Source organism: Thalassophryne amazonica, chromosome 21 (genome assembly GCF_902500255.1).
Source record: "Thalassophryne amazonica chromosome 21, fThaAma1.1, whole genome shotgun sequence".
Classification (NCBI taxonomy): Eukaryota; Metazoa; Chordata; class Actinopteri; order Batrachoidiformes; family Batrachoididae; genus Thalassophryne; species Thalassophryne amazonica.
In genome coordinates this window covers 24,330,058-24,474,236 of record NC_047123.1, presented here as the reverse complement: position 1 = coordinate 24,474,236, position 144,179 = coordinate 24,330,058, and the positions used below count along the sequence as shown (strand labels likewise).

At 40.2% G+C, this 144,179-nt stretch overlaps 4 protein-coding genes and 1 pseudogene across 4 annotated transcripts; 3 read left to right on the top strand and 2 right to left on the bottom strand.

Moving 5' to 3' along the window:
- Positions 1–35,659: 35,659 nt before the first annotated feature.
- On the top strand, positions 35,660–58,341 carry LOC117503591 (annotated as a pseudogene).
- A 945-nt stretch (positions 58,342–59,286) lies between these two features.
- LOC117503590 (protein-tyrosine kinase 2-beta-like) lies at positions 59,287–66,825 on the top strand. The gene is made up of 7 exons (XM_034162846.1): positions 59,287–59,322; positions 59,499–59,693; positions 59,852–59,969; positions 60,051–60,090; positions 60,269–60,300; positions 60,429–60,469; positions 66,754–66,825. Exons 1-7 carry the CDS (start codon positions 59,287–59,289, stop codon positions 66,823–66,825), a joined length of 534 nt encoding a protein of 177 aa, XP_034018737.1.
- A 229-nt stretch (positions 66,826–67,054) lies between these two features.
- LOC117503013 (protein-tyrosine kinase 2-beta-like) lies at positions 67,055–90,978 on the top strand. The gene is given in 34 exon segments (XM_034162158.1): positions 67,055–67,078; positions 69,127–69,362; positions 69,433–69,611; positions 69,702–69,789; positions 73,048–73,127; positions 73,283–73,345; positions 74,391–74,445; positions 74,541–74,681; positions 74,802–74,876; positions 75,732–75,833; positions 75,992–76,109; positions 76,193–76,232; positions 76,411–76,442; positions 76,574–76,618; positions 76,704–76,801; positions 78,125–78,206; positions 78,569–78,669; positions 78,788–78,903; positions 80,758–80,858; positions 81,147–81,202; positions 81,204–81,243; positions 81,444–81,476; positions 81,479–81,641; positions 81,955–82,063; positions 82,156–82,177; positions 82,180–82,221; positions 83,858–83,973; positions 84,078–84,230; positions 84,471–84,506; positions 86,139–86,163; positions 87,208–87,242; positions 87,989–88,123; positions 88,253–88,333; positions 90,538–90,978. Coding segments are annotated over 33 exon segments (2,973 nt in total). The 5' UTR covers positions 67,055–67,078; positions 69,127–69,164; the 3' UTR covers positions 90,751–90,978.
- A 1,318-nt stretch (positions 90,979–92,296) lies between these two features.
- Positions 92,297–101,750, bottom strand: chrna2b (cholinergic receptor, nicotinic, alpha 2b (neuronal)). The gene is made up of 6 exons (XM_034162085.1): positions 101,324–101,750; positions 98,744–98,895; positions 97,690–97,734; positions 97,495–97,604; positions 94,985–96,137; positions 92,297–92,760 (listed from the first exon to the last, which is right to left on the bottom strand). The coding sequence occupies exons 1-6, from the start codon at positions 101,388–101,390 to the stop codon at positions 92,635–92,637; spliced, it is 1,653 nt and encodes a 550-aa protein (XP_034017976.1). The 5' UTR covers positions 101,391–101,750; the 3' UTR covers positions 92,297–92,634.
- Positions 101,751–103,083: 1,333 nt separating this feature from the next.
- si:ch211-142k18.1 lies at positions 103,084–109,580 on the bottom strand. The gene is made up of 4 exons (XM_034162086.1): positions 109,393–109,580; positions 105,202–105,746; positions 104,220–104,370; positions 103,084–103,528 (listed from the first exon to the last, which is right to left on the bottom strand). Exons 1-3 carry the CDS (start codon positions 109,414–109,416, stop codon positions 104,232–104,234), a joined length of 708 nt encoding a protein of 235 aa, XP_034017977.1. The 5' UTR covers positions 109,417–109,580; the 3' UTR covers positions 103,084–103,528; positions 104,220–104,231.
- Positions 109,581–144,179: the final 34,599 nt, after the last annotated feature.

Sequence of the window (144,179 nt, the reverse complement as noted above, 5' to 3'; positions counted from 1 at the left end):
GCAAACAGGCCATTCCCCCACAGAAATGTATTCAGTGAACTATTATTATATATCAATTTTTGACATTTTGGTGTCACCAGTGGGAAGAAAGCGGTAGCGCCCCTTTACTAATGTGTAAAAAACTGCACAAACTGATCTGGTTAAATGCGTCAATCCAGTGTGCTACAATGCCACGCTACAGTCATGTGGTGAGTTACCCTGAGCAAGATCTCGCTTGCTTATGCCTTAGTGATGAGGACCTCAGTGACCAGAAATGGTCAATGGGACTCTCACGTATCACCTGCCTAGGGCAGATATTTCGGTAGGTGGGGATGAACTGGTGGTTGCCAATCAAGACACAGAGTGTTCTGTTCTGTAATGTGGCGGACATAGTGTGGACCTGATCCAACATCTGTCACACTAATCAAACTATTGTGACATTTTAATGTGACAAACTGTGGAGGCAAAGGTCTGGTATCTATTTGCTTTTGTTTATGTGAAGGTTTCATCAAACAGAGAGCGTGTTGACAGTGTACACGTTTTACCTTGTTAACATCCTTGGCCTCCTGCCATATATGCAAATGGTTTTGAATTTGTGTGCACATGTGTGCACCCTCTGCTGTAACTACTAAAAGCTGACTGGTTCCCACATGAATATTAAGAGTCTTCTTCGCCAGAAGACCACATTGTGTTTCACTGCCAGCACAAGTTGATTTTTTTATTGGGAAATGTGCGTTTGTACAACGTGACTTGTGTTACTACTATACACAGGTAAGCGACAAGCATGAAAAAGTATTTACCCCCTCCTGATATGTTCTACTTGTCTGTTTTTCTCTTAAATTAGTTCAAACAGTCAAACTATAACTTATCAAAGGCAACTCGACCAAACTGTTTTATTCAGAACTGCTCATTCCTAACATTGAAGACTTTTAACAGCCATTTTAAGCTCTTGCCAAACCATCTCAATTAAGTTAAAGCTCGGACTTTGTGAAGTTAAAGGTAAGACCAAGCCAAAACTTTCATTACCATGCTTGATTGTAGATATGATGTTCTCCTTGTGGACTTCTATTTGGATTATACCAGATTTAACAAGAACCCTGTCTTTCAAACAAATTCACTTTTCATTACAGTCTATAGAACATTCTCCCAAAAGGTTCTGAGGGCCAAATATGGCCATTGGGTATTGCAAAGGCTTTGTGTCTGTCCAGTCCTATTACTGCCAGGGTCTTCAAATTCACAAGGAACATTCTTACACAGATCTTGGACAAGTTCAAAGATGGCTAACCTTGACCTATTTTAAGAGGTTAAAAAGTCAATTTATTTCCTATTTTTATGCTTTGAATCTTGCAAATCCATTTTTTAAGGGGGGTGGGGTGGGGTGGACAGCCAATCAGAGTAGAGTGGCACTGTGACATCACTGGGTGGTCTCTCTGGCTCTCCAAAGCCGCTTTGTTTCTGGCCAAATATAACACATTTGTCATATATTATGTAAAAGCTAATGAGAAATAAACACTTCTAAAACTGAAAATGTTTTTATAACCTGATAACACCTCTTGAGTGATTTACAAGACACTTCGTGGACGTGAGCCTGGTGACATCACTGGCTGGTCTTGCTAGCCGCTAACTGTGCTTCATTTCTGTGTAAATATAACCTCTGTCCTATATTCTATAAAAGCTAGCCACAAATAAACACTTCTAAAACTGAAAACATTTTTATAACCTGATAACACCTCTTGAGTGATTTACAAGACACTTCGTGGATGTGAGCCTGGTGACGTCACTGGCTGGTCTTGCTAGCTGCTAACTGTGCTTCATTTCTGTGTAAATATAACCTCTGTCCTATATTCTGTAAAAGCTAGCCACAAATAAACACTTCAAAAACTGAAAATGTTTTTGTAACCTGATAACTCCTCTGGAGGGATTTACAAGACATCTCACGGACGTCAGTGTGCACGCACATCAGGGGCCGTCCTGCAGACGCCGTTAAAATGTCAATAAAGTATTGTTTATGATTGATTGAGTTTATTCTGCAACATCAATACAAACGTACAGAGGTGAATGTATCAATGATACATTGATAACACAATAAAGCATAAACGCTTATTTCCATTGTGGTCTTTAAAATTATCATGTAACAATCTACAGGAGCTTGACTGAATATGTACAAATTGTACATGAGAAAATAGGATCTTAAAAATCATTATAAACAACAATAAATGTGTAATTATAGTGCACTGAGATACCAATTAAACAACTGCAAATTATAAAGAAGACAATGCTCATATGGCCGAGGTTATTTTTAGTTTGGACTATTGCTGATAGAGTCTGAACAGCTACATTTATCGAGGCGTAACAGATCTTCAGCTCCTTAGTTCTTCAATAAAGACTCAGAAGGATGAGATAAAGTTAAAGAATTCAGTGTAATAATGCAAAGAATGTTAGCACAATCTTTGGCAAAGATCCCCATCTGAACAAAATGTAGGGGTATCCTTAGCATGGATCCTGATGTTGGAAGGAGGCAGGTGCATGGCCTTACCTCTGCCATCAGACAGGGACTGCCTGGCATTGGTGTGATGGAGAAGGCAACGTCCAAGTCTACAAACTGTAAGTAGCAGAGACATGAGTTGAAAATTACATTTTAGAGAACGTGAACAATTCCTATTGGTCATGAGTTGAAATTGTGACAAGCTGCTTCCAGTTACAGAATCCGGCTGATATTGATGAATTGATTGTAAATGAATACCTTGAAATCTGAGCCTTTCAAGCAGAACTTAATGACTTCCTGGAAGAGTTGTCACTCTTTTCGTGGAGAATTGTTTTGGGGAAGTGGACATTTCTGGAAAAGGTCTATATCAGGGGTGCTGATATCCTGAATCCAATGAAAGGCTCATTAAAAGTCTGCTAATGAGTCTTTCATTGGATTCAGGTGTGTTGGAGCAGGGAGACAACTAAGAGTGTCAGGAAGGTGGCTCTCAAGGACCAAACTTGGCCACCCCTGGTCTATATTATTACAAGTTTTCTCTTTTGGCAATGGAGGCCCTCTGTGATTTTTTTTTTCATGTCCCAAAGCACCAGAAATAGCTTTGCAGTTCTTCCCAGACTAATGGATTTCACTTATCTTGTTTCTTCTCCCTTGAAGACATTCTCTTGACATAGGGAGCTACTGGGTGAGACACTTTAGTCATATAGATGCTGCAGAAACACTTCTATTTAATTGATGATTTGTTTGAACATTGCTGGGTTCATCTCATCCAGCTGAACTCAGTTATCAATGTACTTTTAACCGAACCTTTATTTAACCAGGTTAGTCCCATTGAGATCAAAATCTCTTTTACAAGGGAGACCTGGACACTTATAAATTTTTCAGTTCACCTAACCTTCGATTTTTGGATTTCGTAGATTGGAGTTAAGTACTTTTTGACACGGGTCCAGTTTGGATACTTGTTTTTGCCTCTATATATAAAAAATAGCATTATCAAAACAGTTTTTATGTTTTCTCAAGTTGGCAAAAACAAATATCATAAAGTTTGAATAAAAAAGATAAAGTTTGAATAAAAACGATAATAAGCCCTAAGAAATTGTGCAGACATGGTTGTAAAGTGCTCCACTAAGCTATTTAGTTCCTCAGAGACATTTATATAACTTGTTACAGGTTGAGGATGTTAGTGTTCCTCTTTGCAGTGGCCACATTAATGTCAGAGGGGATTTCCAAACTGCCTAGAGCATCAGATGACTCACCTAATTAAAAGTTGTGTTTTAAGTGACCGTAAATCCTCCTCTTGGACAAATGGCTCCATCCTTTACCCGTCTGGCATCTTGGCGGTTCTCAGAAGCCAATATGTGTCATTATTTTCAAGATTATTTCCCATTACGTCATCCTTCAATCTATTTTACATACCCTCACAGGGGACATCAGCAGTATGTTGTGTTCATCCATGAAATGACCGATTCAACTTTTTTGTTGGGCCTATAGAGGATCGCTTCTGCAGTTTGCGCAAAGCTAATTGGATATAGCGGTGCGCCAGTCCAAGATTCGCCACTGTGGGGTATAAATCCAGGAAATTGCAAATAAAAAGGTTTTGTTTCCATGAAAACAGAATGTGTTCAGCTTTTTAAGTTCCATCTGGAATGGGATGTTCTGCACAGAAGTAACAAAAGATATGTCGGCCAAAATCCTCTATTTCCCCTCATTGCTAACAAGCACGCTTCCTCTTCGTTATGACAGCAGAGGATGCATTATCATGCAAATTATTACTTTGGAAAGTGTAAGAAAAGGAGACGCTCATGCAATATTCATATTGCATGGTTAAAATCTACCAAATCCTGCTTGAACCCTTCTTCTTTTCTTGGTGCACAAAGTGAAATATTGCATAATAAACTGGAAATATCAGTCAAATTATCTGAATGTGGTAAATTTTGAACAGATTATTATTTTTTTACCAGAACAAACAACAACAACAAATTAAGAGTAAAATATATCCCCAAAACAGTGCAAAGTGCTTTTTAATATTCAAACAACATCGGTATTACAAATAACTTATAAATCTTAAAATTGTTATAAATTTGGGTGTTTGATTTTAAAATTTTAAAGAATATCAGATGAACTCAGCATCATGCAGCCCAATAAATTACAGCACAAAACGCTGTGTAAAGTATCTCATAGAAGGCGGTCTTGGAAAACAAATTTAGCTCCTATTAATTGCCCAACATCTCCCAACCTGACCCAAGACATGAGTCATTGAGGTTTATTATCACACAATTAGTGAAAATCATGACAGTAGTGATTCATGAAGCAACACAGTTAAACATTCTTTGTTGTTTCTCCATGTGTGCAAGTAAAAGGACAAGCTTTACAATAATAATAATAAAATACATTGATAAATTTAAGTGAATAGTCTGGTATCTACACCATATGTTGAGAATGGCCAGTGCGCATCAATATAGTGTTTTCTGAGTTGTGTAGAAACAATTTGATTTATTTTTTCCACAACAAACAAGCCTCCAAATTCACAATATGAGACCATTTCTGCAAATAATTGTATAAAGTTGTGTGTCATCAGTGCCATACCTACATACATTGTAACTCACAAATGCAATATAAAGTGAAAACAAGAGTTGTCCCAGAACAGAACCCTGAGGTACAACTTTAATGTAGTGTCATATAATGGAGACACATTGCAATGTTTTGTAAAAATAAGCTCTCAGCATGAAAGAACCTGCTTAAAGTCTACCCAAAATTATTCAATGATTATCAGTAGTATCAATTTTCCTCGCAACAAATATCAAACCAAGTGTCTGGATACAACTTTTTCTGAGAATGTTTTTGGAATGAAGGTATTTGGAAAGCTGTTATGAATCCATTTATAGCAGCTTTCCAAGTATCAACCAAATTTTTATCCAGTCTTGCACCGTTAGCTATAAAAGATCACCAACCAGTCAACTTTAGAGATAAAATTGTTTGAAATCTCTCGAACTCTCAAGCTTCCTGCGCCTGCCCTGATGCATCTCAGGGAGGGTCAGCGGCTCTGAAAGATGGCCTCTACTGTGCTGCTGAAGATCGCCTGGAGGTGTGACAGCTGCCCTCAGATCTACCAGAGCCTCTGAAGATCTGACGTTACCCCCATACCTTCAGATGTCAGCGTTCCTCACTTTAAAGCGGCGGCACTTCAGTGATCCATGCAGCCATGCAGCGTGAGCCCCGACTTGCACGGGCTTCCTGTATATAAAGAGAACCCAGAATGTCTGGGAAACAGACAGAATGCAGCCACACTGTGTCAGTCCCAGGCATGTTTTGAATAATTTTTAAGCTTGTCTGAATTAAACGGCTATTATCCGGTAAGTCATTCATCGCATCGCCTAACATGTGTTGTTGCACTGTTTCCCTACGTGTACCCGAGAGCCGTTAATTTGCAGAAACATGCTACCACATGAAATTTTATTTTCTGGTCAATTTAAATAAAGAGGGGGAGGTTGCATGACTGAGCTACAAATTAATTTTCCTGTATTTAACTGCTTTCCCCTTTCCCAAGGGCTTCACTTTGTGGGTGACTGAACATAAAACTCTTTCTGTCAGCGCTGCATGCTGCAGCAGATGTTCGGCTTCTGTGCGTCAGGATCATATTGGTACCAGAACACCTCCCGTGCATATCTCAACAGATGTGGCCCCATTTCCTACTACTTGACAAACACCTGTGGCCAGGACCACCTGCTTTCGGCGACCGGCACGTTCCCACTGGTCGCATTCAGCGCAATTAATGGCGTGTTCTGAATTCAAGCTGCAATTTTTGTTTGGAAAAAATCTTGAAAAATGCATTGAGAGGTTTATATCACACAGGCAAACTTGGGAATTACATGGAATGATATTATATAATTGGGATATAAAAAGCACAACTGTATTCACTTACATTGCAGAGAAAACAGACAATCAGATTACACATAATGTGCATTATATAAAAATGTAACACAATGCTAACATACTCTCGGCTGTATGAGCATTGTGTTTATCATTTGTAGTTGTTTCATTAATTATTAAGATCTTATTGTCTTATGTAGAATTTTTTTTCAAATCAAATCATCATTTGGTCAAGGAATATTTGTAAATCCCCCTCTGTGCATTTGCAGTTATTAATGAGACCAATTTAACTCCCTTAGAACTTAGCTTTGAGTTAGCAAATGTTGCCGTGGAAGCTAACGTCTGCAAAACGTCTTGTAAATGTCTCCAGATCAGAGGTGTTATAAGGTTACAAAAGCAGCATTTTCAGTTTTAATAGTGTTCACTAGCTTTTCCATAATATACCACAAACAAAGCTGTTAGCATGTAGCTACACCAGGAAGTGATGTCACCATGCTAACCTTGGCGAAATGTCTTGTAAATAAGTTCAGAGGTGTTATTAGGTTCCAAAGACAGCGTTTTCAGTTTTAATAGTGTTCACTAGTTTTTCCATAATATACCACAAACAAAGCTGTTAGCATGTAGCTACACCAGGAAGTGATGCCACCATGCTAACCTTGGCGAAATGTCTTGTAAATAAGTTCAGAGGCGTTATCAGGTTACAAAAACAGCGTTTTCAGTTTTAATAGTGTTCACTAGCTTTTACATAATATACCACAAACAAAGCTGTTAGCATGTAGCTACACCAGGAAGTGATGTCACCATGCTAACCTTGGCGAAATGTCTTGTAAATAAGTTCAGAGGTGTTATTAGGTTCCAAAAACAGTGTTTTCAGTTTTAGAAGTGTTTATTTCTTGCTAACCTTTACAAAAAATATAAGAAATATGTATATAAACACACAAAACAAAGCAGTTTTTAAGAGATCAGCGACTGATGTCACAGTGCAGCGCTACTCTGATTGACAGTCACCTGCATCACTTAAAAACAAAATGGATCAGATTGAAACAGAATGTGACTTTTTAACCTCTTAAAATACACAAAGGTTTGAACTTGTACAATGTCTTTGTCCCAAGAATGTTTCCTGTGGATTTCAAGAGTCTGGCATTAATAATATTTTGGGTTCATGTTTTCACATGGGACAAAAACTAATTTTAAACTGGCCCCATAAAGAATTAGAAAACTGACACCATCACGAGCTAAAACAGCTATACAACGTGATGTATGGGACAAGCTAAAACTACCAAAGTAAACCACTTCAAGATGAAGGAGTGGTACAAAAAATATTCAGTCAACTAAAAAGTCCTTATGCAAGATGACAGATTGCGCTGTAGTTTTAATTTACCCCTGTGTTTGTAGTGTGGTGTAGACAGTCACTGTTGTTAGCAACATTTGCCGGATTAGCCGATATTAGCAGCACCAGTTGCTAACCAACACATTATTCACAATTTTACGCATAAGAATATTGCAGCATCATGTCCACAGTCAGGCAGTAAAGCAGTGCACTGTGCATGTTTTATTAAACTGGACACAAAAAAGTAACAGGTGCAAAAACAAAAGGTTTTCACAACCGATGCTGCTCCGAGCAACCGTGTGTGACTGTTAACTTGGAGTATGTGGGGTTCGAACCAGGTGGAATTCTGACTTCAGGGGACATTTGTGGTGGGGGGAGGGGGCACAATTAGGAAATTCTGACCTCCAAGTACAATGAGAACGCGGCATAAGTCATTACAAGTCAATTGTTAAGAAGTGACTTGTTCTCCTGCTTCCAATAGGACTAAACTAGTCATCAACAGTTGAGTTGTAAAGACTTGATTGACTTATTGTAACTGTAATTGCACCTGTTCATAGTGGATGCGCATATGGGGGTACTGTTTTTGGACTTGTGTGTCCACCCCTCTGTCCTTCCCCTGCTTGTGTGTGTGTGTGTGTGTGTGTGTGTGTGTGTGTGTGTGTGTGTGTGGTGTGTGTGTGTGTGTGTGTGTGTGTGTGTGTGTGTGTTGTGTGTGTGTGTGTGTGTGTGTGTGTGTGTGTGTGTGTGTGTGTGAACAAAATAACTGATGACTGATTTGGACCAAACTTGGTGGAATAATTGAGGATCAGCAAAGGAAAAAATAATTTGATTTTGAGCAAAATCAGTTCAAAGTCAAGGTCCCAATTGGGCCCAGTTGTTATAAACTGGATATTTAGAATGACTATTGAGCGGTATTGTTTGAAGATATACCCATTGTTACGATTAAAGACCAATATACTCATATATCACCTGTTGGTCTCAATATCATTGACCTTTGTATAACTTCAGTGGTCAATCTCAAGGTTATAACTATTTAACTTAAACAGTTTGGAGCCAATATGGATTGAGATATTGGCTCCAAGAATTAATTTGCATGACATGATATGATATAGATTGGCATCCTGTCCAGAGTGTACCTCGCCTCATGCCCTATGACCCCCAGGATAGGCTCCAGACACCCTGGTGACCCTTGATTGGAGTAAGCAGGTACAGAATATTAATGAATATTTAGTCTTTTACTGCACCCATCAGGTGCAGGGGTCCTAATTTCACTGTATCCTGAACAATGGCAATTAAAGGCTTCCTTCCTATACTATACTGTTCTATGCCTACATACCCGGTAGACATCGAACTCCCAGTAATGACTGTGGACAACATCTTCTGCTCAGGGCGTTTTTGTGGCAATCAAACGATCATCATCCAGGCGTGGAAGCACTCAGCCAGACATCACCTTGACAGCCGTGCCTTAAATTCAGGAGTTCACACGTGCGGGCAAATGTGTCTGAGGGAGGATGAGCACGATTTGGAACAGTGGATGTGAGCTGCAGCTGGTCCTGAGTCAGTCTCATCATCTCCCCGCCGACGGAGTCCCAGGGGAAGCAGAAACCGACGTGCCATTAAAGCAGCTTTGAAGAGAGGCAACTGGCAGCACGAGTGCCTCTTCAGCAGGAAGCGAGTGGAAGTACAGACATAAGAAGTACCAAATACATCTCGCTGTGTATGACGAGCTGGAAGAAGGCAAAGCTGTCGGTAACGTTCAATGTGATGAAAAGTTTTCTCAGAGTAAAGATTAAAAATAAATAAATAAATAAAATCAAACTGAATAAATAAAAAAGGTTTGGCGTGCTCGTGTATTTTAGGATTCATTTTTATTCCACATTTCAGCTCGTCTGAGCACTGTGCGGATTAAGAACAGAATTCTTTAAAAAGTAGCTCGCATAACAGAAGGTGCCACACTGACTTTTTGCTCTAATGTAACCATGTACGAACAAAATGAATAAAAATGTCTTATCTTAAAGAGTGCAACAAGTGCTGTGATGCTACATGGAGCACACTGACACCTGCTGGATAGTTCAGGAATGTGCATCCATATCAATTTGTGAATTGCATATTTAAAGGCTCTGGTCAGTGCACTACTAGGTACATACAAAAAAAAAACTTTTACTCTGGCTTATACCACATTTTAAAACTGGTTTTCTTTCTGCGTGGGTCAACTGACAGCACCAGCAAATATTTTAAACAATTTTGTGACAAAAGCCACTAATAATACATCCAGATGTGAAACAATTGTGCTAAGCTGCAATGTATTGGCATGATACGTTTTGCATATCATACTAAAAGTGACGTCTCCCGACTGAGGAATATGTGGGATATTTACAAATGGGGCTGATAAATACACAAGAATATGTACAATACTTTTATATGTGCACTATTTTTTCTTGTACATTTTACTACAATTTTTTTTATTATTTTTTAGACTAGGCTGTGGTATGAAACAAACAAATTGCAAGCATGAATCAAACACTTTAAACTGAATAGAAAAAGAAAACTACTTCATCTGTGTCAGAGCTACACAGTAGAAGCATTTGCGGTTTAGATAAGAGTGATCACTTTTTATCTTACCGTTAATGGCGCTGCAGATGACTGTCCTTTCATTCATACAGGAATTTTAATGTGAGGCCACTGCCTTACATGCAGTATGGTTAGTGGCGATACAGTGCATCCAGAAAGTATTCACTGTACTGCATTTTTCCATATTTTTATGTAACAGCCTAGATTTTTGCAAATTTACAAAAAAACAAAACAGCAACTTAGAACTCACATGTGTAGAAATATTCACAGTCTTTGCCTGAGCTCAAAATCCTGTTTTCACTGATCATCCTTGAGATGTTTCTACAGCTTAATTGGAGTCCACCTGGGGTATCAGTTGATTGGACATGAATTGTAAAGGCACACATCTGTCTACATATAATGTGTCTCACAGCTGACCAGTCATATTCAGGAAGACTTGAGGCTGCAATTGCTGTCAAAGGTGCATCAACAAAGTATTGAGCAAATGGTGTGAATACGTATGTACATGTGATTTTAGTTTTTTAGCTTTAATAAATTAGCAAAAATAAATTAAAAACAACATTCTTTCATGTTGTCATTATGGGGTGTGGTGAGTAGAATTTTGAGGGGGAAAATGAATTTACTCCATTTTGGGGAAAGGCTGTGACATAAAACGTAAAAAAAAAAGTTAAGTGTTGTGAATACTTTCTGGATCCACTGTATTCCTCACACTGAGGATGAACTTTCATACACAGCCGTGGATGCAAAAACCTTTAATTCAAGTCTCACAGCAGTCAGCTTCCAGCATAGTAATTTGACAGCAATGAGGCAGCTAATCCCAGCACCTTTGCATCCAGCATCTCAGTTTGCACTCAGATTGCGCAGCATCTAAATCCCATAAAAATAAATAGGGCAAGCTCCAAATTAACTCATGTTTTGCATTTTGGACTGTGTGCCGTAGACTGTCAAGATAGCGCTCAAACAACGTTTGGTCCAGTTTAGACCAAAATTGATGACATGATTATGTAGGGATATTTTAGTGGCTATTTCAAGGAATTGCTTAAAGATACACCCATGGATACTATTCTGCACTGCCATGAAGTGACATCACATTTTACTCATTTCATAACTTTTGACATGGAATGGCAATGAAAGTTCAAACTCAAGGTCATATCTGGTCTCCACAGACTAGGCGATCATACCTGGTGGCTTGAAGTCAGGACTTTGGCAGTCTGACTTTTTCATCTAATCACCTCGACCATCATTGCTGACCTCTAGCTGACCTTGTGAATGCAATTCTGGCGCACCCCTATGTGCATGTCACAGTTTGTCTTAACTGGGTTGAAAATCAGTTTCCTTGACCTTGATCTTTGCCTAAATGAATTCTTTAATGGCTATTTTAGCTTTTCATTGATGTCCTAAATTCTTAGAAATCAGCAGAAGGACCTGAGAAAGGTTGGCCAACAAACAGGCAGACACACAAACATGACCTTGATCCTAATGATTGTGTTTTGGCAATTTTGAGCTTTCTTGGCAATTCCAAAACCAACGCCCATGTGTGCCCTATCATTGGCACATATGGGATCAAAAGACCTAAATTTTGACCTTTGACCTAATAACCTTGACCCCAATGATTGACCTTGGGCAAATATGATCTTGAACCCATCTTCAAGTTTGTGCCAAGTTTGGTGAAACCAAAGCCTTTAAGGGTAATTGTGTAGTTGCCATATACTACTGAAATTATAGAATGTGTTAACCTACAAAGTCTTAATTTCCATTTCAACAAATACATGTCAGTAAATGGATCATAAAATTAAAAATCATGATTCATTCAAGAGGAGAGGAAAATTCTGGATAAATATTGTAATGAATGAATTGTTGCCTAAAACAATTTTTAGCAGATTCTGGCATTTGCTTGGTTTAAACTATTGTTTCATCATAGAATATTTCAGGAACGTTTTAAACCCTAAATTTCCTTCTGTTGATGAATCATAATTTCTGTGAATGCACCCGATCGGTAGCTGACATGAGATTATATGTCATGAATCCCACCATAATTGCATGATACAGTTATTAATCCTCAACCTTCTCATTATTTGCTAAAAATCAAGTCAGCTCACATCACATGTCGTGGTAATCACTAACATAAAATAGCATCATGCTTCATTTTGCAAGAAGCACAGTTTTCTTTGTCTGCAAAATATTTCGGAATAAGCACGAGCCCCACCCGTCTGCACAAACACCGGCACATCTGCCGGCACAAGTGCTGTCGGATCAAAAGGAGTCGTGTAAACAAGCTATGAAACGGCTGACGTTACGGACAAATCTATCGAATAATTACAGAGTGGTTTTCACAAAGCAGAGCTGTTAGTTGTTACTGCAATGAAGGCCACATAAAAAAGGGTAAATCCAGTAAAACAACCAGTGATTTAATCTTCGAGTAAGTAACTGATCAAAAACAAAAGCATTTGCCCCATTGGGCTTTCAAGACTGTAAAATATGCAGCTTTTTTATTCTTAAATTTTTTTTAATCCCCTCAATACGCACACATTTACACTATAACGGGTTACATAGGTACAAAATCAAGTTGATTATATATCAGTCCATAAATGAATGAGATGACCTTTAATCCTTCATGAAATATTTAAAGCAGTATCAGAGGTTGAGATCATGATCCTAAAACTGTTGTTGTGTTGCAAGAATTTTGAAAAATGCAACTTCCACTGAAATTAAATCCAGTAAACCTTAATTTTTCATAATTGTTTCTAAGTGGGGTGAGTGCTGCTTTATGGTTTTTAATTCTGATTCACCAAATGTCCACAATGCTAACAAAAACAAACTAAAAGCAGACTTCATAAAACAAATAATATCAAATATTTAAGAATATAAGCCATTTTCATACACACTTTATTTTCAGGTCATAGGTAATTGGACAAGGATGCTTTTACAGCCAGTTAGCCTTAGCTAGCTAATGCTAGTTAAACTGTAACCTAAGGCAAAAAGTAACAGTTAGCTAATGGTTGCATTCACCTGTAGGCACTTGGCAATGAGTCGGAACATCTGCAAATAAACGCAGTATAATTGGGTTGGCATAGACGCCTTCACTGTGTCAAATCTCGCACGTAATGACGTTCTCGCTGGGGAGGCCGAGATTTCATTGTCAGTGTAAACAAGAGTTTGTGGCAACTTGTTTGCAACATTGCGTCATTATGGATGTGAGTTCAACCAAAATATGTATGTAGGTGTTTAACTAAGATAATTGTGAGTCTTTAATGTGAGTTTTATTGAAGAAAAAAAAAAAGAGTGTTGCTGTTAGGGTTGAGAACCGGTTCTTTTCAGGTATCCTTAAGAAACGATTCAATCCATCGACATCAATAGCCTTTTTGCTTAACGATTCCCTTATCAGTCCTTCAGAGTGGCTGTTGTTTTGGGCATGTTTGTCAGGAAAATTATAATTTCTCTACATTTATTACAGACTCTGCAGCGGGTCTGTATAATCAACCATTTCTGCAGTGCAGCTCTGCTTTGAACCCTCAACCAATGAAGCAGTGTTTCGATCTTCGATCTGTTGCTTCATTGATTCTTTGTTTTATTTCGCTTTATCTTCATTTTTCCCTGCTAAAACCCTAAAGAGCATATGCCTGTGAGTAATATTTATCTTTTTTATGTTAAACCGACCTGTTATGGGCTTCTGAAATAGTTGATAGATGTATTTTATAACCAGGGTTGGGTAGGATTACTTTGAAATGTAATCCAAAAGTAATCAGATTACAAGTAATCCAAATGTATGTACATACAACACATGTAATCCACATGTATTCTTTCAAAGTAACCCTACCCAACCTTGTTTATAACTTAAAAACTGGGCCGATGCTAATGTTAGTATGTTTATGGCATTTTCAATGTTAAAGTTAGCATTAAGCTGAGCCATTATCAAGCCTCCCTCCCCAGTGCGCAAAGGATTCTGGGATACTCTAAAACCGTGAATATATATTTTACAGAATATTCACAGTGTGCCATTCATGTGATTAATTGATCCAGTAAAACATAACCAACAGTTGTGCGTACATAAACCAACTGTGTTGAGATCAACTGTGCGAATGTACTCTGCAAAATGTCTGGAGTTTGAGTCTGACCAAATTCAACTTTATTTTCTACCCATTTAGAATTGATTCTTGTGTTTTTGCGTATTATTTGAAGGGATCATTATGGTTTATGTTCTGGTAAAGGTTCCTGCCTTCATTCTGTGAAGTGAACCACATCTGTCAAAATTAGACTTAAAAAACTAAACAAGCCAACATTTTTCTGAAATCCTCTAGAGGTTGTTAGTGTGGCGATTTTTCCAAGCAATGCCTTTGAAGTTCTCACACTGAATCTGCAGAGGAAGTGGATGTTTGGTCGGTTAGAAAGTCAAGGAAGAGGCATGCGGGTAGACAAAAATAGCTGCCAAAACCTTTTGCTTCTTTTAGGTGGGCGAGCAGGATTTTTGGGGCAGCTGAAGCAAACAATGACATCAGGATCACCTCCCACTCGCCGACACATTGGATCCACACATACAAACAGGAGAACAGGTTTCAAAGTGCAGCCGGCGCTCCTGCGGCGACTGAGGCGTGGGCACTTTGGGATTAAGTGATGTCATCCCCCAAAGCAACTCTTCTGCGGTTGACCTCAGGGACTCATGTGACCCCTCAGGAGCCACCTGCACTTCATAAACATCACACGTGTGGATGTAATGGGGGAATTCACAGCCCGAGTGGACAACAATAGTCATCAGAGATGCAAAAAGGCTTGAACGAATGCGTTGCGGCATTCCTGGTGCATGGTGTCAGGCTTGTCTGGGGAAATCCACCGCAGGAATGTCAGCTAACTTCTTCATTGGTCGAATCCACAAGGGTCACTGAGTTTCTGTCCTTTGAACACACCCGAGTATGTTCATGATGGCGGTACAACCTAATTTTTTATTAGATTATCATAACTCACGAAAAGTTAGAAAGTCCTGGTTTGGATCAGGTACCTTCCAGAAGTAAGTTATATTAAAATCAGTTTTTATATATATATATAATTTCTAGACATATAGTTGTGTACGTACCCAAGCAGAATTTCTGTTTTTTGGGCAATTTTCAGCGAATATGAATGCTAACACAAACTTTTTTCACTCATGCTTAGCGGACGGATGAAGCCATTTATTGTCGAATAACTGTTTACTCTTTTTAAATTGTAATGACAACAGAAACTAATCAAATGACCCTGATCAAAAGTTTACATACCCCTTTCTTAATACAGTGTGTTGCCCCCTTTAACATCAATGATGGCTTAGTCAAGCCCGTTATGAAAAAGCCTTATTAATAAATGGTAAACATTTTCCTCATTAACTGAATTGTTTCGATTTCTGGACAATACTGTGTTGCCACATATCCGTCCACATCAAGCGCAGGAGCATTTACTTTCCCTGAGCATTTACCTTACTTTAGTGACACATCAGGTGCCGGAGAACATATCAATGTCTTAATTAAAAACACTACTACCCAACTAACAGGGGGAAAGTGTGTTATAAAACAGCCGAGGGCCAACTGATAACAGGCACATGGCTGCACAGACATTGACGCGTGTCTAATGAGTCCATCAACTTGACAGCGGGGTGTCCATTGGGACCTGGCGTGCATGATTACCAGCATGTCACAGACGAACTTTACTGCACTGAGAATTTTGTCTGTCACTACACTCGAACATATTGTTTACCGAGGAAAACAACAATGTGCAGGTCCACCTGTGTGTCATTTTGGCACATTTAAAACAACCTGTCACTCACCCCTCCCCACCACCCCCATTGTTTCATATTCTCTGCTACTCAAATGCATGTATATAAAAATATAATGCAATGCCAAAATACCCTCGGCAGTATGAGCTCTGTCTTCTTTATAATTTGCAGTTGTTTAATTGGTATCCCATTGCAAAGTGATATATATATATATATATATATATATATATATATATATATATATATATATATATATATATATATATACATTTATTGTTATTTACATTAATTATTAAGATCCTATTTACATGATTAATAAAGCCCCTCTATCAATCAATCTATCAATCAATCAATCAATCAATTAACCTGTATAAACAATATTTATGTTTATGAGCTTTTGACAAGAGCGGAAGTTTAGCAGAAACTGGTGTGAACACTGACATCTGCAAAATGTCTTGCAAATGAGTCCAGTCCAGAGGTGTTATCAGGTTACAAAAACAGCATTTTCCATTTTAGAAGTGTTTATTTCTTGCTAGCTTTTACATAATATAAGACAAAGAGTTTATATTTACACATAAACAAAACGGTTTGCAGCTAGCCTGTGAGATCACCACGCTAATGTCCGCGAAATGTCTTGTAAATGACTCCAGAGGTGTTATCAGGTTACAAAAACAGCATTTTCAGTTTTAGAAGTGTTTATTTCTCACTAGCCTTTACATAATATATGACAAAGTGGTTATATTTACAAACAAATAAAATGGTTTGCAGCTAGCCTGTGACATCACCACACTAACATCCGCGAAATGTCTTGTAAATCACTCCAGAGGTGTTATCAGGTTACAAAAACAGCATTTTCAGTTATGGAAGTGTTTATTTCTCCCTAGCTTTTACATAATATATGACAAAGAGTTTATATTTACACACAAACAAAATGGTTTGCAGCTAGCCTGTGACATCACCACGCTAACATCCGTGAAATGTCTCGTAAATGACTCCAGAGGTGTTATCAGGTTACAAAAACAGCATTTTCAGTTTTGGAAGTGTTTATTTCTCCCTAGCTTTCACATAATATATAACAAAGAGTTTATATTTACACACAAACAAAACAGTTTGCAGCTAGCCTGTGACATCACCACGCTAACGTGCAAGAAATATCTCGTATCACTCCAGAGGTGTTATCAAGTTACAAGAACAGTGTTTATTTCTCGCTACCTTTTACAGAATATATGAGAAACATGTATATAAACACATAAATGAAGCAGTTTTACAGAGACCTGTCACTGACGTTAGGGTGCCGCTCTACTATGATTGGCTGTCACCCCTGCCACTCAACAAAACAAAAAGGAACAGAATGAAACAGACCTCTCAAAATAGGTCAAGGTTAGCCATCTTTGAATTTGTCTATGGTCTGTGTCCCAAAATTGTTCCCTGTGAATCTGAATACAGTAATAGGACTGGGTTTATGCTGAGCACAGACAGATGGACACAAAGTCTTAGCAATACGTGATACCCGTATTTGATGGCCTAGGGTAAAAAGTAAAGATTTGAATGATGGGTCAGTGGTCAAAATATGTTTTTTGGTTTATTTTTAATCTGATTTGTACTTAATTTGGCACACATGTGGGGATGAAGTCCACAATTGCCCGGCAAGGTAAAATTTTCAAAGTTTGTTGGCCTGCTCCTACCAGGTCTTTTTGCTGATTTTGATCAAACTTGGTTTGCCAAAGAAAGTTGACCCCAAAATTGCCCTGACAGAATTAATTCTAGCAAAGGTCAAGGAATTTGATTTTCAACCCAATTTGGAACAAATGTGGCGCACACTTACAGTAGTGTTCAGAATAATAGTAGTGCTATGTGACTAAAAAGATTAATCCAGGTTTTGAGTATATTTCTTATTGTTACATGGGAAACAAGGTACCAGTAGATTCAGTAGATCCTCACAAATCCAACAAGACCAAGCATTCATGATATGCACACTCTTAAGGCTATGAAATTGGGCTATTAGTAAAAAAAACAAGTAGAAAAGGGGGTGTTCATAATAATAGTAGCATCTGCTGTTGACGCTACAAACTCAAAACTATTATGTTTAAACTGCTTTTTTTTAGCAATCCTGTGAATCACTAAACTAGTATTTAGTTGTATAACCACAGTTTTTCATGATTTCTTCACATCTGCAAGGCATTAATTTTGTTGGTTTGGAACCAAGATTTTGCTTGTTTACTAGTGTGCTTGGGGGTCATTGTCTTGTTGAAACACCCATTTCAAGGGCATGTCCTCTTCAGCATAAGGCAACATGACCTCTTCAAGTATTTTGACATATCCAAACTGATCCATGATACCTGGTATGCGATATATAGGCCCAACACCATATTAGGAGAAACATGCCCATATCATGATGCTTGCACCACCATGCTTCACTGTCTTCACTGTGAACTGTGTCTTGAATTCAGAGTTTGGGGGTTGTCTCACAAACTGTCTGTGGCCCTTGGACCCAAAAAGAACAATTTTACTCTCATCAGTCCACAAAATATTCCTCCATTTCTCTTTAGGCCAGTTGATGTGTTCTTTGGCAAATTGTAACCTCTTCTGCACATGTCTGGGGATTCTTGCAAATAAATTAGCTTCACACAGGTGTCTTCTAACTGTCACAGCACTTACAGGTAACTCCAGACTGTCTTTGATCATCCTGGAGCTGATCAGTGGGTGAGCTTTTGCCATTCTGGTTATTCTTCTATCCATTTTGATGGTTGTTTTCCGTTTTCTTCCACGTGTCTCTGGTTTTTTGTCCATTTTAAAGCATTGGAGATCATTGTAGATGAACAGCCTATAATTTTTTGCACCTGCGTATAGGTTTTCCCCTGTCTAATCAACTTTTTAATCAAACTACGCTGTTCTTCTGAACATTGTCTTGAACGTCCTGTTTTCCTCAGGTTTTCAAAGAGAAAAGCATGTTCAACAGGTGCTGGCTTCATTCTTAAATAGGGGACACCTGATTCACACCTGTTTGTTCCACAAAATTGACGAACTCACTGACTGAATGCCACACTACTGCTATTGTGAACACCCCCTTTTCTACTTTTTTTTACTAATAGCCCAATTTCATAGCCTTAAGAGTGTGCATATCATGAATGCTTGGTCTTGTTGGATTTGTGAGAATCTACTGAATCTACTGGTACCTTGTTTCCCATGTAACAATAAGAAATATACTCAAAACCTGGATTAATCTTTTTAGTCACATAGCACTACTATTATTCTGAACACTACTGTACGTGAAATCCACAATTGCCCTGAGGTCAATCTTTTGGATGCAGGTCAAGGTCATTGGGATCAAATGATTGCTGTAGCCTTCATTGTCTCCATGCCCATTACAGTTACCTAGTTTAAATAATTGGTACAACAGGTGCAGCCTTCAAAAAAGAAAATTATCGGTGGCAACTTAACGCTGTATTTCAGGTGGAAAAATACATCCTTGGGAAGAAGCATGGCAAGATGGAATAGTGAAGTACTCCGATACGTATAAAAGACTGTGTCAAGCTTCGCAACCTCTTCCACGCTCACAGTACTTTATGTTGAATGGAGTCAAGTCTCAGAGTGATGTCGACTCTTGAAACATCAATATTCACTCTGAGCAGGGTGACTTTTCATTATTTGAAAATAAAACATTTAAAATTATTTAAATGTTCTAGCATGTAAATATTACATGTAATATTTTTATGGAAAAGTAAAAAAAAATTTAAACGCGGTCATTGTGTTCTCAGTTTGCAACATTTTACACAGCTTGATGGATTTGCTGAAGCATCTGCAGCTGGTGGCCTAAGGGCTAGATAAAGCCCAAAATCACTAGTTCGTGGTCAAATAACTGCCTCATTAATCTTAAATATCTGTTCATACTGAGGCTTAACCCTAACAGTCATTAGTTTTTAAATAGATTCTTACTTTTGAGAGGCGAGGATGGACCAGTTGTCTCTCTGGGTGGTTACCATCCAAGACCCAAGAAGATTGCATGGTTTTGTGGATGTGGTAACGCGTGACATCATCCCAGACATGCCTCATAATCACTCAAAAATACAGCGTAACTTATAAAGTTCCTTGTTTTACCACTTTAGTAATATTAAATTATTGCTAGCGAGCCTCTGGGTACTTTAGTCACCTTTCTGTACCAACAATCCAAACAACTTATACATGAGTGGTAATTTTACTCAGTTACTGCAAAGGCTGTTTTACTCACTGGTGGTAAATAACACTGTAAATGTCTTCTGAATATTTAACATATGCCGTTGTAGTTCATGGTTAAAGTAAAAAGGAGAAGAAGCGGTATGCTAGCTTGTTTGGCTATTAGTCAACAACTGTTGCTTCCACGCTGGCTAGCTTACCAGAGAGACATGCTGAGTAAATTATATTGCCTGATTTTAGTTTTATTCACATTCAGCGGTAAACAGACTGTAGCTAACTTGTAAAACTGGCATAGGGTTGATGCAAACAAACAATATCAACAAAACACCTGATGGACACACTGTATGTCTTCGGATGCATTATAGAACGGATGTCCTGACAATTACAAAGTGGGTTGCTCATGACATTTGGAGTTTATGGTGGATTTTTTTTTAACTCCCTGCCCTATTCAGTGTCATTCATTTCTTCCAAAACTAATTTTGAAAACAGGATTTGTCCCAGTTGAACAAATAGTCACTCAGATACTTAATTTACAACCGTTTTGTAACTATTGTTGTAAAAAAAAAAATAAAAGATTGAACAATTCATTCAAAGCAACTATAATGTGAATTTATTTATTCATTTGTTTGTTCTCGTTCACTTACAAGTAAATTTGTTCTCAGAGCCTGTATGACTTACTGTAGTTTCCCAGAATGCACCTCACCTCAGTGTCTATTGTGTATTTTTTTGCAGCAAACTTTACAATCTCTTTTTAAAATGTGTAACCTACATTAGCTCACTGAAAAAGTATATAAGATTGATAAGTTTTGACTGTTGTACATTTGCAATAAGCAAAAGTGACATGCATTGCGCTTTGTATACACTTGCAGTAAAAAGTGACATGCATTGCATTTTCTTATACATTTGCAATAAACAAAAAGTGACATGCATTGCACTTTCTTACTTTAGAATTCACATTTCATCTTTCAGAAATATAATGGCTTCATGAGACCAACCTGACTTGAAATATCTGGACCAGCCCTAAACCATCAGTTTTAATAATTTTATTTGTTGAAATTACACCCCAGATGTGTTATATCATTTGTAAACAAACAGATTGATATACTGCATATTTTACAAAGGTTTTTTTTTCTCTCAAAAATATTTTATTCTATACAGTTGAAATATAAAGTAAATCATGCATATTTCAGATTTGCAAAGATAAAAAAATGTTATTACATATAACAAATAATTCTTATCTTTACAGCTGAATATTTGAAACAAATGTTCAACTGAATTTTTTTTTAAATTCTTATACAACTACACTGTATCTACACAATAAAACCAGAATAAATTTGCTTAATAGAGGAATAATAATCACACTCAGTTTTGTAACTCCAGCATGTTGCGAAAAAAATTGAATAATGGTGTGTTGTTGTTTTCGATGATATTTGTGGAAACATTTGTGGACAGCTGTTGTTGTAACAAGTGCTCTGGTTCCTGTTTGACTTCCCCGTAGGTGTGAAGGGAAGCCGTCCCACGATTTGTGTGTGTGACATACCAAGTGTAATCTTACAATAAGATGCTTGGTTTCGGGAGGCTCTTTTTGCCCGGATACAGCCAGAGTGCGAGTGTGTGCGGCGTGTGGGTGGGGGGTGGGAACTTGTTTACAGCTCTCAAACACCGCTTTGAGTCCTCTCAACAGGGGAAGAAAGACACACATAGCAGAACTTAAGAGTTCAGTGCACTACGATGGTGAGGTTTCAGGGATAAAAATACTGCCTGGAGCTCACGGCGCGCCTTAAGTGCTTAAGCCCCGTAGCATCGATTTGTGTGGCAATAAGCCCCGTTTGCTGAAATGGGTTCAACTAAATCTCCATAGCATAGCAAATACCCCACAATCCTTTACGTTCAACTGTTTGGAAAGTAAAGTCGCTTTTGTTTATGTCACTGAATATAATGCTCATTCTAAATGTCAATGAGTTAGTGATTGCGTTAGTCCATCCCAACCAGTTTGCACAGACTATAACTCAAAAACAACAAAATAATCTTGTAACTCGCTTGTTAAAAAGAGCGTGTAAAGGAGGATTAACTGATTAGTTTGTGGTGAACATTGATGCAATTTTGTTTTTGTCAGTTATATCCCAAAGACGTGTCTGCTCTGCTTCTTCCATGATTGTTAGCTAACAAGTGCTGTTAAGCTAGCAGCCATGCTCACTTCATGAGCAAGTTCAAGATGAAATATGAAACGGAACAGGTAACTAAACACCAATTTGTAACACAATAGTACGATACAAGCTGAAATACACAACAGAATGTGAAAGTAAGACCAGAATATACATCATAGAACATGTGGCTAGATATGGTGCCAGGGCTTTTTGCCAGTACTTCAAGTTAGCAATGGCTAACTCAAAAACTCTTAGAATTATTTTTCTTAACTTACTGGCAGATTAGAACTGGCATTATGTGCATATGTATGTAATCATCATCTATAATAATAATAATCAGTAATCCTTCCTTTAAACTGCCTGTATTATTTATTGTTAATTGTTACAAAGCAGTCAATAATTAAAGCTGTCAGATAAATGTAACAAAGATGTAAAGGAATAGAAGTAAAAAGTAGCAGAAAATATAAATAGTCATGTAAAGTACCAATGGCTCAGTTTTGTATTGAACTACAGTATTTAATATACTCAGTCTTTCACCACTGTTTTTTGGCTACAAGCTTAGTTGCATAGAGTAATATGCACCCTATTCATCAGTATACAACACTGGTATGTATGTGTTTATTATTTTTTTTTTTTTTTAAATTGCTATTTTGTTGGTTCAAATGTATGTGTTTGTTTTTGTGTTCTGACCATTTTGAAACATGCATTAAACTCTTGTCATATTTATCATTCTTTGTTGGTGTGACTTTTTTTCCTGTATCAATCAGCTTTTACATGGATGCCCCTAACATATGTTTATCATTAAATTACTACTCATACATGAATTTATTTACAAGAGCATGAAGTTCCATAGTCCGAGCATCTTAACTTTGCTCGGGGAAACCCTCCAATAACTTTTGAATTATATATTTGATAAATGCTAAACTTAGTATATGTTCTGGGACAAATTCATCAATAAAACATTCACAAACAGGAAAACAGAACCTGACTCTTGTGTACTAATTGAAAAATCTGCACACCAACGCACTCCTCCTCTTCAAATGACCAACCGTTGATTGAGGCATATTTACATCACTTCAACCGAGCGCCCATCAAATGTGCAGTTTTGGGTACAAGTGTCCTTGTATCATTGTCGCACTTGCATCTGAGCAACGCACCAGCCAGACCAACATCTGTCTGAGTTGCACATGAGCAGTGGTGGGCACAGCTAACTGAAAAGTTAGCTTCGATAACCATTAAACCGCTAACTGAAATGTTAACTTTTAGAATGCTAAACCGATAAACTGATAAAAAATTTAGTGGAAGTTATAGATAACCACTAACTTTTAGTATTGACTCGGTCGCGGCCACATGGAATTACACTGAAAGTGTTAGCTAGCTCTCTGCATTCATAAACAGGAGCTAACATGTATGATTTTAGGGTTTACAAATGTTTTTGACCGTCAAATGTACTCACTTTACCAGCAAAAAAAAAAGTTAGCGGAACAAAATTTAGCGGAAGCTAACTGGTCTGCTGATGGTTTTCTAAGTTAGCTGAAAAGATAATCTGCTAACAAAAATATTAGATTTACTAATTAGCAATTAGCGGAATTGTGCCCACCATTGCACATGAGCAAAGTTTCCTCATGTCATCCTCATGCACTCAGGATGCCACGGCACAGTGTGCGCATTTTTGCCACAGGTATGATAAAAGCAATCGACCATGCTGAGAAGCACCAAAAAAAATGCTCAAAGCGCCGACTTTCCGCTTAATAACTGTTTGCAAAGAAATAGCTAGGCGGTGGTGTGTGACAATAGGGCACCGCAGTCTCGTTTGAACCCTACATGATATCGCAGGATTTGACCACTTATAGGACAGCCGCTCTGGTGTACCGTTTTATTTTCGGCTGCAATCACCGAAGCAGTCGCAATAAGTGCAAGTGCAAGATGAGGCAAATGGGAGACGCCGTGTCTCGGTAAGTGTTAGCCTACACAGCTAACCAGAGTAGCTACATTCTCTCGCCTTCACAACCGCCTCGACATGTTTGTGCTCCGGGTCGACAAACCGCAACACATGTCCACTTTCCTACTGCATCGTCACTTTTTCTTTGTATTTTCACATTGTTTGCATGTAATTTGCCCAAAATCTCAGAGAAAATGCTGTCTTTCCGTCCATGAAAATAGAAAAATTACGTCATATGCATCACATTTTAACCCTTTAGCGCCCATCCTCAAACGAGACTGCGGTGCCCTTTTGGGAACATTAAATGAGCAGATCTTGGACTCTATGCCAACTAACAGCGCGAATCTCTGCCTGACGGGTGTTGGCAGGCCGAAAACCTCCACAGTCACACATAAGTGCAAACGCTGATTTAATAAAAGCTCATGTCATGCAAACGCTTAAAAATGCTGGTTAAACAGCAAAAAAAAAAAAAAAAAAAAGGTGATCCAAACACCCACACATATGTTTTAAAGAGAGCTGCCAGCACTTCAGGAGGGGGCCCGGTACAGCTCCCAACCCATTCAAATGCTACTTCTCCTGCACAGGGATTCAAAGATCTTGGCCAACCACCTGCACCGACAAGGAAGGAGGGAGGAGACATGAGAGGAAAGAAAGGGAGGAGGGGAGTGGAAGAATGACATCACCTTCTATGAAATGTCACCATTATCTCAAGCCTTGGCTTAGCTGTCTACAGCGGTGACATCATCCTCTATTTAGCCCCTCCCCCCTCCTGTTGTCTTTGAGATTTTGTGTGGCGAGGGAGTGCGTTTGTATTTCCAGAGAGACGAGCATCACTGAATGTTTGTCTGTATAATCGTCCTTTACACTGTAATCTGATATTATACATAAACCATATTTATTGTCATGATCGTGACAAACAGAAAATGCAGTCTTACACAGTTATACAGTGTTAATTAGAATTTTTCCTGAAAAAGAAAAAAGGCAAAATAAGCATCCCATTAAATAATCAAAGATGGTCTGTTTTGTTAAACCTGACATTTTGAGATGAAAAAGCAAATGGTGGACATTTTTTATTTTTGTTTTTTTATTGTGAGAGAGCAAGAAAGAGAGAGGATTTTACTGCACAAAAGGATGAATGATATGAAATAACAGATTATAGTGGCCTCTAGTGGCCACTTTATTTTATATGTTAGATTTATTTATTTATTTAACTGCTTTGTAGCCAGATTGTCAGAGTGCCCGGAAGTGGGACTGTAAGTGGAAAGCAATAGCAAATTGTGAAAAATTTTAAGACACCCCAATTTTGGACCTAGGTGGTACTGTGCAGTGGACAATCCCCCAGCACTGCACAAGTCGCCACACTTCAAAGACAAGATCCTTGGTGCTCTCCCATGGTTTTGCTTTCTTCAGAGATGAAGTTTAAGTGGTCCCCACCCCCAGTCCCCTTCATACCGCTGCCCTCCCCGATGGAGAGCATCTGCGGATTTACTCTAAAGAAGTGTAGATATATAGTGCAGCACAGGTTCTACGGGGAAAATTCAGATTTCAAAGCTTTCATTCTGATTTCCGTGATCTATATCAGCTATATCACGAATAGAAAGCAACTGGTCCCCTATTAATCATCAAATCACGACCAATAGGAAATGTGCACGTTATTTAAAAATGTCAGTTCTAACTTACCTCTCTGCTGTTTACAACCTTGAGCCTCAAATGGAACCTCCTCCACCCCACCGCCACCACTTAGTCCCTTTGTGATACCTAGTTCCTGCCCTTGCCTTCTTCCGACGGCAGGATTTTAGATCAGCATACCCCTTGTTGGTCAAAACTGGGACCTCCAGTCACTATGGATTCAATCATTAACTGTTTCTTGTTGTATGGCTGGGGGGGCCTGGCTGCCTTTTTGTTTCTGTCTTTTGGTTTTCCTTCCAGGTGGCTTGCATTTGGGACTGAGTGGCTGTGTAGCTGAGGTTATCAGGACCTCACCCTGATCACCTGCGGCTCATCAGGACTCACAGCTGTGGTGCATCTATATGGATTGGAACATGGTGGCATTTAAGACTGGAGTATACAGTGTGTATTTGCCAGAGACTCGACCTTGTGACCAGACGGGTGAGATCGTCGTCTCGGGAGCCATCTCATCATCAGTGGATGCAGAGAACGTCCAGGGTTTGATGCACGGTCTGTGAAAGAGGAGGGGGTGAGGTCTCACGCTCATCAGCTCACTTCCTGAGGTACGTTAGATTTTGTGACTAACGTTTATACAGTCAGTAAATGTGGTGTCCCTCACACCTTATTATATTGAGCTGTACGTTAGTCATGTATCGGCTTCCACTGCAGTGGAGTTTTGTGAACTGGATGTTCCATGCCTGCAGGTTGGGAAGCTGATTAGTAATTAAGCCAGGAAGTGTTTGCTGTTTATGTACACCTTTGAGTGGTCTCTCTGTGTGTAGAGTGTGGACTCACATAATGGTTCCTTCTTTCACAGACTCGGTTTGTTGCGGCCACCTGGGGGGTGTCGGCGGGGTCCTTGGGTCTGAACGGCTTCTGGCTCCGGACCGTTAGCGCTGCTGGGAGCGCACCGTATCACCACCACGCTAGACCGCACACTCTTTTGTTGCTTTGTATCACTGTTATGTATTAAATTCAGTTATCCTTTGTACCGTGCTCTGCTTATTTCATACTGGGTCCTTCAAACGCTGGTCGGTTCTCCGAGCTGCGTCCGACACATAACATTTCTAGTCTCCTGAGTCTTAATGGTAGATAAGGGTTCCTCAAGTAACTGGACAGAGGTGTTTGGCAATGTTGAAACACCTCTGCCCAGTTGTACCTGTCGACTGGATGTCTTTGGTACAAGGTCTCTTCAGAGAATCCTTGGTTGACACTTGCGGATGTGGCAAACTCATACCCCCACACCTGATCTTATCATTTTGGACAAAATAAAATTCTAACCAGAAAGTGCACTTTGTGATGTAGCACCTCCTGCAGGGTAATATTAGTCAACCATTATTGCCTCTACCAATCAACAAAGGAAAATTTTAAAAACATGGAGCTATAGATCTTACAGCAGCATGTGTATAGATGTTCATCATGTTCATAAAGGTGGCAAAGATGTAAAAGATACTTTGGAACAAATGTTGATCTGCCAAAATGTTATATCAATGTTTCTCTCACCCAAAGACCTTCTCCACGGAAAGTTTCATTAAAATCTGACCTCAATGAGTTATCACGTTCTTAGCATTTTCTTCTTCTCGTCCACACTGAAAAAAGAACAAACTTTAAAAAGTGTTACAATTGGTAAAACCAAAATGAATTAAGTTGTCTGAACTTAGGTTTGCAAATTAAGTTGTTTGAACTTAAGTTTGCAAGTTAGATCTAACATGCAAACCTAAGTTCAAACAACTTAATCAATTCAGGTTTTACCAATTGTAATGCTTTTTTAAGTTGGTTCAACTATTCTCTTTTTTCAGTGTAGTTGAGTGTCACAAAGTGGGTGGAGCCTATCCCACAGTATACTGGTTTACAAAGCAGAAGAGCTATTGGCAGGTCACCGATCTACAATGTCTGTACAATCTCTAGTCATCAGGAGACTTTGCCAATTATCATAAAATCATTTCAATAACATTTGACATATTAATGTCCTCAGGTTTATGTATTTTGGCAGCTATAGTTTGAATCGCTTTTATAAGGAAGAGGTTTCCATCAACAAAGAAAATATCACAACCCTTTTGCAAGTGAAGTTGTGCGTGTGGTGTGATATTTCGATGTGGATCTGTCACCCAGTCATTGGTTGTATGGATTTCAATTCAACTCCACACAACAGTAACTACGGTGGCCCGAAGAGGCCAAATACACTGCAACTCAAGAAAACAATGCAAAAGCCAACAAAACAAAATGGAAGGTGCAAAAAAACAAAACGGAAGTTAGAAAAAAGAAAACCAAAATAAATGCACTGCAACTTATGAAAACACTAGCAAACAGAAAAATGCAACAAAAACACGCAAAACAAAACGGAAGTTGAAAAAAACACAGCAGTTGGCGGCAGTAGCGCACTGTGTCGGTTTGGAAACCGCCAAAAAACTTGACTGAAGAAGAAGAAGACGACGACGACGACGGACCAACAACAATCAATGGAACGACAGATTTTGCAGTTTATTTAGGTTTTCTTTTTTCCAACTTCCAATTTTGTTTTGCGTGCTTTTGCAGCGTTTTTCTGTTTGCTGGTGTTTTGTTAAGTTGCAGTGCATTTACTTCAGATTAGTTTTTTCCAACTTCCATTTTCATTCATCCAACTTCGGTTTTGTTTTGTTGGCTTTTGCAGCATTTTTCTATTTGCTGGTGCTTTCTTGCATTGCAGTGCATTTGGCCTCTTAGGGCCACCGTAAGTAACACATTATGAAGCAAAATAATTCTGATTCCAATGTCTTCCAGTTGAAATAGTAATGAGATGATTTTTTTTTTTTAATATTCAGTCTGTCAATAAATAAACAGGGTGAGCTCTTCAGTAGAGAGGTTGACCAGTTTGTTATTTCACCACCAAAGATTTACAGCCAGCAAATACTGTGCAGTTAAACTGTCTAATAAATTCATTCCACCCGTTGCAACCTTGCTCTTCTCTTTATCATGTTGCTCAGCGGACCACGAGTCCTGACCTCCTCATGTCATGTTATTACACCATCTGATGCCCTGAGCAGCTGTCGTTCATAAAAGCCACTGAAGCATGCCGGCCGTTCCATCACTGCCCTTTGTGCATGTCCCAACACTCCCGAGTACATGATCTGGATGATATTTCATGAATGCTGCGTATTGACAATGTCAAAGGGGGAATACAAGGCAACATCTTGACTTTTATACAATAATTATCTTCTTCACAAAAACAACTTTAAAACATATGTACTGATCTGCTGCGGTAATGAAGAACGTGACTCCAACTGTTCAAAACATTGTTAAAAAAATTAATCTGACTAGTAAATATTTTATTCACATACAAATAATTAATTTGCACGATTTACATTAAGAGTCCATTGGGGAAAGAGTTTTGCTCAGTTGTAGAAATTATTTAAAGCACCACAGAGGGCACAAGTTTTACACTTAGAATTCACTAATAAAAAGGTCGGGAAGTAAAAATACATTTGTGGACTCGATTGATATTGATCACAGTCCATATTATTTGCTTATGTTTATTCTACAGTATATGTGATTATTCATCATGTAAAAATATGTTTGTCGCTAGAGAGTAAAATAAAAGGTTTGCTATATTAGTCAGTCTGTGCCACCAAATTAAGCTTCTATATCTAGAACTTTATATTTTGACAATGGCAACAGGTGTGAACTAGAACTGAAGTGTCCTTTGAGCAAAATTGATTAGATATAGATAGCTATATTGATTTTAATACTGTAATAGGGACTCCTTAGGAAATTGGACTTGAACATTGTGGACTAAAACTCAAAGTTTAGCAACTCAATTACAACACTGGTGGATGTAGAAGCTTGGTGACTCCTCATGCACAAATATCTAAAGTTACAACAAAATATTCAGTAAAATCACAAACTGAGTAGCAGCCTGATATTATTATAGATATTACCAGAATACACTATTTGTTGTTTACAACCTACAGTTTGGGAGCCAGCTACATGCTACCTAGCTAGGCTAACTAACATGTTGAGCACTTGGGTTAGGATAACTAATTTGCTAGTCTTGTTGCAAGGAAAAAAACAACATTTGTATAAAGGAAAGTCTTATTTTGCACCTGTCTGCAAGCTATGGTAATCTTTTTTAATAATAGTCTTAAAAAAGTTTTTCAGAAAATTGAATTGCGTGCCATGTTGAGCTAATATGATGCCAACCTCAATTGCTGAATTCAATGGACCTCAAATATTAGCAGTATGAGCAGCGGTTAGGCATGAAATCAACTTCACATGTTGAAATTCAACAGTGTTTTAAATAAATGCAACATAAATGTGAATTACATTAATTGGAATTTGCTCTAAAATGTAGTTACCAAAAGGGTTAGATCTTAGATTCCAAACTTCAAAAAGATTTGTGTATTTTGAGTATTTGACATCACCTTGATAAAAGAAGAGGTACAAATAAAAAAAAAAGAACTCACAATTACAAGCTAGCGATTGTCTTCGAGGAGTCAGATATGGTTTTCCGTGACACAGAAGAATAAAACTAGTTGTTTCAGCCATAAATTTAGCTCATAACAAGAGAATTTCTCAAAGCATAGACTTAAAATCATGTTTTTTTTTTCCAGGATGTTTAACGTCACACCAGCCATATTTAAATGTAATGCAGCTTCTTGTTTATTCTATAATATAGTAAACAATGTCAGGAGAAAACAGCACAACAGCCAGAATAATTAAAGCATTAACAATTCTTAGTCAATTTCCACAACATTTGAGTCTCTGTGAGAAAACTTAAATGGCCTTTTATCATGCCATCAACCTTATCTAACAGTATTGTCAAGTAGTCTAACCTGTCTTTAACGACCTGCTGTTTTTTATGTTTTTACTGCAGGAGCTTTGCACCGTCACCAATGACCTTTGCACTTTTTTCTGAAGACGCTTCATTGTATATCATTACTAATAACAATGGGGGCTCTCTTCGAAATGTCTCTAAAAGAATATTAATTAGATATTCTGGTGCACTTTGTGCTGTTTGCTGAGCTGTAATGTGGGGCCCCCCCCTGCTGCTTCTCACCTCTATTGTAATGCGGACCAGGTTTATAATCCGCTCCTGGCCCAGGCCACTTCACACCTCGGTGAACACTGGACTCTTGCTGTGTTTGAATAAGATTCAATGACTAGCCTTTAGAAAGAAAAAGGACACACACACCTGCTACTCAAATCAAACAAATCCCCTGTTACGCCTCCAGCACTCTCTTCGTCTTGCAGGTGTCCATCCACAAGTCAAAAGGTGATGAAGTAATGGGGGCGATACCAGCGACATTTTGACCTTGGACATCCCTGGTGGACAAATTATGGCCATCTAGGGAATATATAAATATTCCAGACATTTTAAAGATAGAACGTGCGGCAGCATTTCTATCATGAGTCAGCAGGGGGAAGCAGAATTTACACAACATCAAAGCATTCCATGTGGACTGTTTGTGTAGGGGGTTTTCAGGGTGGGGATTTTGGCCTTTAGGGTGGGATGCTTGAACAAGAGTGCAGTCAGATTTTATAACACCTCATCCCTCATAAAAGTAGACTCTAAAAATAGCCGTGGTCAAAATTATTTACTTTAAAAGTTCAGCAGTAATATTTGTACTTCGTGCGGTCAACAGCAACAGATGTTCTTGGCAAAAGTCATACATTTGGCAGGGTAAATATTAAAGGCTTTAAGAACTACAAACCGTGTGTCAAATGTCAGAAGATTTGTGTTGTGAATCATCTTGAGGAAACTGCGAGATGGACACAACGAAGTGCAAGCTGGCAATCCAAAACCAAGGCAGGCTCATTGTACAGCTGCCATCGAGATAAATCTTTGTCCAATTGTTAGGTTTTTATCTGCATAATAAATAGACTGACATTACAGTACTGTTTGTAAGTCTACCACGACATTACAGGCTAGAGGAACCTTTGCTAAGTGTAAACATAATTCCCAAGGATAAAAATAGGTTAAATTCTAACATGACCACAACCTATTTATCAATTAAAATGATTATTTTTGTAAATCCAATGCATAAGGTGTATCTTTCTACTCTCTCTGAGTCTCCTTCTATGCACAGTGGCGCCACCGCAGTTTATGCAGTTGACAACATGATCTTGCACATTACCCCTCCATCCCATTTTATTGTATTGGTTTTAATAGACATTAGATTGGGATTAGAGGTGTTAAGTTCATTAACTGAGTGTGCGTCATCATTCAATAAACTTCAGCTTTGGAGACGTTGCTGAATCTGTGAAAGCTAGACAGAGATATCAAAACCGGCTGGCTTACTAATCCTGACATTTCATAGCTTTTGCTTCTGCCCACATGCTTTCGGTCACATAGATTCACTGTTAAATTGTCTTATTTATGAGATTTTTTTTTGTTATTCTTGAGTCTGTATGCCAAATAAATTCATTCATAGCCGGAAAAAGTACAATGGTGTAACTTCGGCTTTCAGTTTTATCCAAAGGGGCAAAGTCAGGACATTTTTAACTACTTGAAATTTATTCATGGGTAGACCAAAATTTTTGATTATTAGTTTTTAAATAAAAACTACATTTTGAAAATATATGCAAAATATCAAATATTTTGCTTATTATATAATAAAAAATAATTACAATGGTCCTTGCAAACCCTGTCTTTTTTACAGATCCACCCCCAAAATTCATTTTGATTGCAGATTCAACCCAACCGTCTCACCAAATTTAGTGAAAATCAATTCATTAGTTTAAGTGATCCAATAAATACATAAAAATACTATATCCTCCATGATGGAGGTGTCCAGTCATGACAGACTTCTCAGTAAATTATATTATTAGCTCCTTTACTGCGCACACCATAACATATCCTAGATGTTTCCCTCAATGCATCAAATAGCTTATGAAGGTTTCTGGAGAAGAGTGCTAGAGACATTCTGCATGCCGGCATGCCACATGTGTGTCCAGAGTTTATGTATCAGCTCCACATGGGGCGGTGGCACGCTAGAAAAGCATAAATGGAGAAGCAGGACAGGATGGTGTTAATGATTTGAGAATTTCAGGGGCAGGAGTGGGGTCTCCAAAAAGCTGGTGTAAACGATCACATGGAGCCCAGAAAACAGTCAAACTATTGTAACCGTTGTGGAGTTTACAGTCACAGATTCTGTTCTTGCTACTATCTGAATTCATTCCAAGTCTGAGCTGGACGGACACCTGTTGCAGATTCTTGCCCTTGACACTGTTCTGGTGTGCTGCCCAGTGGGTGTGGCTGGGTCTCACTGTGGCCCAGACTTGAACTCCCTTCCAGCTGTCACTGCTCCTCAACTATTCAAAATGCTCCAGCACGGAAAACAGTGCTCGATTTTATATGAAACTTGATTTGTATAGCACTTTCAAAAAGCAAATTCAAAGTGCTCAACTAAATCTAAATAACTGAAATTATCAAAATCCACAAAAAATAAAAATACTCAGTGCCAGAAATCAACATAAATACACAAACATAGAACAATTGTAGCACTGAGAGTTCTGTTGTTGATGTGTCGGAAATACAGAGTGAAAATTGTGAAAAAAAGATTTTGTTTTAAAACAAAAATGTACAGTTGTTTAGTGATCACACTTCTGGGACTCGAGAAAATTCAAATCTTTAGTTTTCTGTTAGCATGATCACATAGGGTAACAGCAGATAGCATATGCAGTCTCCCCTTGTATATGTAGGCCACTTTCAAAATAAACAGTTTTTCTTTTTTTCAATTTATTTTCATTGATATAGCGCCAAATCACAACAAAGTTGCCTCAAGGTGCTTCACACAAGTAAGGTCTAACTTACCAACGGTCTAACTTAGCAACCCCTAGAGCAAACACACAGGCAACAGTAGCAAGGATAAACTCCCTCTGATGATTTAAGGAAGAAACCTCGAGCAGACCAGACTCAAAGGGGTGACCCTCTGCTTGGGCCATGGTATTGACACAACTGACAATACAGGAAGTTTTGGGAGATTGGGAGTCCATGCTGGTGCATAACACAGCAGGCTTGCAGAAGAAAACACCCACTCCCATCTCTGGATGGAGCCGCACCTTAAACAGAGAGAGAAAAAAAAAACAGAATCAGGCATTGGAAAGACAATAAAAACAGTATAATTTATCATCATTTATCAACAAGAAAAACAGAACCCATAATAAGGTGATCGCTGGCAACTGGCCCTATGCTTCACTAAAAGACCCACACTTTAGATAAAGTTGAGGCCGTGGCACGCTCTCTGTAATAATAAAATTAATTTAAAAGGATAAAAAGCATATCCATACTATGCCAGTATGCTAGCCATACAAAAGGGAAAATAAGTGTGTCTTAAGGCTGGACGTGAAAGTCTAAAGAAGCAAAAACTGTACAGGTGTGACCATACTTTCTGGACTAATAGGACACGCCTGAGTATAAGTTGCACTGGCGTGTGTGTCACTACTTTTTCTGCAATATCAACTCTTTAAATTGGGAATTTTGCGCATTGCTGAAATACTTTTTATTAAAGTAAGTCCCTTCGGCTGCTCCCTTGTTTGCACTCAGGGTCACCACACTGAAATACTTTTTATTATTGCCATTTATTATTTTATTAACATGTTATTAACATGTTATTATAACATGTTTAGTGGTTTGATTCCTGGAAAGTTCTATATATTCATTATAGTTATTGTTATTAACAACAAATGTGTGCTTTGGTTATCTGAGTCACACAGTATGCAGGGCCTCCCAAACTTGTACTCCAGAAAATATGGTATATGCCATGTCAAGGTAACAGTGACTACCAAAAATAGCAGCTCTCTTAAAACCCCCAAGTATAGTTATGTATCTGGCAAACTATCATCACTTTTGCCCAGACAACTTAAGATACAGAGTTGCAAATACTTTGAATCGTGATTTTTTTAAAGGTCAGTCATGGCATCACCAAACATTGTAGCATTTTATTTTTGCAATTTTTCATCAAATATTCAGATACTGGTTGCAATGAAAAGGTAAAAAGTAAAAAAAAAAAAAAAAAAAAAGTAACACTTCTGCACACAAGATATCCAAGTTGAATTATTTAATAGACAAGACTGAACTAGAACCCATGACATGTATTTGCCTTAAACTAGTGTGAAAAAAACACGTGGGTGCTTTGGGTGGTTTGTTTATATCAGTGATGGCTATTATGACTTATCTGTTGAAGGCTGCCGATTGTTTGAAATATCAATGAATATGTTAACTAGTGTTCTAAATGTCAGAAAAAGTGACAAAATCACAGTAAAAGTCACAACATCACATAGCTTGAGGCGACAACTTATTTTGCCTAAAATACAAACATTAATTTCACTGTAACACCAAACAAAAAACGTTTCCATTTGATAAATGGCTTGAATAATTATGATGTTCATTTTAAGTCCCATGAGTAATCAATTAATTAGAAAACTTCTTATTCGTGTCATGTCTGTGGTTAAAAACAATTTCACGCTGAACGATTGAAGTGAGGCTCAACACTGGTGGCTCTTTTTTGAGCTTGTACCGCCCTCTGCTGCTCAGGCTGAGTAACGACAACAGCGTCACTCAGACCGCTTCATTAAACTTTTGCACCAAATCCAACGGGTATCCGGTTACTCCGAAGCAGGTACGTGTTTATCGGACGCCTAAACGCGGATTTAGCGTTCACCAAAACGACCGTAAAAGCCATTTATCCGTCTGGAGAGTAAACAACTTCAGAAGGCTGAGAAATTATGGTGGTTGGAAGTTTAAAAGAAAGTAACGGACTGTGGAGAAGGAAAAGGTGAGTGGAATGAGGAAGTAGGAGTCCACCTGAGGAAGGATTGCGAGGGCGTGGCCACCTGCCACCTTCTGCTCGGCTGTGGGACAAACTGTCAGGCCTCAACTTCCCGAAAGGAATACTTTTTATTTTTTAAGAGGAAAATCAGATATCAGGTAAGACTCCAGATTAATTAAATTGTTCCACTTTTCCACTAAGTTTTCCTACTTTTGCTCAGTTGACATGTAGCACAAGAGGCTTTGTGCCTGTATAACGTCATAAGCAAGTTTTTTTGTTGTTTAATAAACTAACACAAAAAGATATCATACCAATTTTTAAAAAAATGAAATATTTTATTAAACCTTTTTGTTTTTTGTTTAAAAGAAAAACAAATTCACTCTTAGCAAAGCGCTTTTTCATACATACATACACTGTTTTCCAATAGGGGTAATTAATTGATTATAACATAACAGTATGCAGTTGTAAAACAGTCTTTTCTTCCCTGAGAGAAATCCTGGTTCATTTATGAAGACAAGTCTGTGCAAGTGGTGTAGAAGCAGCCACATTCCAGTGCCTGGGGTCATGAAAAAAAAAATGTTTTAATATTATTGTACTGCATTTATGACAGTATTATTGCATATTTTGGAACTTTGGGAGCTTTTTTGCTGTCATTTTGTTCAAATTTGTTGTTATTATTATATTATTACTAACAGCAGCAGTAGAAGCAATGGGCTTTGGAAAAACAGGCATCACATCCTCAGAAAAATGCAGTGTGATCAGATTGGATCCATTCCATTGAGTTTGTATAACTCACAATACATGTTATCATGTAACTCATCAATTAAAAAGGGGCTTATAATGAGGATATTTGGCTCTGATGCACTAGATAAAAAACAACAACAACAAAAAAAACAGGTTTGTTGTGGTTAATATTATACCCTATATCTGTCACCTGCTGGACATGTCTGGATTTGTTGTCAGGGAATCCCCTATTTTAGGGTCCCATGATACTTTGCACCTGTGGAGTGGTTCCAGTAGTGCGCTAACATGGCATCACACAGAGATTCATTGTTTCCTCAGTTATCAGGAAATTAAGGACATTCTGGAACAAGAATATTGATGGCATGTAACCTGGGTGTGATTTATCTTGGGATTTGATTAAAAAATAAATAAATAAAATACATACATACATACAGTGCATCTGGAGAGGATTCACAGTGTTTCACTTTTACTACATTTTATTATGTTAGGCTACTGCTTTATTAAAAAATGGAGTAAATTCATTTTTTCCCCAAAAATTCTACTCACAACACCCCATAATGACAACATGAAAAAGTTTTTTATTATTATTATTTTTGCAAATTTTGAAAAAAAATTAAAAACTAAGAAATCACAAGTGCATAAGTACTCACACCCTTTGCTCAATACTTTGTTGATACACCTTTGGCAGCAATTATAGCCTCAAGTCTTCTTTAATATGATGGCACAAGCTTTGGGCAGTTTTGTCCATTCCTCTTTGCAGCACCTCTCAAGCTCCATCAGGTTGGATGGGGAGTGTCAGTGCACAGCCATTTTCAGATCTCTCCAGAGATGGTCAGTCAGATTCAGGTCTGGGCTCTGGCTGGGCCACTCAAGGACATTCACAGAGTTCTCCTGAAGCCACTCCTTTGATATCTTGGCTGTGTGTTTAAGGTCATTGTCCTGCTGAAAGATGAACCGTCACCCCAGTTTGAGGTCAAGAGCGCTCTGGAGCAGGTTTTCATCCAGGATGTCTCTGTACATTGCTGCATTCATCTTTCCCTCAATTCTGACTAGTCTCCCAGTTCCTGCCACTGAAAAAACATACCCATGCTTCACTGTAGGGATGGTGTCCGGTTTCCTCCAAACATGACACCTGGCATTCACACCAGAGTTCAATCTTTGTCTTATCAGACCAGAGAATTTTGTTTCTCATGGTCTGAGAGTTTTGCCTTTTGAAAAACTACAGGTGGGCTGCCATGTGCCTTTTACTAAGGAGTGGCTTTCATTGTGAGGAAAAAAATTAATTTAATCCATTTTGGAATAAGGTTTACTTCAGACAAAGTGAAGGTCTGTGAATCCTTTCCGGATGCACTGCATATACATACATACATACATACATGAACTTCCACTTGAATGCCTTTGATGACCACATTTCATGCTAGTTTGCTTGCGTTTCATTTCCTCGTGTGCGACCAGTGGTGATGCCATTTTCATTGTTGACAACAGACAAGTCAAACTTGAACCTCTCCATGTGCAAAGGATCATGGGACCCTGAAACCCTCTGTAATCTTATCATTATCATATGCATGATGGAAATTAGGAGCAGGTGTGGTTGAAGTTACATGTAGCCTGAAATTAGCTTGTTTACCAGTTTCAGTAACGGTAACTGTCTGTCTCCTTGGACAAGGCACTTCGTTCATTGTCCTATTCCACCCAGCTATAAATGGATACCAGTCTTGCCTGGGGAAACATTTTCTGGTGGACTGATGTCTCATCCAAGGAGTAGACTCGCCTATTTCACGCTGCAGAATATGAAGATACACACCAGTACCCGAGGGCTTTAATCCTTACTACAAAGGACTTATTACTTCTCGGTCTGGTGGCTACCAAAGCGATTGATGCTTCCTATATAAGTGCATTTAATTTGGTTTGGAGTTTCCAGAAATTCAGTGACCACACATGTACAAACGAACATGTGACTAACAAAATCTCACCCGAAAATGGCTCATTTTACACTTCTGACAAATGCCACCGATGTAGATATGTGGACTTCTGATTGCTCTGTAAGACACATCCACTTGGACTGTAGTTAATTATTCCTGTTATAAGCACAACACAGTGCCAGTGGACAGCAGTGCCACCAGGAGGTCGAACCGCTAATTGCATTATCACGCATTTAATGTTTCTTTGCGTTTACTAAAAAAAAAAAATTTACCCTAGGGCATTGCTAGACATAAAGCTGTAGTGGGCACGAGCCCGCTATTACTTAGCACTTTTTCAGTCTTTTTGAGACTGGCTTCTTTTTTTTTTTTTTTGCATTTGCATTTGCACAAAATTGTGTTAAACAAGAAGCTTTGGTTCAATAGTTGCTTTAAAAAAAACGCACAACAAATTTTGAGGCTACAACTTATTTTTTCTCTAATTTCACACAAATTATTCACATATTTGATATTAAACCAGGTAAACACTTCCCATCTTTCCCCATATTTAAAATGTCCATTTCATTGCCAGAGATTTTAAGCGCTCACACAGAACAGTGAGGTCATTTCACATTGTTTTCTCTCTGAAAACATTGGAACATCTGGTTTACAGTCTGCCACATAAAGCTAGCAGATGAACACAGTATAATCTGCTTTTAAAATAGGTCTGCCCAATTTGAGGTAATACTTCAAGAGTAGCCCAATTCTACTGAAAAACTGCAGTCCTGGCAACATTGTATACCAGGCATACAGATGCACAGAATGTACATGCTTAGTTTGAATTTGAGGTTAAGCAATAATGCTTTTGCACTTTGGATGACAAAAATATCTACTCTTTCCCGGTGTTAATCTAAATTAATTCACTGCTAAAAAATGAGGTTGTTGTTAAAACTTGAATGTGAGATTTGGCTGGAGAACAGCAGATCACTGAACCCATCTGCAGTACCTTTGTGAGGACACTGCTGGGTGAGATGGATAATTCCGGTAGGAACATGTTAGGACACATTCTGCTGTAGAGTATGTTGTGTCGAGAACTGCACCGCTGTTACGTTTTAGCAGAAAAGACACTGGGCCTTATGTTGAAGATCTATGGTACACTGTCTAAAACACAAAATGCAAATCCATTTGGGGGACATGTCTAGTCATCAGTAACTAGAGGAGCCTGTTCAGCCAAAGACGGCTCCTCCCCGAGTGCAGGACCAATAGGAGAAAAACTCCTTTGTCCCTCAGGCCATCAGACTGTACAACCCCTCCCTCAGGTAGAGCAGGAGTAACGGGAAGACAGGGGATGGGAAGGAGAGGAGCAGTTCTAGCCAGTAAACCAGTAGTTGTGGTGTTTATATTTGTATTTACTTTTGCAAATTGTTTATTACTTCTACTTTTTATACCTTGTGTGCAACTGTTCAATGCTGCTGGAACCTCAATTCCCCTGAGGGAGTCTTCTCAAGAGATTAATACAATTCTATCTAATCTAATCTAAATCCTTGCCATTAGTTTACAGGGCCCTTAAACTGAGTACTATGGTGGTTGCAGCATGCAAAGCTGTTGGGTTTATCTGGTTCATTATTCATGGGTGTTTTGGAGATATACTATGAAATAAACCAATTAGTGTGCCAACTGTCAAACTGGAGCACAAGGTGCACAGTGCTGTGGTATTGAACAGCAAGTGAAATAGTGCATTCTGGATTTTGAGATTAATCTTGCCCATGCAGATGAACTCATTTTATGAAGTAGTATTTAAGGTTCATTTGTCCAATTGTCGTGTGTTGTGATTCAATTATTATGATCTTTCTTTGCCTATTATAAGGTTGGAGTGTGTGATGAGTGTAATATGGTTGTGTATCAATGCATGGGTTGTTACGCCGCTTACTAACGTATTATCAGCAGATATATATTTTCATTTCAATATTTAACATCCAGATCAATGACACACTGTATCCTGCTCTTTTTTTCCACCTGATCTCCATAGAATCCAACTGTACAGAGGAAGAAAAGGAATGTTAAATATATGGTACAAACCACTTACTCAAGTTGCATTTTTTTTCCATGAGTTTTCAGGTGTTTTATTAGTATTTGCGATCAAATCATTTTAATTTCATTTTTATTTGTGTTATTATGCATTGCTGTGTGCAGAGTGTACGTGTGTGATGAATCCGCTTATGCAAGGTTCTCTTAAAATGCCATGAGGCGATAAATGGACACTGCATGATCAGTAACAATTTAAATCACAACATCATGGCCTATAAAACTGCAGCAGCATATACACAATCAACAGTGTTACTTGAAGATACTTTTCATATAAAACGGCTTGTTAGAGAAATGATGAGGTTGTGAATATTCTAACTTTCGTTCTGCTGCAGCCGTCTAAATGTGCAAAGAGTAAATTCACTCTGTCAGTTTGTGATAAAAATCTCCCTCTGGAACATTTGTTACCACAACAATTCAAGTGCCAGCATGACTGTGTGAGAGGCATCAGCACAGTGTGATGGAAAAAAGTAATGCTTGTGTTCATGTTAGGAGACCGGAGTCGTGTTAAAAACGAGATGGATCGAGGAGATCTTTGTTTTTTGTTATTCATTCATTTGGAGAAAGGAGATGACACGGCTGAACATTTAGTTGTAGTACTAATAACGTTCAAGCTGGGAATGGATAAAAAAAATTGCTCGGAGATCTACTTCCTGGTGTCGCCAACCGAACGGTCCCCCTAAAAATCGGCCCCCTCTGCCTTCACTGCGCATGCGTCATTAGCCGCGGTTCACGGATTATCGCCTCGTTTCTGCTTCAAACTGCACTCCAGTCGTCATCTATCTCAGCGACAGATATTTGAAGCTTTTGTACAACAATCATTTCCACATAAATTCAGCATTATTTCATCATAAAAGGCGGCGGAAGTGATCAGAGCCCCGCAGCTAAACGAGCTGCTAGCTGATGTGTTTTGCGCTTCAGTCATTTCAAAGCATCACCAAGTATCGCCTTATTTCTGCTTAAAACTGACTTTAGAATGATTTAAGAGGTTTTACCTTTATCATCTGATGCTTAATAATCCCATTAATCCATTTGATCGCTTTGGATAAAGAGAGTCTGTCTTAGATGAGCGGCTGAGCTCCGAAATGACGCATGCGCAGTGGAGGCAGGGCGGACCAATTTTTAGGGGCGGACAGTTCGGTCTGCGACACTGGAATTACTTTTTACTTGCTCTAACACATTTTTTTTTTATAACTCACTGGGATAACATGTTGGGTGACCAACATGTAGACTTGGGTTTGATTCCTGTTCACGCTATTGTTTTTTTTAATCCTAGTCCACCCAACTGTAAAAAGAGTTCCTACCTTGGCTCAGGAAGTAATCTGCAACAGACTGGTGTCAAATCGAGAGGGACACCGTAGTCCGCTTCGTGCTATCCAGGAATAAGCACCGACACCAATAGGCCTCAGGACTGATACAGGACTTACTTAAACTACTGTTGCAGATTTGGCCAGTCAATAAGAGAGATTGGCTGCAGTACGCCAGTATTTGTTGTTTAAGCTTAAACGCGTTGGACTTGTTTTTGACAATCTACCCTGGTTGAGTTTTACTGCAGCCTTAAAAACACAATAATCCAAATATTTTTCCAAGGGCCAAATTGAAATGAAAGGACCAGTTTAATGTTTTACAACCCTCGTCACATTAAAACACTGTTGGCAATCAAACTGCTGACTGTTCTCAGAAATTTTGACAGTTGCTTTGTTCACAAGAATTCCTCTTGATAAATCCGTTTATCGAGAGGAATGAGAAGGAATTAGGTAGCTGTGACACAACAATCCACTCTGTCAAAATAGCAATTGATAACACAATTGTAGTCATCAGCTCCTTTGTGATCTAAGAGGATCTGAAGAAATACAGCCAATTAGCTGCAATTTTCTCATAATATACCAATTGTTAGAAACCTTGCACAGCATTGTGATGCTAGCAGTTAGCACCCTTCTCTCCCAAAGAGAAGGTCCCTGGTTAAAAGCCACCTGTGCGCTATACTCTATGTATATCTGGAGTTGGAAAAGGAAGTGCAGCCAGTGTAAAACTTGTGCAAAATTAACAATTTGGCTACTGCGAGCAAAGCGGAAACAGCTCAAAGACAGACATGCTAACCCTGCATCGATCTTAGATGTCAGCTACTTGCTAGTGTACCAAAAAAAGACAGAAACCAAATCGCAGCCACAAAACTATACCAACCACAAAAATCGAAGTGACGTGTTTAATATTAGCGAAACAGGCTAACGATCACCCCCCCCCCCACCCAAAAAAAAAAAAAAAAAAAAATCCCCTTTATTGTACTTTCTGTACAAGTAGTACTAGTGGGTAAATACTGATAGTCCCTTTAAAAATGTCACCAGCAATATATGTTGTAAGTAATCATAAAATGCAAGAGTGCGTTAACAACAAAACAAGACTCTGCATTTATTAGGTTTGAAAAAAAATGATTTAATCAAATCAAATCAATTTTTATTTATATTGTTGTGTGGGCCGCCAGAAGAGGAGGTACTGCTGGCCCACCACCAGAGGGCGCCCTGCCTGAAGTGCGGGCTTCAGGCACGAGAGGGCGCTGCCGCCACGGACACAACCGGGAGTGACAGCTGTCACACATCAACTCATGACAGCTGTCACCCACCATTTCATCACTCCATAAAAGCCAGATGTCATCTCCACCTCGCTGCCGAGATATCATCTACCTGTGAAGGTAATATTCTCTGCTGTATCTGAACGTAACACTGACTTTATAGTCTGAACTTCTTTGCAGCGGTTTTCCTGTGGGTGTTGCCTTATCTGTGGGATTGGCATTTTGGTGTGATCAGCGACAGCTTCGCTTCACACCCCAACCAGATAAGTGGTTAACAGGAGCTGCACGAGTGTGTGATTAGAGGTGGAGGTGACTTTCCACCTTCTGACTGTTTTTGTTACTGGGTCTGTACACACCCACATCTCACTGTTTGTGCTCCTCGCCAGCAGTACCAGATCCGACAGTCGGGGACGGTGATCACCTGGGAATTCGGGACTTGGTGGCTCCAGTATTCACCAGGTTCGGTGGTGGCGGAAATCGTGTGGTTCCGGCTCTTCTCAGGACAGACGTCTTCTATCCTCGAGCCTGCCCACACGTCACCTTTGTGTATTGACTGCTATCAGATTCTGAGATTGTCTGTATATTCGTTGTGCACATTCACAACATTAAATTGTTACCTTTTGGCTCATCTATTGACCGTTCATTTGCGCCCCCTGTTGTGGGTCCGTGTCACTACACTTTCCCCAACAGGATAGCTCGGCCAATGTCATGGATCCCGAGGGGCGTCAACCATCTGTTGGACAGCCAATGGAAGAGCAGGGTGCACAGGTGTCGGCTGGAGGCGTGATTGGTGAGTTGCAGCACATCCTCACCGCCTTTACCACTCGGCTGGACCAGATAACCAAGCAAAACGTCATCCTTAATCGCAGGATGGAGGCTCTCACCGCGCAGGTGGAAGCGCGCGCTCAGGGCGCTGCTGCAGCTCCTCCTCCTGCCGACCCGGTGCTGAATACAGACATTCCACTGGTCATTCAACGACCCCCCCCCACCATCCCCTGAAGCATACATAAGCCCCCCAGAGCCGTACGGAGGTTGTGTGGAGACGTGCGCGGACTTTCTTATGCAGTGTTCGCTCGTCTTTGCACAACGTCCCGTGATGTACGCGTCTGACGCCAGCAAGGTGGCTTACGTGATTAATTTGCTTCGAGGCGAGGCACGCGCTTGGGTTACAGCGCTTTGGGAACAGAGTTCACAGCTCCTCGCCTCTTATACTGGGTTTGTGAGGGAGCTCAGAACTGTTTTTGATCACCCTAATAGAGGCGAAACCGTGTCTACCGTGCTGCTGTCAATGAGACAGGGGCGCCGCAGTGCAGCCGAATATGCAGTCAATTTCCGCATCACGGCTGCGAGATCCAGCTGGAATATGACTGCGCTCCGCGCTGCCTTCATAAACGGACTGTCGTCGGTCCTGAAGGAGCACCTGGTGGCTAAGGAGGAACCGCGGGATTTGGCTGAGCTTATCGATTTGGTTATACCATTGGACAATCGGTTAGAAGAACGCCGACGGGAGCGAGGCGAAGGGCGTGGTCAGGCACAAGCCGTCCCTCTTCCTCCCGGGTCCGAAAGAGAGCCGTCTTCCCCACGCTCCACAGCCACAGTGCTCCGTGTGGCTACAGTTCCCCCTGCTGATGGTGCTAGGGACACGAGCAGGGCCACATTCAGACAGAGGAGGCTGGTCCGCGGGGAGTGTTTTGTCTGCGGCTCGAGTGAGCATCAGCAGAGAGACTGCCTCAAACGGTCAAAACACAAACGCCCGCCCTTAGAGACTGGGCTGAGGGGGGGTCAAAACATTCACGTGGGTCATACACATCTGTCAACATGACTCCCAGTTAAAATCCTAAGTGGGGATTTAACCCTTCAAGCCCCAGCACTGGTGGACACGGGGTCAGAAGGGAATCTGCTGGATAGCAGATGGGCAAGGGAGGTAGGGCTCCCTCTGGTGGCGCTTTCTTCGCCAGTGAAGGTGCGAGCACTAGATGGCACTCTTCTCCCTTTTATCACACACAAGACACTACCTGTAACCCTGGTAGTGTCTGGGAATCACCGGGAGGAGATTGAGTTTTTTGTAACTCCTTCTACCTCCCGCGTGATTTTGGGCTTCCCATGGATGATTAAACACAATCCCCGGATTGATTGGCCATCTGGGGTTGTGACTCAGTGGAGCGAAACCTGCCACCGGAAGTGTTTAGGATCCTCGGTTCCTCCCGGTGTAAATGCTAATGAGGAGGTTAAAGTCCCTCCCAATCTGATGGCGGTGCTGGTTGAGTACCACGACCTTGCTGACGTCTTCAGCAAGGATCTGGTGCTCACCCTTCCCCCGCACCGTCTGTACGATTGTGCCATTGATTTGGTCCCAGGCGCTGAGTACCCGTCCAGCAGGCTGTACAACCTCTCATGTCCTGAGCGCGAATCAATGGAGACCTACATCCGGGACTCATTAGCTGCCGGGCTGATCCGGAATTCCACCTCCCCGATGGGTGCAGGTTTCTTTTTTGTGGGCAAGAAAGATGGCGGACTCCGTCCATGCATTGATTACAGGGGGCTGAACGACATAACAGTTCGTAATCGATACCCTTTACCCCTGTTGGATTCAGTGTTCACGCCCCTGCATGGAGCCCAAATTTTCACCAAACTGGATCTTAGGAATGTGTATCACCTGGTTCGGATCCGGAAGGGAGACGAATGGAAGACGGCATTTAACACCCCATTAGGTCATTTTGAGTACCTGGTCATGCCGTTCGGCCTCACTAACGCCCCCGCGACGTTCCAAGCTTTGGTTAATGACGTCTTGCGGGACTTCCTGCACCGATTCGTCTTCGTATATCTGGATGACATACTCATCTTTTCCCCGGACCCTGAGACTCATGTCCAGCATGTACGTCAGGTCCTGCAGCGGTTGTTGGAGAACCGGCTGTTTGTGAAGGGTGAGAAGTGTGAGTTTCACCGCACCTCTTTGTCCTTCCTGGGGTTCATCATCTCCTCCAACTCCGTCGCCCCTGATCCAGCCAAGGTTGCGGCGGTGAGAGATTGGCCCCAACCAACAAGCCGTAGGAAGCTGCAACAGTTCCTCGGCTTCACAAATTTCTACAGGAGGTTCATTAAGGGCTACAGTCAGGTAGTTAGCCCCCTGACAGCCCTGACCTCTCCAAAAGTCCCCTTCACCTGGTCAGATCGGTGCGAAGCCGTGTTCAAGGAGTTGAAACGCCGGTTCTCGTCTGCACCAGTTCTGGTACAGCCCGACCCTAGCCGCCAGTTCGTGGTTGAAGTGGACGCCTCTGACTCAGGGATAGGAGCCGTGCTATCCCAGAGCGGAGAGACCGATAAGGTTCTTCACCCGTGCCTAATTTTCTCGCAGGTTGATCCCAGCTGAATGGAACTATGACGTCAGCAATCGAGAACTCCTTGCGGTGAAAGAGGCTCTTGAGGAGTGGAGACACCTGTTGGAGGGAGCGTCTGTGCCGTTCACGGTTTTCACTGACCATCGGAACCTGGAGTATATCAGGACCGCCAAGCGGCTGAACCCCAGGCAAGCCCGCTGGTCAGTGTTCTTCGGGCGTTTTGACTTCCGAATCACCTACCGCCCCGGGACCAAGAACCAGAGATCGGATGCCGGTGCATGAAGATGAGGTCAAGACTGAGCTGTCGGATCCACCGACTATCGTGGCCACCCTCACCTGGGACGTGGAGAAGACCGTCCGGGAGGCCCTGGCACGGAGCCTGGACCCCGGAACTGGACCAAAGAACCCGTTTATACATCCCACCAGAGGCCAGAGCTGCAGTCTTGGACTTCTGTCAGGGGTCCAAGCTCTCCTGTCATCCAGGGGTGCGTAGGACCGTGGCAGTTGTCCGGCAGCGCTTCTGGTGGGCGTCCATGGAGGCCGACGTCCGGGAGTATGTCCAGGCCTGCACCACCTGTGCCAGGGGCAAGGCAGACCACTCCAAGACACAAGGACTTCTGCAACCGCTTCCGGTGCCTCGTCGCCCCTGGTCTCACATTGGCCTGGACTTTGTCACGGGCCTCCCGCCGTCCCAGGGCATGACGACCATCTTCACGATAGTGGACCGTTTCTCCAAGGCGGCCCACTTCGTGGCCCTCCCGAAGCTCCCTACAGCCCAGGAGACAGCAGACCTCCTGATCCACCACGTCGTACGTCTGCATGGGATACCAACTGACATTGTCTCGGACCGTGGTCCTCAGTTCTCCTCACAGGTTTGGAGGAGTTTCTGCAGAGAACTGGAGGCCAACGTGAGCCTCTCGTCCGGGTATCACCCTCAGACGAATGGACAGGCAGAGCGGGCCAACCAAGAACTTGAACAGGCCCTCCGCTGTGTTACATCCGCGCACCCATCGGCCTGGAGTCACCATCTGGCCTGGATCGAGTACGCCCATAACAGCCAGGGGTCCTCTGCCACCGGCCTCTCCCCATTTGAGGTGTGTCTGGGGTACCAGCCCCCATTGTTCCCCGTGGTGGAGGGAGAGGTCGGTGTGCCCTCGCTCCAGGCCCACCTGCGAAGATGCCGTCGGGTGTGGCGCACCGCCCGTTCTGCCTTGTTGAAGGCCCGGACGAGGGCTAAGGCCCATGCAGACCGCCGGCGTTCCCCGGCCCCTGCTTACCAGCCCGGGCAGGAGGTGTGGCTTTCAATGAAGGACATCCCCCTCCAAGTGGACTCACCCAAACTCAAGGACAGGTATATTGGTCCATTCAAGATCCTCAAAGTCCTCAGTCCGGCCGCAGTGAAGCTCCAGCTCCCAGCTTCACTGCGGGTCCACCCTGTTTTTCATGTTTCCCGGATCAAGCCACACCACACCTCACCCCTCTGTGCTCCCGGACCGGCGCCGCCTCCTGCCCGGATCATCGATGGGGAGCCTGCATGGACGGTTCGCAGGCTCCTGGACGTCCGTCGGAAGGGCCGGGGGTTTCAGTATCTGGTGGACTGGGAGGGGTTTGGACCTGAAGAACGCTCCTGGGTGAAGAGGAGCTTCATCCTGGACCCGGACCTCCTGGCCGACTTCTACCGACGTCACCCGGACAAGCCTGGTCGGGCGCCAGGAGGCGCCCATTGAGGGGGGGGTCCTGTTGTGTGGGCCGCCAGAAGAGGAGGTACTGCTGGCCCACCACCAGAGGGCGCCCTGCCTGAAGTGCGGGCTTCAGGCACGAGAGGGCGCTGCCGCCACGGACACAACCGGGAGTGACAGCTGTCACACATCAACTCATGACAGCTATCACCCACCATTTCATCACTCCATAAAAGCCGGATGTCATCTCCACCTCGCTGCCGAGATATCATCTACCTGTGAAGGTAATATTCTCTGCTGTATCTGAATGTAACACTGACTTTATAGTCTGAACTTCTTTGCAGCCGTTTTCCTGTGGGTGTTGCCTTATCTGTGGGATTGGCGTTTTGGTGTTATCAGCGACGGCTTCGCTTCACACCCCAACCAGATAAGTGGTTAACAGGAGCTGCACGAGTGTGTGATTAGAGGTGGAGGTGACTTTCCACCTTCTGACTGTTTTTGTTACTGGGTCTGTACACACCCACATCTCACTGTTTGTGCTCCTTGCCAGCAGTACCAGATCCGACAGTCGGGGACGGTGATCACCTGGGAATTCGGGACTTGGCGGCTCCAGTATTCACCAGGTTCGATGGCGGCGGAAATTGTGTGGTTCCGGCTCTTCTCAGGACAGACGTCTTCCATCCTCGAGCCTGCCCACACGTCACCTTTGTGTATTGACTGCTATCAGATTCTGAGATTGTCTGTATATTCGTTGCGCACATTCACAACATTAAATTGTTACCTTTTGGCTCATCTATTGACCGTTCATTTGCGCCCCCTGTTGTGGGTCCGTGTCACTACACTTTCCCCAACATATATAGCACCAAATCACAACAAACAGTTGCCCCAAGGCGCTTATATTGTAAGGCAAGGCCATACAATAATTATGGAAAAACCCCAACGGTCAAAACAACCCCCTGTGAGCAAGCACTTGGCAACAGTGGGAAGGAAAAACTCCCTTTTAACAGGAAGAAACCTCCAGCAGAACCAGGCTCAGGGAGGGGCAGTCTTCTGCTGGGACTGGTTGGGGCTGAGGGAGAGAACCAGGAAAGAGACATGCTGTGGAGGGGAGCAGAGATCAATCACTAATGATTAAATGCAGAGTGGTGCATACAGAGCAAAAAGAGAAAGAAACAGTGCATCATGGGAACCCCCCAGCAGTCTAAGTCTATAGCAGCATAACTAAGGGATGGTTCAGGGTCACCTGATCCAGCCCTAACTATAAGCTTTAGCAAAAAGGAAAGTTTTAAGCCTAATCTTAAAAGTAGAGAGGGTGTCTGTCTCCCTGATCTGAATTGGGAGCTGGTTCCACAGGAGAGGAGCCTGAAAGCTGAAGGCTCTGCCTCCCATTCTACTCTTACAAACCCTAGGAACTACAAGTAAGCCTGCAGTCTGAGAGCGAAGCGCTCTATTGGGGTGATATGGTACTATGAGATCCCTAAGATAAGATGGGACCTGATTATTCAAAACCTTATAAGTAAGAAGAAGAATTTTAAATTCTATTCTAGAATTAACAGGAAGCCAATGAAGAGAGGCCAATATGGGTGAGCTATGCTCTCTCCTTCTAGTCCCTGTTAGCACTCTAGCTGCAGCATTTTGAATTAACTGAAGGCTTTTCAGGGAACTTTTAGGACAACCTGATAATAAAGAATTACAATAGTCCAGCCTAGTGGAAATAAATGCATGAATTAGTTTTTCAGCATCACTCTGAGACAAGACCTTTCTAATTTTAGAGATATTGTGCAAATGCAAAAAAGCAGTCCTACATATTTTTTTTAATATGCGCATTGAATGACATATCCTGATCAAAAATGACTCCAAGATTTCTCACAGTATTACTAGAGGTCAGGGTAATGCCATCCAGAGTAAGGATCTGGTTAGACACCATGTTTCTAAGATTTGTGGGGCCAAGTACAATAACTTCAGTTTTATCTGAGTTTAAACGCAGGAAATTAGAGGTCATCCATGTATTTATGTCTGTAATACAATCCTGCAGTTTAGCTAATTTATTTAATGTAGAGCTCTACTGCAGTCGCCCCATCGATACCCATATAGCGTAGGCTTGGTTGTCAAAATCCAACCCCTCGTCCGTGTCATGACACTTGGGTAATGTATCAAGTAGGGGATTGCCTGTTGGGGTGAAATACGGTGGGGACCTTGTGTGCCCCGCGGCCGCTGCAGTAACCATGAAGGACCAACAGGTACCCTGAACATGGGGCTCTGGTGAAACAAGAACTTCAGCGGTGTATCAGGAGGTGATGGCTTGTAACCCAACTGTTGTGAAGGTGGATCTTCTTGGATTTCCTAGTCATTGAACCAGGCTAAGAATCTGTCAAGGACCGTGTGTTTGTCAGTGTGTAACAACTCTCCCACGTTAAACAAACCAATGCACAGATATCTCTAGATCGACCCTGGGTATAGATATCCCATCCAGGAGCTGCTTAATAGATGATCTTCCTTTGCACCAAGGGATTCCCAAGGCAATCAAAGGCTTTATTGCTAATATTGTTTTTAAAAGTATAAAGTTGTAAAAAAAGTGAACTTGTCCTTCAGTTAATGATTGTCATTTTTCTCGTGTATGAGCTGAGGAGTTTATTTGCATATTCAGCTCATTTAAGCTCATGAGCAGATGGCGTTTAGCATTAACCTTAAGCATTACCCTCTGCCGCCGAAACCCTTCCGTCAGGCCTCCCACACTTAGGCGATGGTGCAACATGGCGTCCGCACTCAAGCTCATCCTCCCTCTCTCTTTCCTTTCACTACACACAAACACACCCACACGCTGCTCTGTTGGGGAATTCACGGCCTCAGGCTATCTAAACACTGCCCCGTCCGAAGGCGGCGGAAGCCCTGAATCAATTTCCACCACAGCGGATGAACAGCATGGAGCTTTGTTTATGATAAATCACAGCACGACAGCAAAAATGCACTTTTGTAGCCGTCACGATCGGGGGGTGAGTAACCAGCAGGCATATCAACTCGCTTGTTGCGTTGTCAGTTTTGTTTGTTTTTTAACCTTTTAAATGTCATGTTGCATTTGCTGAGACTAACTGTGCAATTCCTCAGTAGGTTGCTGCTGTTTTCTATAAAAAATTGTGTTGTTTCTTTTTTTTTTTTAACAATTTACAGTAACTGTTTGTTCAAATCTAAGTGGTTGGAGCAGATTCTTGTTTCTTAGATTTGGTGGTTGTGAGGAATTTATGAATTATGATGCTCTCAGAATCTTGTACTCGGCGCAAATTGGCACAGGTTGCAAAACAGCTCAGTTTTGAAATGCGGAGAGGTTAGTCATAGACACCTTTCGCTGTTGGTTTTGGATTGTGAGGAGTCATCTTTAATACTTTCAGGGAAAGGAGAGTTTTGACCAATTTTCTTGTCGAGATATGTGACATGCAGTTCGTTTCTGCACTGGCGAGCACAAGTTTGCTTCATGAATCAAACAGGTCTGTGCTTGAAATCATGAATGCAGTTAGCTAATTTTAATATGAAATAGTGCAAGTCATAGCACAAGCAATGAAAGACAGTACACGCTTAAATCACAGACTTCACCTGCACTTGAATGAATGCAGGAAAGTTAACTCAGTTACCATTTCCACACAGTAGACCACCAGAAATATGGGGTGAAATCGATAGCAGTTTTTCATGGTAGTTATAGGATGTGAAGTATCCAGACACGCCTTGCAAAAGGTGTTTACGATACACATACGCCTAGCTTGCACAACAAGATTGATTAGAAAACAACCACTTAAAGTAAATCTAAATGTGCATCGAAAAATAGTAAATTTCACCTGACACTGCTTCACCTCAGGGAGCTTTGGTGGCTTCTCTTTGTTGGCACTGGTGCAGCTCCGTTAACTCAACAGAAATCCTCGCAGTTCACTTTTTCCAGCTCATAACAAGGGTGACAAATGGCAGTGTGGTTTATTCTACATCATGCGGAAAACAAGTTCATGGCTAATTAATAGAATAAATACAACCTCTTTGCCCTCTGCATGCTAATTTGTGCCAACATTACAGGTCATGCGCCACTAATTGCCACACTATAGATGGCAACCACCCAGGCAGACCTGACTCTTGAAAATAATCATCTTTACTCGTAGTATCTGCTGCCACCAGGTGATACATGGGCATGCTCATGGCCTTCTTCCATGCAAGTATCGAACAGTGTAGATGTCAGAATACTTCTGACAGATACCAGTTTTTACTGTGAAAAAATTTTAAGATTCTGCCTACGCTCATAGTACATGTATGTAAGCTAGCTATGATACCCAGCAATTGGTTGGAGACCCCACAGAGTCTGAGGATGTCCCACAGAGCAGCTTGGTCAACCAAATCAAACCCTTCAGCTGCTCCCTTGTTGCACTTGGGGTCATCACAGCAAAACCAAGGTGGATGTGCATGTTGAATTGGCACAGGTTTTATGCTGGATGCCCCTCCTGGCGCAATTCCACATTACATGGAGAACTGTGACGGGGTGGGGTTTGAACCGGGAACATTCTGCACTCACCACTTGCCACCACCACTGTGTCATCAGCATATGCTATAAAGAAGCACTGCTGATAGTCGTCCTTGCATGGCAACACCTTGATTCTGGCGTGTGAGATTATGTGAGTATGTGAGGCATCGAAAAGTACTTTGAGTGTCTACATCAGATGGAAAAGTGTCATGAAAGTGTCTATTTACCGTAAAGTCTCAGTTCTTTTGATGCATCGGTACTCTGGCTTGTTGGAATGGCAAAAACAGATGGCCACCCCTCTGAGTCTGGTCTGATGGGTGTTTCTTCCTGTTAAAAAGGAAGGTGTGCTTACTCGGGGTGTTATATAGTCTCGTGCTATATAGTGAAGAAAATAGATTATTGCCATTGTCAATATTCTTTGGGATTGAGAGGTACATTGAAAAGCAAGATAAAATTTTGAATAAAAATATTTCACAAAGAAATGCATTATTTTTACATTTTTTTTTCTTTTTTAAAAAAGGTCATTTGTTTTGTGTGAAGGATGAAATGGTTATGAAGGTGCCGATCCAACCGTGAAAATGTATGAGGTGATGCTTGGTGACACCCTGTCCTGGAAGGTGCCCAGTCCAAAACCGAGTGGTTCTGAGTCCAGCCCTGATTCTCATGTCTCTGGGGAACAAGGACCTGTCAAGATCCTCAAAGTGTGCTTCTGCACAAACAGCACCCTGGCAGGAACTTCAAGCTGGTCAAATGTGACAGCTCCTGGCAAGTTAGGGTAAGTGTATCTACAGAAATGTGGCTTTTTTTGGTAGGTCATCTAACATCTCCCATTCCCTCTCCTTAAGGCAATCATCAGCTCAATTCTGATCAGTGGCCGACTTGGGCCCAACATTCAGCACATGGGATGCTACGGTCTTCTCCTGAAGCACCTAAAGTCAGAAGAACTTCATTGGTTGCACCCAGATCTGACGGTCGGGGAGGTGGAGCAACGGTACGAGAGCAACCACGTGGAAGCTGAGTGGAGGTATTTCATCTTTTGAGAAAATATCTACAACGATTTAAAAAAAACCCATTGTTATCTTGGATGGTGAATACATTTGCTTCTTAAATACAGGTATGACCTTCGTATCAGATACATTCCTGTCAATTTCATGGAGAAATTCAAAGACGACAGGTCTACGCTTCTGTATTTTTACCAACAGGTAACATTTTTTTATATTTCAGTTTGTCCTTACAGTCAGATGTTTGAGTTGATGCAGAATTCGGCACCATCTCTTGGTTTCAGTTTTACTTTGCCAACGTTTTTCGGAAATAAGCAACAGTGCTTCAACGCTGTATTGTAGAAATCACGTTGGTCTTTGGTGTTCAATCAATCAATCAATCAATCAATCAGTCAATTTTATTTATATAGCGGCAAATCACAACAAACAGTTGCCCCAAGGCGCTTTATATTGTAAGGCAAGGCCATACAAGTAATTACGTAAAAAACCCCAACGGTCAAAACGACCCCCTGTGAGCAAGCACTTGGCGAGAGTGGGAAGGAAAAAACTCCCTTTTAACAGGAAGAAACCTCCAGCAGAACCAGGCTCAGGGAGGGGCAGTCTTCTGCTGGGACTGGTTGGGGCTGAGGGAGAGAACCAGGAAAAAAGACATGCTGTGGAGGGGAGCAGAGATCAATCACTAATGATTAAATGCAGAGTGGTGCATACAGAGCAAAAAGAGAAAGAAACACTCAGTGCATCATGGGAACCCCCCAGCAGTCTAAGTCTATAGCAGCATAACTAAGGGATGGTTCAGGGTCACCTGATCCAGCCCTAACTATAAGCTTTAGCAAAAAGGAAAGTTTTAAGCCTAATCTTAAAAGTAGAGAGGGTGTCTGTCTCCCTGATCCGAATTGGAGCTGGTTCCACAGGAGAGGAGCCTGAAAGCTGAAGGCTCTGCCTCCCATTCTACTCTTACAAACCCTAGGAACTACAAGTAAGCCTGCAATCTGAGAGCGAGGTCCCTAAGATAAGATGGGACCTGATTATTCAAAACCTTATAAGTAAGAAGAAGAATTTTAAATTCTATTCTAGAATTAACAGGAAGCCAATGAAGAGAGGCCAATATGGGTGAGATATGCTCTCTCCTTCTAGTCCCGTCAGTACTCTAGCTGCAGCATTTGAATTAACTGAAGCTTTTCAGGGAACTTTTAGGACAACCTGATAATAATGAATTACAATAGTCCAGCCTAGAGGAAATAAATGCATGAATTAGTTTTTCAGCATCACTCTGAGACAAGACCTTTCTAATTTTAGAGATATTGCGTAAATGCAAAAAAAAGCAGTCCTACATATTTGTTTAATATGCGCTTTGAATGACACATCCTGATCAAAAATGACTCCAAGATTTCTCACAGTATTACTAGAGGTCAGGGTAATGCCATCCAGAGTAAGGATCTGGTTAGACACCATGTTTCTAAGATTTGTGGGGCCAAGTACAATAACTTCAGTTTATCTGAGTTTAAAAGCAGGAAATTAGAGGTCATCCATGTCTTTATGTCTGTAAGACAATCCTGCAGTTTAGCTAATTGGTGTGTGTCCTCTGCCTTCATGGATAGATAAAGCTGGGTATCATCTGCGTAACAATGAAAATTTAAGCAATGCCGTCTAATAATACTGCCCTAAGGGAAGCATGTATAAAGTGAATAAAATTGGTCCTAGCACAGAACCTTGTGGAACTCCATAATTAACATTAGTCTGTGAAGAAGATTCCCCATTTACATGAACAAATTGTAATCTATTAGATAAATATGATTCAAACCACCGCAGCGCAGTGCCTTTAATACCTATGGCATGCTCTAATCTCTGTAATAAAATTTTATGGTCAACAGTATCAAAAGCAGCACTGAGGTCTAAACAGAACAAGCACAGAGATGAGTCCACTGTCTGAGGCCATAAGAAGATCATTTGTAACCTTCACTAATGCTGTTTTCTGTACTATGATGAATTCTAAAACCTGACTGAAACTCTTCAAATAGACCATTCCTCTGCAGATGATCAGTTAGCTGTTTTACAACTACCCTTTCAAGAATTTTTGAGAGAAAAGGAAGGTTGGAGATTGGCCTATAATTAGCTAAGATAGCTGGGTCAAGTGATGGCTTTTTAAGTAATGGTTTAATTACTTGCCGCCTTAAAAGCCTGTGGTACATAGCCAACTAATAAAGATAGATTGATCCTATTTAAGATCGAAGCATTAAATAATGGTAGGGCTTCCTTGAGCAGCCTGGTAGGAATGGGGTCTAATAGACGTGTTGATGGTTTGGATGAAAGTAACTAATGAAAATAACTCAGACAGAACAATCTGAGAGAAAGAGTCTAACCAAATACCGGCATCACTGAAAGCAGCCAAAGATAACGATACGTCTTTGGGATGGTTATGAGTAATTTTTTTCTCTAATAGTTAAAATTTTATTAGCAAAGAAGTCATGAAGTCATTACTAGTTAAAGTTAAAGGAATACTCTGCTCAATAGAGCTCTGACTCTTTGTCAGCCTGGCTACAGTGCTGAAAAGAACCGGGGGTTGTTCTATTTTCTTCATTTAGTGATGAGTAGTAAGATGTCCTAGCTTTACGGAGGGCTTTTTTTATAGAGCAACAGACTCTTTTTCCAGGCAAGTGAAGATCTTCTAAATTAGTGAGACGCCATTTCCTCTCCAACTTACGGGTTATCTGCTTTTAAGCTGCGAGTTTGTGAGTTATACCACGGAGTCAGGCACTTCTGATTTAAAGCTCTCTTTTTCAGAGGAGCTACAGCATCCAAAGTTGTCTTCAATGAGGATGTAAAACTATTGACGAGATACTCTATCTCACTTACAGAGTTTAGGTAGCTACTCTGCACTGTGTTGGTATATGGCATTAGAGAACATAAAGAAGGAATCATATCCTTAAACCTAGTTACAGCACTTTCTGAAAGACTTCTAGTGTAAAGAAACTTATTCCCCACTGCTGGGTAGTCCATCAGAGTAAATGTAAATGTTATTAAGAAATGATCAGACAGAAGGGGAGTTTTCAGGGAATACTGTTAAGTCTTGAATTTCCATACCATAAGTCAGAACAAGATCTAAGATATGATTAGATCTTAGATTAGGTGTTGAAGAAAAATAAGTGCTGCTGGCCTTGAAAAAGATGACAGCATCATTAGTTGACTAGTCGGGTACCATTAGTCATCGACTAATGTAATACAAGCATAATTTGTGCTTAATGAAGACTGAGCTGGGGCAAGTTTTTAATATAGTGTTTATATCTGCAAAATATTCTGTTTTTGTCTGAAGGATTAGTCTGTATTACAGATCTTAGATCTCACCGCCCCTCAGATCATTGTTGAAAAGCACAAATGGGTTCCAGTCCCCAATTGGGAATCGTACTTAAAATCTCAAGTGTTTTCAGTACACAGTCATTGTTTTTTTTTTCCTATTTGACAGGTACGTAGTGACTACATGCAGTATCACGCTAGTACGGTTAGCGACGGCATGGCCCCTGCAGCTCGGGTGTTTGGAAATCAGGTGAGTCACCGCCTTAATATCTGTGTTGTCAAAAGTTGAACATTTGAGTCACCTGTGGTATGTAGACTGGGTTAGTTTCCTTTATAGTGCTGACAGTCTTTTTGATGTACTGTTGATTTAGGACTTTCATTTGCTGTGCTTTTTTATTTTTTACAGGAGGTTCTATAAAGATATGAACGCAAGGGTCTAGAAAAGAAGGTCCAACTTTGAGTTGTTAGAGTAAGTTGCATTTTCTCTTAAATTTGTAACTCAAATTCTGTTGGGTGCAGGCATAGAGTCCAAAAGTAGAGGGAAATTTTATTGCCGATGTTGAATTCAGTGAAAATTAATGCAGTGTGCATGTTAGCAAACAAGAACAAATAAAAATAACACTTGCATATACATTTGAATTGTAAAATTTTCATAATAGGTAATAATACCTGTGACCGTGAACAACGTAAGGGGCTACAGCAATTTGACATTTAGCTCTAATGACCTTAATCCACATAAGTGTGTACCACATTTGGTCAAAATTAGGTTGAAAATCAAAACTGTTTTCCAAAATACATTTCCGGTTCAACCTTTTTTTGACGTATCACTTGATAGAAACTAGCAAACTGACTGAGGAGTAGACCAGCAACCAGACAGGCAGAAATGGATTTTTGGAAAATTTGATCTTGCTGGGCAAATCTGGCACCCACCTTCACAGAATGTGCCCAAGTGAAAAAGTTGGCCTTAGAGATTGTTGGTAAATATATCTCCCTTGGGCAGTATATTTACTTTGCAAAACTTAATCCAAGCAGATATATTTCTGCCAGGTTTTGTCCTTTGACCCCAGTGATCTTGATCTTTGCCTAAACAAACCCTTTCGGGGCAGTTCTGGGACTGACCGTCATCTACATATGAAAGTATGGTGGAAATCAGCCAAAAGAGATAGATTCTTGAGTCCCAACAGGACCAGATGTTTTCAAAAGTTACTAACTACAATTGGAAACAAATGAAGACCATGGACAAAGAGTATGTACAAGTGGAAATATTGAGCTCTGATACAGTAAGATATTGGACAACTGTGTCATCATGAGATACTCTTAATAAGTTCAGTTCACTCTTTTAGAAACGGCTCCTTTGCACCAGTGTTTTGACCACTTAAGTAGCAAATGCCCCAAATGGACTGACTTGTTTTTGCATTTTGCTGTCAAAATGGACCCATAGTGTTCAACTGCAGTGATGTTTGCAGTTTGATTCTGAAGGTTCTTCTGAAATGTCTTTTGAATTGTAGAAAAGAAGTGGGCCTGGACCTTTTCTTTCCCAAGCATCTGATTGTCAGCATGAAGGTAAAGTTGTATCGATATAAAAAGTATTGTTGAATACCGAGTTGTATTATCATGATGGTTTATGATTTTTTTATAATGTCCTGTTCTGCTCCAGCCAAAGCATCTACGGAAAGCTGATCCAGCAAACGTTTCAACAGTACGCCACGCTCAAGGAGGACCAGTGTATGATCAAATTTTTTGAAACTCTCAGAGATTTTGTTAGCTACGATGAGGAGGTCTTCCCATGTGAACTTGTGGTGAGCAACAAAAAAGGCTCCTTCTGTTAATAATCTGTATATTTGAAGACAGAAAATTGATAAACCATTGGTCAGATTGCAATATTCCAAAATTGTTAAAATGGCTCCTTTTTTTAACAGCAAGGGTGGAGCCTGTCAGTGGAACTAGTCATCGGTGGAGGGGCATTCGCCAACGCACCCAGAAGAAATGCCGCGGTAAACGAGATGGAGGGTTTTTTTTTTTTTTTTTTTGCTTAATATTAGTCCCAAAAGATTAAACTCTGGCATATTTGTTAAAGACTTAAAACAGTTTGTAAAAAATATTGTTTTTGAAAATTTGATATGATAATTCATATCGTCGAAGAACAAATAAATGAAATTGGATTAAATATAAAAACTAAATTATCTTGATTTGCATCTCCTTGAAAATGTAACCAAAACTTTTGTGATCTTGACAGAAGTAACTAAAATCCCTATTGAGATATTGTTCTGGAAAATCAAAAGCATTCTTCTCGACACAGGCCGTAAACTGGCAGATCCGCATCCAGTTCTCTGTAGGATTCCTCGCTAGATGATCTTGTGACCCCAAATAATAAGATCAATAGGTCCTTGGAGTCAGTTGTAGGGTTTGTCAAAATTTTCTGTCTACCTCAAGTAGCATCATCTCTGTGAGCTAAAATATGATTTTAATCTCACTGACCTGTGAGCTCAGTAAAATTCAAGTCAGGTTACTGTTGCTATGTTGATTGATACCCCAACTGGGATGACCCATGTGACAAGTTTGGTTCGCTTTGGCCCAGTAGTCTTGGAGATATATTGGAAAATGTTTGGCTGGAAGGACAATAATAATAAAATTATTGCAAACGTGATAGCAAATCACACATTGTAAATGTTGGAATGTTTAGCATTTTTGTTTGAAACAATTAAATCAGTTCTGGCAATAATTTCCCAATTATTGTTCCGTGACTCACGTAGAATTATTTCTTCAGCTACAGTATAATCAATGGCAAAAGTAAACAGTATTATCATAGATTCAGTTACTGCCTTCCTCTATTTTTGTACCGCCAGGCCGTCGTTTTAGCTGACTTCAAGCATATCAAGAAAATACAAAGCTTATCTCAGAGTGATGGCAAGGCGCTCCTAACCTTAGCCATAGAGGGGGCCAAACATGTGAGTACCACATCGCCGCCACCTAAGTGTCACGTAGGGTAATAAGGAACAATGCTGAGTACTCAGTACCTGTAATCTGTTTGTACTGTTAACATAGAGGTTATTGGAAATTTGACCTGATAAATCCCGTCCTCCCACATTGGTCTCATTTCCGACAGGATCTGTCCATCAATGTGGCCACGCTACCAATGGCCGAGAACATGATCGATCTCATCGATGGGTATTGCCGCTTGGAAACCGGCACAGATGAGTCTGTTATTTACCGCCCAAATAAAGGTGGGCTATAAATACTGCTGTGCTAAAATGTTGAACATATGTTGAAAGAAATCTGAATTAAATTTCCCTTATATCTCATAGATGCCAACACCAGAAATTCTCTCCCCGAGATTCCCACAGAGTGAGTGAATTATTGCTACTCATTTTTACAATGATTAATTATTGGTGCTTGCCCGTCATTTCCCTTCATTTTTTATATGAAAGCATTATTGATAAGTTTTTCACATTGCATCATACCATTAGTACTGAACTGGAAAATTTATGGAGCACCCCTTAATCCCATTCTGTACTTTCTGCAGGAGAGAAAACACCTCGTTCAGATACAGTATGGGTAAGCTGACTTCTTGCTTTTCTTTTTACAGCTTCCATTTAATTTGTATGTTGTGTATATTTATATAAACTTGTGAGGTTATGATTATGAAATATCTGGGTTTTTTTTTTGTTCTTATGTATTTTTAGGGTCTGATATCTACTGTGAAGTCAATTTCCGCATCACGGCTGCGAGATCCAGCTGGAATATGACTGCGCTCCGCGCTGCCTTCATAAACGACTGTCGTCGGTCCTGAAGGACCTGGTGGCTAAGGAGGAACCGCGGGATTTGGCTGAGCTTATCGATTTGGTTATACCATTGGACAATCGGTTAGAAGAACGCCGACGGGACGAGGCGAAGGGCGTGGTCAGGCACAAGCCGTCCCTCTTCCTCCCGGTCCGAAAGAGAGCCGTCTTCCCCACGCTCCACAGCCACAGTGCTCCGTGTGGCTACAGTTCCCCCTGCTGATGGTGCTAGGGACACGAGCAGGGCCACATTCAGACAGAGGAGGCTGGTCCGCGGGAGTGTTTTGTCTGCGGCTCGAGTGAGCATCAGCAGAGAACTGCCTCAACGGTCAAAACACAAACGCCCGCCCTTAGAGACTGGGCTGAGGGGGGGTCAAAACATTCACGTGGGTCATACACATCTGTCACATGACTCCCAGTTAAAATCCTAAGTGGGGATTTAACCCTTCAAGCCCCAGCACTGGTGGACACGGGGTCAGAAGGGAATCTGCTGGATAGCAGATGGGCAAGGGAGGTAGGCTCCCTCTGGTGGCGCTTTCTTCGCCAGTGAAGGTGCGGCACTAGATGGCACTCTTCTCCCTTTTATCACACCACAAACACTACCTGTAACCCTGGTAGTGTCTGGGATCACCGGGAGGAGATTGAGTTTTTTGTAACTCCTTCTACCTCCCGCGTGATTTTGGGCTTCCATGGATGATTAACACAATCCCCGGATTGATTGGCCATCTGGGGTGACTCAGTGGAGCGAAACCTGCCACCGGAAGTGTTTAGGATCCTCGGTTCCTCCCGGTGTAAATGCTAATGAGGTTAAGTCCCTCCCAATCTGATGGCGGTGCTGGTTGAGTACCACGACCTTGCTGACGTCTTCAGCAAGGATCTGTGCTCACCCTTCCCCCGCACCGTCTGTACGATTGTGCCATTGATTTGGTCCCAGGCGCTGAGTACCCGTCCAGCAGGCTGTACAACCTCTCATGTCCTGAGCGCGAATCAATGGAGACCTACATCCGGGACTCATTAGCTGCCGGGCTGATCCGAATTCCACCTCCCCATGGGTGCAGGTTTCTTTTTTGTGGGCAAGAAGATGGCGGACTCCGTCCAGCTTGATTACAGGGGGCTGAACGACATAACAGTTCGTAATCGATACCCTTTACCCTGTTGGATTCAGTGTTCACGCCCCTGCATGGCGCCCAAATTTTCACCAAACTGGATCTTAGGAATGTGTATACCTGGTTCGATCCGAAGGGAGACGAATGGAAGACGGCATTTAACACCCCATTAGGTCATTTGGAGTACGCATGGGCCTGCGTTCGGCCTCACTAACGCCCCCGCGACGTTCCAAGCTTTGGTTAATGACGTCTTGCGGGACTTCCTGCACCGATTCTTCGTCGATATCTGGATGACATACTCATCTTTTCCCCGGACCCTGAGACTCATGTCCAGCATTTACGTCAGGTCCTGCAGCATTGTTGGAGAACCGGCTGTTTGTGAAGGGTGAGAAGTGTGAGTTTTCACCGCACCTCTTTGTCCTTCCTGGGGTTCATCATCTCCTCCAACTCCGCGCGCCCTGATCCGCCAAGGTTGCGGCGGTGAGAGATTGCCCCAACCAACACGCCGTAGGAAGCTGCAACAGTTCCTCGGCTTCGCAAATTTCTACAGGAGGTTCATTAAGGGCTACAGTCAGGATTAGCCCCCTGACAGCCCTGACCTCTCCAAAAGCCCTTCACCTGGTCAGAGCGGTGCGAAGCCGTGTTCAAGGAGTTGAAACGCCGGTTCTCGTCTGCACCAGTTCTGGTACAGCCCGACCCTAGCCGCCATCGTGGTGAAGTGGACGCCTCTGACTCAGGGATAGGGCGTGCTATCCCAGAGCGGAGAGACCGATAAGGTTCTTCACCCGTGCCTAATTTTCTCGCAGGTTGATCCCAGCTGAATGGAACTATGACGTCAGCAATCGAGAACTCCTTGCGTGGTGAAAGAGGCTCTTGAGGAGTGGAGACACCTGTTGGAGGGAGCGTCTGTGCCGTTCACGGTTTTCACTGACCATCGGAACCTGGAGTATATCAGGACCGCCAAGCGGCTGAACCCCAGGCAAGCCCGCTGGTCAGTGTTCTTCGGGCGTTTTGACTTCCGAATCACCTACCGCCCCGGGACCAAGAACCAGAGATCGGATGCCGGTGCATGAAGATGAGGTCAAGACTGAGCTGTCGGATCCACCGACTATCGTGGCCACCCTCACCTGGGACGTGGAGAAGACCGTCCGGGAGGCCCTGGCACGGAGCCTGGACCCCGGAACTGGACCAAAGAACCCGTTTATACATCCCACCAGAGGCCAGAGCTGCAGTCTTGGACTTCTGTCAGGGGTCCAAGCTCTCCTGTCATCCAGGGGTGCGTAGGACCGTGGCAGTTGTCCGGCAGCGCTTCTGGTGGGCGTCCATGGAGGCCGACGTCCGGGAGTATGTCCAGGCCTGCACCACCTGTGCCAGGGGCAAGGCAGACCACTCCAAGACACAAGGACTTCTGCAACCGCTTCCGGTGCCTCGTCGCCCCTGGTCTCACATTGGCCTGGACTTTGTCACGGCCTCCCGCCGTCCCAGGGCATGATGACCATCTTCACGATAGTGGACCGTTTCTCCAAGGCGGCCCACTTCGTGGCCCTCCCGAAGCCCTACAGCCCAGGAGACAGCAGACCTCCTGATCCACCACGTCGTACGTCTGCATGGGATACCAACTGACATTGTCTCGGACCGTGGTCCTCAGTCTCCTCACAGGTTTGGAGGAGTTTCTGCAGAGAACTGGAGGCCAACGTGAGCCTCTCGTCCGGGTATCACCCTCAGACGAATGGACAGGCAGAGCGGGCCAACCAAGAACTTGAACAGGCCCTCCGCTGTGTTACATCCGCGCACCCATCGGCCTGGAGTCACCATCTGGCCTGGATCGAGTACGCCCATAACAGCCAGGGGTCCTCTGCCACCGGCCTCTCCCCATTTGAGGTGTGTCTGGGGTACCAGCCCCCATTGTTCCCCGTGGTGGAGGGAGAGGTCGGTGTGCCCTCGCTCCAGGCCCACCTGCGAAGATGCCGTCGGGTGTGGCGCACCGCCCGTTCTGCCTTGTTGAAGGCCCGACGAGGGCTAAGGCCCATGCAGACCGCCGGCGTTCCCCGGCCCCTGCTTACCAGCCCGGCAGGAGGTGTGGCTTTCAATGAAGGACATCCCCCTCCAAGTGGACTCACCCAAACTCAAGGACAGGTATATTGGTCCATTCAAGATCCTCAAAGTCCTCAGTCCGGCCGCAGTGAAGCTCCAGCTCCCAGCTTCACTGCGGGTCCACCCTGTTTTTCATGTTTCCCGGATCAAGCCACCCACACCTCACCCCTCTGTGCTCCCGGAGCGCCGCCTCCTGCCCGGATCATCGATGGGGAGCCTGCATGGACGGTTCGCAGGCTCCTGGACGTCCGTCGGAAGGGCCGGGGGTTTCAGTATCTGGTGGACTGGGAGGGGTTTGGACCTGAAGAACGCTCCTGGGTGAAGAGGAGCTTCATCCTGGACCCGGACCTCCTGGCCGACTTCTACCGACGTCACCCGGACAAGCCTGGTCGGGCGCCAGGAGGCGCCCATTGAGGGGGGGTCCTGTTGTGTGGGCCGCCAGAAGAGGAGGTACTGCTGGCCCACCACCAGAGGCGCCCTGCCTGAAGTGCGGGCTTCAGGCACGAGAGGGCGCTGCCGCCACGGACACAACCGGGAGTGACAGCTGTCACACATCAACTCATGACAGCTATCACCCACCATTTCATCACTCCATAAAAGCCGGATGTCATCTCCACCTCGCTGCCGAGATATCATCTACCTGTGAAGGTAATATTCTCTGCTGTATCTGAATGTAACACTGACTTTATAGTCTGAACTTCTTTGCAGCCGTTTTCCTGTGGGTGTTGCCTTATCTGTGGGATTGGCGTTTTGGTGTTATCAGCGACGGCTTCGCTTCACACCCCAACCAGATAAGTGGTTAACAGGAGCTGCACGAGTGTGTGATTAGAGGTGGAGGTGACTTTCCACCTTCTGACTTTTTGTTACTGGGTCTGTACACACCCACATCTCACTGTTTGTGCTCCTTGCCAGCAGTACCAGATCCGACAGTCGGGGACGGTGATCACCTGGGAATTCGGGACTTGGCGGCTCCAGTATTCACCAGGTTCGATGGCGGCGGAAATTGTGTGGTTCCGGCTCTTCTCAGGACAGACGTCTTCCATCCTCGAGCCTGCCCACACGTCACCTTTGTGTATTGACTGCTATCAGATTCTGAGATTGTCTGTATATTCGTTGCGCACATTCACAACATTAAATTGTTACCTTTTGGCTCATCTATTGACCGTTCATTTGCGCCCCCTGTTGTGGGTCCGTGTCACTACACTTTCCCCAACATATATAGCACCAAATCACAACAAACAGTTGCCCCAAGGCGCTTATATTGTAAGGCAAGGCCATACAATAATTATGGAAAAACCCCAACGGTCAAAACAACCCCCTGTGAGCAAGCACTTGGCAACAGTGGGAAGGAAAAACTCCCTTTTAACAGGAAGAAACCTCCAGCAGAACCAGGCTCAGGGAGGGGCAGTCTTCTGCTGGGACTGGTTGGGGCTGAGGGAGAGAACCAGGAAAAGACATTGCTGTGGAGGGGAGCAGAGATCAATCACTAATGATTAAATTGCAGCGTGGTGCTACAGAGCAAAAAGAGAAGAAACAGTGCATCATGGGAACCCCCAGCAGTCTAAGTCTATAGCAGCAAACTAAGGGATGGTTTCAGGGTCACCCTGATCCAGCCCTAACTATAGCTTAGCAAAAAGGAAGTTTTAAGCCTAATCTTCAAAGTAGAGAGGGTGTCTGTCTCCCTGATCTGAATTGGGAGCTGGTTCCACAGGAGAGGAGCCTGGAAAGCTGAAGGCTCTGCCTCCATTCTACTCTTACAAACCCTAGGAAACTACAAGTAAGCCTGCAGTCTGAGAGGCGAAGCGCTCTATTGGGGTGATATGGTACTATGAGATCCCTAAGATAAGATGGGACCTGATTATTCAAACCTTATAAGTAGAAGAAGAATTTTAAATTCTATTCTAGAATTAACAGGAAGCCAATGAAGAGAGGCCAATATGGGTGAGCTATGCTCTCTCCTTCTAGTCCCTGTTAGCACTCTAGCTGCAGCATTTGAATTAACTGAAGGCTTTTCAGGGAACTTTTAGGACAACCTGATAATAAGAATTACAATAGTCCAGCCTAGTGGAAATAAATGCATGAATTAGTTTTTCAGCATCACTCTGAGACAAGACCTTTCTAATTTAGAGATATTGTGCAAATGCAAAAAAGCAGTCCTACATATTTTTTTTTAATATGCGCATTGAATGACATATCCTGATCAAAAATGACTCCAAGATTTCTCACAGTATTACTAGAGGTCAGGGTAATGCCATCCAGAGTAAGGATCTGGTTAGACACCATGTTTCTAAGATTTGTGGGGCCAAGTACAATAACTTCAGTTTTATCTGAGTTTAAACGCAGGAAATTAGAGGTCATCCATGTATTAGGTCTGTATACAATCCTGCAGTTTAGCTAATTTATTTAATGTAGAGCTCTAGCAGTCGCCCCATCTGATACCCATATAGCGTAGGCTTGGTTGTCAAATCCAACCCCTCTCGTGTCATGACACTTGGGTAATGTATCCAGTAGGGGATTGCCTGTTGGGGTGAAATACGGTGGGGACCTTGGGTGCCCCGCGGACCGCCTGCAGTAACCATGAAGGACCACAGGTACCCCTGAACATGGTGGCTCTGGTGAAACAAGAACTTCCGCGTGTATCAGGAGGTGATGCTTGTACACCCCACTGTTGTGAAGGTGGATCTTCTTGGATTTCTAGTCATTGAACCAGGCTAAGAATCTGTCAAGGACCGTGTGTTTGTCAGTGTGTAACAAACTCTCCCACGTTAAACAAACCAATGCACAGATATCTCTAGATCGAACCTGGGTATAGATATCCCATCCAGAGCTGCTTATAGATGATCTTCCTTTTGCACCAAGGGATGTACACAAGGCAATCAAAGGCTTTATTTGCTAATATTGTTTTTATGAAAAGTATAAAGTTGATAAAAAAAAGTGAACGTGCTCCTTCAGTATGATTGTCATTTTTCCTCTGTGTATGAGCTGAGGAGTTTATTTGCATATTCAGCTCATTATAAGCTCATGAGCAGATGGCGTTTAGCATTAACCTTAAGCATTACCCTCTGCCGCCGAAACCCTTCCGTCAGGCCTCCCACACTTAGGCGATGGTGCAACATGGCGTCCGCACTCAAGCTCATCCTCCCTCTCTCTTTCCCTTCACTACACACAAACACACCCACACGCTGCTCTGTTGGGGAATTCACGGCCTCAGGCTATTAAACCACTGCCCGTCCGAAGGCGGCGGAAGCCCTGAATCAATTTCCACCACAGCGGATGAAACAGCATGGAGCTTTGTTTATGATAAATCACAGCACGACAGCAAAAATGCACTTTTGTAGCCGTCACGATCGGGGGGTGAGTAACCAGCAGGCATATCAACTCGCTTGTTGCGTTGTCAGTTTTGTTTGTTTTTTTAACCTTTTTAAATGTCATGTTGCATTTGCTGAGACTAACTGTGCAATTCCTCAGTAGGTTGCTGCTGTTTTCTATAAAAAATTGTGTTGTTTCTTTTTTTTTTTTAACAATTTACAGTAACTGTTTGTTCAAATCTAAGTGGTTTGGAGCAGATTCTTGTTTCTTAGATTTGGTGGTTGTGAGGAATTTATGAATTATGATGCTCTCAGAATCTTGTACTCGGCGCAAATTGGCACAGGTTGCAAAACAGCTCAGTTTTGAAATGCGGAGAGGTTAGTCATAGACACCTTTCGCTGTTGGTTTTGGATTGTGAGGAGTCATCTTTAATACTTTCAGGGAAAGGAGAGTTTGACCAATTTTCTTGTCGAGATATGTGACATGCAGTTCGTTTCTGCACTGGCGAGCACAAGTTTGCTTCATGAATCAAACAGGTCTGTGCTTGAAATCATGAATGCAGTTAGCTAATTTTAATATGAAATAGTGCAAGTCATAGCACAAGCAATGAAAGACAGTACACGCTTAAATCACAGACTTCACCTGCACTTGAATGAATGCAGGAAAGTTAACTCAGTTACCATTTCCACACAGTAGACCACCAGAAATATGGGGTGAAATCGATAGCAGTTTTTCATGGTAGTTATAGGATGTGAAGTATCCAGACACGCCTTGCAAAAAGGTGTTTACGATACACATACGCCTAGCTTGCACAACAAGATTGATTAGAAAACAACCACTTAAAGTAAATCTAAATGTGCATCGAAAAATAGTAAATTTCACCTGACACTGCTTCACCTCAGGGAGCTTTGGTGGCTTCTCTTTGTTGGCACTGGTGCAGCTCCGTTAACTCAACAGAAATCCTCGCAGTTCACTTTTTCCAGCTCATAACAAGGGTGACAAATGGCAGTGTGGTTTATTCTACATCATGCGGAAAACAAGTTCATGGCTAATTAATAGAATAAATACAACCTCTTTGCCCTCTGCATGCTAATTTGTGCCAACATTACAGGTCATGCGCCACTAATTGCCACACTATAGATGGCAACCACCCAGGCAGACCTGACTCTTGAAAATAATCATCTTTACCTCGTAGTATCTGCTGCCACCAGGTGATACATGGGCATGCTCATGGCCTTCTTCCATGCAAGTATCGAACAGTGTAGATGTCAGAATACTTCTGACAGATACCAGTTTTTACTGTGAAAAAATTTTAAGATTCTGCCTACGCTCATAGTACATGTATGTAAGCTAGCTATGATACCCAGCAATTGGTTGGAGACCCCACAGAGTCTGAGGATGTCCCACAGAGCAGCTTGGTCAACCAAATCAAACCCTTCAGCTGCTCCCTTGTTGCACTTGGGGTCATCACAGCAAAACCAAGGTGGATGTGCATGTTGAATTGGCACAGGTTTTATGCTGGATGCCCCTCCTGGCGCAATTCCACATTACATGGAGAACTGTGACGGGGTGGGGTTTGAACCGGGAACATTCTGCACTCACCACTTGCCACCACCACTGTGTCATCAGCATATGCTATAAAGAAGCACTGCTGATAGTCGTCCTTGCATGGCAACACCTTGATTCTGGCGTGTGAGATTATGTGAGTATGTGAGGCATCGAAAAGTACTTTGAGTGTCTACATCAGATGGAAAAGTGTCATGAAAGTGTCTATTTACCGTAAAGTCTCAGTTCTTTTGATGCATCGGTACTCTGGCTTGTTGGAATGGCAAAAACAGATGGCCACCCCTCTGAGTCTGGTCTGATGGGTGTTTCTTCCTGTTAAAAAGGAAGGTGTGCTTACTCGGGGTGTTATATAGTCTCGTGCTATATAGTGAAGAAAATAGATTATTGCCATTGTCAATATTCTTTGGGATTGAGAGGTACATTGAAAAGCAAGATAAAATTTTGAATAAAAATATTTCACAAAGAAATGCATTTATTTTTACATTTTTTTTTCTTTTTTTAAAAAAGGTCATTTGTTTTGTGTGAAGGATGAAATGGTTATGAAGGTGCCGATCCAACCGTGAAAATGTATGAGGTGATGCTTGGTGACACCCTGTCCTGGAAGGTGCCCAGTCCAAAACCGAGTGGTTCTGAGTCCAGCCCTGATTCTCATGTCTCTGGGGAACAAGGACCTGTCAAGATCCTCAAAGTGTGCTTCTGCACAAACAGCACCCTGGGCAGGAACTTCAAGCTGGTCAAATGTGACAGCTCCTGGCAAGTTAGGGTAAGTGTATCTACAGAAATGTGGCTTTTTTTGGTAGGTCATCTAACATCTCCCATTCCCTCTCCTTAAGGCAATCATCAGCTCAATTCTGATCAGTGGCCGACTTGGGCCCAACATTCAGCACATGGGATGCTACGGTCTTCTCCTGAAGCACCTAAAGTCAGAAGAACTTCATTGGTTGCACCCAGATCTGACGGTCGGGGAGGTGGAGCAACGGTACGAGAGCAACCACGTGGAAGCTGAGTGGAGGTATTTCATCTTTTGAGAAAATATCTACAACGATTTAAAAAAAACCCATTGTTATCTTGGATGGTGAATACATTTGCTTCTTAAATACAGGTATGACCTTCGTATCAGATACATTCCTGTCAATTTCATGGAGAAATTCAAAGACGACAGGTCTACGCTTCTGTATTTTTACCAACAGGTAACATTTTTTTATATTTCAGTTTGTCCTTACAGTCAGATGTTTGAGTTGATGCAGAATTCGGCACCATCTCTTGGTTTCAGTTTTACTTTGCCAACGTTTTTTCGGAATAAGCAACAGTGCTTCAACGCTGTATTGTAGAAATCACGTTGGTCTTTGGTGTTCAATCAATCAATCAATCAATCAATCAGTCAATTTTATTTATATAGCGGCAAATCACAACAAACAGTTGCCCCAAGGCGCTTTATATTGTAAGGCAAGGCCATACAGTAATTACGTAAAAACCCCAACGGTCAAAACGACCCCCTGTGAGCAAGCACTTGGCGAGAGTGGGAAGGAAAAACTCCCTTTTAACAGGAAGAAACCTCCAGCAGAACCAGGCTCAGGGAGGGGCAGTCTTCTGCTGGGACTGGTTGGGGCTGAGGGAGAGAACCAGGAAAAAAGACATGCTGTGGAGGGGAGCAGAGATCAATCACTAATGATTAAATGCAGAGTGGTGCATACAGAGCAAAAAGAGAAAGAAACACTCAGTGCATCATGGGAACCCCCCAGCAGTCTAAGTCTATAGCAGCATAACTAAGGGATGGTTCAGGGTCACCTGATCCAGCCCTAACTATAAGCTTTAGCAAAAAGGAAAGTTTTAAGCCTAATCTTAAAAGTAGAGAGGGTGTCTGTCTCCCTGATCCGAATTGGGAGCTGGTTCCACAGGAGAGGAGCCTGAAAGCTGAAGGCTCTGCCTCCCATTCTACTCTTACAAACCCTAGGAACTACAAGTAAGCCTGCAATCTGAGAGCGAGGTCCCTAAGATAAGATGGGACCTGATTATTCAAAACCTTATAAGTAAGAAGAAGAATTTTAAATTCTATTCTAGAATTAACAGGAAGCCAATGAAGAGAGGCCAATATGGGTGAGATATGCTCTCTCCTTCTAGTCCCCGTCAGTACTCTAGCTGCAGCATTTTGAATTAACTGAAGGCTTTTCAGGGAACTTTTAGGACAACCTGATAATAATGAATTACAATAGTCCAGCCTAGAGGAAATAAATGCATGAATTAGTTTTTCAGCATCACTCTGAGACAAGACCTTTCTAATTTTAGAGATATTGCGTAAATGCAAAAAAAAGCAGTCCTACATATTTGTTTAATATGCGCTTTGAATGACACATCCTGATCAAAAATGACTCCAAGATTTCTCACAGTATTACTAGAGGTCAGGGTAATGCCATCCAGAGTAAGGATCTGGTTAGACACCATGTTTCTAAGATTTGTGGGGCCAAGTACAATAACTTCAGTTTTATCTGAGTTTAAAAGCAGGAAATTAGAGGTCATCCATGTCTTTATGTCTGTAAGACAATCCTGCAGTTTAGCTAATTGGTGTGTGTCCTCTGCCTTCATGGATAGATAAAGCTGGGTATCATCTGCGTAACAATGAAAATTTAAGCAATGCCGTCTAATAATACTGCCTAAGGGAAGCATGTATAAAGTGAATAAAATTGGTCCTAGCACAGAACCTTGTGGAACTCCATAATTAACATTAGTCTGTGAAGAAGATTCCCCATTTACATGAACAAATTGTAATCTATTAGATAAATATGATTCAAACCACCGCAGCGCAGTGCCTTTAATACCTATGGCATGCTCTAATCTCTGTAATAAAATTTTATGGTCAACAGTATCAAAAGCAGCACTGAGGTCTAACAGAACAAGCACAGAGATGAGTCCACTGTCTGAGGCCATAAGAAGATCATTTGTAACCTTCACTAATGCTGTTTCTGTACTATGATGAATTCTAAAACCTGACTGAAACTCTTCAAATAGACCATTCCTCTGCAGATGATCAGTTAGCTGTTTTACAACTACCCCTTTCAAGAATTTTTGAGAGAAAAGGAAGGTTGGAGATTGGCCTATAATTAGCTAAGATAGCTGGGTCAAGTGATGGCTTTTTAAGTAATGGTTTAATTACTGCCGCCTTAAAAGCCTGTGGTACATAGCCAACTAATAAAGATAGATTGATCATATTTAAGATCGAAGCATTAAATAATGGTAGGGCTTCCTTGAGCAGCCTGGTAGGAATGGGGTCTAATAGACGTGTTGATGGTTTGGATGAAGTAACTAATGAAAATAACTCAGACAGAACAATCTGAGAGAAAGAGTCTAACCAAATACCGGCATCACTGAAAGCAGCCAAAGATAACGATACGTCTTTGGGATGGTTATGAGTAATTTTTTCTCTAATAGTTAAAATTTTATTAGCAAAGAAAGTCATGAAGTCATTACTAGTTAAAGTTAAAGGAATACTCTGCTCAATAGAGCTCTGACTCTTTGTCAGCCTGGCTACAGTGCTGAAAAGAAACCGGGGGTTGTTCTTATTTTCTTCATTTAGTGATGAGTAGTAAGATGTCCTAGCTTTACGGAGGGCTTTTTTATAGAGCAACAGACTCTTTTTCCAGGCAAGTGAAGATCTTCTAAATTAGTGAGACGCCATTTCCTCTCCAACTTACGGGTTATCTGCTTTAAGCTGCGAGTTTGTGAGTTATACCACGGAGTCAGGCACTTCTGATTTAAAGCTCTCTTTTTCAGAGGAGCTACAGCATCCAAAGTTGTCTTCAATGAGGATGTAAAACTATTGACGAGATACTCTATCTCACTTACAGAGTTTAGGTAGCTACTCTGCACTGTGTTGGTATATGGCATTAGAGAACATAAAGAAGGAATCATATCCTTAAACCTAGTTACAGCACTTTCTGAAAGACTTCTAGTGTAAAGAAACTTATTCCCCACTGCTGGGTAGTCCATCAGAGTAAATGTAAATGTTATTAAGAAATGATCAGACAGAAGGGAGTTTTCAGGGAATACTGTTAAGTCTTGAATTTCCATACCATAAGTCAGAACAAGATCTAAGATATGATTAGATCTTAGATTAGGTGTTGAAGAAAAATAAGTGCTGCTGGCCTTGAAAAAGATGACAGCATCATTAGTTGACTAGTCGGGTACCATTAGTCATCGACTAATGTAATACAAGCATAATTTTGTGCTTAATGAAGACTGACTGGGGCAAGTTTTTAATATAGTGTTTATATCTGCAAAATATTCTGTTTTGTCTGAAGGATTAGTCTGTATTTACAGATCTTAGATCTCACAGCCCCTCAGATCATTGTTGAAAAGCACAAATGGGTTCCAGTCCCCAATTTGGGAATCGTACTTAAAATCTCAAGTGTTTTCAGTACACAGTCATTGTTTTTTTTTTCCTATTTTGACAGGTACGTAGTGACTACATGCAGTATCACGCTAGTACGGTTAGCGACGGCATGGCCCTGCAGCTCGGGTGTTTGGAAATCAGGTGAGTCACCGCCTTAATATCTGTGTTGTCAAAAGTTGAACATTTGAGTCACCTGTGGTATGTAGACTGGGTTAGTTTCCTTTATAGTGTGACAGTCTTTTTGATGTACTGTTGATTTAGGACTTTCATTTGCTGTGCTTTTTTATTTTTTACAGGAGGTTCTATAAAGATATGAACGCAAAGGGTCTAGAAAAGAAGTCCAACTTTGAGTTGTTAGAGTAAGTTGCATTTTCTCTTAAATTTGTAACTCAAATTCTGTTGGGTGCAGGCATAGAGTCCAAAAGTAGAGGGAAATTTTTATTGCCGATTGTTGAATTCAGTGAAAATTAATGCAGTGTGCATGTTAGCAAACAAGAACAAATAAAAATAAACACTTGCATATACATTTGAATTGTAAAATTTTCATAACTAGGTAATAATACCTGTGACCGTGAACAACGTAAGGGGCTACAGCAATTTGACATTTAGCTCTAATGACCTTAATCCACATAAGTGTGTACCACATTTGGTCAAAATTAGGTTGAAAATCAAAACTGTTTTCCAAAATACATTTCCGGTTCAACCTTTTTTTGACGTATCACTTGATAGAAACTAGCAAACTGACCTGAGGAGTAGACCAGCAACCAGACAGGCAGAAATGGTATTTTGGAAAATTTGATCTTGCTGGGCAAATCTGGCACCCACCTTCACAGAATGTGCCAAGTGAAAAAGTTGGCCTTAGAGATTGTTGGTAAATATATCTCCCTTGGGCAGATATATTTACTTTGCAAAACTTAATCCAAGCAGATATATTTCTGCCAGGTTTTGTCCTTTGACCCCAGTGATCTTGATCTTTGCCTAAACAAACCCTTTCGGGGCAGTTCTGGGACTGACCGTCATCTACATATGAAGTATGGTGGAAATCAGCCAAAAGAGATAGATTCTTGAGTCCCAACAGGACCAGATGTTTTCAAAAGTTACTAACTACAATTGGAAAACAAATGAAGACATGGACAAAGAGTATGGACAAGTGGAAATATTGAGCTCTGATACAGTAAGATATTGGACAACTGTGTCATCATGAGATACTCTTAATAAGTTCAGTTCACTCTTTTAGAAAACGGCTCCTTTGCACCAGTGTTTTGACCACTTAAGTAGCAAATGCCCCAAATGGACTGACTTGTTTTTGCATTTGCTGTCAAAATTGGACCCATAGTGTTCAACTGCAGTGATGTTTGCAGTTTGATTCTGAAGGTTCTTCTGAAATGTCTTTTGAAATTGTAGAAAAGAAGTGGGCCTGGACCTTTTCTTTCCCAAGCATCTGATTGTCAGCATGAAGGTAAAGTTGTATCGATATAAAAAGTATTGTTGAATACCGAGTTGTATTATCATGATGGTTTATGATTTTTTTAATAATGTCCTGTTCTGCTCCAGCCAAAGCATCTACGGAAGCTGATCCAGCAAACGTTTCAACAGTACGCCACGCTCAAGGAGGACCAGTGTATGATCAAATTTTTTGAAACTCTCAGAGATTTTGTTAGCTACGATGAGGAGGTCTTCCCATGTGAACTTGTGGTGAGCAACAAAAAAGGCTCCTTCTGTTAATAATCTGTATATTTGAAGACAGAAAATTGATAAACCATTGGTCAGATTGCAATATTCCAAAATTGTTAAAATGGCTCCTTTTTTTAACAGCAAGGGTGGAGCCTGTCAGTGGAACTAGTCATCGGTGGGAGGGGCATTCGCCAACGCACCCAGAAGAATGCCGCGGTAAACGAGATGGAGGGTTTTTTTTTTTTTTTTTTTGCTTAATATTAGTCCCAAAAGATTAAACTCTGGCATATTTGTTAAAGACTTAAAACAGTTTGTAAAAAATATTGTTTTTGAAAATTTGATATGATAAATTCATATCGTCGAAGAACAAATAAATGAAATTGGATTAAAATATAAAAACTTAAAATTATCTTGATTTGCATCTCCTTGAAAATGTAACCAAAACTTTTGTGATCTTGACAGAAGTAACTAAAATCCCTATTGAGATATTGTTCTGAAAATCAAAAGCATTCTTCTCGACACAGGCCGTAAACTGGCAGATCCGCATCCAGTTCTCTGTAGGATTCCTCGCTAGATGATCTTGTGACCCCAAATAATAAGATCAATAGGTCCTTGGAGTCAGTTGTAGGGTTTGTCAAAATTTTCTGTCTACCTCAAGTAGCATCATCTCTGTGAGCTAAAATATGATTTTAATCTCACTGACCTGTGAGCTCAGTAAAATTCAAGTCAGGTTACTGTTGCTATGTTGATTGATACCCCAACTGGGATGACCCATGTGACAAGTTTGGTTCGCTTTGGCCCAGTAGTCTTGGAGATATATTGGAAAATGTTTGGCTGGAAGGACAATAATAATAAAATTATTGCAAACGTGAATAGCAAATCACACATTGTAAATGTTGGAATGTTTAGCATTTTTGTTTGAAACAATTAAATCAGTTCTGGCAATAATTCCCAATTATTGTTCCGTGACTCACGTAGAATTATTTCTTCAGCTACAGTATAATCAATGGCAAAAGTAAACAGTATTATCATAGATTCAGTTACTGCCTTCCTCTATTTTTGTACCGCCAGGCCGTCGTTTTAGCTGACTTCAAGCATATCAAGAAAATACAAAGCTTATCTCAGAGTGATGGCAAGGCGCTCCTAACCTTAGCCATAGAGGGGGCCAAACATGTGAGTACCACATCGCCGCCACCTAAGTGTCACGTAGGGTAATAAGGAACAATGCTGAGTACTCAGTACCTGTAATCTGTTTGTACTGTTAACATAGAGGTTATTGGAAATTTGACCTGATAAATCCCGTCCTCCCACATTGGTCTCATTTCCGACAGGATCTGTCCATCAATGTGGCCACGCTACCAATGGCCGAGAACATGATCGATCTCATCGATGGGTATTGCCGCTTGGAAACCGGCACAGATGAGTCTGTTATTTACCGCCCAAATAAAGGTGGGCTATAAATACTGCTGTGCTAAAATGTTGAACATATGTTGAAAGAAATCTGAATTAAATTTCCCTTATATATCTCATAGATGCCAACACCAGAAATTCTCTCCCCGAGATTCCCACAGAGTGAGTGAATTATTGCTACTCATTTTTACAATGATTAATTATTGGTGCTTGCCCGTCATTTCCCTTCATTTTTTATATGAAAGCATTATTGATAAGTTTTTCACATTGCATCATACCATTAGTACTGAACTGGAAAATTTATGGAGCACCCCTTAATCCCATTCTGTACTTTCTGCAGGAGAGAAAACACCTCGTTCAGATACAGTATGGGTAAGCTGACTTCTTGCTTTTCTTTTTACAGCTTCCATTTAATTTGTATGTTGTGTATTTATTTAATATAAACTTGTGAGGTTATGATTATGAAATATCTGGGTTTTTTTTTTGTTCTTATGTATTTTTAGGGTCTGATATCTACTGTGAGATTCTTGATGAAAGGCCCAGATCAGGTTTGTGGGAAAGATAAATAAATAAATAACAAACTTAACTGAGGTAAATGACTTTGGATGTGACTTTGACCAATTTTATTTATAGTTGTAAAGTACGGGATCGACCGAAATGACATTGTCCTTGGCCGAATTCTTGGCGAGGGTTTTTTTGGAGAGGTCTACGATGGAATTTACAAGCATCCAGTAAGTGTTACTTCACAACATACACATAGTAATTTTACATTATATATATATATATATATATATATATACACACACACACACACACACACACAAATGTATACATAGTAAATGTTTTTTTAAACGTTTTTGGCAATTGTTGTATTATTATGATAAACTAGACCTCTACGATGGAGAAAAAAATGTTCCTTTGAGCCACACAAATTTATTTGAAACCATTCCTACTTTACGTTAAGCATGCCAGTTACAACTTGCGGAAAACTAACTGAAAATCTTCCTTAATTCAAGTCTGAGATCTACTGAGGTCTTGTAAGACAGCCTCTTTGCCCGTGTGATGTCACAACTATTTCAGGTTTGTCCACCTGACTGAACATGCTGTTGTTGTATCTGTCAGAGTCTGTAATTTTTGTCCAGTTGTTTTTTTGTTTTTTATGATACTTTGGATTTTGGCACTTGGGACACTAATAAATCTTAACATTTTCAAGGATAAAATATTTGACATCTTCATGTTAACACACATCACAGTTGTTAAGTCAAATATTCCAGAATTCAAACTTTGTTTTTGGTGACATTTAAATGTTGGACAGATGAACAGAAACTTTGTATTTACACTCCAAAATCATCCAGTTTGCAAATCATGTGTACTGTTTAAAAATTTAATTCCTTGAAACAAGTGCAGGATGGGGACTAGACCAACAACTGAAATGTAGTTGTGGTGCAAACAGCCAACAGGTATCTTAATCCAGGCAGATGGCTGATTGTGTTCATGAAATGATCATATTGGAAAAAAAACGCACAACTTGAAATAAAAATCTCTGTCCGCTTAAATAGGATAGTGTTTTTAAATCATGGTTGCCGAGTCTGAGAATGTCAATACTGAAAGCAAAACCATTTTCCTGTTGACTTGAAAAAGGTTTTCTGTGACTTGGTTCAAACTAAATGACTTTTTTGTGTTCCAGACTACCAGATCTCATGGCATTTCGTGATTCAGCATCACAAAATATACATGAATCTATTAGTTCATGATAATGTCATGAAAAGTGCCACATTTTTGTAACGGGAGCACGAATTCATTCAACTGCATTCCGTGACGGGAGCACGAAATGAAAACTAATGCGGGGGGGTCTGGGGGGGTTATAGTTAGCGTTAGGGGGAGGGGCAGGGTTAGTAATAGTAACATAAAAAAACCTATTGAAAAAAACGCGTGAGACTGCGTTGGTTCCAGATTAATAAACCTTTTCTTTTGGGTACGTCATTTTGGTGGAACGCCTAATAAATCAAAAAGTGTAAAAATAAATAATAAATCAAATTGTTTGTCAATTGCAGAATGGTGACAGGGTTAGTGTGGCGGTGAAGACCTGCAAAGACTGTTCGCCTGATGTGATGGAGAAGTTCATGAGCGAAGCAGGTATTTGACACAAATGTGCCGAAAAATCCCCTGCCGTACATTTTATATAATTTGATTTTTTAAATGCAAGTCACAGATTTAAGGTACAAAAATACAGATTTTTTTTTCTTCCCTCCCTATAACAGAAACAAAACAGAACCCCATAATTACCCCGATTCCCTCTCCTCTTCCAAACCTGTCATCCTCTAATCTGTATAAGGAAATCAAAATGAAATGAAAATAAAATCGAGAGCAAGTGACAGCCAGAAGTCAAAAAGTCAAAACACATAAACTTATAGAAATGTCACAGATTACAAATCTGACTAAACCAAAACACAAGAACTTGTTAGCTGTGACATTTGTGTATTTTGTGTGTTTCACAGTAATTATGAAGAACCTCAACCATCCGCACATTGTCAAACTGATTGGAATAATCGAGGAGAATCCCGTTTGGATCGTGATGGAGCTTTACCAGTACGGCGAGGTCAGATTTTTATTCCAAACACATAACTGCATTCAACATGGGAAGAAGGTGAAAGTACGACTTTAACTTAAAAAAAATTATAAAATAAGTTTATGCTTGTTGAATTGAAACTTTGCAGCTTGGGGAGTATCTCACACAGAACCAAGACAAGCTGACCAACACCACGCTGGTGCTGTTCAGCCTGCAGATCTGCAAAGCCCTTGTCTACCTCGTAGGGGTCAACATGGTTCACAGGTAAAAACACATTTCTACAATTCATGCAGCGTTCTACAACAGTAAACAACCGACTGTGTGGCTAAGTTAACAGAAGATTAAAAACAAAAAACTGCCACAAAATATGCTGTCAGAGAACAAAAAAACCTGAACCAGTCACACTGAGATAAACGGTGAAGATTAACGAGCTGACGATGAACAGGTGCTGGGAATGAGAACAGGAAGCTGGCAGAAGGACAGGAAGTCAGGTGTCCACCTTTAGATTTCAAAATAAATTGAAAATATTTTGTGGAAGGCCAAAAAAAAAGCAGGTTTTCTTTTCTTTTTCTTTTTTTTTTTTAATATTACACTGTAAAATGTTTGACGTGTCTCTGAATGTAATTTATACAGCTAATACTGAAAAACAGATCACATTGGGTTTTTTAATTATTTTTTTAACCACCTGTGACCCCAGATTGTTTGACAATATTTATATCACAGTTGCTCAGACTATAATTATATGAAAATGATAAATGTTAAACTGAAAAAATTGACACTGAACAAAGTTGACATGTTGCACACAAAGGATTGAAAAAGTAACATTATTCAGCTGCATTACTTTATAAAAGTTTGTCCAAACTGATGGAAACCTCCTGTGTTATGATCAGAAATTCAGCTGTGCGTGTCTGTTTTTTTCTTATTTAATTTGTAAATGTAAATGGAATGTATTTATACATATAGCGCTTTTCCATCTATATCAGAAGGTCAAAGTGCTTTATAATGATGCCTCACATGATTCACCCATACACACAGATGTCAGAGTGGTGCCATGCAAGGTGTTCACTACACACCAGGAGCAACTTGGGGATTAAGGACCTTGCCCAAGAGCCCGTAGCGCAGCCAGATTGGGATTTGAACCAATAATTCTGGTTTGAACCCACTGCTTAACCACTAGACCATCACCTTGCCAATATAATCATTATATTGAAAACCATTCAGGAAAATAAGCCATCAGCAGTAACTTTATGGATTTCCCTTGCTACCTGCAACATCAAGCACAATGAGCCATCAATGAGTCTTTACAATTTCAGAATCTGAATCAAATTTATTGCCAAGTAAATTCTCACATTCAAGGAATTTGATCTGGTGTCATTGGTGCATAAATATCAATTAAAAAAAATGGAAAAAATACTTCTGTAAGAAGTAAAGGAGTCAAATAGACAAATAGGCAAAACTATGTTCACTGTTAAATAAATATAACATAGTGGAATGGGGCTGTGCAAAAGCATGCAGATGTACAGTACGTTTCAGTGCAGGAATTGACCGATCTGTACTTTGTGGAAGTGGGGGAGGAAGGGTAAATGGGGGTCTCTGGCATTATTTATAAGTCTAGCTGGAAAGTCTGGAAATAAGCTGTCTTTGTGGCTTGAGGTTTTAGTCCTGATGGACCTCAGCCACCTGCCAGAGGGGAGGGTAACAAAAAATCCTTGCTCGGCTCAGGGCCCTGGAGATGTGCAGGTCCTGTAAGGATGGCAGATTGCAATCGATCACCTTCTCAGATGAGTGGATTATATGCTACAGTCTGCTCCTGTCCTTAGAAGTGGCAGCAGTGTACCAGACGGTGATGGAGGAGGAGATGATGGACTCAGTGATGGCAGTGTAGAAGTTCACCATCATTGTTTTTGGCAGGTTGAACTTCCTCAGTCCTTTGAAAGTCAATTTTCAGAACAATTTATACTGACAGGTCCAATTTGAACCTCAAACCTTCTTACTATATCTGGACAGTACTAGCTGCTTGGACCAATGTATCATCCTTCTTCACTGTTCATCCTAACAGGATTACCTACATTTGGATCTGGATGTAATTTCATCTGTTTTATTGTTATTGTGTCACAGAGACATTGCGGTTCGTAATGTGTTAGTCGCCAGTCCAGACTGTGTGAAGCTGGGCGACTTTGGTTTGTCCAGATACATCGAAGAAGAAGAATACTACAAAGGCAAGACAGGCATTGTTATTTTCTGCCATTTTTTTTTTCTTTTAAACCAAATAAGTAATAGGAGAAAGAAAAAAAAAAGATTCCTGAATAATTCAAAGCCTAATATTTTCTTTAAAAGATGCTGGTGAGAAGCAAAGTACATAAACTGCTCCTTAAATATTGACTGTTAAGGTATGAACAGCCAGATATACATTTTCTTGTCAAAATAGTGTCTTTGTGTATTTTTTTTAACATATGTACTACTTGGAAAATGTGCATATTATATGTCTTTATTGAATGCCTTCACAGCGTCTGTTACTCGACTGCCAATCAAATGGATGGCCCCGGAATCCATCAACTTTAGACCGCTTCACCACAGCTAGTGACGTCTGGATGTTTGGTGAGTTTTGGAAGTATAACCTTCATCATCACAGAGCAAAAAGGTCCAAAATAAAAACCAGTCAACCCTTACCTTTGTCGCCTGTCTGCTTTTTGCCACATCAGCACCATCTTCTGGTTGAGTTCAAAACTACAGTACAATAAGCAGACAAATATCTAAGCAGGTTTGGGTTTATTTTGTTTTTTGTTTTTTTTCATAGCTGTGTGGTGTTTGGGAGATCATGAGTCGTGGACAGCAGCCGTTTTCTGGTTGGAGAACAGAGACGTCATCAACCAATTAGAGCAAGGCATCAGACTGCCGAAACCGGACAACTGCCCTCCTGCCCTCTACTCGCTCATGACCCGCTGCTGGTCCTATGATCCTAGAGAGAGACCCAACTTCACGGAGCTGGTGGTCAAGATCAGGTATTTGTTACAGTCTTATACATCAAGCTTCTCATACTTATGATCCAGTTGTCATTGTTGTCATCACATGTGAATTGACTAAAGATGTATTGTAAAAAGCTCTAAGATTTGTCATTTTGTGCGTCAGACCGAAGCTGCCTTTTTGAGAAATCTAACTACATTCTAAAAGTGCTACCAGCTATTAGTCAACTTTATACACTTTATACTAAAAATTCCATCCATAGGGAGCGATTTCAATACACTTTGTATTTATGTGCGGTAAAAGAACGATGTTACTGTGACATGATCAAAGCGTTTGTCTGTAATTTGTTAGCGATGTCCACAAAATGGAAAAAGAACAGGAAGAAGAGAGACACCGGGACAAACTACGCTCCACAAAGTTTTTGGACCCCAAGTTGAGTTTCAACGAGCCTCCTCCAAAGGTACGAAGGAGCCCATCAGGTTCCATCACGATGGCAGGATTTCACACAACAACCCTTGTCACAAATACTTTTTTTAATCACTTTTTACACAGCCTACAAGATCGAAACCAGGAAGATTGGGAACACGCTCAGCATTGGTCTACATATTCAGGTACAACATGCAAGAAAACACCAACAATGCCTCCTTCCACCAAGTTACTGTATTTGTCCTACAGGAATTATACACAACATCTGGAAACTTGGTGCGAAGAAAAGATGTTGAAAGATTTATATACAGACAGAGGTGGGACGAAGTCACCATCAAGTCACTCTCAAGTCATGAATTAGCAAGTCCCAAGTCAAGTCTCAATCATAATGACCACCATTGTTTGCAAGGTGACTGACTTGACTGAACTTGGGACTTGCAGATTGATGACATGAGAGTGGACTTCGTCCCACCGCTGTATACAGTATATTACAGCTTGATTAAAACACGTGGGTGTAGAAAAGGAAATGAGTGACATATTTCCTATTTTCACTCCTCAAAGAATCGTGTAATATGATTTCAGTGGTCCAAACCAGTTCTTAACTCAGCTAAACATAGTAGGGAAGCTTGAATCTTTGACTGGACTGGGTTTGCTTGACGCTAGGACGTTTCGCTTCAAATCGCAGAAGCTTCCTCAGCTAAAATTCTTGCTCTTAGCAGAATTCTTGCTCTTAGCAAGACACTTACCTGAGGAAGCTTTTGCGATTTGAAGCGAAACATCCTCGCGTCAAGCAACCCAGTCCAGTCAAAGATCAGCTTCCCTACAAATGGAACCACCTGGACAACTGAGATCATACACAGAAACTCACTAAACAACTAGGTTATTAGTGCATTAATTACCCCAACAATGAATGGATGTGTTTTCCCAGTTTACACTGAGCCCTTCATATCTACATGGAAGAGTCCTCCCCCATGGAGGCTGCCATGTTGCACCGCCATGTTGAAGCCGTAGTCCAAAAGGGTTACTTGACTTGAGACTTGAGAAGAAGAAGAGGAATCACTAATTGCTTCCCTATGGATTGTCTACTGGTGGCTATTGCAGGCTAACAAGTTTTGCGAACCCTCATTTTTTTGCCAAATGGAGGATCATACATATTGCTTATCACAAGAAAAGGCAAGGTAGCATGAATCCCCATGGCCAAAGAAGCGAAATGTGAAGGGAAACAAAATCATGGCCGGCATCCTGCCATGTGCAACCTCACCACTAGATGACAGTAAACCCGACTCACGTAGCTTTAAGCAGTTGTCTGGCCAATGATATTAGAATGAGATAATCAGAGGTCACAAAAATGGACTAGAAAGGACTTGTGGCCACGTCAGAAAGATGCGTCGGAATCAATTAATAGTCTCTGGTCCTTTCCCAATGCATTTTAATGTTTAATACATTTTACTTCTTACTTAGATTGCGTCTAGTCTCTATTATGAATGCTAATCTTATCTAGTTTCTACACAAAGAGCTCTTACAAATTTAAACTTGTAAGAGCTGTTTATGTTATAGAAAGGTAGCAAATGGACATAACGAAATGCAGCTACAATGTTTTATTTAGAGTGTAACATTTGTCAGTTTAACTAATGTTAGCTAGCTAAAGCTAACACATGCCTTAACATGAAGCTAACTATTATTATAATTCACATGCTGTGTAAACTCACCGTATCCAGAGAAAAACTGACCATATTTTGAGAAATAACTGATTTTGCACAATCTGAACTCTTTACGAAGTTGTTTTATTTGTACTAAGTGGCGTGTTTGCGTGTTGGTGCAGCTAAACGAGGCTTGTGTGCAAGCTCTCCCGACCTGGCCAGCCCGTGTGAATATCAGTCCCCTGTTGACTCCATGAACACCCTGACATTGCCGTTAGATCGCCTCGGCGCCGCAGCAATGGGGGTAGGAACGTTTTTTGCGCACGCATGTTCAAAAATATGATGATGCAGCGAAGGATGGAAAAGTAGGTGCAGTTGTGAACCACGTGTTCCTCTGTCCTGTTCTAGGAGAGCGAATTTCCTCGCCTGGAGCCGAGCAGTAAGGAAGACGCCCAGCGCTTGTGGCAGAAAGAGAGGCATCGCATGCAGGACACGCTCCGCCGGCAGAAGGAGCAGATGGCGCAAGATAAAAAGTGGCTGGAGAAGAAGGAGAGACTCCTGGTGGGAAACAGAGTATCGTTAACCTTTGACAAACAGCTGTCTCTGTCTAAGCTTCATCCTGCTCCTGAATTCAATGTGGCCCAGGTGGCTACGAGGAAAGAGGAAACTTTAAACACTATCAATCCGCTCGTTCTCTCTCGACGCCCTGCTAGTCTAAAATTGAATGTGCCCCTGCTATCGGTTCCAAAGAGTGGGACCACGTCCGTGTTCTATAAAATGAACCTGCCTGTTCTTTTGCAGGACCCCATGGGACCAGAGGACACACCGACTCCAGTGGTAGGTGTCCACTTTCAAACTAACTTAACAGTAGCAATGCCAGCCAAATTTTCGTCATCATATCTCAATTCCTGAAGAGGAATGAAAATGAAAAAGTATGGAACAGCTCTTAAAATTTAATAGTAATGAACCCTCCCATGCAGTAATGATTACTATGAAATGGTAATGGTTGGCATCTCTGTAAAGTCTACACAATATTCAGTTATATGTTGATGGTTTTTTACATTTAATTAATTAATTGTTTGGTTTTATATATGGCAAAGTGTATATAATAATTACAATAAAATACATTTTTTCAGACACAAAAGGGTGTTTTGACCATTCAGAATCTGAAGATCCAGTGCATCCGGAAAGTATTCACAGCGCTTCACTTTTTCCATATTTTGTCATGTTACAGCCTTATTCCAAAATGAAGTAAATTCTTTTTTTTTCCCCCCTCAAATGTCTACTCACAACACCCCATAATGACAACATGAAAAGTTTTTTTTTTTAATTTTTGCAAATTTATGAAAAATAAAAAAACTAAAAAAAAAAAATCATATGTACTTACGTATTCAAACCCTTTGGTCGATACTTTGTTGATGCACCTTTGGCAACATTACAGCCTCAGGAATATATGCTGAATATGATGCCATAAGCTGGTGCACCTATCTTTAGGCAGTTTTGCCCATTCCGCTTTACAGCAGCTTTCAAACTCCATCAGGTTGGATGGGGAACGTTGATGTTCAGATTCAGTCTGGGCCTCTCATGACCAATTCAACTCTGGAAACATCTCAAGAATGATCAGTGGAAACAGATGCACCTGAGCTCAATTTTGAGCTTCATGGGCAAGGCTGTGAATACTTACGTGCATGTGATTTTAGTTTTTTTATTTTGTAATAAATTTGCAAAAATCCCAAAAACACTTTTTTCACATTGTCATTATGGGGTGCTGTGTGTAGTATTTTGAGTTAAAAACAAATTTTATCCATTTTGGAATAAGGCTGTAACATAACAAAATGTGGAAAAGTGAAGTGCTGTGAATACTTTCTCGATGGACTGTATTCTGTTGATTGTTGTTAGAAGCCAAAGAGACAGAACAATCCATTTTGAGTTTTCTTAAACAGCAAGAATTGTCAAGTATTAGTTTAAAACCCCACTTGAAGTATCTCATTGTAAAGCAGCCTGTACTCGGTGTAGAACCATTTAAAACTGGATTATTTGTAATTCAGTCATAACTCCTTATTAAAGCCAGTGGCACATAATATGTCTACATGAAAGTGTTAAATCAGCCTAACTATTTTCCTTCCACACTTCCAAATTTGACTTCTTTGTGTGAAATAACATAGAAATACAGCAAATACTAATATTTGATAAGACTGAGTGAAAGGGCAGCATATGGCATTTTCTTCAAAAGGGAGTTTGAAAAAATAATTCAGTGATCAAAATAGTTTAATATGACTGTTTTAAATGTGTCTTTTAGTTGTTTCAGATAAAATCTAAAGTCATCTTTATTTTGATCTCTTAATCAATAATTTATCTCAATAATCTGTAATTTCATTTTGGGGGGGGGGGGGGGGGGGGGGGGGGCATGTGCTCTGGTGATTTTTGTTCCTCACTCATGATCTTTGTCTTTTCTTCTGTTCATTTCAGTCCCTTGAACCTGAGGATGAAAATGGTAAATTAATTCATTTGTATTGTAACCCGTTAGATTAAGGTCCTTGTATTAAGTGTTAACTGTAATAAGGCCTTTACTCGGCCTTATATAATGTTTATTAACATTAATGTGTTAATAACACTACATAAATATTAGGAATAATATTTAAGATATTACTCTCATTTTAGATGTAGCTTAAAAATACTTAGTTAACTGCTCATAAAGAAACACAAACATTTAGTAAAGGTCACACAAGGACTTGGTAATTTAGTTAAAATCAAGAAATATCTAAAAGTCAATTCATCCAAGTGGCTTCTTTGAAACTGTTCACAGGTTTTCTCTTGGGTGACTATGTTTTGGTAATTAAGTATTAATGTACAGGACTTGGCTGAGGATAGGGAAGTGTGGGTTGAGCTGCTTGGTCTGCTGCCACCCTGACCCGGACCAGGATAAGTGGCAGAAAATGAATAAATGAATGAGTGAATAATTATGTAACAATAGTTAGAAAACCATGTATTGAGTCTTAACACATAATAACATTAATAAGAATCTTATAAAGACTTGTAAGGTCCTTATTAGTAATTAACTACCACCTTAATATAAAGGTTTATCATTCACATTTCTGTGCACTCACAGGAATATTTACCCTAACGTTTAAGATTTATGTAATTTTATTACATGACAAATTCCCATTTACTTTTTTTTAAGATCATTTTAATACAAACCTACCAATATATAACATAGGTAACATAAATTATTATGCAATTCAAACAATATACTTTATGTATTTTAATAAATACTGTCATTATTATTGATTTAGAGTAATTATATTTTATTAATACTAAATACATAAAGCTGAGGATTATGCATTTCAAATAAATAGGATTAATGAATATGCATCATGTAAGGTTTGTTTGGTAGGTTTGTATTAAATTATCTAAAAAAAAGTAAATGGGAATTAGTCATGTAATAAAATTACATAAATCTTAAAAGTTAGGGTAAATATTTCTGTGAGCGTGATTTTGAAAACTTAACAGCATTCTTTTTTCATTTTTCTGCCTCCAGTACCACCAGAGAAACCCCCACGGCTCACAGCAAAGGTAATTATCACGTTCGCCGAGGATGTAATAAAATCACTGGTGTTTCTTTCTTTCTTTATTTGCCTGTCTATTAACAGGATTATGTCAAAACTACTGCACAAATTTAGATGACATTTTCACCACAGATAGATATTAGGCAATGGAAGACTCCATTAAATTTGGTGGTGATCCAGATCCAGATTATGGATCAGGATTTCAATTGAACGCGTCACTGTTGTCGGATTTTGAGGATTACGTCAAAACAATTTAACGGATTTTCACCAAATTTTCACCACACACTGGTGTTAGGCCTGGAGAGACTCCATTACATTTTGGAGGTGATCTGGATCCGGTGTCGCCAACCGAACAGTCCCCCCCCTAAAAATCAGTCCACCCTGCCTTCACTGTGCATGCGTTATTAGCCGCGGTTCACCAATTATCACATCGTTTCTGCTTCAAACTACACTCCAGTCATCATCTATGTCAGCGACAGATATCTGAAGCTTTTGTACAACAATCATTTCCACATAAATTCAGCATTATTTCATCATAAAAGACGGAGGAAACTATCAGTGCGCCGCAGCTACACGAGCTGCTAGCTGATGCGTTCATTGTGCATCACCGATTATTGCCTTGTTTCTGCTTAAAACTGACTTTAGAATGATTTGAGAGGTTTTACCTTGTCATCTGATGATTTTAAAAACATTAAAAATTTTGTCAGTGAGGCAACAAAGCTATTTTATCGTTTGTTTGTTTTTCTTCCTTAGCCTGCACCAACGGCTGAGTTGGACCGTTCTGATGACAAAGTGTATCACTCCGTCATGAACCTGTCAAAGTTGTTGTCCAAGCTCAAGAATGACATCGCCGAAGTACAGGCGGAACAATACATTACTCCTGTCAAGGTGCACTGAGAATGATTGTGAATTTAATAAAAAAAATTACTGCTGCTTTATTTCTGATTTTAAGGTAGGAAATGTTAGCTTGTGGCACCACAGAGCTGATGAGCCGTTTGTGTTGCTCTCTGCCTACAGTCCGTGGGAATGGCTTTACGAGATCTGATTCACAATGTGGACGACATACTGCCGTCCTTACATGAGTCCGTCAGGACGGAGGTACAGTATATCACCAGTACAGTATATCTGCAGTCTGTCTCCACACCAAAACATTGTTTGCCAATAAAACACGACAAAGTGACAGCACACATTTAGCAAAAACCAAGGCTTTGAACTGGTTCAAGGACAAAAACGAAAAAAAAAACAAAAAAACAACTGATTTATCAGCAGGAACAAAAATTCAACCAGAAACTTTATATTTTTTGATGTTCAGGAACCAGTTAATAGCATTATTTCTTTTTATTGTTATTATTATTATTATTTCTTACAAATTAAAATATTTTCCGCTTGCAATAACTTGGTGCCGACTTCACTTCCTTAGATTCTTTGAGAAATTTACAAGCAGTAGCAGCAGCTACGCTAGTCAAGTAAAATGTGGTGTTGAGGTAAATATTATGCTATGTACCTTATAAATGTTGATCTTAGACATCAACTTCATTAATGTTTGATGTACAGGCTAACATGTACGGAGAAATATTGATAGAAATAGTTATCTAGCTCCAGTTATGCTAAACAGTGCGCCTAGCATAGTCGCTTGCTAACTGTAACATTAGTGACAGACTATCAAGCAAAAATCACATTTCAATAGACATTTTATATTGTCTGAAAGATTATGATTTTGGCGCACAGCTTTGCATAAAATGTGATTTAGCAGGATTTCATGTTGTTGACCATTTTAAAGATGGAACCCAAAATACTGTTTCTGTTCATAAAAATGATTTTTTTGAAAAAACAAATTCAGGTTTAAAGCTCTGATATAGAAAATGTGGTTTAACTGAGGACAATTTTCTCAACTACTCTGACCACAGCCTATTAAAATTGTCTCAAAAACGATTGAGCACACCCCAGAGTGATATGAAATACTTCTATTGTGAATATCAGCAGTAGCTTCCAGTGCTGTTATCCACCCTGCCAAGTGTATGGAAGCGGAAACATCTGCTGGGGATTCACTGGACTGGAATTCTGCCCACCCCAACCCCACCGAATTTCAGTTGCTCCACCATAACCCTACTAGAAAAACCAACATGTCCCTTTCAAAATCCTGTTTGCACCCTCACTTTCTCACGAACATCAACATTGTCTGACTGATCTGGTCCTCTAGTCCTCCCATGGCATAACTTTTCAACTGAGCAAGTTCACACATCTCAGATAATTGCAGAGCAAGTGGCTCTGTATAGCTGAACGTGACTTGGACTACCATCCTTGAGTCAAGGTGTGACCACTGCATGTTTGTGTCCTTTGACAAGACATCTTATACGTGATGTCCCAGTCTGCCCAGCTGTAAATGGGTACCAGCCTTGGTTGGGAAGTCACCTGTGATGGAGTGGCCATCACATCCATGGGGAGTTGCAGAATCTCATTCCCAACACGCTACAGAATCAGTGGGCCTTAAGGCATGAAATGGACTGACGTCATTTGTTTTGGTGTGCTTGCATGATTAAGACAAGATCTGTCCTCCATTGCTACTGAGTTAACCTGGGTTGCTCAGTGGCAATGGAGTTGGGCTACCAATATGTATGTAGGACTTGCTTCTTGTTCTGTCCAGATTGACAGAAGAACAAAAGGACTGAAATATGTCGAGAACCTCTTGTGTCACTGTGTAGAAGCTAGAGGTGGGCGGATCAATCCTAATATCGATACCAACACTGGTATTGATATTGAATGATCCTTGTGTAAAAAGATTGATACTCAAGCTTTTTTTCTCTCCTGCATGCACTGACTGCTGTGCACACAGATTCATCCAGGACTACTCTCTGTCTGTAAAAGCAGCACAACGCGGAGCAGCGCACGCTTGTATTGTGGTTTGTCAGCCCTCTACCTCAGGAGATTTTGTTTTAAGTTGTGTTGAGTGATTTTTTTTTTTTAATGTTGCGATAATAAAGTATTTTGTTGTCACCTAATATGTTTGGCGAAATTCTATCCTTGGTCTTTTGGATCCTTTGGATCTATGAAGCTTAAATATTAAAAAGTATCGGTATCAGTATTGATATCAGCGATACTGGGCCTGTATTTACTTGGTATCAGATCAATACCAAAATTCCCGGTATCGCCCACCTCTAGTAGAAGCTACAGCTGAAGAAAGTGCACATTTTAAAATTTTCAAACCCTGATAGCACACTGCATCGTATGTTTTACTGTTATTGGGGCCTCCTGAACATATTCCTAATAAAATCAATTCAAGCGATCCGTTACTATTCCCTTAGATCGAGGGCACCCAGAAACTGCTGAATAATGACATGGCGGAGCTGATCAGCAAAATGCGCCTGGCTCAGCAGAATGCCATCACCTCTTTGAAGGAGGAGTGTAAGAAACAGATGCTGGCTGCAGCTCACACGCTGGCTATGGACGGCAAGAACATGCTGGACGCTGTGGACCAAGCAAGAGTCAGGGCCAACATAGCCAAGCCCGTGGACTAGAAACGCTCCTGGAACTTCGGGTTTTTCACGTCAATCAGACGTGACATTTCCTCATATGTTAAGTTGCAATTTATGTGTAGAGCCAAAATGCTGTTCCTGTAAATGTGTTTTGTTAAATTTAAATACAAATGTGTGAACAAGACCAATCTGAGGGGAAAATGTGATTGATGCCAAGAGTGTGATTGATTGGTGAGTTATTATCTGCTTATAAAATGAATTATTATTGTACATATAAAATGTGTCATGTCTTGACTTGCGATTGATTATATTGTACCTCGTCAAGGTGATACAAAGTGAAAGGTTTGTCAATTTTAACCAAGATGATGTCAATAAATGTGTAGTTAAGCATGTTCATTTAAAAAAAAAATTTTTTTTGGCTTCCATCTCATTTTTACACCTTTTTTTCCCCACTGCAAGTCCTGCCTCTATTGAAACGAAGTCCCTTTTGTGCACTATAAAATTTATAGTATCAAAAAAAAAAAAGAAGAAATCATGCAAGTTGCATTTCTTTTACAAAAACTGAAAAAAGATTTTTCAAGTAACGAAAAGGTATCAATTGACAGTTTTAGAGTATCCCAGAATCCTTTGTGCACTGGGGAGAGAGGCTTGATATTGGCTAAGCTCAATGCTAACTTTAATATTTAAAATGCCGTAGACATGCTAACGCATTAGCATTGGTCCAGTTTTTAAGTTATAAAATACATCAACTGTTTCAGAAGACCATAACAGGTGGGTTTAACATAAAAAATGTAAATATTACTCACATATTCTATTTAGGGTTTTAATGGGGAAAAAATTAAGATAATGCAAAATAAAAAAGAACCAGCATTACAGTTATACCAGCATACCAGTATTACATTAATTAATGCAGAAATCAGCATTATCGAGCAGTGAATTAAAACTTCAATGTGTTGAGGAACGATTTACTAGGGGTGTTCATATTGGTTAAGTATTAATTTATATATTATTGAAAAATGTATTAACATACTGAACACCATTAATAAATTACTACAAAGCAGTTAAAAATTCATTTACTTAATGGTTATTGCTGCATTAACTAACACAAACAATTAATGAACATTAATTAACTCTTAGTTATTGCTTATTACTAAATTTACTATCAATTAATGCACCTGTGTTGTGAATTGTCACAAATTTTATTTCAGTCAAAGGACCCAGTCACATCACAAAATATGATGAGATTAAAGGCAGTCTGACCAAGCTGTGCCTTGATGTTTGTGATGTCATAAGGTTCTTGAATTACTGGGACAGACAGATAAGCGGAAAATATATCTTACAATTCTGAAGAACATTTTCAATCAGATCCTTCTTCTCTGGCCGTCTCCACAAAATTTCATCAAAAGTTGTCTTGTACTTTTTGAAATATGGTGCTCATGGTCAAGGAAACAAACAGATGATGTCATAAAGGCAGAAATAATTAAGGTCCAACACTGGTCTTCATTGTTTTTCATTTCTTTTATTACTTGTTACACCATTATTCAAAAGTAACAATCATGGCAGCACAGCCAGAAAAAAATAAAATAAATACTCTGCAAATAGCCTAAATAACCTCAGTCGGCATCCAGTATATCCAGTATATTAGATTCCTCTTGGTCAAATAATAAAAGACATTTAATCTTAAGTGAAATAAAAAATCATTGGATTGTCATCTTTTGCATTTAAAGCAGCACAGCTGAGGCAAAGTACAGCTTTGAAAGTTCAAAAAATGACAATGCAGCACTGAGCTGGGTGACATGGCAATATACGTACTCTCAGAAATTAATACCTGCCAAATTCGTTTGACAGCAGGTACACATCCTCTGCCTGTAGGTGGTGCTGTTGTAGTAAAAAAAAACACCTTGTTGATTTGCTTGCCACATTGGGTTAGATCATGCCAGCTAGCCAAGGAGGCAGGAATAAACCAATGGTCCCAAGGAGGCAGACAATAATGAACATCCATAAGAAGATGCGGTCAATCACCATGGCGACATACTTCCAATCCTCTTTCACCTGTTAAGAAAAAAATATACGAAAAAGAAAATAAGAATCACTACATTCATGCATACAAAATTCCTACAAGTGTGTGCATTAAATTTGTTTGACTAGTTTGTGTGTTTTTCTTTGCTTTAGGTTTTTGACCATTTCCTGTGTCACCAGTGATGCCACCAGATGTTTTTTGGAACATCATTCAATCTCACCATTTAAACACTGGCACAAACACTCAACTTCCATCCACAGGAGATGACTGAACCCTGTGCTGAGGTTTCCTGCACTATGTAACACCCATACAGTTCTTTAGGAACTGAAAATGTTCACCAGATCTTCTCCACACATTTCCAACCAAATTTCTGGACTTCAGTGAAATCAAAGTTTCTGTACCCGCTTTATGATGCGACAATCTCAGAATGTTGAGGTCTGCTGAGGCCATAAAGGGGTCAGAATTTAGAGAAAAATTGGTTAAAAGTCAAGGTAACACAGATTAAAGAAGGTCAAATTTTGGGCGCAATGCTTATAAATAGGTGATATTTAACGTTATCTTTGTCAGATGTCACATTTGGAGTTGCTCCTTGAGAAGCCCAGAGTTTTCAAACTCATATATTTGCTGTTTTGTGGTACTCTTTCAAATTCTCTTGCATTCTCTCTAATTAGTGGTGGGCACAGTTCCGCTAATCTGCTAACCACTAATTATCGAAGCTAACTTTTTTGTTAGCAGATTAGCTTTTCAGCTAACTTCAAAAACTATCAGCGGACCAGTTAGCTTCCGATAAATTTAGTTACGATAACTTTTAGGCCACTAACACTATTTTACATAGTTAGTAATGGTGAAAAACATTTATAAACCCTGTTGGCTCCGGTCTGCTAAGAGCTAAGAGGAGCTCAGGTAAGCTCAACTCTAACCCAGCAGAAGGGGCCTGGCCAACAGGCTGCCACAAAAATAAAAAACAAAACAAAAGTCATTACCCTTTACAGCATACAGTGGTTCAGCCGTAAGGCCGAAGTCCTCAAAAGGAAAGCAGGTTTCCCTTATGGTTTTGATTTATAAACCAAATTAATCTGGATAGTTTAACGACATTAATGTCATTTGTACAAAGTGAAAATATAACACATATCTTTTAATTTTAAAATAATGTAATAATTCTGAAGTTTTGAACATATTGACACACACAGATGCCAAACTGCATTATGGGTAAACTGAGCCTGAGATTATTGATTGGTTGATTCATTTAACCAACACAAACTTAATGTGTGTGCTGGTTTTTACAAATAAATGTGTATTTGTAAAACATGTTATTTTTTTCCATTTCTTAAAAAAAGGCATTTGCAAAACTAAAAATTCTGTTTGTTAAGTTGTGATTCAGCCAGGCAGCAACAACTGTGTGATAACCAGGCTTTTTACTTTTTTACTCTTTTACTATGCTTTGTAATCTTTTAATTCATTTTATTTTGTTTTCTGAATTGTTTTGTGTGAAGCGCCTTGAGATGACTCTTGTTATCTGGTGCTATATAAAGTGAATAAACTGAATTGAAATTGAGGCTCAGTTTACCCATAATGTAGTTTGGCATCTATCTGTTTAAATATGTTCAAAACTTCAGAATTAGTGCATTATTTTAAAATTAAAAGATATGTGTTATATTTTCACTTTGTACAAATGACAGACTTGACATTAATGTAGTTAAACTATCTGGATCAATTTGGTTTATAACTCAAAACCATAAGTCAAACCTGCTTTCCGTTTCAAGACGTCTGTCTCATGGCTGGACCACTGTATGCTGTCAAGGTAAATGATACTTCCCTACAGCAGTGGGCAGGGCGCACAAAGACAGAAGCGCTGACTCAATGGCTGTGTTTAGGTTTGTGATCGCCTTTGATTCGATCACAGGCATTGGTGGTGTTTAAACTCAAAATCAGCTTGTCAGTAGCTGAGAGTGTATTGGAGACAATACTGAAAGTTATCATTAAGTTGTAGCTTCTGATAAATTTTTCGGTTTTGCATTATAAAAGATAACTTTTCAGTTAGCTGATTAGCGGTTATTGAAGCTAACTTTTTGATTAGCTGTGCCCACCACTGCTAATTAGACACCAAAACTAAGGCCGGGCGACGCTATCCGCGTGACTTTATTGTTGTTACTCAAATCGGGCAATTAGCCATATCAAGCAATTCAAGAGAAAGTGAAAATTACCTTGTGTTTTGAGGGACAGTCTGATGCTAACAGGTGTTTCTTCAATACTCACGCTGAAATCGGCATCTTCAGCCCTCAGGTGGTCAGCAATGTAGCGCACGCCATCGAGTGCGCGTACAACGCTTGGTGAAAGCAGCACTGGTGAGTCTGGCATTGTGTTGTCAAGTACTTTGTTGGCCCTTCCAGCTGCCAACTGTCTGTTAGTCCCTGCAGGTCCATCCTGTTGGTCTGGATTGTTCTGCGAAGCGTTGTGTTGCGTTGGAGGAGTTGACCCTGGCGGTCTAGGAGAAGGAGGGCGGAACGAGAAATATGACGTCAGCGTTCCCAGCTCCAAATCCTCATAACAGTTTCTGTTGGGCTCTTCCAGCATTATCCCATCTTGTAGCCAGTTTGCCGATGTACTGAGGCAATTGCCAGATTGACACCTGGCTAGCCGGCCCCGCCGCCGCTCCGCTGCCACCTCGCGCTGGAGCAGTAATAGCCTGCGACGGCGGCCGTCGGGAGCAGGCCGTCGCATGAACAGCCAGCGGGGGATCAGGTCCAAGAACATGGAGTGGACCCAGCGGGGCATCTTGTGAGTGCTGGGAGAGCGGTGGTGCACATTGAGGACAAAAACGGTGATGATGATGGACAAGGTGACAAAAATCATAGTGAAGAGGAGGTACTCGCCGATGAGCGGGATGACAAGGGATGTGGAGGGGATGATCTCGGTGATGAGGAGGAGGAAAACGGTGAGGGACAGCAACACGGAGATGCACAGGGTGATCTTCTCACCGCAGTCAGACGGCAGATAGAAAACCAAGACAGTGAGGCAGGAGATGAGAAGACAAGGGATGATGAGATTGATGGAGTAAAACAAAGGGAGCCGTCGGATGATGAAGAAGTAGGTGATATCGGGGTAGATCTCGTGGCAGCAGTCATATTTCTTGGTATTGTACGTTCCCACGGCGTTGATGATGGCCCACTCACCACTCTCCCAGTAGTTGTTCAGGTCCACTGTGTTTTCAATCTTCTCCAGGTCAATCTTGGCCTTGTCATATGTCCAGGAGCCAAATTTCATTTTACAGTTCTGCTGGTCAAAAGGGAAGAAGGTGACATCGATGCTGCAGGAGCTTTTGTAAATGGCAGGCGGGACCCAGCGCACTTTGCCCGTGTGGAACAGATGAGCCTTCGTCATGTGTGTCACAGCAAATTCACCGTCGGCACTGAGAAAAAACGAAAGTGACAGTAATGTCCTGATTGAGATGACAGAGGGCATCAATCACAGGCACTGGAAGAAAATCAAACATTTATTTAACAGCAGTTTTCTCTATTAATCAAACCTGTCATTTTAACTCACTCGATGCCATTGACTCTAAAACGCGTCTTTTCCGATAGTAACGCCCCACGCCAAAGACGCGTCATTGAGCCAATTTCTTTTCTTCTCTTTTCTTTTCTCGTGGTATGTTTGTTGTTGACATGGACATAGAACTCGATTTTCTATGGGTCTTGAAAAAACACTCAAATGCTGAAGAAATCCTGGCACTGGGATGTTCTGAACTTTGAAAATGGCTGCCACTCAATGAGTTAACAGCGACAGCATCTTTTGTCTCATGCCTTTCGTAATTCCATTTTCTCACTGATTACGGACATAAAAGCAATTACCAACAGATATGGCAGATGGGTAAAAGAAATAATGACCAATTTGAGGCAGGGGCAAATATACAATACAGCTGCAACAATTAACTGATTCTTAAATTAATCCCCGACTATTTTAGTAATCAAAAATGTTTAAATGTCCAAATCCTCTAATTTCAGCTTCTTGAATGTGAACATTTCTACTTTTTTACTCCCCTCTGATAGTAAACTGAGTATCTTTGTGTTGTGGACAAAACAAGACATTTAAGGACAATTTGGTAAACACTGATCAAAATTTTTCCCCATTTTATGGATCAAACGCCTAACAGAATCATCCACAAAATCAACAGATTCATGAAAACAGTTGCTTGTTGCAGCCTGATAATATATAATATAGGATTTTATTTTCTGTCCTTTTGTGTCTCAAGACCTACAACCATCCTATGACCAAGAGTTCTTCGATATTGTCCTTTAATAAATGCCTTTTTGGAACTTTATGCCCTTTATGCGTTGTGATGCTTAAATTTTGTAAAATACTTTTATGAAAATATTTGAATGCAATAATGAATTAGCCAAAGTAATGCTTATGATTTTAGTGGTGAATTAACCAAAGGACAGAACTAATCAAAAAATAATCAATGAAAAAAAAAAAAAAAAAATTTTTTTTAGATTAACTGATTGAAAGCAAAAAGAAAAAAGAATAAATTGATTACAAAATAATTGTTAGTTGCAACCCGAAAGCTGTACCATAATTTGACTTCCAGCTGTCTTACAATTTTCCAAAACTCATAACAGATGAGCATAATATGTAATTTGACCCACTAGATGGCAGTATTGCCATTTTTTTTCTTTACTGTTGTCTACAGCAGCCTGTTTTCAAAGTTGTAAACATCAAGACACCCGTAAAAAAGTTGCTTACATTATGATGATGATTCTGTAACTCACTTGTTGTAGAGGACGATGTCCGGCACCCATATGAGTTCTGACGGAACTCTTATGGATGTCACATTGTCGTAGTCAGATGGTCTCCATCGAAGCTTGTAGTCGTTCCACTCCTACAAAATATTGTACAAAAAGTATAAGTAATTCATAAACACTTTTTTCAATTCCATATCCTCTCTGAGAAAAATAAGTGCTAACCTGTTTGAGCCAGACATTTGTCGTCATCATTTGGTTCTTCTCATCCTATTAGATGGAAAGCGTGAAAGTTAGAATGGTTATATCTGGGTTTAAACCGAACAATATGTGATGAGGTTGTTGGAAATTTGTAAAAATAGACAAAAATAGCAAACCATTTTGTGGATTTTCAGTTAGCTTTTATATACAGTGAACTTTATATTCATTTGCTTTTGTATTCACTTAGCTTTACATTGAGGCAACTTTAGACACATTTAGTTTTATATTTTGTTTATTTTATTAAAGCTGCTTTCAAATTTCATAAAACTGACAAAATTTAGTTTCTACTAAAATCCAAGCATTATAATGTCTGTTTATTTTTGCATCTTGTAAAATTACAACACATTTTAATCAAGAAAACATACTCGGGGGGATTCCAAACTATTTTATTTTCTGTTTAACACCATCTGCAGGAGGAAGCGTGTGTGTGCATGCGTGAGGTTTTGAAATTACCGAATTTTACCTTTGACTTTGCGTGACTGCGCGTTCATGGGGGGCGTGCATGCTAACATCTGTAAGATGTCTCATAAATCACTTCAGAGGTGATATCTGGTTACAAAAATAGTGTTTATAGATTTAGAAGTGTTTATGTCTCGCTAACCTTTACAAAATATACAAGAAACATCCTTGATACAGAAATAAGCTGTTTTGAAACATTTTCCACCACATTGTTTTATTTTGTTCAAGCTAGTAGCCAGGTGACGTTTCCTTGCCTTTCTCTACTCTGATTGGCTGCTGCCATATGCTTCCCAGCATATTTTACACAAGTCGGGGGAAGCGCTCACGTGATCCATAACATTGCTATGGTAGCTCCTGAAAGTAGCTGAAATTTTTCCCCTCAGGGGAAGTAATTCATTTCTTTTCCCCAGACAGTGCAAATTTTGATCATATTGGTAAATATCAAACTATGAATCACTTATTTAAATACTAAGGAATAAAATCATAGTGTTGCTAAAGAAAATTCTTTTTATGGCTTAAATCTTAAAAAGCCCAGTGGCCGGACAGCTTTAAGACTCACCACGTCAATGAGCTGTGCTATGGAGAGCCCAAACTTAACAATAACCACGTCGGAGATGTTTGGAACGGGTCTCGACCATTTGTTGTAACCATCGAACAGCTTCTTGAAGAGCTCATCCTCAGCATGCGAATGCATCTCCTGCTGACAAACAACTGTGGATACAAAATTGAAACAGAAAACTGCAGAAATAGACAAAAGAAAATAATAAACCAAAGAAAAATGTGACTTCATAAATCAATCTGATTCAACACCACTGAGATAAATTCTGGACACTATGCGTTTACTAGAACGAGAACATATCAGGACCTTGAGAGTTTTTATTTGTTAGCTTTTAAGTCATCTTCTGTCTCACTGTATCTTGCTGAAAAAAGCTGTATAACATGATCCTTAAAAAGCCAAATTTTTAAGCTACATAAAAACAGTTTTTTTTCATAATATGAGCCCTTAAATTAGGAATGCGTAGAAATTCACGTTAACTTTAAGACCAAAAAGTGTAGTTCCGCACGTTAAAGATTAAGTCTGTACGTCACATATTAAGGCAAACAAGAATTAGACGTGATAATTAGAGAAATCAGGTAATTTACTGTCTGTACAGCCTCTCTCATGTCCTGCCATCAGAAACTAATTTCACTCTGGCAAAGAAGCAGGCACTAGAAACATCTTATCAGCCGTCTCGCCACACAGAGTTGTGTGTGTGTGTGTGTGTGTGTGTGTGTGTGTGTGTGTGTGTGTGTGTGTGTGTGTGTGTGTGTGTGTGTGTGTGTGTGTGTGTGTGTGTGTGTGTGTGTGTGTGTGTGTGTGTGTGTGTGTGTGTGTGTGTGTGTGTGTGTGTGTGTTCAATCATCCGTCTGTCTGGGAAGGACCAGATGTCGGGAATTAGATTTTAAAAAATGGCTCTTGGTTGCCACAGATCCAACCTTCCTGCCAGCAAACACTTGATAAACGACGACAGCATCCAATGCATTTGGGCCGTGGTTGTTGGTCTGCAGCCAAAGCCGTTGGCGAGGCGTACAGTACCCTCACCAGTCTGGACCATCGAGTCAGCAGCTTCCTCGGCCAGAGGTGCTCTCGGTAAAATTGGACTGTCAAATACTTGGTAATAAAAGTTCACAAAGAGCCATTTTTTTCTGAGTTGACAGAATCAATACAAATTCAGAATGTGAATTTGAATTATTTTTAATTAATTGGGATACATGCGCATATAAGCGAACGTCTGACTGCATCAACTGTTTTTGACTTTATAATCATCAATCATCTGTCGGTCATCATCCCGCCGTCAGGATCCTTGGATTTAAAGACTCCAGTTATTATTTATTTCACCAAATCCATGTTGGATATGACTCTTGTGATGTGTTAAAGTTCCAGACATAATTACAATACTTTTGCCCGTTCTTTTCAGCAGTACGTGAACACAACATTCAGACGATATTGAGATAGTCCTCTTAATGCAGAAAAGATAGCATGTTCACACCAATATTCAATGATGTCAGAAAAAAAAAAAAAAACTGAGTTAAATCCAGCAACTTTGTCTGCCGGAGGAATCGTGTCTTGACAATTCTAGAAGAAAACAAGAAAACAAAATAAGAATTGTACAGTTTTTAATGACAAATTAACACATGTCCAACTTGCCGCGGACAACAGGACAAGCCTCAATATCGAACCATGTTTGATGCACAAATAACGGGAAAATTGCTAATTAATTAGAAGACTGAAAAATCCTGGAACTGATGGCAGTGGCTATCCATATGTAGCCATATTCATATAGTGAAATTCTATTTGTCACGTGATCATGAGGGTATGCACTTGTACATGTATTTGCTATTTGTGCGTAGTTTCCTAAACTATGGCAACCCCAACCACTAATCCTAACCATAACAATAATGCCAAACCATAACCCCTAACCCTAGCCTTAACCATAACAAGGCTGCGCTATATACGAATAGAATTTGGAATTACTAATACGGCTACATGGAAATAGCCACTTCCTTTTCTTCTTATTATTGCAAAACAAGTTCCATACTTATTTCTGGCTCCTGGGACGCACCAGTTAGAGTGGCACATGTCCTGGCCAATGTCACTCATTTCAGGTGGGACTTGAACTGGCATTTTTTTTTTTTACTACTCATTAATATTATCACCATCATCAACCATCTACCAGTCTACCATGTGCCTTCTGGCAAATTGTATCAGGAATTTCATATCTTTTTAGGAAAATCCTTTTTGTTATTATCATTGCTGTACATTTTGGTTATATGTATGCAATGAATAATTATATAACATATACTACTAAACTACAACAAAATGCTTCTTGTAAGCCTATTTTCACAGGTATTGTTGCTTATATCGACTTAAAAATCTGATTGATATAAGCTTGATTAGGGCGGGGCAGGGCAGGGGGATGAGGCACCCACAAACCCCCATCTGGCTACGCCCCTGTACACAGTTACATTTAATCCTTTTGCATTTTTCTGCTTTACGCCTCACTCCCCTTCATTCATTTAAAGTTTGCCCGCAATAGAACATTAACTTGGGAGAAGTTATGCTATAATTACAAGAGGAACAAAATATAAAAGTTCTTACCTGGCTGACAGAAGACTAGTGACCAGATAATAGCCGGACCCGGAGAGAACAGGTGGCTACCTCCCATTTTTGTTGTCCGCCAGGAAATAGTCCAACTCGACTGGAGCGCACTGAGGTGTTTCCGTCCACTGAAACGTTATTCCGTGATGAGTGACGAAAACGTGTCATTTTCACGGCAGGGAGACATATCAGAAAAACCCAACCGCTGCTGCACTCATACCCGGTTTCATCTTTTAAAAGTTAAATCACAGAAATAATTTGTTGTTGCCAAGTCATGCGCGTCTTTTTACGCCTTCGTGTTGCCATGTTCGTTGAAAATTCGCTTTGTGTCCGGAAACCTCTCTGATTAACAGCACTCTGGTTTGTGTTACGTGAGTGGATCAAACCCCTTTTTGAAGGGAGACACGGGACACATCTGTGTCTTTAAAGATACACACACACTCTCTCTCTCTCTCTCTCTCTCTCTCTCTCTCTCTCTCTCTCTCTCTCTCTCTCTCTCCTTCCTTACAGTCCAGCATTGATGGCAACCTAATTTAAATATTCCAGTAACAATTACCAAAAAGCAACGAGTTCGCTCCAAATAAGTAAAATCTGTTAATTAGTCAGAAAAAGAAAAAAGAAATGACGCACAGAGTTCAAAGGGATGCATTTCTAGCGTTAACCGCTAGAGGGCAGGCTAGAGGAGTGAATGCACAAGAAATTATTTGACGTTCGCTGATAGAAATAGATTTAACTTAATGACATATGACTTTACAGTGTATCCAGACAGGCACAGTATTTCTTAGCATGCTTTCTTCAGTTTTAATGAGCAAATGTGAGGGGTTTTTTTTAAAGTCCATTCTAAATCAACATTTTAATGTGCTTTATTTTTTCACCCTATCACAAGTGCAGGTATGGGTGTCGATATTATTACTCTTCATTTTCATAACCTAATATCGAATATACACAAATAACACAGATGCGTGTGCACTTACAGAACCTGAAATTCATAATTCGATATGGAAGCACATTCCTGAAGCATACAGCAGGGGGCAGCACAGAACATAATACCTTCTATTTTATATGAGTTTTGCAAAGATTTCAAAACTAATTTTTGCTGTGTTACAGTTAGTCTTTAATTTAGGTTAGATGCACTTTGAAATGTCTAACCTGGACCTGAAAGTACTACACAAAATTTATAAAAAAAATAAAAAAATAAAAATACAACTTCTACTACTATTACTACTCCTACTACTACTAATAATAATAATAATAATAATGTTCCTGATGAAAAGTTGATCACTAGCCATACATTCTATTTTTAACTGTAGCCATGCAGCGGGCATCGTGTTTCTCCGACGAGCTGTTAGCTTAACTTGTTAACTAACCCCAGTATGAAGGTGGCAGATTTTACAGAGGCAAAACAAATTTAATTTTGGACTGAAAAACAAAACTCTTTGTTTGTTTGCAATTTTTTAACCATTTAATATCCTCAGATTTTTAATAGAATGTAGTAGATATCAATATACTCTACTAAACAGTTGAGTTAACCATTAAAGGGTTCAGTGATCTGGTGCATCACAGTCCAACCACTTCACTCTGCAGTTTTAATTTGGTGAGTTACAAAATGGTGACATTCATTGTTTTTGAGTTATTGCTTTGAAAAATATGGGTGACTACAAAACATTTTGATTAAACAAGCTCCTCAGTACTAAGGCATAAAAACATTTTCTACAAATATTGTTTTGCCTTATGTGCCTTCTGTGGTTCCAAATTTTCTGTTTGTGTGACTGAACATTTCTTTTGGTCGGAAAACATCTGAAGATCTGTGATTTTTTTTTTTTTTTTTTTTGTCTTTTTTCATATTAAATGCTAAATATTTGTTTTGTGATACAAAAGGTAATAGTCATATTAAACAACAGTGAAAATAATGATTAGCTGACACCCTGCAAAAAGACAAATTAGAAAAAAAAAAAGATTAAACATGGTCTCCGTCTTTGTCCTGGAACCAGATGGTCGAGCCACAGCGTCTTCTACAGAAGACTAACAGTGTCATTATGTTTGGTCTCCAAAGGCCCATTGAATGTGATCCATAAACACTCAGCTTGGCTCAGCATCACAACATGTGGGTACATTTGACTTCAGAAAATCTCCTGAATAATGCCTGGTTGGAAAATAATACTTTGTGGGTCTTAAGGATCTTCAGGGACAGCGGAAAAATTCACCCTGCCAAAAAAGAGAGGGGAAAAAAAGATCATTTTTGGCGATATTCCCATCATTCACATTTATTCCTCAAATTCAATTTTTTTTTTCCTAATCCTATTGATTCTTGCAGTTGAATCACAAGATAACTGAAAATGCAGGGGAGCTTATTTCTTATTGTACAATAACACCTAATTTGTCATTGCATATATAAATTAGTGCCTACACTTAATTAATAAATTACTATATGGCATTTGGCAAATGATTAACTCAAATGGAGGTCACAGCCATTATAACAGAGTTGGCTCCAAAACTGGGTAAATGAGGAGTGTAACATCAGGAAGGACATCCAGTACTTGTTCCCCCTCTATTAGCTAGCTATATCATGTCCTTGTCACTCTATAGTTTATGGCAACTCATGCCACAATCCATTTTTATAAAATTCTGACTCATACAAGTGTAAACTGATGAAGGTGTAACAGTTTGTGGTCAGTTTGAAGACAATACAATACAAATACACTACCTTATTATTGTGTAGCAGGCATTGTAAGTCACCTAGCTAGCACCGCTAGCTAGGTGACTTACAATAGCATCATGGTAAAGTCTTGGTAAAATTATATTTTAAAAATTCAAATAATGTTTAAGTGTCTCTATGCAACTCTTTCTATCCAAGCATATTTATTTATTTATTGCCAGTTAAAACAGTAGAAAACACCTTGATATTTTGTTATTGGTGAATGTTGACAATGTCTTTCAGCTGCTTTTTGAATGAAGCATGCAGAGTCTGCGATGACTCCTCCAGCCTGCTGGCGATGTCCGTCACTCTACGAAGCAATTCTTCAAACTCCAAAGACTCTTCTCTGATCCTGTGTATCAGAATAAAATTGTCTGAGTCAGCAGTGTAGAGTGGCAGGAAGGAAAACACCAGCACATTTCATAATAGATCATGATTTCAAGTTGGTTAACAGATCCATGGACCTCTTTTGTTCACTTCTAGATTCATTAAGTGGTCATGTTTTGCAAAATCGATTTTTCCATGTCTCTTTTTTTTATCTACTAATATAAGCAACAGGTCAACTGTCACTGGCCCATAGCAGCCTACACTCAAGGTTCTTGAAATGGAGCAATATCTCCACCTGGTGGACACTGATCATTAATGTAGGTACAATGTTTCTCCAAGAGCTCTTGTATTTAAAGACAGATGGAATTTTGAGTTAAACACTAAAGTCCCAGAGTTCTTTTGGTGCCTGTAGAATCTATCATGCTGTGAGAAAAATTAAAGGCCTGAACTGCTGATTCTGTGATGTAAGCCGCAGAACTCCATATCTGAACTCCTTCTTGCTTTGAAAGACAAGCCCATTGATGCAGTCTTCATTGTGTGAGAGAGGGCAAGAGATGCCTGGTCTCTGAATGAAAACATACACCAAGGACATGTGTTTGTCAGTTGGTTGGATTACTTGGTGGTGCATGACCCAAGAAGGAGCCCATTAAAATTTATTTGGTCCTGTTCCAGATCCAGGGACAGAGTCATCAATGTTGCAAGATGGGCTTTTGTTTTAAACTGTGTGTCATGTCTGATTGCCTTGGACTGGTGAGCAGTGACCCAGATGTAATTTGTAATTTGTTGGCTTTAATACACCAACATAAGACCCTTAACGTGTCAACCATTAAACTTTACGAAGCTCAACTGTACTCACTTCTGCAACCCAACCAGAGAGTCCATCCTTTTTCCCTCTAGCTGCCTCTCTAAATCTTCTATAGCTTTATCCACCACCTCTTGGCAGCTCTTGTGTTCCTCTTGGATGCCAATGATATTTTCCTTAATCACACCTTCATAGCTCTGACCTGCCACCTCCGCTCCAACGTATTGCTCCAAGTTTTCCATTATGGCTCTGTTTCCACGCTGGATGGCCTGCAGATAGGCCAACTCATCTTTCTGTGCCTTCAGCCATCGAGATGAAGCAGTGTTGGTGCTGAAGTGGACGGAGCACTTTTCCGGTTGAGGACTGTAGTGCTCTGCAGGTGATGGTGGTGGAAAGAATGCCCCTGATGTGATCCAAGATTGGTTGTCGCTCATCCTTTCAGGCTCATCACCAACTGCTTGGATTGTGTGGTTGGCCATTGTCACGGAATACACGTCAAAACCTGAACCCAAGCCACCATCACCACTTTGGCAGACAGTTGGGGTTACCATGGATACCCAAAGTAAGATAATGGACATCCAACAATGCAACATAGTGACCTAAAAAGAACAATAAAGTGGCAATGAATAAGTTCCACACTTGAAAAACATACCACGAAGGTTCTCTATGGTGAACAAAACACAGTTTGGACTAGTAAGCGCATGTTTACAATATGACACTTTTATTATGACTTTAATCCACAGTCTGTGCCTATTATGTAATATACATGTACAACCCTATTCCAATGAAGTTGGGACGTTGTGTGAAATGTAAATAAAAACAGAATACAATGATGTGCAAATCCTCTTCAACCTATATTCAGTTGAATACACCACAAAGACAAGATATTTAATGTTCAAACTGATAAACTTTATTGTTTTGTGCAAATATTTGCTCATTTTGAAATGGATGCCTGCAATACATTTCAAAAAAGCTGGGACGGGGCAACATAAGACTGCAAATCATTGTATTCTGTTTTTATTTACATTTTACACAATGTCCTGACTTCATTGGAACTGGGGTTGTACTAGCTTGTGTTATCTACACTACCATTGTGTCTACACTCTAAATCCAGAGAATTTAGTGTTTCTGTTAGCATGGCTAACAGATTGTTTCTGTTAGCATGGCTAACAGATTTCCATGATTGCCAAAGTTTGTTCAAGTGTTGTGGAAGAACATGTTCCATATCTTGTTGAACACAGTGAAATAAACACTTTAAGTCTCCAGATGGTCTTTTTGTAATTTATTCAAGCTACTTTATTCAGAATACGTAAGTCTGTGGAGGGTGAAAACACGGCTGCCCCCCACCTGGTTACAGACACTGAGCTGTGAGAAGCAAAATGTTAGCAATTTCACAAGATGGTAAACAGTTGTAAGCAAAATAACAAACATTGGTTTACAGCAGCGTCTTTGAGATAACTACTGTCTGCAAATTATCAGAACGGAATATTCTATGACTGGAACATTTTGTTTTGGCCTAGCATGCAAGGTTGTTCCGCGTAGACAAAACACTGTTTAGCTGTCATTTTTATATGAGGGCATAAAATGAACCTTACGCATTTATGAACATAATCAATTTCATAAACATTTGTAAAAATTCCACCAGTCTTTCATGACCAAACAACATCTCGCTACAAAAAAATAGGGGCAACAGTGAAAATAAACCATTGAACAGTAGATTTTAAATGGCTGATAATGATAAATGGGGGATACATGAGCTGTGAAAACTTGTATATAGGAATTGTTAATTGCAGTGATTTCTGAAGATCCAACAAAAGCACACAGTCTTAAAATTCCATTTGGCGCACATCAAATGGGATTTTACCACAAACTGCTTTTTCCTTCTGAACACCTTGTCATATATCCTTCAACCGCTGTGCTCCTGTATAATTTTACATGCAGCCATCTATGCTTCACTCCTGTGCATATGGAAATATGTTTAAATACATAAACCTGAGGCCGGGGATTCGGCAAGTAGGTTAACTCACACTTTTTCCTTAGACTCAATTTTTGTATTTTTTTTTAGCTATAACCTAATGTAGAGAAATCTTGAGAGTATTTTGTAGCTGAAGTGAGACTGTGGGTTGTTTGAGCCCATTTTTGCTGAGAAACACAGGATAAATGCCCTACTTCCCGCGGTTCCCGCGAGAATGCATGCCGTAAAATGTTTATTTTAAGATGAATTGTGGTGTGGTCCAAACCCATAAAACAGCAAGCTGCTGGCTGCCCCTCGCTTTCAGTTTCTTTAAATGGTGACATCATGTGTTACAGTAACTTTAAGAGAAGCAAGCATCAATCTGAAAAACAAACACCATATTACATGAATAGGAGATTTATATCATGACTGAAAGGACACGTTTGCTTTCTTAACTGATTATCAGGTCCAACAGCACATTCAAGCAATCACGTGGCAGAAATCCAATGCATTTATGCATGGTTAGGAGAATTTGGACTTTCCATGTGATGTAGTTGTTGGTGCCAGGCATGCCGGTTGGACTATTTCAGAGACAGCTGATCTATTGGGATCATCATGTTCAACAGTCTCTAAGGTCTACAGACATCAGGTCAGGTCTGTGAGTATAGGCTGATTGCTACATCCACCACACCACCCAACCACTTTGGATTTTTGATGGCAACCACCCATGTAGACAATCATTCCATTCCTACCTCTCAAAAGTAGCTACCTACTCAAAATGTGGTGTCCACTTGACCTTCTCCAACCACTGGAGTCCTCAACACTGACGCTCATGTTTGCTGGATCATGCACAAAGAAATGCACCACATGGACAGAATGTTGTAGCTGAAGTTCCCTCACAATGAGAGTGATGTTCTTCATCTTCGTCTTGGTCACTGACTGTCCATTTGACACAGTGGTGCCGAAAGATCTCCCAAAGAGACCACGTACCAAAGACATCTCATCATCACCTTAGTTCACTGGTTAACATCCAAGTCTGACAATCGTAGAGTAAGACAAAAAACCACCAGGATACTAAAGACTTGGATCTTCATTCTCCTGCAAAATTATCAGCATCGCCAAACACCTCTGTCCAACAACCTCATGACTCTATAAGTGCTTCTCAGGTGTCTCAACGGCAGACGCTGAGGACCCAGAGGTAAACAGATCTACAGAAAATGGTCCAAAAAAGACAAACTATCCAGTGAGTAGCAGTACTCTGGTAGAAAACACTTTGTTGTTGGTTAGATTAAGATAATCAGACAGGTTTAGGTTGACAGAAAGGCACCTGTAAGTCATTACAATGAAAGTGTCGGAAGAGCATCTCTGACTGCACAATGTGTTAAGCCTTGAAGAAGATGAACTACAGGAGCAGAGAACCACAGTTAGCGCCATTCCTCTTAGATAAGGTCAGGAAACAGCAGCTGCAATGGACACAGGCTAACCAGAACTGGTCAATAGAAAACTGGAAAGCATTGCCTGGACTGACGAGTCTCAATCTACTAGGGTACTTCAAAATGTTCTCGCCCAGAAAAATGTCACAGGATTATTCTTGCAAGATTTGTCAGCATACAGGAGTCTCCCTTAGCATCCATGCACTTGGTCCACCAATGTTCAAGCTTCACTATCCCTCCATGGAAGGTCTTGATTCTCCAGATGTTGTTGTTTCCAGGTGAGGCCAAGAACACTTCAAAGTACCATCATATGTTGTTGCACTGAAATAAAAAGAACTTTTAACCTGTTTTTTCCCCTCAACATCAAATTACTTTGTCCTTGGCTGTCCCTCAAAAATTCCACCAAGTTTGGTCTAAATCGGATGAAAACCTTTTGAGATATTTTGCTCACAAAACCTAGTGAAACCAAGAGAGAAAAAGGTAGGTTTACAATTCTGATCTAAAATTGGCAACAGTGGGACAAGACCTAATTTGGGAAAGGCAGACTGTTTCACAACTCTTGGGTGTTGCTATGACAAGATCTTGAAAGGCCATGTTGCAGAAACCAAAATGGAATCATTCAGCGTTTATTCTGAGCAACAAAAGTGAACACGTACAATTGTGTAAAAGTACCTAGTAATCTGACAAAAAAAAGAGAAGGAATTCTCTTACTTTTAAAATCTAACCTACAGCATAATGCTTACATTTTTTACGTCATAATTATTATCAAAAGTATTGCTCAATAGATTGTTTCCCAATGGTGTACAAGTTTACCCTCAAACTAATTCTAAAATAAAAGCATCATAAATCCAAACTTACCAAACTCCGGTAATTGAGTTTCATAGTCAGATTCTGCACTGTCCACTTTTTCAGTCAACTCATAGGATTCCAGTGGCTCAAGACGACAGCCATTCCCAAACGCAGTGAACAAATACTTTGTTTTGTTCTTGTAGTCAGGGAAAAATGCAGACACACGCTCATAATTAGGGTTTGGCTGAAGAGCGTGTGCCTCCGTCTGCTGCTGGAAGGGGGTACAAGAGGAGGGGAGATGTTTGGAAGGCTGAATCTCAATGATTTTTTTCTACACCATGAAGAGGGGGGCTGGAAAAAGGAGGATTGTAATCGACTCCACATCTGTGGATTGTTCTGTGGAAACATGAGGGTTCCTTTGTGCCTCGGGGTAGAGATGGTTTTTATGACCATAGTGGTTAGACATTGTCAGTTTCTTCCAGGACAATAACAACTCCCAAAATGATCAGCCCCATTCTGCCGGACTTGCTTGCATGTGGTAGGTGGTAGGAAATATTTGTGAAGAAATACCCGGTCAACCTTTGTACTGAAGAGCCAAACAAGTGTCTTTATACATGGAATCTGCAAATAGGAGACCTTGGAGGAATCAGAGTGTCTCAGTTTGTGATTGTCCTGGATCAAGACTAAGGTCCAGGGTTTGAATGACGTCCTGGACTCAGCCATCAGATCTGTGTGTGGCGAAAGTGGTGGACTTGTAGAGACATTCATGTCTCTTGGTCACTGACCTTTGAGATCAAGAGACATATGGGAAGAGCTTATGGAGTTATGAGGTCATGGGACAGAGGTGTTTGGCATTGCCAAAATCTTTGCAAGAGAATGAAGGTCCAAGTTTTAGTGTCCTGGTACTGCCTGTATGTAAGACTTGGACACAAGATGACAACTGGATGTCTTTGGTACCAGGTCTCTTCAGTCTCTTCACAGGCAGCACATTCTCATTCCCAGAATGGTTTGGACACCAAACCATTTTTGTTGACCGAATGTCAGTGCGACCAATTGGGTAACCCCGCCACCTCATTTTATGATGCTTGGGAAACCGCTAACCCTACCTATAAACATGACTATAACCCAAACATAGACAATTGTTCCCTGATGAAACGGACATCAAACAGCTAGTTCTGTTTACTCATTCATTCATTCATTTTCTATAATGGGTTACTCCAATCAAGTGTCATGAAGGGGCGCTGACCATGTGTAAATGTGAAGTTGGAGGATCCTTGGCTACCATTGGAATGACAGAACATCAGCTTTGACATTTTGGCCATGTGAGGTGTTTTTCTGGGCGTAATCCAGCACATAGGTGCCTCAGTGTTGGCGATCCCAGTAGATGGAGAAAGCCAAGGGTATGCCCGTGCCTACAGCATTGCAATGGTTAATTCGGATCGTTTGCCTTCCTGGGTCACTGCCAACCAAGTCCTGGGGCAAGTTCTCTGGTTTGGAGTTTCCTCAAAGGCATCAGACTGGAATTATTCTCCTTCATTTACATTTTCATATGATGTGTTATCACTGCGTGAAGTTTGATTGAAACCGATAAACTGCTTTAGAAGGAGTTGTGTTTACAAGACTCATGGACGGACTTATTGAAAGGTGAAGAATGACTAAATTATTCCCCTTCCCCTGTGATCAAATAATAATTTAAATTCAAATCAAAGCAAAATATGCCTCCAGATTTCAAACTGATGAAGTGTTTTCAAGATACACAGTAAATTAGACTGTGACCGTGAATATATTAATTAAGAAGTGTTCTCAAATTGAGCAGCTCCTTATGCAGCCCGGAGGCTCTTATTGACAGAAGCCAAGGACTCAGCACTCTGTGCATGTGTGTGTGTGACTACTTATCCACCGCCGAGCAGATGCAACAAATGCCACAGTGTGCCAGTGCTGATAAACTCTGCTAATCCACTCCGGGAAGCCTGACATAGTTCAGCAGGCCTGCGAGAGTTCTGCCACTTTGTCCGTGCTTCATTCTACAAGTCCAGATTTAAGAGCTGTGCAAGTAACAAGCAGGGATTTGTGATAACATTCACTTTTTAAAATGTGCCAAATTGTGCAGAACAGTTAATAATTCTGTAAATGGAAATGTTCTGTAAAATTTGTTTCCGGGGATATAGTCTCTAAAAATGATGCACGAGGCTGACCGAAGTCGATTTAGCGTCAAATTCGAGTTGTACTTCAGCACACTGCACAGACTGCAGAGATGGTGTGTGTGTGTGTGTGTGTGTGTGTGTGTGTGTGTGTGTGTGTGTGTGTGTGTGTGTGTGTGTGTGTGTGTGTGTGTGTGTGTGTGTGTGTGTGTGTGTGTGTGTGTGTGTGTGTGTGTGTCTACATGATAGGAAAACTGGTCAATCAGATAATTGATAATTGATGCCCAGTTCTGAGATGGACTGAACACCCGTCTTTCAGATTATGCAAGAGAACCATCACCATGTACCATTGTTGCAACCCTAAACATTACAACACCCACAATTTTTATTCATTCTCCACATAAGATCACAAAATAAGGCATTTCATGTCATTGTTAGACATTCTGAATCGATTTCAAGAATTAAAGTTGTACTTCCAGTGAATTGTGAAATCCCAAAAGTTATATGCACAGAGGAGTCCCATGAGACGAGCGGTTGTGTACATATGCCACACAACGCTACACCATACATTCTATACGGTACTCCACCCCAGTCCTATTGATCTCACACTCCAACTTTTAAGGAAAATCCACAATGTATTTAACATGTCAAAAGTGTCTTCTGCTGAAGAGCTCTACATTTTTTTTCATAGAATTTACTCTGTGGATCTACAGTGCCCTCCAAAAGTATTGAGCCCCTTGGTATTTCGCACATTTTAATTTGTTTATGCTATTTCAAATACAAAAAGTAAATCAGGCTTCTCAATATAAAAATTTCTAAAATTATCTTCCTTAGATGCAAAATCAAAGCAAATCTCTACAACCTGATATAAATTATTTAAAAATGTAAAAGCCGAGAAGATGGGTTGCACAAGTAATGGGCCCCTTTGATATAATACCTGAAAATAATCAGGTTTATTGCCAGTTTTCTTCAGACAAGTAAGGGGAGTGAGGAAAGCCACAAACACACCCAGACAACCCAGACGAAGTTATAGGGTTCTGTGGCTGTGATTGGAGAAAGTATGCATAGTGTATGTTTTGCATTTTGTATCACCAGTTATACAGCTTCACAATGAAGTGGTGTAGAGGAGGATATTCTTAAAAAGAAGACCTGAAAGTTCAGCTACAATTTGCCAGAAGGTACATCTAAATCAAAATCAAATCAAATCAATTTTATTTATATAGCGCCAAATCACAACAAACAGTTGCCCCAAGGCGCCTTATATTGTAAGTCAAGGCCATACAATAATTATGGAAAAACCCCAACGGTTTTTCAATGCAAATGCAAAATGCAATGCAAAACCCCAACTTGCATCTAAGATGCAAGCCTAGATTTGATGTTTTGGTGAAAGAAAATCTTTCTCTGCCAGAAATGCAGAATGCTGTGCTCATGATCACTGTTCAGTTTTCACCCTACTCCAACAAAATCACTCAGCGCTCGCTCCAAAACAGAAAACAAACTGCATTGTGTGTTACTTTTAGCATAAACTGTTGGGTGGCATCAAAATAACTGAGCAGCCAAATGCGCTTTCCAGCAGAAATTACTTTTCAAGATACACTAATGCTCACATGCCCTTATTTTAGCAAAATATTACCCCCAACCTGCACAAATTATATCAGATTATGTACATTTTGTGGATTGTGATGTGTACCAACATCACTGATTGATTTTTTTAATATAAGCTTTCCTGATTTCTCACAATGTTCTACAATGCTCCTTTTGCCCCAAGTTACACCCCTTTGAGAACTGATCAGTCGTGGAAGAGACATGTGCCCATTGAATGTTTATCTATTTAGTTATTGTGATTCCAAGTACTACAATACCTCATTATACAAAAATATCTTGGGATTAACCTTGCACAGAGAGATTAAATAGTTAGATTCCATGTATCAGAGGTGGGCGATACCGGGAATTTTGATATTGATCCGATACCAAGTAAATACAGGCCCAGTATCGCCGATATTGATACCGATACCTTTTCATATTTAAGCTTTATAGATCCAAAGGATCCAAAAGACCTAGGATAGAATTTCGCCAAACATTGTACATGACAACAAAATACTTTATTATCACAATCAACGTTTTTGTTTAAAAAAATATCACTCAACACAACTTAAAACAAAATCTCCTGAGGTAGAGGGCTGACAAACCACAATGCATGTTGTGTGACACAGCGCAGTGCTGCTCTTACAGACAGAGAGTAGACTTGGATGAATCTGCGTGCGCAACAGTCAGTGCGTGCGGGAGAGAAAAAAGCTTGAGTATCGATCTTTTTACACGAGGATCAATCAATATCAATACCAGCATTGGTATCGATATTAGAATCAATCCACCCACCTCTACCATGTATTTGTGCTGAAGAATATTAACATTATGGGTATAAAGTTGCACTTTTGGTGATGAACATTCCACACAGGAGTATTCGCGTGCAACTGGAGACATGGAGAACAACCCTCTGGTGTATTACCTCAGTGTCATTGTCTCATGTTGATCACATCACAGTTGAAACTGCTGAACAGAGCTGTCTGAACACCCGTGACCAAAAAACGATCCCAGACCGACTGTTGTATGATACAAGATTCCAGCCATGCACAGGAAAGCCGAAGGACACAAACATAACGCTGCACACTTCACATTCGACCTCGCCTTGATCCCCTTGAAGGCTCAAAGCTTTACAAGCTTTACGAGCTTTATCGTATTACCGATACAAAATCAAAAAAGGTCATTTGGTTTTGCTCTAGCTGTTGGGGTCGAGTCTGTGTCTTTCATAAGCGATGGTGCCCCAATCTTAAATAAATAAATAAACAGACCCTTATCTTATTATGTGACTCCAACAACAGGAAATGGAACAGCCCGAGGATGTTCTGACCATTGATCAACCCGATACACACTGATTGGACGACTGGAATAAGAAGCGTCTGAGCGTAGCTAAGGCAGTGTTCTAAAACACCACAGTTGTCTTATGTTTAATGTCATTAAATATCCTTGGATGAACAAGATGAATGTTACAATTAAAGCCAAAATTAAATCAGGCAAACATAATTAGGCAGTTTATATGCTTCCTGGATCCATAAAGTCAGACTAGAAGTCTACATGATGAATATTATAGTGCGCGGCAATGTCACGCCTTTACATATAGGCTACCAAACAAATTGCAAATTAAATGACACATGCAAACGTATGCAGTCGGCATGTTTGTTGCTTCCTCCAACCATCAGGGGAGATTAGGACAAGGTTACGTGATTGACGTTATATGTCCATTTCTTGATACTAAAACTAAAAAAAAAAAAAAAAGCTTACAAATTATGCTGAAATTTTGTAGCTCGATAGTTTTTGTGTCAAGGAAATGTTGAGCAAATTTTGTGATCTGAATGCGCTTCAAATTCTTTAACATTGCAAGATTGGGTTTTTTGTTATTGTCTTGTGATGTCATAAAGCTTTGATGAGGATACAAGTCAGATTAATGATTGCTGTTGACCATGCTACAAACTAAATGTTTCACGTTTGCCTTGTTGGCAGCATTAGTTACCACAGATCCCTATGAGTTTTTCTTGCCTTTAACTGTTTCGCCCAACCGTATCTCACAGAAACTAGAGGACTATCTTGGCACCACAGATGTCAAACAAACATTGTAGTAGAGTTGACTGATAGAGCTGCTCAAAGCCAAGACTATTCTCATTTGAGGGTGTCAAATCAACCTCTCGTCCACCTGAGTAATGATCAAGTAGGGGATTGCCTGTTGAGGTGAAATATGGTGGGGACCTTGTAGCCGCTACTGTAATCATGAAGGCCCAGTAGGAAACCTGAGTGCAAGATGGCTAACGGGGCTGTGGTGAAACAAGAATTCCTCAACGATGGATCAGGCAGAAGAGATGGTGGCATGTCACCCAACGGTTCCGAAGGTGGGTGAAAGCTGCAACAGGATCTCAGACCCCGATCATCTGGGATTCTCTAGCCATCGAATCAGGCTGAGAAACTGTCGAGGTCAGCGTGCAATGACATTCTCACGTCAAACAAACCCATGCACAGGCATCTCTTGATTAATCATCTCCCGGTCTACCATCCCGTGGAATCGATCAAGAGGCAATCTTCATCGCCACCGAGCGACTGTCAGGAGGAAGGGGTGGGCAACATTAGAATTCTTTACAGTTCACCCTCGGCCTCCAATGTCCCTCAAAAATATACACATATACGTCTAAAATCAAGTGTTTTAGAATTTACCTTGCTGAGCTTGTTTTTGACCTCCAATATGGACTTTTTTAAACCTCAACCACAGCTAGAGTTGGAAATGTTGTTGGAAGACCAGCCACGGTTTTTCCCACTTGGATCCACTGCGCCCTCTGTCACTGTGGGTCTCTGGTGTGGAACTGGAAGGTCAGCGAGATGGAAGTGAGAATCTCGGGCAACAGCTGTGCCCTCATTCAAGAGGAACTTTTAATCAACACCCAGCAGCAAGAGGCGGCAAGTGGAGAATCATGAGAGTCAGAAGGTCATAAAGATCAGGCCTGTCCCATGTTTAAAATTGAAACCAGAGGCATACAAGGTCATTGGCTGCTGACCAATATGAAAGAATTTCTAACAAATAACACAAAAGGTCTATCTGAGAGACTGAGCTTGAAAAATTTGGTTTAAAATTAATATACCGCTTCTAAGATGCTTGTTTATATCAGCCCTGAATTAGCTTTAGACGTTAGCTCTGGTTTTGTTTTCTTTTTTTGATTAACACTAATGAGTCCTCTTAAAAAAAAAAAGTGAACAGTAAAATGCTGAACACACAATATCATAAATAATAGGATAAAGCCAAAGTAGGTCATATAACTAACACAGGAACAGCATAAAATGTGTCACAAGTCTCTCTTGTAAGCTAGCAAAGCCAGAAGTGACACACTTGCTAGTAAGCTATGGTCACATTAGCTACAAGCTACAGCAAGCAACAACGTTCTGTTCATTTTCACTCAGAGCAGGCATTTGGCAGTGACAAGAGACAACGGTCGCTCTGCTGCCAGCTTGGCAGCGCCAAAATAGAGTCTAGTTTATGTAAATACTGAGCAACGCGACACGGCTACTGCTAATCAGAGTGAATAGGCAGCGATACCTCAGCCGGTTGTTCACTTGAACAAAATAATCCAAGATGTTTGAAAACACTCCAAAACAGCCGTGTATTAAATCTCAGATGTTTCTAATATTTTCTAAAAAATTAGCTAGAAATAAACACATAAAATGAAAACCGCCATTTTTGAAACCATGTAACAGCTCTAAACTGATTTACAAGACATTTTACAGCGATGTAGTGGGCACGGTCATCAAGCAACAAAACCAACTGTGTGTCACTGCCATTTGTAGCTAATGTAACCGTAGCATTAGCCACACCAGCTAACATAGCTTTTTTCCTCGCAAACCTTTATTGAACAATCAGCAACAAAAGTGGAAGTACAGTCGGCAAATGTAGTTCCCACAGAACTGTAAATACTATCACCAACAATGTTGTCAGTAAACAGAAAATGCAACAAGTTAATAACTACATTATGCAAATTTAAAGTTCTTAACAAAAGTCTCTTCATGATAGGTGTCGATATTGATGATGTAAGCACATTTTTAGGTAGATTTGTAAGTAGCTGGCTTGGGGACACCTCAAGATCCCCTAGGAAGTGCTACAGGACGTGTACGAGGATAGGGAAGTGTGGGATGAGGTGCTTGGTCTCCTGCCACCATAACCCTGACCACGCTGATTTGTTTATTCATTTGTGTAATTTCAATGCATGAAAGCATTTGTGTTTTTGTTGATATTGATAATTACGATCAATAACTGGGCCTTTTATGAAATATTATGATTATACAAAACGGGTTCTTTTGTAGTTATTTCTTAGGAGATAATGAATAATGTATTCAAAAATAAGGAGTACCAATGATTCTGACCAGGACTGCATAAACTACTCAGAAAATAATGATAAAACAAAATGAATTTTGTGATCTCTGTTCATTCATCTCATGTTTTTATCTAGATATCCATATTCTCCAAAATAAAAAATTAAGACTTGCAATGATATCATAATTATGATCACTACTATCCATATTATTATTAGTTTTCTTTTGGATGCAATAGGTTTTTTATTAATTATTATAGGTGCAATAGGTGTTTTGTTCCTTTGTGACCTCATACACTGCATTAACTGTTGAACTGATGAATGGGGTTTGTCTTTGATGTCGTTGTCTGTTGACAGCGGTTATAACATGCGTTATCTAAAAAGGTCCGGGGACCAGCAGACATGTTGGGATGCGTTGTTCTGGGTCAAGGGCTCAGCTGGGGACAGCGCTGTCTTGCTCCTCTCATATTACTGTGCTTGGCTGCAAAACAAGCTGATGGCACGGCTTTAGTCAGGGTCACATCTCCGCCTCTCAAATTCCAAGTCGACTGCACTGACGTATAATTTAGCTCAGGTGGACCGTACATTTACGGTTCCAAAGCGCCAAAGACCCCACTGTGGAACTGTGCCATAAAAATCTAATTTACAGGATGTGGCTTCTCGATTTCATTCCCATTTACTGGCAATCAAGAAAACTGTCCAATACAATTGAGAGCATCTTGTCCTTATGCATGAGACCATGTTACAAGGCATTTAAATCTTAGTTTGGCCTTTAATGTATTGATCTGATTTCCACATTATGATAACACAAGCAAATGCAGAAAACACAAATATGAAAATACATCTACAGTTATTTATTTTCTCTGTTTGCAAGCAATTTTTCAGTTTTCAAGACACTATTTGATGCAGCTTCCTGTTGTTGAATTGATGCAGAGTTGATACACCAGCAACGCGAAGCTTGCAGGATATTGTTTTCAATGGCGTGTGGACAAAATTACTCAGAAACAGTCACACAGATTTTCACCAAAGTTGGTGGGGATATTACATAAGTTGATAGCTCAAGGTTATTACATTTTGGTGTAGATTGGTCAAAGGTCAAGAAAAATATGGTCTGAAAAACACCTTTCCATATACCACAACAACCAAGAAGCTGAGATGAATGATCTGAAGCATATCAGCAAAATATTCAGGATTTGTTTGAAACCATGGTCACTTGTATGTATATTTACTTTTAGATTTATACCCTCTGATGCCTTTCATTTTTGTTGTTGTGGTTTTTTTTTTTTATGTATTTATTACTATTATTATTTTTTTAGGAAAATGGTTTCTGCATAAAGTATTCTTGGTCTTAAATGGGGAGTGGTGTGGCTTCTGTCAGTGGCTCTCAATATGTGACTTGATGCAAAATTTGCTGAAAATCACAATTTTGTTTTTAGTTGTGAGTTTTATGCGCTTTCCTCAAATTCTCATATTTCAGTGTGTGGAATAGTGACAATGAAAATACTGCAGGGTTTTCCATGAATGCATTTTAAACATTATTTTCCCTCATATTGAGCTGGTGTGAAATTAAACTAATATGTGTGGAGTTATAAAAGTTGCCAATCTGTGTAAAAAGCTTTAATGCACTGGCAACTGGTTTGCAGTAATATGATATAATTCAAAGTAAATCGGCTTTTTAAAAAATGCATGCTTGCGCGGGAGCTACTGTACAGTCATTTAACGCCCCATAACTCTTCTGGCTTTTTAATTTTCATTGCACTTTTTATAGGCATTTATTAAGTGCACTTTTTATTGGCAGACTTGCTCTACAGTTCTTTAATTTATTCTCATCTCAGTAAGTGAACGTAAGAGGCTATTTGAGGACTCTCATGATTTACAGCTTGCTACAAATACCTTTTGTCCCTCCAATTTCACACTATTTGAATTAAGCCTATATGCTTTTTTAAGTTGAAAGGTGATGATACCATGAAGCAGATTGATTTTATGTTTTCAGTGTTTGAATAAAACACAAATTCTTATTATTATTTACTGTACAGAGTCAAGAAACAAATTTGGATTTTACAATATGAACTAATATGTTTTACTTTTATGGCATCTTAAAAAATAAATTGTCACAAATTGCTTCACAAGGTATAAAAACTCATTTTGTTTATTTATTTTTTAATGAAATAATAGGATTAGCTAATACAAATTCAGTAGTGTCCACCCTTATATGGAAATTAATGTAATTGTATTAATTACGACACCAATTACACATGTTGATAGCCCATCTCCTTGTCCCACTGAGGTATTATACAATGTCTCGTGTTTAAAAAGCACAACACACATTTTCTTTCTGGATGCTACGAATAACTTAATTTTCAATTTCGATTTTGGCCAAAGTTCAAATAACTTTGAAATTATTGGACCCATGTCCAATGTTATTCCTTGTAGTACCTATGCCAAATGAGCCTGTTAAGGAATATTTTCTCTGCAGTAGTACAGCGTGGAAAATAGTTTGTCCTTTGAATGAGTCCGCCTGCACAAATTCATTAACTTGAAAGGGAGTGCAGCAAAGACCACTGGCAGGTGGTGTGGACAATTTCACAGTTCTCCTGTGCCCTGTGAGCGAAGATGTGAGTGAAGAAAAAGTTGGCAGGGCCAAGTCTGAAATGAGTCAGGTGATTTGAGGAGGAGGGCTGAAGTCTAATGCAGTCATATTTATTCATTTACTATGAAGAAGTTTGGAGTTTGGTTTGAAAGAGCATGTTTATTTGCTATTTAAAGCCACTTTGTTTGGTCGGTTTGCCTCCATTGGCTGTATGTTTCCACCACTACGTTTTACTTAAAACTTGTGTTCTGGAAAAAGTAAAACTGTAATTTTTAATGAACTGCAATTAACATAATAAAGGATAATCGAACATTATTGCCTTATGATGTCATAATAGTAGTAAAGCTAATCCAACTTTGCTGCCCGATGTACCTCAAAGACGAACTTAAACATTCTGCCTTAAAATTAAAGAAGTCCTAACAATTTTGCTTCCGTACCACAATTGAAACAAGTGATTTTCACTTTCTTGTACTATCTGTGTATTTTAATGGACAATTGCATATGTATTTTGTGCATTATGTTGCTAAATAAATGCAATCAAATAATCATGCCTTATGTTGTCATAAAGATAGTAAAGAAAAAACAGCTTCCTTGCCCCATGAAACTCAATGAACAGCCAAAGCATTCTCCCTTTTGAAATAAAGGAAGACCTAACACTTTTCCTTATGATGTCATAAAGTAAGACAAGAACCTCATAAAAAACCTAAACCTTATCCATTTGGAATTAATAAAACAGTCAATAGAAAAGGTAAAACTGTAATTTTTAATAAACTGCAATTAACATAATAAAGGATAATCGAACATTATTGCCTTATGATGTCATAAAAGTAGTAAAGCTAATCCAACTTTGCTGCCGATGCACCTCAAAGACAAACATAAACATCCTGCCTTAAAATAAACAAAGACCTAACAATTTTGCTTCCGTACCACAATGGAAACAAGTGTTTTTCACTTTTTTTTTTTTACTATCTGTGTATTTAATGAACAATTACATATGGATTTTGTGCATTATTTTGCTAAATAAATTCAATCAATTAATCATGCCTTATGATGTCATAAAGATAGTAAAGAAAAACGGCTTCCTTGCCCCATGAAACTCAATGAACAGCCAAAGCATTCTCCCTTTTGAAATAAAGGAAGACCTAGTACTTTTCCTTATGATGTCATAAAGTAAGTCAAGAATGTCATAAAAAACCTAAACCTTATCCATTTTGAATGAATAAAACACAGCCGATAGAAATAATAAGTATTACTAAATGTTAAACTGATATCCTAAAACACTGCAGGCATTCCAGAACAGGCAAATCTTGAGTGTCTTCTTTAACACCTCAATGAAATTCGACTGCCTAATCCCAACTGGTAGACCATTCTACAACAAAGGAATGGAACAAAGACAAAACTAAACTTTCTCCGTTTTGACATAATAAAAGTGTAATGATACAGCATGACTATGGACCCCTTTGCAAGGAATGACACAGGTAGTAAAACTGACTTTATTCTCTAATGAGAAACAAGCAAAGGTCTGGGTACACAGGAGAGGCAGTCCATGTGGCAATAGTGTCCATGAGGGAATAATCATGAAGGCAATCCAAGAAAAATGGCAAATGGTGAGAGTACAGGAATTCCTTCATATTAAGCGAGGAAACAGTGTGAGAAGACTTGTATGGGAGCAAGACATTCTGGGACTGGTATGATGAGAGACAAGACAAATACATTGTGAGACCATTAGTAACGAAAACAGGTGTGCACGTGAATGGGAAACAGGAATGCATGTGAACCCGGAAAAGAGCTACAGAAATGAACACCTACGACAACTGAATAAAACTACCAGGAGAGGTGTGCAGAACACAACTGCAATGTAAGGAAGACCTTACAGTCTTGCCTTATGATGTCATAAAAAGAAGTAGTGACAATCCAGTTTTCTTATGAGCCTCAAAGAAAAACCTAAACTTTTTCCTTTTTGCAATGCCTTATCATGGCTTAAAAAGGTATTAAAGTCAAGCAAACACTCTTAATTTATGAACTTCATGTGCAAAATACTGTGACGGAACAAAACTGTCACACAGCAGAGTGGAATCTGACATCAGAGACCAACAATCTCTTTTAATCGCCGCTGTTGCGGGTGAACGTGTTGTTGCCTTAACATATTTTAAATATTAGATTCTCTTTAACAAGAAGCCTGTGGGTGATGCTCGCTGCTTCCTGAACAACATGACTGGACATAAGCAGAACATACGTGTGGAGCCGAGGTGAACATAGACATGTGTGTTGAAGACTCTCCTTACAGCTTTTCAGGTGTCGCATACACCAGTCATGGCTTGATGGTGAGTCGATGAAGTGATTACAGGATGAAATATTCCCATTTCTTGCTGTAAGTGGGAGTCCAATTTCGTTTCAGATAAAATGCATTATTTATATTGTCTCTTTTGCACAAATATCAATACAAACCATTGCATTGTGCTGTACAGCAGTGATTTTTCAGCAAGGTTTATTGCAGATTGAGTGATAAATGAAACTTCATTTGTTTCTTGCTGTACAGTGTCTCACAGAAATGTGAATGCAAATCAGGGCCACAAAACTAAAGCATGTGGAAGAGAAAAAAATCCTGCATATGTCTGGTCACGCAAGGATTTACTTGCAAATGATGATAATTGGCTCATAAGCCGATTGCGTTTACCAAGTCCAGTGTTACTGGAGTTGCATGCAGAACTACGGCCGGCCCAGAGCACAAAACAGCAAGGAGGCAGGGGTTGTCTGTGCCCATACAGATGCTGATCACGCTGAGGTTCCTGGCAATAGGGGCATTCCAGCGGGAGCTGGCCGATCGGTCAGGAGTGTGCCAGTCAACCTTGAGTCGAGCCATGCCAACTGTGTGGAACACAATCATCCGAATGTCATCCAGATACATCACATTTCAACATTAAAGTGCAATTTGCAGTGAGAGCCGATTTCCCTAATGTAATTGGAGCTATTTACTGCACACATATTGCTATAAAGACACCATCACATGATGAATTTGTTTTTGTTAACCGGAAATATTTTCATTCCATAAATGTTCAAATCATATGTGATGCGCAAATGCATTGGGTTGGGAACAGGCTACAGGCTGGCACAGTGCACGGTGGGTGACTGCTTGGTGAGTACATCATTTATTTGTGTGATTCTTCCAAATGAAAACCAGCACAGGCATATTTGGGCATATACACATTCAAATATGTCTTTTATTATTATCTTTCTTTTTTCCTTAATGGTGAAGCTAGAGCTGCAGAGCTTCTTAACTTTCTTTATGGTCTCTCACACACACATGCTCCCACTAACTTTTTTTTACGTTTCATGTGTATTCCAATTGCAAGGGTACCAAATAAACTATCCCTGCGTGTCTTTACTTTATTTCCATCATCTGTAGCTCACACGTGATGTAATTTTTTTTCTGTGTTCATGTTGACTGATCTGACTGAGTGGGGATTCCCAGTTCCCAGAGTCTATTTACAAACATTTGCATATTTAGATAGGGGTGTGGACAGGGAAGAATTTGGTACATCTGCATGTGCGCTTAATTCCACGTTCAGTGGGATGTACAAACGGAATGTGCTTGGATCCATGTGTATGCACACTTTGATACATGTGGATATTTTTGTATGACAGTTTCTGGGTTTTCACGTACCCCATGTTCCAGTATGAAATCCACACAAATCTTTGTACATGAGCCCCCTAGTTTCTTTGGAGTTTCGTTGGGTACCACTGGAGTAACTTTGTCAAATGAGTGGTAACTTAGGGAGTCCCAGATGAAGAGTATCACTTGCATTGTGAGGGAACATCAGCTACAACATTTTGGCCTTTTGGATTGTTTCGCTGGTCTAAATGCAGAACATAGGGTCCTAGTGTTGAGGACCCCAGCGGCCTGAGAAGGTGAAAGGATCCCCACCCCCACATTTCACCTGGCTGTGGCAGATACAAGGTTACTTTCGGGAGATTGAGATGGACTTGTTGTCTGCCTGGGTTGTTGCCATCCCGGACCCAAGGTGGTTCAGCAGCGAGACAGATGGGGTGATGTGGGGCGCCAGGCTTTACACTAACCTTTCTCACTGTTTAATTTGCAATAGTTCATTTGTTTTCGCAGTCATATTGGAGAAAAATTCATCTCGTCGCTAAACCCATAAATGTGTGAGGTGACTAAATTAACTTGGGTCAAGCAAATATCCTGAAAAATGTGTTAGTGAAGGATTTGTCACGGCTGTATGCTATCAGAACTGTAGAAAACAATAGAGGTTATTAATAGTGACTTTTAAAACAATTCTATCAGAGCAAATCTGTGATAAGGACGGTATGATACAGAGGGGGGAATAATTCAGTCAGTCTAAACACAGCCTCAAGCAGTAAAGACGGAGTATTGCCAGCAGTTTCTCATTAGCCAGGTGTCTTCTCCAGACTCACCACGTGTGTGTAAATAAAACAACACGGAGAACAAATGGAAATACAAATAAATAAATAAGCAGAAGCAGGAAATTAAACTTAGTCTCCTCTGGTGTTATATCTCATTTTGTCAGTGAGCCTGTGCTGCAATATTGCACAGCACAAATTAAAAAGGGTTGACAGGGAAAGGGTCACAATCTCATCGACTCCATCGTGCCACCAGAATTCATTGCAGCATTTCAAATATTTCAGAAGGAAAATGGAAATAAGCTGCACATTGTCCAGCGGCAGATCCGGGATGGGGGATTGCACACACACACACACAAACCAAAAATGTGACAAAAAAAGCACATAGCATCTTGCATAAGCAATGGCTGATTGATGAATGCAGTTGCATTCAGAATTAGAAGATTTCCGGGGTTGAAAATAAAAACTGTGCATCAACTCTCCTGTGTCCTGGTTTGCCTTTTCATCATATTTTTATTAATAGCTCATATCTTTACACAGTGTTCAACAGAAATATACGCGTCGCATTCAGAAAACTGAGATTGTTCTGAACATTTTGATATGAAACACATGGGCATTATACGAAAAGAACACACCTTAAAAGGGGGAATTCTTTTTTTTAAGTATGGTAACAATCAAGAAAATACCTTTAGGGCTCTGGCGGTTAAAAACAACAACTAGAGAGTCCAATTTTAGTATCCCAGACTGCCTTAGAGTGCAGGGGGAAAGCTCTAGATTTTTAAAACGTTCACACACCTGAAGCTAGAGCCGCCCTGTTGTCCTCGGACAAACGCCTTCTTGTCACATTTTCTTTGAGTGTGCTGCTTTTATGTGTTATTTTCAGCCTCCCATATGTATATCTCACATTGTTAATGACCTGTCTGCCCCTTTTTTTTCTTCCCTTGTTCCCCTTTGATTAGTGGACTTCGTCTGTGCACAGCACGCGTGCTCTTTCATGACTCAAACTCATCGGTTTGTGGCCAATCAATGCCAAGCGTCACTATCAGAGTGATAACTACCCCGTAGGACAAGCGGGAAAGTGTCGAGTAAAATTTACAGCGATTGATCGTGGGGTTCTGCAAAGCACGAATCTCACGGTGATGTTCTGGGAGTGACTGGAATTAGAGCTGCTGCATTTGCAATGTACCAAACATAAATAAAACAACGTTTTTGTTTAATATTAAAAGTAGAAATAGTTGCAAAAGGTTCTGAAACACAGGATGTGGGACGTCCTCTCAGGGAAAACCTTCTCTGCTGTCATATTTGCAGAACGTTGTCAAAATGTCCTCTGAGGACTGCAAAGGCTCCGACAGTGAAGATCTTCTCACATGTGTCTGATGGCAGACCTGTTAAAATGAAACAAAATGTTTAAGAACCAGATATCACAAATCTCGTAAGTGGAGCGTTGAGGAGGAGAAGGATGAGGTCCTATCATGTGGGTGGAATGTTAATTACAGCTCCGTCTAAACACCTCACTTATGTTTTATGTAAACACACAGCTGCTAGAACCGAGGCCTGATCCGCACGTTTGATCCGACCGTACAGACCATGAAGCCAGACTGCTGTAAATGAGAAAACCTGACGTCGCACCCGCTATTTCCTACTTGTGCGATTACTATTTCAGGTAACTTCAACATTTACTAGCGTGCACAACTTCACAGCAGCTAGCGATGTGGCAACGGCACATCAAACTCCATCTGAAGGGTGTTTTGGAATATTGCTTGTGTTTGCAGTTTAGCAGCATTGTGCAAGATGCTTAGCTGACATTTCAGTTACAGCGCTGATGTGGGAGTGAAATGCAAGAAAGGGACGGTTAGTGACGCCAGCCAGCCACCAAACTTTAACACACAAAACTCATGAAGTCTGTCCAATCTCACCACATCAGTACGGTTACACCACCGGTGTCGAAACAGGCTTTACACACTGGGTCAGGGTAGATAGGGTATTTTAAAAGCAGATTATTTTACTTACCGGAATTTCCAGACTATGGAGCGCACCTGAATATAAGCCGCACCCACCAATTTTAAAAAGAAAAAAAGGGTACAAAATAGGCCTCACTTATCTGTGAGCCGCAGGTCTCCACCTTGTAACATGAAATATTTACACAGAAAGATGTTAGACAGAAAGACTTTTTAATTAAATACGTACTGTAAATACATTTTCCCCCAAAGGTGTCACACGTAACACGGCGTCTCCACACCACATGAAGAACTGAGTAACTTTAACTTTTTTTTTCTTTGTGGATCATGAGATAATTTCATCGTGTGCACCCAGGATCATGATAAATGAGATGTTAATGATGTGCCGTGACTTTTTCAAGTTGTGGCACAAAGACAGAGACCCGGTGGGGAAGGATGGTGGAGAAGGCTCTGCTCCACTGACTGATCTGACGGCGCAACTGTGGAGCAAATGGCTGAGAGGGACTTTTCTTCAACCACAATAAGGAATTAAAGTATTTTCAGACATCGTTTTCCAATATCAGGAGACTTTATGTACATAATTTTTCTTCAGGATGTGATGATGAATCCTCCTAAACGAACAGGTAAGACTCTATATTTACTCTGTGTGTGAATTTACACCGCATGAAGACTGCAGCTTTCAGACAATCAATGGACAGCATCAACTGACGCATTTCAATTTATGAGAAAGCCTGTAAAAATCCATAAATTAGACGCATCATTGTTTAAGCTGCAGTGTGAAAAAGTAGCGGCTTATAGTCCGGAAATTACGGTATTACAGTCTAGTTGTATATTAACAGTCATATTTGATTTCATTTTTCTGTTGTTGATTTGTCACGGGGTTGATTGAGATATTGAGAGGTTGTCTGTCCCTTTGTTTTCCAGGTAGTTGGTAATCCTAGCTGCTATTGATTTATCATTACTTCCTGTCACAGACACACAGGGGTGCCTCAGTCACTTTAACATGCCAGTCATTACGGAAACCCGTCAGGACTGTCAAGTCTGGACTACAGTGTCAAATAACTACTTCCACAAGTGTTAATACCATTTAGTTTTATCAAATAGAGCAGATCCGTTCCTGAAATGATGAAAGAATGTCAACAATTTACAATCTACATCATTAATCCACCGTGAATATTAGGTCAACAAAGTTAATTTTGGTGGCCATCATTGCTTGTTTTATAAAATTAAAGAAAATAATTCTACGTCTATAATCTATCACACATAAATAGTCACCATGCCAGTCCTTATATCTACATATTAAATCAGTTCCCGCTGATTCTTTAAAATCCCCCCGTTTATTAGTCATATTTCATTGTTTTATTAAATGTGTGGTTTTATAAAGAGCCTATAATAAAATATGTTGAACAACTTAATTTTTTTCTTCTTTTTTCTATCGTTGCTAGATTTTAACATTTTCAAATTTTGTACTTTATATGCTTTTTTAAGTAGCAAAAGCATAAATCATACAGAGAGAAATTCTGTGTTTTTGTTAACAGTAAAGTATAATTTCGCAAAATTATTAAATCTTATACAGCTAAAATATTGTAGGTTTGCTTTTCACGAACACAGCAAAAGTGTTGTACACACCCATCAGTCTGAAGTTTTCTTAAGAGTTCCCATTTTTCATTGCAATCACTTTGGCCCATCTGTCTTCATGTTCACACTGACTTCTTGAAAACAAAATGACAAAAACACACTCAAAGTGACAACCACGGTGTACACAGCGGCTATTCTCGGACTGAACTGGCGAACGGCAAATGAGACTGACACTCAAACACCAGTGGCTCTCGACTGGAAGACGGTGCATTTACTCCGGTGAGCTGAAGCTTTTCCACAGCAAACAAACCAACCTCCCATCTCATCTACGTTCCCATTTTTGTCATTTATATGTAAATAAAATCTAATAACGGTGTTTCTAATTATGTTTACTTCTCCTCGTCATTGTGTACATAAATAAATGTCGTTTCAATCCATTTTCTCGACCCGTGTGCTCCACCAGTAAAAATAACATAACCTTGGAATGTGTTGCTGGGTTTGGCTCCATGTTTCTGAAGGTGAAGTTATTGATCGTACTGTGCTACTTCATGAATGTTGTAAACCTATACACAAGTATTGAAGGTTAATAATGACCTTTGACAGAATGAGTCTGTAATGATGAAAACATTTACATGATTTCAGATTGCACTTTGTTAAAATGCTATAATTTGTGAACAGACGTTATTCGTCATATTAGAAAACATGCAAGACTGTTATTTGAAAAGTTAATGTAAGAAATTGTAGAATAGCCTCAGTTTCAGATTTGGACAAGAAACAGTTTTGCATGTTTGTAACCTGATTTCTTACAATATATCCTCAACAGTGAAGGAGACTCTAGATCTGTATCTGCATGGAAATTTAATTGTTGATTGCCTGCTGTGGAATATACAGGCTGACCAAAAACAACAACAACAACAACAAAACAGAACACATAAAAATTGTAATAAATCCTACAAAAGTCCAGCAAATTTATTGAAATTTGTACCATAAGTCATGTTGTTTCAAAATTATGCTCCATATGGTGGGGAAGATGACTCGAACAATAGTCTTCCTCAACATGTTTTGGTCAACCAAGGAAAACACATATTGCCTGGAGGCCTATTTTGCAAAAAAAAAAAAATAAAATAAAATCACACCATTTGGAGTATAACTTTGAAAGAACATTACTTTTATGCAAAGCGACCAAGATAACTGAAACTTTGGAGAATGATCGTACATAGTATTAAGTTGAAGTCCAGGAAATTTGAAGTAAGCTGCTGGACCTTTGTAGAATTTATTACAAATTTTATGGGTTCTGGGGTTTTTTTTTGGGGGGGGGGGGGGGGGGGTCATCCTGTACAAAATTTCAATCAAGAACAGTGCATTTCAAAAACTGTTGAAAATATCTACAAATCTGTCCCATATGTGTGTAAAATAAATTTAAAATGATCCTACTCCCCACTGAAATTCAGTATGCTATTAAAGTCTTGATAAATGGTCTAGAAAATTTTATGTTAAATGTATGATGACACTAAAAACAAGATGGCACAATTTCACTTAATTTATTTTCCACAAGGTTGACATCTGCTGTTGGTTTAGAATACAATACGTATATAAGGCGGACTAACAGATAAAGTATTCCTTATATGTTAGGAAGGCAGATACAATCTTCACCTTAAAGCATGAACTTTTTGATAAAGAATTTAGTTTGGAATGATCCAGGCTTCTTGTACCATGTGTTTGATTCTATGTACAAAGTGCCTTGGAATGTCATCTCTTGGAATTTGTCAATAAAACAGATTTGATGTCCAATTAAACTCATAAGACATAGAAAACATTACTTTGTTGATAACTAAACCTAGTATATTACTAGTCATAATTCAACCACAGAGTTGCCAGTTTCACAAACACAGTGCCATGCTTCCATCCTATGAGGTAATAATACAATTTGAATGACAGTAAATCATCTGAACTCATTACGACTGCGTCCCTGAGGGTGATATAGCTTTTACCGCTTAAGAAAAATTGATCTGCAAAGTGAAAGCCAGCTGAGCTCTAAATAAACATAAAATATATTATCATATCTGTGCAGACAGCATAAAAGGAATTCATTTGCCAAGACCCATCTTTATATTTCACTGAGACAACACATTAAATTTCCTATCAAGGAAATTTATGTGCATTCACTTTGTCTTGCAGTCATAGCTGGACTTAGAATTTTCATTCCTACCATTTATAGGTGTTTTTTTTTTTTTTTGTGATGAGACCTACTGAACATCGGGTGACCATTTCACATTTCGTTCTAAATACAAGGCTTTGGTAGATACAAAAAGATGTTTGGGTGCAACAACATATTTTACATTTACTCAACTTTGGGTCATGTATCATTACAAAAATAAATAAAATTTAAAAAGTGAGGTCTGCATCATTGAGAACATATTTTATTCATCATGTTCTAATGTTTGTTTCTAATGTGATTACTATGTAAAATCCAGTGTTCCAATTTCACACACAGTGTTCATGATGTGGAAACTGTAGTTCCTGTAACGCAATGTAAAACATTTCAAGTGATTATTATTCTATTTTTTATTATTGTTTGTCTTTTTCTTTGAAACCTGACAGTAATGTCCCCTCATTTGAACTATAGTATGACACTCAAAGAGTGAATCATAACGAACAATAGGAGAAAAGACAAGAGCCGGAACTGGAATCTTTCTTGAGGTTAATTTAAAATCAGAGACTGCAAGTTGTTCCGTTATCATCAAAGCACAAAACGATCAAGCATTTTAGCACCGACGGCACATGAGACGCTGAGCCAGAAGGCAAGACTCTCAATTTATCCTCTGCTAGGGTCATGCAGTTTGGGTAATAACCTAAAGAAGAAGACCGTAGATACAAGCAGCGGAAAAGAGATTCCCCGTTGGGTATCTGGACTTACAATTGGGGACAGGGTGAGAATCTCGAATATAGGGGAGGGAGTCAGAATAGAGCCGGTGCTTCTCAGCATCAAAGTACCCAACTGCAGTAGTTAGGGCATTTCAAGAAGATGCCCCCTTGTCATCTCCCTTTGGAGGTCTTCCAGGCAAGTCCAACTGGATCGAGGACCTTCAAGACCCAGGACATGCTGGAGGGATTATATTCTCCATGGTAGACCATGTTACCCTTGCAAAAGTAGCCATTCAAGAATGCAGCCCTAGAATTGGGGCACAGGCACGATGTGGACTGGTGAAAGGACAAGCTTAAAACAAACAAACTTGAGGCATGCCTTGCTGGCATTTTGCACCCTTGGCAACTGTCAATACAAAGGGACACCCCAGCATGAGTATTTATAATGGAGTCAAGGGTTCTCATAAACACTTGGGAGGAAGGGAAGAACTAAGCATAGCTCTCCTAGACAGCATGCATCACACCGAGGCCATCTCCTCCCCGGCTCTGGTGTCCCTGTCATCACACCTGTCACTCACTGGTCTGTTCCCATCTTGACCTGTTTTCCTGCTGTCCTCAGATTCTTCTTGTGGTGTCATATCCCCTGTGTCGCTGCAGATTTCCCACTTACCAGCCACCAGCTGGTTTTCATTGGTTACAGTATTTCGGCGGCCTTCCCATGCTCCTTGCACTGAGTGGTAGGTGCACATTCCAAGCCCCTGGCTGCCTGCCTCCACTTCAAACATCTTTCCAATACCACCGTTTGAGGAAAAAACAGCTATTTTCAACAATTTCTACCAAACTTGGTATGCAGATGAAACTCAACCCAGAAATTGCCCTTAAAATGTTTGTCTTGGAAAAGACCAAGGCCCTTGGTACAAAGGTAAAAAATTTGGGTGTTTGTCTGTTTATTCCTCTACTACTTACAGGCCTGGCATCCAATTTCCAACCAAACGTCATATGTAGATGACAGTCGATGTCACAAGTGCCTTTGAAGTGGTTGTTTTGGCAAACGTCAAACCTTTGCTTTTTCATTGCGATGTCCACCAAACTTGGTATGAAGGTGGACCCTGAAATTGCCCTGCTAAGATCAAATATACTAGGAGGTCAACACTGGGATCAAGAAGGTTAACCTTTAACGTTTTCACTCTGATTTGCCCCAACTTGGCACAGCTGGAAATTTGCCATAACTTTGACCCCAATGTCAAAAGGGTCAAGGTTGCGTCTGCCTGTCTGTTTGGTGGCTGACTCCTCGCAGGTCCTTGAAATTTAATTTTAAACCATTTTCAACCAAGAATATACAAAGACTTCAATATGTCCAGAGCAGCACCACCAGGGTCCTGATGAGAGTGCGTAACCATGACCACATCACTCCCTTCTTCCGTTCACTTCACTGACTTCCCATTTCTGCCCGGATCACATACAAAATTTAATTGCTTACTTTTCAATGTGTAGCGGGATGAAGGTCCCGGGTCCCAATTGAAAAGACGTTCCCGCTAGCTTGGCTAACGGGGAGTTCCCCTTTGGCTGACCTGGTAGAGGAACGGTCTTTTGGTGCGAGCCGCGTGGGTTCGATCCCCCACCGTCGTCCCGGCCGCGAAGGTCCAGCTGCTTCAATCGTTTATATGGTAACGCCCCATCATACATCACAGAACTCCTCACCCCTCATTGTCCTGCACATTCTCTTTGTTCCTCCAACACTTACCTTCTTCTCACTCCCAGGATGCAATCCCGCACCACAGGAGACCGTGCTTTTGTCTGTGCAGCCCGTCAACTGTGGAATGCCCTGCCTCCTCATCTGAGGGCTCCACAGACCATGGAATTTTTTTTAAAAGGGCCTTAAAATTGTTCTTTTTCCACAATGTTTTAATTGATTTTTAAATTTTTACTTCCCCAGTTGTTTTAATTATTTTTTAATCTGCCTATTTTTGTTTCTGTTTTTATCGATCTTTCCTTTTAATTACTGTAGCGCATTGCGATTTATTGTAAATGTAAAGTGCATTATAAATTAAATTTATTATTATTATAACCTGATTTAGACCACTTTTGGCACACTTATAGAGGTGGATTGGCCTTCACAGCAAAATATTATTGATGTAATTTTTAAATAAGACTTTGTTTTTGTAATTATTTACAGAGATTGTATGTCTGGCATACCGCGAGGTGCGTTTGTCATGCAAGAATCTTAATGGCAGGGGTATGGAACAAATTTTCAGACTGTGGTGCAGCTTAGCTAAAATTTCCATAATAATTGTGCATTTTGTGATAAAGGCATAGAATTTTGCACACATATGCTAAATGAACTAGATATGGAGCCATCCTGGAGCTGACCTAATGACCTACAGGGGTCGATAAAGAATTAGACAGAGGTCAAAATTTAAAAATGCACCAATCATATTGAAAAGTACACACATTATTTGTCTGATCATAATATTCCAAAAAGGTATAGTTTAGACTATCTGTGACTTAATATTCTGGAGTTACGGGTTAAAAACAGCAAAAATGGTGACAAAGATCAGTTTCAGTTTGTGCAGGGGTCCAAAGTTAAAGTTGCTCCAACTTTGGTAAAAAAAAAAAAAAAAATGATGCAAATTATTGGTTGAGTTAATAGCATTTTAGAAAGGAATAATTTGCCCCATCTGTCATGCTTAGTTATCATGTTATGGGGTAACATATGTCAGAGAATCCAATGGACATTAACCTTGTTTGACCTTTACTTTGGAGACCAAGCATTAAACACAGTCAAAATTATTACATTTTTTAGTCCTTTTATTTCTACCACTAATTTGCACCACTTTTTTACCAAAATTGGAGCAACTTTAAGTTTTGACCCCTGTACAAACTGAAACCATTTTTGCTGTTTATACCCCATAACTCCAGAACATTCAGTCATAGATAGTACAAACTATACATTTTGGAATTGTTATGATTAGACAAATAATGTGGTGTAGTTTTCAATATGATTGGTGCATTTTAAAATTTTGACCTCTGTGTAATTCTTTATTGACCCCTGTAGGTCATTAGAGGTCAGCTCCAGGATGGCTCCATATCTGAAAAGAAACAGCAGTTAATTTAGAGTGCCTTTTACTCCGGGGAAGTCTAAATCTTTACATGAAACCAACACATTACTCTGAGCAACGTCAAAGATGTGAAAAGTCATGATTTTTTTGGTGAAAGCTCAAGAAAATCCAGCAAGTAGGACAGACAAGTGTAAATACTGAGGGGATGATGAAGGCGTCTAAGTCACACAATTAAATGGGCTTAAAGCTTGAATGGGGTCTGAATGGATAAATGTGTTGAAGGTCTAAGTTTGACAATGTGGCTTCATTGTGGTGACGCAAATAGTCAAATTAAACTGTTTTCCCTCTGAATGTCGAAGGTGAGGAGGTGGACACAACAAACCCAGCGGTTGTTTTCCAGCGATGGTAATTATGTTCTCTGCATGATTAGCCACAGTCACTAACTCTGCACAGCGATGGAGACTGATTTCCTTGGAGAGCTAATTATTAATCACTGACTTGGATGGCTTCACGTGTAATGGATTCGGCAAACCTCACTTATTGATTGGCACCTGCCAACAACGGCTGCTGTGGCGTGTTAAGTGGAGTCGACGGGTTGCATGGGAAACTAATACTTCTATCACAGAACATTCTGAACCTGGACTGATAAGAAACAGCAACAACATGTAAGGTCTGTGAAATACAGATTTGTTACGCTTAAGAGTTCGTAGGGCTAAATATTCATGCGGTATTGCAGCAGACTGCAAGGATGCAGAAAGTAAAGAATTTAATAGTTAAAGATTACGGTAGATTTGATTAGATAAAACTTTATTAATCCCTTGGGAAGACTCGCTCAGGGAAACTGAGGTTTGAGCAGCATTGTATAGCAGCACACAGGGTAAGAAGCACACAGGGTATCAAAAGTGAAAGGAAAAAAGAAAAACAGTTTGCAATATAAATACCAGACATACTTATTAGAGGTGGGTGATACCGGGAATTTTGGTATTATCTGATACCAAGTACGTACAGGCCCAGTATCGCCGATATCGATACCAGTACCGATACTTTTTCATATTTAAACTTCAAAGATCCAAAGAATCCAAAAGACCTAGGATAGAATTTCACCAAACATTGTACATGACAACAAAATACTTTATTATCACAATCAACATTTTTGTTTAAAAAAATATCACTCAACACAACTTAAAACAAAATCTCCTGAGGTAGAGGGCTGACAAACCACAATACAAGGGTGCGCTGCTCTGTGTTGTGTGACAGCGCAGCAATGCTCTTACAGACAGAGACTAGACTTTGATGAATCTGCGTGCGCAGCAGTCAGTGCATGCGGGAGAGAAAAAAAGCTTGAGTATCGATCTTTTTACACGAGGATCATTCAATATCAATACCAGCATTGGTATTGATATTAGGATTGATCCGCCCACCTCAAAATACTTATCAATATTGGTTTACTGGTTACTACTGTTCCTCTCATTCCTGTCCTCTGTCTTCCTATCAGAATCAGAAGTAGAAGTAAAAAACAATTTGCAAAAGGGTCACTTCATGAAAAGGGGTCACCATTATACAAGCCAACATTATTGGCCAGTAAAAACAGAACAGCCCTATGAGCAGGGAAAAAATATAAAATTATTGTCTCTATATATTTTTGATTAAATAACTGCAATAACATAGAGGACACAATTATCTTGGAATTTTTCTTTTTTGAGTTTTTATCTGAAAAAGGGGACACCAAACCCCACCAAATTTGTGACCCACAGCACCTAAGTATTGTTTAGGTAAAAATAAATAAAAATCACTTAAACAAATTTATCTGAATTTAGTTCTGATTTGATGGGCACACTGTAAAATTAATTTCCTTCCATAGGCCAGTGTCTTTATCACTCAGTACGACTGCAGAGAGCATGCCAAAAATGTGGTGTCAAATGTAACCCGTAGTGTCCCAGTCTGTTATGTTTAAAACCCATGTTCCTAAACTGCTCATTTATTCAATTAATAAAACTCCAGTTGTGCTGTTTGAAAGCACCACTCTTGAGAGTCTTAAACACATGGGGAGATCGAATTTAGTTGAACAATAAAATAACAGTCATCAATTATTCGCTTTATGTTTGCTTCGTGTCCCAGTTCAACCAGTTATGCTTGAATCCTAATATAGCCGCCAAAAATAGCACTCTGGGGTTTTCCCGCGAGTACCATCCCATAATAATATGTGCAGAAGTTCAATGCAGCGATTGACCAGTCGCTGAATCATAAAGCCTTGCAAGCTGCTGCTGAGTGAACAACTGACCCTCATGCCACATATTGGTGACCACCTTTCATGAAATGACCCTAATATAAATACACAAACATAAATACCAAAAATATTGGTCGTGACTGGCTACTACTGTTCCTCTCCTTCCCACCCCTTGTCTTCCTGTTACTCCTCCTCCCCCTGAGTGAGGAGTTGTACAGTCTGATGGCCTGAGGGACAAATGAGTTTTTCAGTCTGTTGGTCCTGTACTTGGCTAAAGCACCAGAACCATTTTAATGTTCTTGTTACGACCATCCACTGCTTTCAGTGCGTTTGATGGGAAACAGATTGTTAATTCAACTTGAAATTTTCCAGATATGGTTGGCGAGGTTTGCTGTAATGCCTGTTTGTTTTGGTGCCAGAATGTCAAAGGTCAACATCACCTAGTTGGGCAAAAGTACAGAACGTTTGATTGCAATCAGTGTGCCTGCATGTGTTAAAGATGTTGTTATTATTGCTCATTAGGAACATATAATATGATCTGCAACGGAAAATGTTGTTGACATTTTTGTGGACTTAGTTTAGTCCTCGCTGACATGAGTGTATACAACATAATGATGGAGCCAGATGTTAATTTGAAAGAGTCACTGAGTTGTATCAAAAAGCAGAAGCTCCATCGGTAATTACCATCTGCTGAGGATTGTACTGTTCATTTGTTGGAAAAAAAAAATGCACTTTTTCTTAACAAACCATAATAATCAACCTCAAAAGAGTTTTCGAAAGAACAGAAATACAGCTGTTACATGAAGAGAGGGGAAGATGCATACAATTCCAACTTTTATTTCACTGAATACTCCCGATATTTACATGCACTTTAAATAATCAGACCAAAAACCTGTCCTGCAGACTAAAAATCTGAATTTTCATGCTTTTCTTCTGCTATTTCATTTTGTGATCGCTGTCTCTGTGTGTGTGTGTGTGTGTGTGTGTGTGTGTGTGTGTGTGTGTGTGTGTGTGTGTGTGTGTGTGTGTGTGTGTGTGTGTGTGTGTGTTCTACACCGCCGGCCAGGTTGCTCCATTAAACAGCAGATTTTCATAAATGACGGCACAGCATGCAGATGTTTCCTTCACTGGAGGTCAGTTCATCGGGCTCTCATCCATGTGACCTTTTGGAGTTGGAGAAAAGAACAAGCCTCATCTACGTACGTACATACATACATACATATATAAGTTTTGAATTTGTGTAAGCAATGTGTTCAGACTTTATTATTTTTTGTAATTATAACTTACGGCCACTTGGCAATTGGTGACATTGCTGAAAATTTGCTTGTACATCCATTTGTGTGATTACAGCACATCATTTTGACAACTCTGGCTGGGGGGGGACGTCAATCAGATTGAGAAGAATAAAAAGCCTAAAAAGACGCTGCATCCAGGTGGTCAACAGGAAGAATGACAAAGTGTCAGCCCTATGATGTTCAACACAGGACAGAGGTCTTGTACTGGACAGGAAATGGTTTTTTTGTTTGTTTTGTTTTCCTAAGTGGCACAAACAATTTTTGTGGCATGTTATTTTTTGTAAATATGTAGCTGTAAAAAAAAAAAAAAACACCCAACGCATTTCCTGCATTTTAATGTAAATAGTTGTATATAACTTTGCTGTTTGCTAACTTATAAAAAGTGTGTTAGACATGTTTGTGGTTTTCACAGTAAAAAAAACCTTTTCTAATCAGATTTTTATGTTTTTGTGCAATTTTAGGTTCACTGTGTTAAGGCAGTAGGTCAGAATGAAAGAAAGACTGTAAAGTCACACCGGTGAGGTTGTACTGGAAAAAAAATGACACCAAACAAGGCACAGTAAACAATTTGTTAAGGTAAATTATGAAGGTAAAACCAAAAGTAGTCAAAAACGGCCAATTATACCCTGGACTCCTGAGGGTTATGGCCAGTTCTGGAGTTGACGGTCATCCACACATTAAGTTTGGTGGAAATTGGTCAACGGACCTGGAAGGAGTCAGGGATCAAAGAGACAAACTAAAAAGTTGACCAATGAATACAATGCCTTGACCCCAATGATTGAACCTTGGTAAATCTGACCTCGCCTGGGCAATTCTAGAACCCACCTCCATATGTGTGCTAAATTTGGTGGACATTGTTCTAAAGAAAAATTATAATTTGCACAGTTGACTCAGACTTTTGCCTAAACAAAATTGGCCCTTAAGAGCCAATTTTGGGATCAATACATGTGTACAACACATTCATTGGGAACTGGCTAAAGACCCTCTAAGGAGTAGTGAAACAAATTACATTATTATTAACACATTTGTTTACTGCAGTGTTAATTTAACACTGCAATACTGACTGTGAGATTGTGTAAAAATTACCTTAATTTTTAAACCGTTTTGCTTTTGAGTTTGTTGTCGGAAATTGTCATAATTGAGACGAGACAACTACAAACTTAACTGCAGACACTGAGGATGTTTTTTTTTAAATCTCCAGAACAACATGTGTTAATACCCAGAGGGCAGAGCAATTGGTCAGCCAATGGAAACAAGGCACGAAATCCCTCAGAGAGGCCTGCTGTGACCACGCAATAGATCACAACCACGAAATCAGCTCCTGCACATTTCTCTGCACGCCTCTTCAGATCAATGCCTTTTCAAAGCAGCTTTGTGATGCCCCCACTGAGCTCCAAATGGGAATTACACATTGTTTTCTTTCTCAGAAATAAAGCCCAACTGTTTGCTGAGAGTTAAAGCTTTGCATGCACAAACAGTAAAATCACAGCATTTAAATTCTGTTTTAAATTCTAAAGCATATTTTTGGAAGCAATTTCTCATTAAATTTTGTTGATTGATTGATTGATTGGCTACAGGTTGGTGTTGGATCAGTGTTTCAGAGCATATTTGTGAGAAAAATATACATACTTTCAAACTGAAATACTTATTTTGACTGTCTAAATGATATGAATAGTACAGGCAAGAGGATGAACCAGACATTTACCACACTATTTTAGGGAGGGAGGTTCTGCTTCCTGGGTTCAGGGGCACGACTTTGTTGATATCAAGTCTGGAGAATATGTGGAGTGAAAATGTTGCAGTATGACGGTCAGACTGAAGTCGAAACAGATTTGAATTGCAATCTGAATCTGCAGTAAAATCCAAATAAGATGAACTTTATTGATCCCACAGCGAGGAAAATCACTTGTTGAAGCAGCAACAGTCATACAGTAGTAAAGAAACAATATTTATATTAAAGAAAGGTGACTAAAGTATATTGCAGTGTTTGCTGGGGGTGCATAAATACTAATGTGAACAGATTAAATGAAAAAATAGAATATAAGTGAGTTTAAGTATGAATACACAGGATAAATTCCACAGTTGTATATGTAATAAAGCACAAAAGGTGAAAGAAGCCGTAGTTAATAGTACAAAATCAACAGGTGGGTATGATGCACAAAATATTTTGAGGTATTATACAGTTTGACTGCAGCTGGAACTAGAAATCGTTACAGCGCCTACCTCCGCCACGCCACATATCAATATCGAAGGGTGTGGATTCACAAAAGGGCAAACATACATTATGCTATATTCCAGAGTTTAATCCAGATCATCACCAAATTTTAATCAATTGATACTGGATATATTTCCCATCATTCCACCAAATTTGGTTCAAATGTGTTAAAAACTTTTTGAGTTATCCTGTTAACAGACAAACAGTCAAAACATAACCTCCTTGGCGGAGGTAATAAATGTCCATGTTAAATGTTAATCGACTTAAGCTTCTCAACTATTATTGATTTTTGATACCCAATTATCTACAATTTTGGCAAAAGAATTAAAAACCCATAATAGGGCGTAATCAGCAATAATTGGTTGCAATATCAGATATGAAATAGTAGATAATAGCAATAGCTGTGATTACATACAAAGTTTGTCTACAGCTTTATCCAATCGGGCCCGATTTCCTCAATTATGAAACTGGGATCAAAAATTGATAATGGGAGATGTACGGCTCTTATACAATCTATATACACTATTTTTTTTCCTCATTAAAAAAATGGATTATTTATTGATAAACCAAGAAAAAGGTCCAAAAATGCCTGAAAAATCCTGGATCTGCAAACTGATGTGGATCTTGGAGGCCCAACCTTCCACAAAAATGTCTTTAATAATCCTTTTGTGTCGATTTGTCTTTGTGTTCTGTTCCTGTTGGACTCTTATCTCTGCCTCCTTCTCCAAATCCACCACATAAATGTGACTTCCAGGACAGACTAAACACTTTTTTTTCAATTTTACAAATACCTTGTTATATGATGACCCTGCCAACAGTCCAACAAAAGGTCCAGCAAGCAGACACAGAAACTGTCAAACCCTCCCTGTCACGGTTAATTAAACACTTTGAGGGATTTTGTCACAGAACCCGGTCATCTGTAGAACCTGTCATATTTTTAGATAAATGTCAGAACAGGCTGAAAACAGTGTGTGTGTGGTCGTGTCTTATCCTCCCCTTAGTGCCCAGCTCTGGATGTGCTTCTTGCATTTTGTCACTCCAGGTGACACTAACAGGAAACCTGATATGAAGCTGTCAGACGTGATACACCTGAGGCTCTCCACAAGCCCAATGAGCAGATCGAGGTCTAAATCCAATGGTGTCACTGAATTTTTTTTCTTCCCCCAAGAAAGCACTTTAAAATGGAATATTTTTACCAAATTATGTTGTGTGTTGGGGGGTTTGGCTGGACGTTTGGGTGCTGTTTTCTTTTCTTTGCTCTCCAGGTGGTATGCAAACTGGTTTTTTCTGTGGAGAAGGTGCTGGCGGAAGAGTCCTTCACCCTCATCAGAACTATTGGCTGCACCTGTGGAGGATGTTCACGTGCAGGCCTAACAACTTGCAGCACCTGTGGATGATGCTCACATGCAGACTTAAAGACTTTCAGCTGAAGCAGATAATGAGATGGCGTTCTGCATTTAAGCCATGAGTGATTTGAGCAGAATTGCCGGGAACTCGACCTTGTGACGTTCGGTTGTAAGACGCTGAGGACCGCGCCAGGGTTTGACACATCGTGCCTGTGAAGGAGGACGGGTGAGGGACACATGCTGTCAGCACACATCAGAGGTGATTATCGTCTGAATAATCGTTAATAGTAATTTGGCGTTTTGTTACGCAGTATATTTGAACATTGATGAGAATTGTGCAGTTTGCTTCTCACTGCCGTGGCGTACGGATTGATGATCCTCCACCTGTTGTGAGAAGCTGCTCATTTACATAAAGCTTAAATTCAGACCTGAATGTGTTGCTGATAGTGTGTGCCTCTGAAGGATATTTGTTGTAGCTCTGTTGACTTACCTCACCTTTTCCGTCCTTCACAGAGTCAGTTTGTCGTATCCACCTGGGGGGTGTTCGGCGGTGAATCTGAGTCCAGAAGTGCCGGGCTTTGATCCATTTGGGCGCTGGAGAGCGCGCCGTCCTTCACCTTGCCAAGACAGCTGACTATTTATGTTGCACACGAATTATTGCACATGAGGGGGAATAAATTTTTTCTTGGAACCGCTTTCTGGTTATTTAGCGCTGGGCCATTGTCAGATGCTGGTTCGGTTCTCTGACCCGCATCAGCACATAACAAATTATTCATTATGAGTAATCTAAGACAACATATTTCTTTAGCGGCAGATGTGCAAACAGCAGGCAGGATAAATACTTAAGTTTGTCAATCCAAGAGAATAAAATTAGAGAATTACGACATACATGTAAGGTCAATATAAATTATATATACAGTGGGAAGAGTAAGCCCAGTGTAAGTAGATTTAATAAAAGTATTGCACAGTTTAACCAGGAATATACATAGGTTAATATATATACACTTACTGGGAGCAGTGCAGATTGTACAGTCTCTTCGACTGAGCATAAATTAAAGACCAGATATTAATTCAATAAATGAGTTTGAAAGAATACAGCCATTGACATCAAGCAAATCACATGAAAATATTCACTCATCTTAATGGACAGTTGACAGGGTTACTCTTAACGTTAGGAGCGATTATCCAAGTCAGGTCCATTAATAGTTGGCCAGTGACAATTTTTTGCAATTTTGCAGAGTAGAGTTAAAATAAAACAAACAGTATGTGCTTATTGAGTAGACTTTACGTTTTATTTCAGGAGGTTTCAAAAATGATCGCATTAACCATTTAGGAATTACAGCCATTTAAATACACAGAGCCACTGTCTATATACTTATGGACCTGACTATATAGAAATTATTAAAACCATATTTGCTGATCTTGTGGACAAGTTTGGCGTTTACTGAGAGAAAATTTTAGCTTCTCGTAATCCAACGCAGTTTTCTACATAAAAAAAAAAAATGCAGTTTCAAAGGTTACATCCATTTTCATATGGAGTTTATTGAAATGCATTGAAGTTTATTTTTCACTGAAGGAATGTCAGATGTCATGTTTTTGGGGTCTGTGTGTCTCCAAGAAGCAGCAGCGACCTTGACCAGCGACCAATTTGTTTTTGTTAATAGGAAACAATTAAATTCTATCAATGTTGAAATCATATCTGATGCGCAAATGCACATCAGGCTGGAGGTTGGCCTGGTGTGCAGTGGATGGTTGCTTGGTGGTTAAATAGTTTATTCATGTAATTGTTCCAAACAAAAACCAGCGCAGGCACATGTGGGCATTCAAATATGTTTTTTGTTATTATTAATAATGTGGGGGTTTTTTTGTGGCAAAACTATAGTGATTCTTAACAGGCCCTCGACTGTCACCCTGTGTTCAGCATTTGTCAATAAACGCGTGTGTAATGTTGTGAATGTCACACACAGTCAGCCCCTGCACATATTTTTACTTCAGTGTAGGTGCACTGCTCTGAGCCTTAACATTTACACACACGGATGCACTCATTTCATTTTCGTTTTACATTGCGGCACGCTGCGTGGAAGAACGATGACTGAGCCACAACTTTTGTTGTTTTTGCACGCTTTAATTTTTACACACAACAACACAGAGACAACGGCGGAAGTCGTCAAACACGCTACGCTCCACATGTACGGTACCGGCAAATAGCACAACCAAACTATTTAAATAAAATTTGCACATTTAAATATGGGAAAGGGAGGAGCTTGGTGCGTGTGCATGTGCGCTCAGTTCCATGTTGATTGCATGCCCGTATATAAACATGTTTGTATGTATAAGCTGAGAAATAAAGGGAGCTTCTCCTTCCTGTTGCAAATACTGTAAAGGTGCAAATATTCGCGTGGGATTTATTATGCGAATTTTGTGAGTTAAACAAGGTCGCCAAATTAAATACCGCTATTTTAATACATAACGTACATATACGTACATATTCATAATGTAAACGCAAATATTAATACCGCTAAATACAAGGTCTGTTAGAAAACTATCCGACCTTTTTATTTTTTGCAAAAACTATATGGATTTGAATCATGTGCGCTTGCATCAGCCAAGCTTGAACCTTCATGCGCATGCGTGAGTTTTTTCATGCCTGTCGGTTGCGAATGACGCAACCGACAGGCAGGTATAAAGTTTGCATTAATGTTATCTTGGTTCTTCCTGGGTGGTTCTTATGGCAACTGATCCAATCCCAAGCAAGGACTATTTGTATATAAAAATGTATTTCCTAAAATGATACATTTTGGGTTTCAAATGAAATTTATGTAGCTTTGTACCCCTCGGAATCCTCAAAAAGCTTCTGCTCCGGGGGGCTTCACCCCTCCTGAGCCCCCCACGAGGGCGTTGCCCCTCAACCCCACCAGGGGGCCTGCGGCCCACTGGACCCCCAACTCAAGGATTTGAACCCCCCCTTTCACATTCCTATATACGGCCCTGGATTGGGATGTGCTTGGATCCATGCGTATGCACACTTTCTACAATAGCTGTCAGAATGTGCATACTCCAGCCAGGATTTTTACGTGATGCACTGCTCATTTCACTTTTGATACATCAGAACATTAGCGTGAAGACGGACGTCCACCACATTTACAAACTGTACCATTACTGAAGTACAAAAAAATAAATGACTGTGCATCTCATTCAGTACTGCCAACAAAATGGCAAAACACAAAATGTTCCGACACATTTTGGCACAGTAAGGATGGAGCACGAGATTTCTGCACCTTTGTTCATTATTGAAAACT

Bases quoted from the DNA above. Each gene is read 5' to 3' on its own strand.
- LOC117503590 (XM_034162846.1), top strand. From the start codon at position 59,287: ATGACCCATGTGACAAGTTTGGTTCGCTTTGGCCCA. The intron at 59,323-59,498 runs GTAGTCTTGGAG...TGACTCACGTAG, and splicing joins GTTTGGTTCGCTTTGGCCCA to AATTATTTCTTCAGCTACAG. The intron at 60,470-66,753 runs GCGAGATCCAGC...GCTCATGAGCAG, and splicing joins TCAATTTCCGCATCACGGCT to ATGGCGTTTAGCATTAACCT.
- si:ch211-142k18.1 (XM_034162086.1), bottom strand. From the start codon at position 109,416: ATGAAACTCAATTACCGGAGTTTG. The intron at 105,747-109,392 runs GTAAGTTTGGAT...TGTTCTTTTTAG, and splicing joins AACTCAATTACCGGAGTTTG to GTCACTATGTTGCATTGTTG. The intron at 104,371-105,201 runs GTGAGTACAGTT...TCTGATACACAG, and splicing joins TCTCTGGTTGGGTTGCAGAA to GATCAGAGAAGAGTCTTTGG.
- chrna2b (XM_034162085.1), bottom strand. From the start codon at position 101,390: ATGGGAGGTAGCCACCTGTTCTCTCCGGGTCCGGCTATTATCTGGTCA. The intron at 96,138-97,494 runs GTGAGTTACAGA...GTTTTTTCTCAG, and splicing joins GACATCGTCCTCTACAACAA to TGCCGACGGTGAATTTGCTG. The intron at 92,761-94,984 runs GTGAGTATTGAA...TTTTCTTAACAG, and splicing joins CTGAAGATGCCGATTTCAGC to GTGAAAGAGGATTGGAAGTA.